This window comes from Sminthopsis crassicaudata, chromosome 4, assembly GCF_048593235.1.
Source record: "Sminthopsis crassicaudata isolate SCR6 chromosome 4, ASM4859323v1, whole genome shotgun sequence".
In the NCBI taxonomy this organism is placed as follows: Eukaryota; Metazoa; Chordata; class Mammalia; order Dasyuromorphia; family Dasyuridae; genus Sminthopsis; species Sminthopsis crassicaudata.
In genome coordinates, this window is record NC_133620.1 from 385,338,362 (window position 1) to 385,482,540 (window position 144,179).

Here is a 144,179-nt window from a genome sequence, read left to right on the forward strand (position 1 = left end):
TACACTGAAGAACTGAGATAAATATGGAGTTGTTACACAGCTAATAATGTCTGAGGCCAGATTTGAAGTCAGCAGGATGAATTTTCTTTATTCCAAACCCGGGACTCCATCCACGATTCTATTTACTTACCCCTTAATTTTTCAATAATAATAATAACAGCAAAGCCACAAATGTCTAATTAATATGACTTTGTATGGAACTGTGCGGAGGAGTTGTCCAGGAATCAATTAGCTATACTACTTAACAAACTTTAAATTACTAGATAAAAGCATAGATATCTATGCTTGCTTATCAAATTTGCAAATGACAGATTAGGAATAGGGAATATATTCAATGACAAGTCAGAATTCAAAATGGTCTCATCAAATTAGAATATTGGATCAAATCTAGGAAATGTAATAATGAAATATGGGAAGTCCTAAAATTGAATTCCAAAAATCAACTTCAGGGTAGAACCAAGATGGTGGAGAATAGACAAATCTTTTGTCTGAGCTCTTCCTGGCGTCCCTCAGATTAACACCAAATCAAGCCTCTGAACAGGTTTTGGAGTGACAGAATCCTCAAATATTTGGAGTGTAACAAATTTCCAGCAAATATTTTGGAAGAACTTCAGGAAAGGTCTGTCTAAATCCGGCATGGGGAGAGGCAGCCCAATATAGGCACAGCACAGGGACTCGGGGCAGACAGGCCTTCACATGCTAGGAGGCTCTTAGGCAAAAGACAGCAGCATTCACTACTCTGTCCTAGTTCAGAAATCAGGGAATCAGCAGAGTAGCTGTGAGACCTCCCATACAACTACAGAAGGCAAATAGTGAGCCCTGAACCCCAGCATACCTTGGGACTTGGCCACGCCCACCCAGCGGGCATCCAAGAAGGAAGCTGGCAGCACAAGCCCCAGGACAGCATGAAGCCACTGTCACCTAGAGGAAACTTGGGACAATCTTCCCTTTAGCCTAAGAGCAGCCTTCAATCTTTAAAAATGAACAAAAAAGCTCTAACCATAGATAGCTTTTAATGGAGATAGGGAAGAAAAGATCTCAAAACATCTCTAAATGAAGCCTCAAAGGGTGATAGGAAATGGTCTCTTGGGCTCAAAAGGCTCTCTGGGAAGAATTCAAAAAGGATTTTATAAGAGAAAAGAAAAATGGGGAAAGGAAATGAGAGCTTTGCCGGAGTTTGGAAAATGAAACACAGAAATGGTCTGAAGAAAAATTCCTTAAAAAATAGATTTGGCAAAATGGAAAAACTACCTAAAAAACAGAATTGGTAAAATGGGGGGAAAAAAATGAACAAAACAACTCATTTAAAGGTTCAATTGATCAAATGTAAAAAGAGGTTAAAAAAAAGCTAACTGAAGAAAATAATTCACTAAAAATTAGAATTAAAAGGAAGTGGGGAATTAAATTCAATGAAAGTGGGGAATTAAAGTAGGGAGTGACTGCCAATATTATCATTTACAGGGAAATGACTAAATAAGGTAAATGCCAAAAGATCAGAAGTGTGGACTCGTGCTCAAGCAGAAGAATAGGCCCTCCAGATAGGCTGTAACTCTGTAGTATCCAGTCAATAAGGAATCAGGGAAGGGACTTGCATTTTGGCATAGAGTACAAACATCTATATCTTGGCACTTTGCTTCAGGACAGATATCAATTCTTGCAATATGGCGTATAAAATTTTTCCTGATTTTTCAGGAGTCTTTTTTCTTTCACAAAATGATCAATATGGAAATATATTTAAATTGATAGTGCATGCATAACCTGTATTGGATTGCTTGCTGTCCTGGAGAGAAAGGAGGCAAGGGAGAAAGGGAGGAGAAATATTTGGAAGTCAAAGTCTTACAAAAATGAATGTTGACAACTATTTTTATATGAAATTGGAAAATTGAATTTTTTTAAAAGGAAGTTGATGAGTAGAGGAAGTTTCCTATACAAAAAAAAAAAATAAAAAGGTCCAGCCCTCATGCTCATTCTTTTTCAGAGTGGTACACTTGGATCTGGAAGGGGGATTAAGCCCCCCATTTTGCAGATGAATAGTGACTATGTCAAGGTTAGCCTGTCAGAACCATTAATCAAAATCTATAACTTCTATGATTTTGTGATTAATTCATAAGGTTATTTCCTAAAAGCACAAGTATTTTATTTAGTTTCTAAAAACACTTTCACCTTACACAAAAACAAAAAACAAAAAAAAACACCTCCCTCCCGGGGGCCCGCCCCTACCACATCCCCGAGCTCGCATCCGGGCTACAGTCTTAGCTCAGAGGCACGGAAGGAGCCGAGAAAGCAAAATCAGATAAGATATCCTGGGTCGGACGGAAGTAGAAAAGAAAAGGAAAGTTACAGCCGGGAGTATGTGGAGGGGGGAGGGAGGGGGGAGGGGTCACTACGTTAAAACCATCTGACACGTCACGATCTCCAAACACTAAGGCTATTTTTCTCCGTAACATCCGGGCTGAAGTCTCCCAACTCGGCCTCCAGACTAGCAGCTTCCGGCCACAGACGGAAATCATTCGCAAAATAGAGAAGGGGGAGTACACACAGGAAATCCCGCCCTCTCCGCCGAGCAGAGACGGTGGCTCGAAGGAGTCACACCGTCAGAACCAAGTGTTCACCTCCAAGCAGGTAAGGCCCTGTTCTGCTAATGATTGTGGTGGTAGTCCCCAGGCTTTAGAGAGAAGGCCTCTCTCCCCCAGGGAAACGGCGGAGTTGTAACCGCTTTCCGGCTAGCGGAGTGTCGGGCCCGTCCTCACAGCCGTGTTATCGGGTAGGGAAAGCGGCTTCCCCGGCACCGACTCCACTCTCGCTGGTGGGGGCGGAGCCAGCGGGCGGAAGCGGGAGGTAGGAGGTGGCCGCTTTCTTCCTGTAGCCTCGCGAACTCCGGGGTCACAAGAGATGTCAAAAGTTTTACAAACTTTAAACCGTTAAGGATCCATTTCTTATTGGAGAGTCGGACTTGAATCTGGCAAACCCAAGTTCAGACCCTAATTTTCATACTTTCTTTTTCTTCATCCATAAAATGGGAATAACCGTAGTCCCTGCGTCCGAGGATGGTATCCAATGAGATAAAATGTACCAAGCGCTACGTAAATGCTCGTTATTGTCGGCTGGTTTCTCCGAGGAAGGGAAATCTGGGCAAATCACATAACTGTTGATTGTTGAAGGGATTAAATGAGATAGTGATTGTAAAGTGCCTTATTTTAGCTCCTCGTACCTCATATCTTCACCTGTACTTTGCCTTTATTATCTCTAATAATTTTATCTTCCTTCCTCCTCTATAAAATGAGAAGTCATAGCCCCTACGTCAGAGGGTATTATCACTTCATATGTAACATAAATTATATAGTTAACCAAGTTCAAGTTCACACACTCAATTACAAATTGATAGGATAAAATATTCCTTTCAAGTAAATGGCCACAGGATATGAACAAGAAATTCTCCTCTAAAACCCCCCCAAACTGCAAACTATTAGCAAATGCATGAAAAATTGCTTGGGATTACTAATAAGAAACAAGTAAATCATTATATCCAGCAAATTTTCAAAAAAGGAAACAAGTCGGTTCTGAAAGCGTCATGAAAAAAGATACTGATACATTATTGGTGAAACTATAGATTGTTCTTAAAGGCAGTTCAGCGCACTCTGGCTCCTTGTTATCTCTAGGAGGAAGATTCTCCTAGGAATCTGCCTTCTTTTAAACAGTAAAGGAGGAAATGGTCTCTTCAAGCAGTGCCCCTTTTTTTCTATGATAGAAGTAAAAATGTCAGCGCCATCCATGAAAGAAAGGCAAGTTTGTTGGGGAGCTCGCGATGACTACTGGAAGTGCTTGGATGAAAATACGGATGATGCCTCTAAGTGTAAAAAGTTAAGAAGCATTTTCGAATCGAGCTGCCCCCAGCAGTGGGTAAGTAACGCTAGCGTTTACTCATCTTTTTTAAATAGATAAGGAGGCAAACCTTCATTTTTAATAAAATTTATTGATGTTTTATAAACATCATTTTGTACAGTGCTTGCTACATAGTATCCATTTCATAAATGTTTGTTAACTTTGAAAAATATTCATGTTCCTGAAATGAAGTATTTTGTGGTAGAGGGAAAAGCTTAGCAGTGTCTATTCAAAAGACCTGGGTTCACATCCCGAGTTCTGTTACTTTGTGACCCTGGACAAATCAGCCTGTTACCTCATCCATAAAATAAGGAGGTTGAACTATATCACTTCTGAGATTCCATTCAGTTCTAAATGTGTGATTCTATTAATAGGTTGATAAGTTCTTCTTAGTTCTTGATTCCCACGGAACAATAGCTGACCTTTATATAGTACTTTGAATTTTACAGAAAACATTTCAAACATTTTTACTTGAGCACAGTTCCAAACTAGAACCACACTTAAGCATATGCCATGGTTATCTAATGAATATATTTTTTGTAAATCAGCAGTCTTCTCCATAATTTTCTTAAGGGTTATATAGTCTATAACAGAAAAACATAAAAATTCTAAGTATTACTATTGGTGCCAAACCAATAGTAAAATTATCCTTGCTTGCCACTGATCCTGGGAGGGATGGCTGTGGGGCAGAGGGAACTCCGGAGGTAGACAAAAATAACTAGAGGTACTTGATGCTGGGAAATGTTATCTCTCTGTTGTCTAAGATAAAACCTTCTCATCTGTCTCCACTTTGGCTCCAGGCCTTCATCACTTCTCACTTGAACATAGCTATAATCTCCTAATTAATTAATTGATCTCCCTTTCCCAGTCTTGGTTCCACCCAGCCACCAAAGTATTATTCCTAAAGCCAAATCTGACCTAATCCCTCCTCGGTTCTTGATTTCATTAGTTCTCCATTATCTTGAGAAACAAATACAAACTCTGACATTTAAAACTCTTTACAGTCTGACTCTAACCAACTTTCTTAATCTTATTCTTTTCTCAATCTTTGGTCCTGTTTCCTGACATTTCTTGCTGTTCATTTGCACGTATTTTCTCTCCCTTGTCCCCCATTTTTATGCATAGAATGTATGGTCTTTGCCCCTTAAAAGCTCAAATTTTGTTCAGTGCTGAGCTCAAATACTACCTGAGAACCATTCCTGAACCACCCTATACCCCAAATCTTAATACCTTCCTTCCCAAATTACTTTGTATTTGTTTTTTTATTTTATATTTTAGAGATACTCTTGTGTTTCCCTGTTGTCTTCCTTGAACAGAGGGTAATCTTCCTTTTGGCAAGAACTATTTCAATTTTTACATTTTACTCCTGGGTAATAGGAATTCAGAAAATGCTTGCTGGCTGCTATCTTTGCTGTGTTATTTATTCTTGGTTTTATTATGTTGAATAGGATAACCACAATTAGCTTTATTTGTACTTTCCACACTTTATCTCATGTTAGAACTGAGTAAGATTTTAAAGATCAAGTTGTAAATAAATTCATTTTGCATGAAACCTAAAAAATAAAGGGACATTTCAGGAGGAGAGTGTAAAAATGTAGCAGTGAAAGTCAGTATAAGTATTTGCCTAATTTGTAAAACTACTTAAGTTTTCATTTGGATTGAAAGTTATACTTTTTTGATAATTGAGTCAATTAACAGTTTTTTTGTTTCCACATTAGATTTATTATCTCTTATTGTACTATTACAGTATCCTTCTAATTGATCTCCCTGCTTCAAGACTCTTCACTCTATTATGCCAACGTGATTTTCCTTAAAAAAAAGATGATTTTTTAATCAATAATCATAGGCTCTCTATTGTCTATGGGATAAAATAGAAACTTCCCTTTTTAGTATTTAGTATTTTTAGTGTTATGTATTGTGTGACCAAATATTTAACCAAAAATTTTACATTAAGATGCTTTTAACCCAGCAATTCCTATCCCTAAAAGAAAAAAAGGAAAAAATTCAGACAACTCCTCAGGTACAAAAGGGAGGTCCAAAAAGTTTTACACAGATTTTCCAGGCTATAGGAGCACTGGTATCCCTAACTCTAGTGATGTGGAAGAGATAACAATTGAAGGTAAAGTATAGGTGGGGTGATGAGGTTTGATCCAAGGAGTGTCATATATGGATAATTTCTTCTTACAGATTTCCTGTTGAAAAAACACTATATACTTGTTAGTAGTTCACATCATTTCTGTCTATAGTTTTGTCAGGATAGATAAATATCAGTGAATTATTTTCTTTAAAAAAATTAAATAGAAATTGACATTTTTTGTTATTAATAAAAATATTTCTTAATGAAAGGAAAAAACTCATTCCTTTCAGAGTCCTAAATATAAACATATCAATGATATTATTGAAAACAGCACAGCATAGTTTTTAGAGACAAGATATCCTTATTTCAAGTTCTGCCTTTGACCTAGACTAGCTGTGTTGATCTTAAAAAGTCATAGTACCATAGGCAGCTCTTAAAGTCTAGAAAAAATACCAATCTGCATTATTCCATAAAAGTTTTTTCATCCAGCCCTAATGCCTATTAAAGCCATCTGGTATTTACTCTGGGAGAAGTTAGCAAGATGTCATCAGTGCAGGCTCCTTACTTTTATACAGAAGCTCAAGCTTAAGATACCTCAAGAACTTGCCCAAGGTCACTTATTAACTTTGTGATAATCTCAGGTACTCCTGGGTTCTCAGTCCAGTGATCTTTCCATTATATAGTGCTAACTCACGTTATGGCTTTTTGTAATACATATTTTAGAAATTGTTGATGATGAGATGATTCAGGCCAGTTCCAATGATCTTATGATGTAGAGAGCCATCTGTACCCAGAGAGAGAGGATTGTGGAAATTCAGTGTGGATCACAACATAGCATTTTCATTCTTTTTGTTGTTTGCTTGCATTTTGTTTTCTTCCTCACTTTTTCCCTTTTCAATCTGAATTCCAATTTCTCATTTCTTAGTGGCATAGTAGGATTATTATATTATGAACAAATGGTATAAATATATGTATAGTCTTTTAAATAAAGTCTCATAAAGAGGCATACTATAGAAATATTTTGCAAATAAGGATTTCTTGTGTTTTGTTCCATGATAGTTCCATAAAGGCACTGATGTAGTGTTAAAAAATTTGAATTGGAATCAGAGGACTTTGATTCAAAAACTAGTTTTGCCCACATTGTAACTTTTGGCACATAACCTTTTTGGGTCTCAGTTTCTTCATCTATAAAACGAGGGAAAGAGAATTCTTTCTCAAGTCCCTTCCCCACACTCACATTTAAAGCCCTTCTCACAATGGGAAGGCCTGCCACAGCTTTTTTCCACTGGTAGCTTTTTCTAACTTGGATATAATCTTCAGGAGCCCAAAGTCACATCTACATCATGACAAAGCTCCTACAATATGAAGTACTTTTTGTATAAAATAATTTATTTAATGTATTTATACTAATGATTTGACATAGTTACTTTAGTGTAAAAGGCAACTCAAAAATCATTTTTAAATTAATAATTTTATTAGCAATAGTAAGCATTAAGTTGTAAAGATGACATTTTATTAGAAGATAGTGTATATAAAATTAGATTTTATTTTGGATATAGTAACTTTAAATTGACTATTAAAATCATTAGTCATATTCATTCAGGTTTTATCTTTTTTTTTTTTTTTTCTGAGAGGGTAGAAACATATTCTTAGGGTATTCAAGCACCTTCTAGAAAGCATCTTGGTTACCAACCCTACCATTACTTTTTTTTTTTGGCTGAGGCAATAGAGGTTAAGTGATTTGCCTAGAATCTCATAGCTGGGAAGCATTAAGTGTCTGAGGTCAAATTTGAACTCAGGTGCTCTTGACTTCAGGGCTGGCGATCTATCCACTGTGCCATCTAGTTGCCCCTTATTAACTTTTTAAAGTTATACTTATTTATAACTCTTCCTTGTTGCAGGCTATCTTAAGCTTAAAAAGCTTAAACATTATCATCCTTTCTAATGAAATCTTAATATTTTTAGGAAAACTTTTCCATCAACTTATACTGATTTAGCATTTTAGTTTTAAATCTTGATTCTATGACATGCTGTTCAGATAATGATTTAATTTATTGACTGCTTTCAAATCTTTGCTCACTTTGCCATGCTGCAGTGTCCTTTTTACTTTGACTCCCTTAATTTCGTTTTCTCTTTAATAGATCAAACATTTTGATAAAAGAAGAGATTACTTAAAGTTCAAAGAAAAGTTTGAAGCTGGACAATTTGAACCTTCAGAAAGAACAGCAACATCATAGTTCTTTGTTAAAATAAAACAAACAAACTTACAAATACTAAGACTTCTTTGTGGACATCAATAAATATTTCTTTGAATACCAGATTGCCTGAATTATGAAGTATGGCATTTGATCGGACTCATTGTCAACAGTTCTCCCGCTCTCAACATTACTGGAAATGATCAAGAATCTTGTTGGGTTAGAATATTTAATTTATCCAGGGAATAACTTGAATAAAGTGTCATAGAACACTTAATTTATCTTGTGATGTGGGTTTTATTGTTCATTTTCATAAAACAAAGTAAATAAACAGAAAAGTTATTTTTTTCTTTTTTTAGATGTCAACTATTTGAATTTTGATGAAATAAGTATTTTTAGAATTATTACTTTTAAGTGTTTATATATGCATCAATATTTTACTTGAATGATGAAAAAACTTGAAAGCAGACACTCTAAGAAGATATAATGTAAAATTTCAAGGGGGATGGTTTATGTTAGAGTAAAATTAAGCATTTTGCTACATGTGACAGTTGATAAACAGTTAATTTATAAATAATATAGCCTCTCTCAAGAAAATTTAAATCAAGAGCTCATAACCTGGGTTCACATTGTTAAATGATTGTCATGACAAACTCTCTTGATTTATATACTTCTATTCTTACTCTCTTTGTTTTCAGAAGCAGTTATAAAAGAATAACTGGACACAAACGATACTTTATAAATGAAACTATACCCTTTTCCCATAATCCCTTTGAAAAAAAGAATTTTAATTTTTTCCAATTACATGTAAAAACAATTTTTAACAATCATTTTTTAAAACTCTTTTCAGCATATTGGAAAACAGTAGGCTTCAGAAGGCCATCTTGCATTTTCTTCTCTGAAACCATGTTTCTTTATCTAGAAAATTTTTCAAGGCTACTATGAAAATCAAATGATTAGAGAACTAGAAGTTAAAGGGATTTTATAAATAATCTAATCCAAACTTTTCATTTCACAAATGAAGGAATAGAGGTTCAGAATTGTTGGAATTTGAACCCAGGTTCTCTGACTCAATCACATTAACTAATTTATGTGAAGAAACTATAAAGATTCCACGAAGCTTCCTATCAATGGGCAACTAGAGGGCTCAGTGGATAGAGTATTGGCCTTGGAGTCAGGAGGACCTGAGATCAAATGTGAATTCAAATTAGACAATTAACACTTACTGCCTTGTTTAAAAAAAAATCAAAGCTTCCCATCAACTATACTGCAATTCAACTCTACCTTCCATATATTGATTGAATTTTGATTTAAGGAATAAAATTCCTACCAACCCTGATGATGATTGACCACTACCCTTGAGACTTCATAAAGATGTTTTCTAATCCCTCTCATTTAAGTAATCATGTGTTTTATATTTTTGCTATCTTTATAAATGACATTAATGTAATAGTAGTAGGTACTCTGAAAGCAAAGACTGTGTCCTATCTAAACTCTGTGAAAATTACTTTCCTAGAACAGGGCTCTGAACTTTCTTGAAATATGAATGATAGAGCTACAATTTTTATTAGAAAATAAACACAGGACTCAAAATTGCTCATTACAAAGTTATATTTAATATTTTAAACCATTAAAATAATTATATCACAAAACATACAAAATTTTCTTAGCCTATTCTGTAAGTGCATGTAGAGTTTAAAAATGTCTCCGTAGCACCATAAATTTCAGATAAGGCACAAAACTTCTCTTTTGGTAATTACTTTACATCTCTTTGTTTGATCATCTGTTGCCTAGTATACTCCCAAATTAGTAAAGCTCCACTCACGTGAACATTAAGGGAGCGTATGATGCCATGTTGAGGAATTTCCACACACACATCCAAATGCTGAATCAGGTTTGCTGGGATTCCCTCACGTTCATTTCTGATGAGAAAAGGAACAAAGACAGCTTTTCACTTAGTCAAAATGATAGGATAATATACTAGATTTTAATATAGGCATTCAAGGAAAGTAATAAAAGGACAAAAATGCTTATGTAAAATATAGATGATCCCAAGGTCACATTCCACACAAAGTAAAAAATTAGTGAAATAATTAGGAGGGGAAAACCTTTCTATAAAGCACATAAGCATTAGTTGATGAGGAAGACTCCCTATCTAGAACAGATTTAAAAGTGAATGCCATGTCACTGTCCTTAAGGTATGTAATTTATTGAACTTTTTGAAAAAAAGTTTTTAACAAAAGGGAATTACCCCAGTAAGAGCAGAGATTTCTCAGGAAAACAATATTCTGTTAAGTCTGAACTTCTAGCAGTTTGTTCCACACCTATGGTAGTATAGCCTTCTGTTTTCTTCTTCTGTAAATAATCAACAAGCTGAAGTGGTTTTACCTAAAAAAAATTTTTAGATGAAGAATTCAGACATTAGAAAATTTAACCTACATTAGCCTTTCTCAAAAATCAATAACAGAAAAATTTCAAGAAATAAGTTTTAACATATAAAATTCTCAAGACAAAAAGGCTACCACACACTGGAAAAATATGTAAAAATGAATAGCTCTACACTAAGATTGACTTAAATTGAGATAACTGGTTCACTTCAATAAAAACCACACTATGCTAATAACCATAAATGAGGGAGGAGGTAGTGTTATACAGTATTTTACAATTGGCTTACTGTAAAATTTCCACAAAAATGCTATTTAAAAAAGACAAGAACTCTACAAAACATTTCCAAATAAGATATTACATAGTAAATTATTTTTTTTACTCACCTCCACCAGAGGAAGCCACTGTTCTGCAGAAACACTGAGATACTGAAACTGCTTATCATTGATACAATGAAGGCTACCTACTACTAGAGCTGAGGCCCCAAATATTTCACAGGTCCGGCATAGACCTATAAAATCAAATTAAAAACAATGTTGTATATTGGCTTACTTGCCTATTAGGGGAATGGGTGAGGGAAAGGGGGTGGGAATTTTTTATAATATTAAGTTTACACAGAATGGTTTACTTTAAAACTTTATGAATTTGTAACTTGCCTATATGAATGCCTCTTAATAATATAGATGGCTACTCAATCATAACTATATTAGAAGATGGCCTCTGAAATTTGCTGTGGCCCAAAGAAGTGTCACCCGAAGGCAAATTGGTGATGAGCCTCTAATCTTAGCAGATACAGTTCAAGTTAACATGTCTAAAAATTGGACACTATCTTTCCCTTTAAACTGTCTCTTCTTTTAAACTTGCCTATTTCTGTCACATCACCTAATGTATCAGCTTCTGATCTCAACATTAATCAGGACTCCTCATTTTCCAGCACCCTTCCTGATCAGTGACTTGCCAGTTCTTATTTCTACCTTCATAATATTTTCTTGCATCCAAACCCTTCTCTATTCCTACAGAGTGTAGGTCTACATCTTGAGTGCAGGTTATCCTCATCTCACCTAAAATCTAAATGATCTCCATGTCTTAAGTCTCCCATCTTTCCAGTTCATCCTATCCACTGCTAGTGATTTTCCTTAATCACAGATCTGACAAGGTGCTGCCCTTCTCAGTCAATTCCAGGCTTTCTGCTGCCACTAGAATGAAATGTAAACTCCTTTTTGTTTTCCCACCCTTACTGGACATTACTTTCTGGACACTCTGCAATCCAGTAAAACCAGCCTTCTCTCTTTTCACTAAATACACACAAACTCTCACCTTGCCTATGCACTGGCTGCCTCCCAACCTCACCAAGTTACTGTCTTCTTTTAAGATATAAGCTCAGGTAGGGGCAGCTAGGTAGCACAGTGATTAGAGCACCAACCCTGAAGTACAAGAGGACCTGAGTTCAAATCTGACCCCAGACACTTAACACTTCCTAGCTGTGTGACTCTGGGCAAGTCACTTAACTCCAATTGCCTCAAAAAAAAAAAAAAAAAAAAAGTACATTTATATTGATTTTTTTTTTCTCATAGTTTTCTTCCCTTTTTTTTAAGCTAATTATATTGATACAACATGACAAATATAGAAATATGTTTAAAATATTTGCATCTATCTAATCTATATCTGGTAAGAAAAGGAGGAAGACAAATTTGGAACACAAAGTTTTACAAAAATGAATGTTGAAAACTATCTTTACATATATTTGGAAAAATAAAGTTCCTCCTGAGTCTTGGGGAAAAAAGGTCTAAACTCAGGTCCCATCTTCTGCATGAAGCAGGAGGCAGGTTCCTCCCTCCCAAATCCCAAAATGCTTTATTTTTAAGTACTTTTATTAACTGTATTTTTGCTGGATATATTTAATATGAACTCAGCTCCACTCACTGTTAATAGGAGTTTCATTCTTTTCATTCAGATCTCTAGTGCCTAGCACAGATCTTGGCAGATTGATTGATTGATCACTAGCTGCTTGTCTGAAGTTTTTCAATCTTGGTGGGATCATCATTCTACTAGCATAGTACTTGAGAATATTGTATTATTTTTATAGCAGGATGAGGACTTTGTGGAGAAGTTAGATTGATGAATATTTTAAAATCTGAGACTTGTGAAAAACCAGGATTGAAATGGGGAAGAAAAAGTTTCTAAATTATACTATCACAAGAAGGAAATGAAATTACAATATTCCTTTTATTGATTTTCAGAGACTGAAAGATACTATTTATAAGTAGCAGGGAAGGATAAGCTGAGACATACTATGTGTTATATTGTGGTGGCCTCAAAAAAAAAATCGCCATAACCCTACCAATTTTTCAATCACCATGTTTTTAGTGCCTACTATATGCCAGGTAATATGCAAAATACTAGGATACAAACAGAAAAGCAAAACAGCCCCTGCCCTTATGGGAGCTAACATTCAACTGGGGGGTCCAAGGAGTGAGTACAGAGAGACAAAATAAACACGTGATAGGGAGAGGAGAGACTAACAAGAGAGAGAATCCTGAAAGACTGATGGAGATGCACATGAAATAAGCCAAAAAGAAAATCTATGACCCCAAAAAGCAGAGCTGAGGAGGAAGAACATTTTAAGCATGGAAAACTCATGTAAAAGCATCTCAAAGACAGGACATGAGAACTCATATATACAGGAAACAATCAACAGGACAATGTGACTCAACTGAAGTGTATATGGGCAAGTAATGTGTGATTAGTCTGGGGAAAAGAAGTAGATTATGAAGGGTTTTATGTGCCAAGAGATTCCATTTTTTAACAAAAAAAGAAATGGGGAGCCACTTAAGTTTCCTGAACAGAGGGGTTACAAGGTGGGACTTGTTCTCTAAAATATGTCAATTTAACAAATGAATGGAGGATTGTAGGGAGAATAGAGTTGAAGCAGCTAGATCAATAAGGAAACTTCTGCATCAATCCAGGTGAGAGCTGGTAAAGGCCTAGACTAGGGTAGTTCTCGTATCTTGGATGGGAGATGCTGTGGTGGTGAAGAGAAAAGACTACTAGAAAACTAATTATTAAATTAAATAAGTAAAAAATAAATATAAAAAGTGAGTGAATGAAGATTCAAAAATGACTTGTAAATTCTGAATTTATGTGACTGGAAGGACGGTGGTATATTCAACAGAAATAGTAAAATTAAGAGGAGGGTGGGTTTAGGGGAAAATGTAATGAATTCTCTCTTAGATATATTGAGTATGCTTTATATCTTCCTTAGAACTAGTCTTTGTACTAACAAGCTTTCTGTTTTAAATAAAACTCTCTTTTCTGAAATTTGCATGTGGTTAACTTCCTTCTACCATGCAACTTTTAGTTAGAGACACCTCCTTGACTTTCACATCTGAGATAAGAAACACAACTGAGGATAATGGGGAAAAAAAAGCAGTACCTAAGGCTTTTTCCATGCTCATGACCATAAAACTATGACCTTTTTTGTTTCACTATTATGTCAGTAGTCAATCTACAGTAGGTCACCTAGTGTGCAGGCCATCCTAATGTGCATGACATGTGTCAAAATATTACTGCTGTTTGGAAGATGCTGGCTTCTAGCACTAGTGTGTCAACATGCTATACTAGTTATGGAGGTATTGGCTGTTGCAGAAGCAACAGTAATTGTTTTGGAGGTATTTATTGTCATAGTTGAGGAAATGATATACCAATAGCTCCTTCCTACATTGATAAGGAGTTAACTTTAACTGAGGAGCAACTTCTCCATGGGACCATCCCTTCCTTCTTCCTGCTGTGAACTGCATACATCCAGCAACCACTCTGTATCTTTACCTCCTTGCCCTATAATTGATTGATAGCTTCTGTGTTTCCACCTTAAGCCACAAATATTTCCTTGTTTAGGATCAACCATGTCACACAGTTTTCTTGCTTTTATAATCACTGATATGTCTGACTTGAAAATGTTTTAACAGACCAGGATAAATATTTTAATATAGACAAAACAAAAGTATACAGGAATTACTGAATTAAGGGATTACTCTGGATCTTTTCCTTTCTTTCAAAGGGCAGATATCATCAATATAGTATTAAAGACATAAAGACAGCAAATGCATCACCTTATAATACTGGTAAATGTAACAAGAGCCAAGTAAAAATTTTATAAGTTAGTAAAAATTGTCAAAGAGAAAAGTCAAGAAACCAAACTATAAAACTATGATTATTACCTCCTAAATTGGTTGGCTTATCAATGAGTGAAGCGACTACAATCAATCTGCTAATGGATTTTCCAAGTTTGGCAGCACGATCTTGAAATACCAAATCAAGTTCTAAATCAGGAACATTATTTTTCCAAGGGATTACCTTCTTTTGAACATCAATCCATTCTAATTGGCTGTCTCCTTCGACTGAGTTGGAACCTGGGGGGAAAAAAAATCAAGATGAACCAAATTGTCTGAACCAATATCATTAATGAATATTAATTGAAAATTTTGAAATAAAATCCTGGCCAAAAAAATTGCAGCAATTTATTTTTTGAAAATCATTCACTAGATCTGGCCAAAATAGATCATATACTGGGGATGCAAGGAAGGTTTAAAATGAGAGAAACAATACAATTATATTTTGAGAAATGCAAAAACCACATGATTAGATCAACACAATGCATTTGAAAAAGCCTTTGACAAGGTACATTTAGACTAATAAACCTACAACGCATATTCATGGGAAGACATTTTAATATGATAAAAAGTATCTAAAACAGAAAGCTTAGTCTTATGTGCATTGGAAAAATACTAAAAGCTTTCTCAATAAATATAGAAATAAAGCAAAAATGCTCCTTTTCCCTGTTACCTGATGTAGTTCTAGAATTATGAATAGCAGCAAAAAATTACAAGAGAAACAAAAGGTCTAGAGATTTCTAATTATATTATGGTTTACTTAAGAAATCTCAGGGAATTAGGAAAGAAACTAACCAAAACAATAGCTTCATTAAGGTAATAAAAATAAATCCACAAAAATTAACATTTCTACATATCAACAAAAGAGAATAAATGAAAAGTTACATTCAAAAAATACAAAAACCACAAAATATGAGTTAATTTAATAGAATATATTCAAAACTTATATGAATACAATCACAACTTATTCCTTAAAGAAATTCACTTAAATAACTGAAGGGATATTTAATGATACCACTTTCTAAATTGATCTATATATTTAATGCTATGCCAGTAAAATTATCATAGGTATACTCTATATAATTATATAAAATAATAACAAAATATTTGGAGGAATAAGAAGATAAAATAATCTTTAAAAGGAGAAATGAAGGGGTAATATCACTTCCATTCCTCAAACTATTTTATTAACAGTAATCAATAAAAATATTTGGTACTCTTTTTAAAAAAGGATTAATGAAACAATAATAATAAAGAATAAAAAATAATTTAATTTAATATGCCAATATGTGATAAGCTAGAAAACAAATTATCTAAGAATTTCTGGGAAACTAGAAAACGGTCTGGAAAACTTTATGTACAGAAAACAACTAAAAAATTCACACCCTTTGACCCAGAGATTCCACAGTTAGTTATATATACCAAAATAGAAGCTATTGCAAAAGCAAGGAATTGGAAACAGAATAGGTCCTCGAAGGGGAATGACTAAACAAGGTAAGGAAGATATATACAATGAAATACTACTGTTATTAAAAAAAAAAAAAATGAGAAATATCTTATAAACTGAGACAAGTAAACTAAGCAGAAGCAGAAAAAGCATACACAATGACCACAACAAAAAAGGGAAATAATAACAAGACAAATGAAATAGAAAGCTGTGAAATTATAATGATCAACCTTAGCTCAAAAGAAAAGAATGAGAAGCCAACTTTCTCTCTTCTTAGCAAAGAAGGGAGGGAACATTGGTGTGGAACACTAAATAATGTCAGACTTGTTCTATGTCTTTTGTTAATTGCTGAAGTTATGAACTGGTCAAAGAATCCCAGAGAATAATTCAGAACTATGTCCAAAGGTGTATCAAATTGTGTATACCCTTTGATGCAGCAATACCATAACTACATCTGTACTGCAATGAGATTTTAAGAGAGAGAGAGAGAGAGAGAGAGAGAGAGAGAGAGAGAGAAGACCTATTTTTACAAAAAACATAGCGCTTACAAAGAAATGGAAATCAAGATGTTCATCAATTTTTTAATTGATGAACAAGTTGTGCCATATGACTGTGATGGAATACCACTGTGCTGATGAGAAATTATGACATATATATATACTGACTGCAAAGGGAAGTGAGCATAAGAACTAGGAAAAGACTGTACACAATAAGAGCAATATATAATATTAATAATAATAATAAGTTACCAACTGTAACTTAGCTACCCAGTTAGGACAATGATCCAAGATAATTTCAAAGAAAGAGAACAGCTGAATTCTAATGTTAAATTTTTTTATACATTTGGAAAATATTTAATAAAATAAAAAATATATTTTAAAATGTGTTTTGTTAGTTATTTCATTTTTAAGTTAAAATTTCCCCTCTTTTTAAATTTTTTTTATTATAAGGGACAGGACTCTGAGAAGGGAAAGAGAGGTTATGATGGGGGAGATATAGATGGTATCAAACCAAAAGGTAACAACAGAGTCTATCAGAACTGTATTTTTAACATTAATTTAATATGCTTCTAAACACAAGTAATTAATTAATATGTCCTATAAAAATTCTCATAAATTATTTTATACATACTTAATTAACCTGCTCCTTAAAAGCAAAATAGATCTGTTTGATCAGTAAAGAATCCTTTGAGATAGAAATCATCAATTGCATATGTTAAAGTCAAATTTTTACGCGTAGATTTTATTAAAGCAAAACTTATAGACTGTCTTTAATTTGTCCTATAATAATATTCTAGCCACTGCAAGGTTAGAATAAAGAAGTAAAACTAGAAAAGTCATTTAGTGTAGCGAGCTGTCGTCTCCAGAAGCTGCCGGATCGCTCTCTGGGAAGAGATCTGCTGTGTCTACTCAAATCTCTCAGACAGATTCTTCTTCCTGTAGTGAACCTTTGTCTCCAGTCAGTTGCTGTTAACTCTTGTCCTTAGAAGTGACTTCCCTTCCTGCAGAGAGCCCCGTCAAGCCAGATGTAGTGCAGAGTCCTCTCCTTGAATCTCCTCCAGCTCTTATCCTTCTCCATGTAGACTCACTTTCCAGGCCCACTGTTGCTTTTTATCCTCCCAGAGAATGGGCGTGGGATAATGCAAGGGCTTCTGGGAAGAACCACTTCAGCCAATGGGCTTGCTCCTTCTATCAAGTCAACCTGAGTTCTCACCTTGTAATTGTTCAACCTGAATTCTCACCTTGTCACTATCCAGACAACCTCAGTTCTCACTTAGTAATCCTAACAATTTAGTTTATCCTTTCTTTTAGATAGTAGCCCACAGAAATGAATTTTAAATAACCTTTATATAGCATTTTCATAATTACAAAGTTTACACACATACATATACATCACACACATGTGAGTGTATGTTATATACTGCTGTGTACATATACATATATATGTATGCACACATATATGTTTTATAATGCTTTCTAGTATCTTTTTCCTTGTGTACATTCCTGTTAACTTTTTGTTCTATTTCACTGCTCTATGTAATTTGAATAGTATTGTAGGAATTGTGCCTAAACCTACCTTTAGTATTTTACCATGTTACGCCCTTAATGAATGTCAAATTATAACATTTTTCAATTTTTGGATTTAACTGAACATTGAGGAATTCTACTTATAGGTTGTGACATTATAGATTCTTTATTAACTAAAATTCATATATACCTTAAATAACTTATCTCTAAATAGAAGACCGAAATTGATTGGCATAGTGAGGTGAAAAACAATTCAGGTATATTTATTAATAACTCAGTAAGATGGAGTCAAAACAACAGTAAAAAGATCAAAATAATTACATTTACCTATATCTTGCTGGGACCAGTCACCTGGTTTTAGTTCACAAAGTTCAGTTTCAGAAAGGTACCACTGATATGCTGAATCTATTGGAATATCAGTGAATTTTATGAATTTACCAATGGTTATCCATTCATCTTCAACAAGTTCTGAAAGGCGTGGAAGGGTATAAAATATGGTCTGAAAAGACAAGTGTTCACAAATTTTAATTCCACTCTTTAAGCAAACAAATGGAAGGCATAACAACAGTTCTGTGAATTTCTATATAGTCAATTTAAACTCTAACCTAACTCTAATTTAATTAGCTCTACTTAACTTCAAGCTACAAGCATAGGTGCCCAAATACACTCACAAAGCATATACTGTCTTAGCCTTATTAATTCTCTAATTGTTTTCTGTATTTGTCTTATGCTCTGTAAGTAGATCATAAATTACTTGAAGATAAAGACCATAAACTTCTTTCATAATTTCTAAAATGCCTAATGCAAGTAAATATAAAAGCTACAATTAAGCAATTAGTTTCAAGCTCTTTCTTCACCAAGTCTTATACAACAATTTCATTTTCTCATCCATCACATCCTTCTCTCTCTCTCTTTTTTTCTTTTTTTTGGGGGGTTGGGGTGGGGGTGGGCAGGACATTGAGGAAGAGAATCATTTTTATAGCTTGAAATCTAATAGTACTAATCATACAGACACTTAACTCACAGAATTTATTTAAGGAATGGAAAGGAAAAGAAAAAAAAAACAAAAACAAATCATGAGATCATAGAAGAATCAAAGAAGATAATCAAGGTGTTAATCCAACCAGGTGTTAACAAAAGACAATAATGCACAATGAAAAAGTGCATCCTTCAAAAATATGTCAAAGCACTGTGGACTTGAAAGACCATAAAGCAGAGAATGTTGCTGGTTTGTTTTTGTTTTTAACAAATGCTTTCTATTTTTATTACAAATAAAATTAGGCCAATATTTCCAGTAATTAAAATCCAAAGCACATACCATAGCACATATTGGTGAATTTTAGATTACGGACAAACAATATATAATGTACATTTACAAACTTACTAAATACCTAACAGGTTAAGACATTTAATGTTATAGATACTTCTGAATTATTTAAGGGAAAAATCAAAGGTTTAAAATTCAAAACTGAAGTATTATAGTTCTTAAAATGACAAAAGTCATGTAATTTATATCATTTTCTGGTCTTTTGTACTGTTGTCATTTGCTTTCAAGAAAAATGCTGGGATTTTTGTTTTCTGTTTTTAAATAGTATAAAATTCCACTGCTAACAAATAATTTGCTACAGAATTTTTACTCTAGAATTTGCTACAGAATTTCGGCCAAACAGAAATAGAGAAGTAGTTTTTAAGAACACATTTCTGTTTAGAATTAAATATTCTCTTCCAATGTTTATAAGCCAAATACTGTCTAAGAAACAGAAATTGAAAAATGACTAGCCAATTTTCACTACTAAAGAGTGAAGTATAAGCAAGTCATCTACAAAATGACAGAAATAAAATTAACAGAAATTTAAAATCAAAAAATGAAGCTTGTAAAAAACATTTTAATGTAATTATTTCCCTTCAATAATTATAACAACAAAAGAAGTGTTAATGCTAAAAAGCATAGCAAATAAAACTTAAAATATTCTATACTTACCTCTAAACTATAATCCTTAAGTGGATGAAATGTTGCAAAAAAGAAATGCTCTTGAATTCTTTGCCAATTTTTTTTGGCATTCCTGAGAATTTAAAAAAAAAAAAGTATACATCTTGAGAATTTTAAAAAGTGTGTGTGTGTGAGAGAGAGAGATACTGTGAGAGATAGTTGAGTTTTACAACTCTAGGAGAAAAAAAATCAAATAGATAAACCTTCAAGAACTACTACATATTTTAGAAGGGAACTGAAACTTTGCCATTCTAACTTTTGAGTTAGACTATTTCTTCAAGACAATTAAAAAACCCTTTAAATATATTTTATTCAATCTTACAACACCACTGAAAAGAAAATAAGATCAAGAAAATGAAATTCCATTTTCAAATTCAAAGATGAGTCAACCTTCTTTAATAATCCTAGGGCCCATCTCCAATTAAAATTAAGGAGTTAAAAAAAAACAAAACTACTATTAGAAGAAACAATTTCACAAGAATAGGGAAGGCAAAATTTTAAAAGAGGAGAGGTTCTAGGTGATATAACCTAGTGATAATCTGAAAAATTTTACAGGGCACTCAATATCACATGTTTGAAGAGAACCAAGGAACATTTATTAAATATAATTATCAGGTGAATAGGTACCTTGTTTCTTAAAATCAAGAATGAGAATAAAAATGGCAGTTCTGAGAAGTCAAGACAGCTACATACTTACTATGACCTTCATGACCAAATAAAAGATTATATTAGTAATATGACTCTAATAATTTAAATATGTCTAATATTCTTGAAAACTGGAAAATAAAAACAAAATTATAAGTGCTATTATATCCCTAATGCTCAATTTTTTTCCCCCTGTGACTCAAGATGGAAAAGTCCAGCTACCTCAAATGCTCTCACTTAGCTTCAAACCCTATCATGACCACCAATGAGAAAAAAAAAAAATTATGGAAATTTTAATTTGTACAAGTCAACTTTTAGATTAATTATTCTCAGACCTAACTGACCTTATTACATAAAGTTTATCTAAATCTACATGAAAATAAATTCACCAGTTTCCACAAAATACATTTTAAATAAGAATGGGAGAAAGGGAATGGATCACAGATTTTCGAGCAAGAAAGAATTTAAGGGTCAATTAGGCCAAATCTTCATTTTACAAATGAGAAGAATCGTTGTGAAGTGACTTCTCAAAGCCATATAGGTAACTTAAGGAACAGAAACAGATTTTGTACCTGGATCTTTTGAATCCAAATTAGTGTTCTTCTTTGTATTATATCAGATAGTTTAAAAACAAACTAATAATTACATATTAAAAAAAAAAAAACCACCAAAACATTGCAAAAATTCTACTTTATTAATACTTCGATTAGTTGATTATACTTGGAAAACCAAGAATTTTAAATATTTATATTGTCTTTTGTGTACTATAAGTTTCTTATTAAAGAAAAATGAAATTATATGGAGCAAATATTTGTTCTTTTGAGTTCTAAATATGGACTAGTCGATAAAATAAAAAAATGCTGAAATATAATGAAGGCTATTTGCAAGAGACTATTTTCTAAGCTCTCTGATTTGCTTGTTAAAGAGCATTTTAAGTAAATTATTTATTTAAGATTTATAGGCTCACTTCCCCTTAAAAAATTTAAGAAAGCTTAACAAAATATAAACAAGTCAATTAAAAGAAAAATTAAATAAACATAAAGGAAGAGTTCAAAGAATTAGATTTTGGCAGGTAATGTAAATGATAAATTATTACTAAACTTACTATTTCCCAGTAGCTAAAGGGAAATAATTTAATTTATCAAGTCTTGTGTGATAAGATGATCTAAGAAATTTGTCTTAAAGGACAAATGTTTTGTGGTACTAAATTAAATGCGTTATTTATGAAGTGATAAAAAGGATACTAGGGACCAATAATGGTTATTGTTTCAAGCAGAGTTTTATAAAAGGCAGAAATATTGTTTAAATGGCTTTTTTTTAAACAAAATTAGCAAAACCATTTCTATAGAATGCCAAGATAATATGGCCCAAATACAATGAATTCAGTACCACTGACTGACTCCTTGAATTCTCATAAGTGCTCATTTTAAGTAAACCATGCTGAAAGAGTCCACACAAATTTATGTTATAAAAATTAGGCCCTCACTGCAGCAAGGAAGTCCTTTTATACTGCCTTATAAACTATTCCATCCATCACAAGAGTTCTTCCCAATCTTTTCAGTTCTCCACAAACCTCTCAGAACTCTCCCATCCCTGACTCAGTTGAGAAACTTAGTCCATATTTTATTCAAAAATTGAATACATTCACATTTTTCTTGTTGAGGAGAGAGGATAAAGATATTCCTTAAAAAAAAAAAAAAAAAGTATTATCTTCTCTTCTTTTCCTTATCTCAGATATCACGCAATTGCCTTCTGTCATATATTCATTGCCTTTTCATGTGAAAGCTGGCTCTTCTCAGTGCTAAACCCAACCTTTCCACGTGCAAAAGTGAAAACATACTATGCCAACCATCTTTAGCAGATTTACCCTTTTCTTAATTATTTTTGATTTGTCTACTAAATACTTTCTTAGTGTCTATAAATATGCCTTTGTCTTCCTCATCCTCATTCAGTCCAACCTTCCCAATAGCTAATGGCTATTGTCCCCAGCTCTCTTTTCTCTTTTGTGACTAAACCCCTTGTGAAAGATGCCTTTGAGAAGTGCTCCCTTCCTTTTATTCTTCTCTGAAGTCTGTTCTAATTTCATTCTTTAGCTAAAACTGATCTCTCCAAAGTTACTAACAGTTTTTTAGTTTCCATGCCAGTGAATGGCCTTTCCTCATTTTTCATCCTTGTCTTGTCTGTAGCCTTTCACACTGTGATCATATTCTTCTCTTGACAACTTCTTACTAGGTTTTCATGATATTACAAACTCGTGTTTTCTGTGACTTACTGGACTACTTCTCAATCTCCTTTCCTATAATCTCATCCAAACCACATCCACTCACTGGTTGTTGGGTGTCCCACAAGGCTCTGTCTGGGGCCTTAATCTCTTCTCCCTTTACAATATTTCATTTAGTGATCTTGTCAGATCGCCTAAGAAATCAAGTATTTTCTATATGTCAACACTTCTCAAATCTACTTATGCAACTACATAACTACAGACTTCCAGCCTCACATCTCCAGCTGCTTTTTAGACATTTCAAAATGTCCTTCAAGCATCCTCCATTTCTCAACTCCAAATATTTTCTCAGGATGTCCCTCATACCTAGAATCATCTCCTTCCTCACCTCCCTATTGCCTTCTCTGGCTTCTTTTAAGTTACTAAACTAAAACCCCCATCTTCTACAGAAAGACTTTACTGCATTCTTTCAATTATTTCATATTCATTCTGTATATAGGTTATTAATACATATTTGTTTCCTTGCTGTCATCCTCATTATACTGTTAAGATTCTGGAGAAAACAGACTGTCTTTTTCCTTTCTTAGTATCCCTTATACTTAGTATGCATATTGTCTGGCACACACTAGATGCTTAATAAATGTTTATTGACTGCCTGCCTGAAATACTTTACTTTCTGATGATTAAAATAGTAAATACTAATATACAACTAGTTCACATAATTCTGTTTCAAATTTACTAACTAGTACCTATGTTCTGAGTGCTAATTACATTTATTCCTTCAAGTTCTCATGTAAAAGTACTACATGAATATAAATTCTTGACATTGTTGATGGAAATATATACATATGCCAAACACACACACACACACACACACACACACACACACACACACACACACACACACACACACACACACACACTTTTCCCCCTGGACTTATGATTTCATTGGGTATAGGAATTTCTTTCGCAAATGAAGACCAATATCTTTTCTATAATTTAGTCTTAGAGGCTTGTAGGGCTTATTATGTGACTTATTCACAATCATATGCCTGATATATGATCTTCTCAGCTCTAAGACTAGCTCTCTCTGCTATAACTGGCTGTTTCTTTTAATTCTTTAACTATAAACAATCAGCATCTTTAACAATAGGCTCCATTCATTTCTCAGGCCTCTGGAAATTAATAAACTTTTCAGCATTCTCAAACTAATTATAAACTGAGGTTTAGGAAGCCTAATCATTCCACTGGTGGAGGGAGAAAAACAAATATAGTAAAAACTGGACTGAAATAGAAATCAGAAGATTTAGGTCTGAATTATCTCTGTTACTTATTACTAGGGTGACTTTGGGCAACCTGACTCACCTATATGAGCCTCAGTTTCTTAATCTCTAAAATGAATCAATTAGATTCAGTGATTTCCAAGATCTCTATTTATCTCTAAATCCTATGGTCAGATAGTATTTGCCTATATGGAGCCTAGAATTCTTATTATTTCTATAACTAATCAACCAAGTATTTAGCAGCAACTCAAATAAGCTTATAATCTATTTTAGGAAAATCTAACACATATAATCAAAATGAATCTAACTTCTATAGTCCCAGATCTTATGAAAAAAGCTAAAATTGGTTATTACTTTTGTATAAATCTCACTGTAATTCTTTCTGAAAATATAGAAAAAGTGGTTCAAAGGATAAAAGGTTTAGAAATATAATATTTACAAAAGCTTAAAAATCAGGTTCAATATAAATAAAATGACAGTTAAACTGGATGAATTAGAATTTACTAAGTTGCTGTAATATCTCTATAGTCCATCAAACACAAATGGCTACAATTTGTCAAACATATTAGAGAACCAATATTATCTTATAGCTCAACCATAAGAGACAAAAACAAAAGCACTAAGTTTTACATACCCTGCTCCATGCATGTTTTCTACTTGATGAAGACTGGATTCTATAACAGCAGTCAAAGCATCAAACTCTTCTATATGCAAAGTTTTGCACATAGCCCAGATTTTCTTAAGAGCTAATAAGGCATAGAGTCGAACACTAAAATTATGGTTGAAACACCATTGAAGTATGACAGTAAGAGCTTGTTTCAGAACAGGTTTCTAAAAGAAAGGACAAAGAGAATCTCCAAATTTAGGCACAATCATTATCTGTTACCACTTGAGCAAAAAAGTTTAATAAATGATAGAGATTACATATTAGTAAAAGGGGAACAAGACTTGGAATAAGAGGATCTGGATTTAGTATGTAGTGGCTGAGTGAAAGCCAAGTCACTTAACCTTTCAGTGCCTCAATTTCCTTATTAATAAGATGGGAATAACACATTACCTAACTCAAAAACCTACAATGGATAGGAGTTAGGTTAATATAAGTAGTAATCATTTTCATAATATATTTTGTATAAGTACCCAGAAAATTTGACAAATCAATGCAACCATTTTTTTTTTTTTTTTTTTAGGATAATGTATTTTTACATTTGCATCATTAGAGAAAAAAAAACATCGACAACTCCATGGCTATTTAATACTTAATGACTATGAGCTCCTCTAGAGCAACGATTGTATTTTGCCTTTTTTTGTATCCCCAGAACTTATCACAAGGTCTGGCACATGTTAGGAGCTTAATAAATGCTCACTGATTAATTGATATACCTTAAAATCATGAATGGAATCTTAAAAGTTCACCTAATACAGTCCCTTCATTCTACAGATAAGGCCCAAAGAATTATAATGATTTGTTAAAGGTCACAAAATGAATTAGTGGCACAGGCTTGACATTAAAATACAAAATAAAGTGTATGTTAACGTTTAGCTCCAAATATTCCTACCACCTTTTCTTTATCTACAAGTTGAAATATCCTTTAAGAGCTATCCAAGTAACAAAATTGCAAGTGCTTTCAAAGTAGGACTCCACTTAAAGAGCTACTGTCTTCTTCATTATTGATTATTTAGCTACTGTTTCTTCTTTAATCAACTAGGACTCAGAACAGAAAGTGATAGGAAATTAAGATGTATAAAGAAAAATAGCAAGGCAGTTTAGCATTTTTTTATTCTTTTTCAGTAAACTCAAAGATTATTCCCCCTTTATAGAAAACGATACATTGCTACAAATCTTGTAAAAAAATTTCCAGTTTATAAGAAAAAGCAAAATGGCCACTTGGAAAATTAAATTAAAAAATACATTTCTACTATGTATCTTTGACACTATTCTAGACAAGGGGATCTTTCCATTCCAATAATATCACAATCACAGGTTTTATGTAGATCTTATTATGCCAGATAAATTAAAAGCATTTAAATAATAGACTGCCTGAAGGCAGGGACAGTTTTGTCTAAATTATGTCTTTTAGTATCTGGTACAGTCTTTTCACATATCAACTGCTCAATGTTTTATATTTATATTTCAACATCCCTATGATGACAGTAGGTCTGGCAAGGGAACTGAAATGTAGAAAGCTGTCTTTTACTGATGACTCAATGACTCCTTAGTAAAAATGATATTGGACAATCAGAATCTTGATCGATCAATATGCATTTATAAATGCCTACTTTATACCAAGCACTGCACTAAACATTAGGAATAAAAATACAAAAAATTAAACACCTAGTCACAAAAGGAGTTTCTATTATCCTGGAGAAGACAAGCAATACATAGTTAAAAACAGTATAAAGGCTCAGAAATGGGAGGTAAGAGTATCATAGTGAAAAAGATAGAGGACAATTTGATTGGATCACAGATTTTAAGGGAGGAGACGCCAGACACAGATCACAGATCTTAAAGGAAGGAGTGGATAAGTATCTTATCCACTAAGTCCTGAATGTCAGATGAGGTATCCTATTCACTAGGTCATGATCACTTTCCTATATAAAATCAAAAATCCCCATTACGATACTAATTAGGTTTTCCTTATTCTAAAATAACAAGGATTATTATTTCAGAATATTAAGAATATTGTTCGACAGAGGTAGCTTGCTTTATGTGCATGCGAAAACTACAAGAACCAAATATTTAAATAAGAGTGTGTATGTGTGTGTGTGTGTGTATGTGTAGTTGTTATTGTTACTTACTAAATTAGCTATTCAGATACTCCTTGCAGGTGGAAATCTTAATTGGCATATAGACAGAGCTATCTTTAGGATCAAACATAAATTGGTAATAATTAAGTTTGGGAGAATCTGTATTAACAAGATTGTCATAGTAATACTTAAATAACTGAAATCATTTAGTCAGCATGGTTATGGCATCTTTAAAATGGCAAGAAGTTCCTTTACTGAGTCAGTCATCAATATTTATCAAGAATCACTGTATCCTCACTATCAAACATATACCAAAGTAATTAGTAATATGCTTTGTCTGCATTCCTTAAAATGATTGTTGATGTGTAAAAACAAAAAAAGACCAACTAATTGCAATGAGACTTGGAGAATAGCTGAAATTCACAGAGATCATGAAAAAATGACAGATATAAGAAGGAAAGCAAAGGATAAAAGATAGGATATCCATCTTTAGGATAAAAAAGATATACATGAACTACCAAAAGAGGATGATGAAATCTTCAAAATTACAAGATAAAAAGTAAGAAATTAATGATACCACAAATGATTATGTTTATTATACATGGGAGACAACAAAATGAGAAAGGAAAATGATAAGTATAATTGCTTGGCTAAAAGGAAGACCACAAGACACAGAATGGAAAGAACAGTTAAAATACTTAGTAGTTAAATGATGAGGTCAGTTTTGAAGACTAAGAGATAGGATTGGATAGAAGAAAAAGTTCTGATGGAACAAAGTGACTTTGGAGGAGGATGATTATTTCTTTAGTGTATGGTCTAAGTTTGGAGGTGGTACCTGCTACACAGAGTCCAAAGTAGGCAACAAAAGGGATAACAGTGGTCTAGACACAAACAATAAAAAGGAGATTTGGAATGGGTCAATAGGAAGGAAAAGAAATTAACAAAAGTGAGATTTTTTTTTAATTCTGGAAGACTTGATAGGATAAATTGTGAAAGAGAAGCTCAAGATAAAAGGATAGGATTAAAAGAAAAAGATAGCTCTCTGACATGTTCATTTTAAGTTGATAATGTGGATCTGGGAGTTGTTCTTATATTGGCTGATAGTAATTAAAGTCATTTATTGCAACAAGTAACAAAAGTGTACTACAATACCAATTTCTTAATTTTTAAATAATAGAATGTTTAAATTTTGTCCGTATTCCTTGAAAATGAAAATAGCAATACTCTCAATTTCTGGAGCTAATTAAGAAAAAAAATTTTCTACTTGAGTGTCAAAATATTTGATTGATTTTAATTTTAGTAGGCATAAATGAAACATTTTTGAAAAGAAAATGATTACCAGCGTTATAAGCACATTTCTCTGTCCTTAAAAAAAAAAAAAAAAAAAAAAAAAAAAAAAAGGAAATGCTCTGCAATGAAGAGTATCTTAAAATACTGCATATTTTTGCCTTCTTTTGGATCTCAAGATACCATCCTAAAAGATATTTAAGATAAAGAGAAGATTCAAAACCCCCTTAAGAAAATATCTTTCAAATATATGAAAATATATTTGATATTATATATAAAATATATAAAAAAGGAATATTTGATTTTTTATGAAAAGAACACTTAGACTTGGAATCAAAGGAATGAAATTCAAATCCTTAATCTGCTATGCATTACTTATATGTTTGTGAGCAAGTCAATTCACACTTGGGGCTAGTTCCCTCATCTGGAAAATGAAAGAGGATAACAATATCTAAGAGCACTTCCTTTAGAGCTACAACAAACTGTGTTCAAATCCTGGCTAATAATTAACTATGTCAATTAGCCTCCTGGACACTTTGTTATCCATACATAATATAAAAAAGTTAAGATGGGCCTCCAGTCTTTCCAGATAGACATCTGTTCTCATAGATGAGGTCATGAAAATCTAAAGAGTTAAATGACCTAATTAAGGTCAGACAAAAAAACAAAACCCAGTAAGGATTGAAAGATAGGCCCTCTGACTCCAGGGTCAATGGGCTTTCCCTTGTTCTACACTCTGATTCATTATGCCCTCAATGTTCTTGCCATTACCAAACATGTTTGTATGTTTTGTTTCTCAACTGACTTGAAGTTGGATTTCCCTGCCTCTAATTGTTCCTACCAAAATGAACATTGTAAAACACTATTTTCATCTTAATGTTATTCTAAAACCCTAATACTTTGCTACTACTTAGAAATTCAACCTAAGTTGCACCTTTTCTCCCTCCCCCCTTCTCTCTCCATCTCTGGCAGAATTTGAATTCAGGAAGATGAGTGTTCCTGAATCCAAACCCAGTGACCACCACTGTGCCATCTAGCTGCCCTCAGTAGTCCCCACAGTAGTCTAGTGTTTCATAAACCCAAGATCTTAGCTAGCAAGAACTTGCTATCTAACAAAAACTGTTAAGAAAAGTGGAAAATAGTCTGGAAGAAACTAGGCCTAGATAACCTCTCACACTTTACCAAAATAAGTTCAAATTAGATACAGTATTCCAACATAAAAGTGATCTCATAAGTAAATTAGGAGAAGATGTAGGAAATTACCTATTAGATCTAAGGATAGGAAAAGTGTTCATGAACAAACAAGAGATAGAGAGGTCCACAGGAGGGGAAATAGATAAAGTTTTGCACAAATGAAAACCAATGCAATCAAAATAAGAAGAAAAGCAGAAAATGGGGGATAAAGGGAGGAACTGAGAAGGGAAATTTACAGCAAGTTTCTCTGATAAAGGCATCATTTCTCAACTATGCAGAGAACTAAGTCAAATAATAAAAAATAAAATAAAAATAGGACCAATTGATAAATGGTCAAAGGATATGACCAGGCAGTTTTCTAAAGAAGAAAGCTATCAGTAGTCATATGAAAAAAAAATGCTCTAAATCAATAATTAGAGAAATGACAAATAAAAACAATCCTGAGGTACCACTTCATACTCATCAGTTCGGCTAACAGGACAGAAAAGAAAAATGTCCAATACTAGAAGGGAAAATGGCAAAATAGGTACACTAAAGCACTGTTAGTAGAGTTGTGAACTAGTCCAAGCAATTTGGAAATATGCCCAAAGAGCTATAAAACTATGCATACCTTTTGACAAATCAAAACAGTTACTAGGTTTATTTCCCAAAGAGATTAAAAAAAAAAAAGAAATGAAAAGAACCCATATGAACAAAAATATTTATAGCAGGTCTTTTGTGGTAGCAAGGAATTAGAAATGGAAGAGACACTCATAAGTAGGGGATTGGCTGAACGAGTTGTGATATGTGAATGTGATACAATATTATTGTGCTATAACAAATGACAAAGGGGATGGTTGCAAAGAAACCTGGGAAGACTTACATGAACACAAGCAAAGAAAGATGAGCAGAACTAGGAAAAAAATATGTGCAGTAACAGTAAAAGATAATAACTATGACAGACTTAGTAACTTTGATCAGCATAATTATTCCCTAAAACTCCAAGAATTTAAGATGAAATTAAGGAAGCTATTCATCTTCAGCTAGAGAAATGATGGACTCAGCATGTATACCAAAGTACATTTTTTCCTCTTTTCTTTTTGTTCTTGCATGACTAATGTGTAAATAGGTTTTATATCACTTTACATATATAGTATATTTCCTGCCTTCTCAATGGACAACAGAGAAATAAAAGAGGCAAATTTGGACTGAAAATAAAAACAACTTTAAACGGTCTGTAATCTACAAGTAACTTTCTTTATCTACAAATTCAGATTTTTATCTAACTTTTTTCTTGAAAAGGGGGAAGTTATAATCAATTTTTCGTAGTAAAGAAGATGTTAAAATTAAAAGACTATTAACGATTCTATACTTCAAAGAAATTATAATTGTTTAAAAAATAATCTCCATGTAAAAAAATCTCTATTTTTAACCTTAAACATTTTAAACTTACCATCTCAGATATATTCTGAATAATGATATCCAAATGTGACAAAACTGATAAAAATGTACAAATACTCATTTTGAGTTTTTCTTCCCCCTAGAAAAAAAGAATTGATCAATTAGCATTGAACAGTGTTTATTCAATACAAGTTATTGTGAATTAAATTTATGACATAATCCCTAACCTTAAGAAGTTCATATTTTAGCAGGGGAGACAAGATTATAAAATCACGAAAATTAAAAATAATAATACAAAATTCACAATAGAAGTAATGTACAAAGAAATGCTATCAAATAAACAGTCAAGAAGAGAATACTAAACCACTATGGATTCGAATGGACTTGAGAAAGTTTAACAAAAGAAAAGTTACTTAAACAATGAAACAAAGGTAGAGTTTGGCTTTGAGGCAAAGGTGCAGAGTTGTCTATTCTAAAAGAATAACCATAGAAAGCAGATACCAGTGGGGGGAAATGTGAAGTTCTATTTGATTGAAACTATAGAATGACTTGATTGGTCTATGTCAAATGACCTTTATGGGACACAGTGGAGGGGGTAGTTATTAAAGACCTGGAGACAGTAAAGAGATATAAAGATGTATTTTTAAAAGATGAAGGTTATGGTGATGGTATGTAGTATGGATTAGAAGGGGATGACTACAAACAAGCAGACATTTAGAAAGTTGATCCATTTTGCCATAATTATAGACTGGAGGGAATAAGGATATCAACACAAAAAAAGTCATGATAAGCATAAGGCAGATATTTTATAGGAAAACTTTTCACTATTTTCCTAGGAGTTCTTCAATCACAAATTCTAAAATTCATCTTTGTATATGGGGGAGTCTAACTCTACAAGTTATTGAATATAAGACATTCCCAATAGGGAAACTAATTACCACAGCGCAAATCAGCAAATATACAACTCAGAGACCTAGAAAGTAGCTATACCAACGCTAAAAAGTTACAGAATTTGTCCATAGTCATAGCAATAGCACATGTCAGAGGTGGGACTGGGAGCCAGATTTCATGACTGCAAGAATGGCTGAGACACTGACTCTCTCATCTTTATATAAATGAATTCAATGATTTAAATATATCATAATAACAAATCAAAGGGCTTGCTTGATATGTGTATATATAAATTATTTATGTGTCCATGCAGGTATATAGATGCAGATATAGAAACAGTACCCATACCACTCTGATTACTAGTTAATATTTATAAAAGCTGTTTCAGATTTTTGTTTTAATAAAATCTCTCCCATTCAAGACTAAATGGTAACAGTAGGCCAACTCTATTACTATTCTCTTTTTCACAATTTTCATTCATTTATTCATTAAGTAGTATATCAAATTCAAAGCTGAGTTCATCAAATATTTTATTATGAAATATGAAACATAGATCCACTAAGTGAGTGAAACTTTTCTAAACAAAATATGAAGACTGTAATTTACTTACATAACAAAAACAATTCCAAAACTTTGGAAGAAACTGAGGAAATTTATGAAGAATCAATATAATAATCCATTCTATAAAATATTTTATAGATGCTTGGTTATTGACAAATCCTGCTTCAAATATCTTGCCAATAATCTGATCCAGGAAGTTCTAAGTAAAAAAAAAAAAAATAATATCAGTTATTTTCCCAAGGAAAAATAATTTCTTGCACATTAAACATTTAAGCAAATTTTTTTTAAATCTCAATTTTATTAACTTTTCATGAATTTTTCTAAAATATTTAGCAAAAATAAACCCAAAAACTAAACACTGGATAAAGAAACTCACCAATCCAAATAGCCATCAATCTTAAATACTATAATTATGTATTTTTTTTGTTTATTTTGGCTCATTTTTATATAATTGTCTCAGACCCTTTGTTTTAATGTCATTAATTTTAGAAGTCACTAAATTACTAAAATCAACTACACACTAAAAGCTGACTTTTCCAATGTAAATCAAGTTCACAAAGTGACTTGCATTATTCCCAACTAAATAGTACTTGATGTCAGAACATCTTGTCTTTGTTCATCTTTCTTGCAACCTTTGTTTTAAGGTTATTGGTTTTTTGCTGTTCTGTTCCCAAATCATCCTTCACTTCTATATCTTTCCCATTCAACTATTCTCTCATTTCTTTTGCAAAAAAAAAAAAAACAAAAAAAAAAACAAAAAAAAAAAATTCAAGCTTTTCTGTCAATTATTTGTTTTGTGGGCCATCAATTCTGCTTTCACAATTCTTACTTCTCTTTTAAATCATTTGAGAATATGCTTGGGAACATAGGTTCCATGGTGTCTTGCCTTACCTCTGCCTTATCAGGTATTGATTTATTTTTCTCTGACTTGCAATATTTATTCAAAGAAGTTTGGTTAACTCATCTGGAGGTCATATTACATTCTGATATTCTCATCTTCCCCTTTGGTCCATCTGCCTACATTCTCAAGGTCTTTGAGTTTTATACTTTTTTTTCTTATTTCACTTTCTAATGCTTCCTCTTTGATAATTATTACCCCAAACACCCTTAAATCTCTTCTAGCATCCTCCCTCAGCGGGCAATTTATAGTTCACTCCCACGTGACTTCCAGGAGGACAGAGATGGCCCCAGGTGAATATTGAGCCCTTTCTCTCTGTCTAAGTGATATGTCACATACAAATTGGCATCCTGACCTAGTTCTCTTTCTTTTTCAGTTCTATGGCTGAGTTTTTGTTGTAGCATAGAGCACTGCCATGCTGCAAACCTACTAGAATAAGACTCTGCCTTTTAACTTTCTGTGGCAAGGATAGGAAGGGGGAAAGAGGGAGTGCAGAGTTTAATTTTTTTGCAAGACCACCCATTAGCTTGTTCAGTCCTATGAGATCACAGTAGCTGGTAGGGGAAGGAATTAGTGAGTGAGAATGTTAAGGTTTAAGAAAAGAAACTCAATAAATCCTTAATTTTTTGAGTAAACAAGAATTATGACCTACTTAGAACTCTTTGTGTCTTAGAGAAAGTTAAAACTGCTTTATCTCTTAAATATAATTCAAATTTGAGAGGTCAAAAGGATTGATCAAAGTATCTAATACTCTATTTTGGTGGTTACATGACCTAGAAGTCTATTTCACAGTTATTTCATAGTTCACTATTTGCTCAACTGAATTTTTATACAAGAAATACATGAATATTTTACTACTTAAATGAATCTGTGATCTTACCAATGTAGCTATTTTCTCCATCTAGTCAAATAGGAACTCCTTCATACTTAATATCGTGTGTGACTTTTTTCTATTTTCTCCCAGAGCTCCTCTACAAAATACTAGAAGCTGCACTAAAAGTATCTTTACATTTTGTGGATATTAAGTATAGAATTCAGATTATCCATCTCTTGTCTGCAGCACTTGCACCATGATTTTACTTCTTATATAGATTTCCCCAACAGAAATAAATAAGAACATAGATAGATAGATATAAAATAAACTTGCCTGTGTCCAAAATGCACAAGTTGAACTTTGGGACCACTGACTCCAGAATCATTGATAAAACTTTTTTGGGGGGGAAAGTAAGTTGGCTTTTTGTGCCAGAGAGCAATTTGGGATTGTTGAAAGTACTATATAATTTCTCAAATTAAATACATCCTATTCTGGACTTGTGTTCTGGACCCATTAACTATTCAGCTGCAAGTGACAGTTATAGATATTGATATATCTGGGACTCACTAGACTAGTCATCCAATTTGTAGTCTGAAAAGACATTTTTCATCCATTTCCACTTAGGTTCTTCTTGATGAATTAGACTAATTTAAAGTATGTATCTCACTAAATAAATATGTATCTCACTAAGAAGAAGCTGTAATGTTTGGGGTTTTGATTTGAAAAACACTGTATTGTCCAAAAAGTACATCTGGGTTATCTTGCCATGTATAGGTAATCCCGTTTCCCTTTGGACCTTGCCTAAGACATATTCCACTGAAGAAAACACTTCGAGAGAGCATGTTCACCTCTTATATTCCTCATCTGATGCTAAAAAATCCTTGGACAGAGTAATTTCTCTGGTTCATTTGACTAATGTATGAGAAGCTATTTGTTGGAGGATGAGGTAGCATTTTGAACTCAAACCAAATATGTTTTTGCTCATTAATAAATATAGTGGAATCACACATTCTCTTTATCTTTCAGTGATTTTTGTGACTAATAACTTGTGGCTGTGATAGAAAACTGATTCCAAAAGCCTGATTATTTCTTTCTTATACTTTAATAGATAATACTCTGAGACCAGATTCCTATTACTGATATTAATTACAGAAACACAAAAAATGTTACTTCTTAATTGTGCTTTCCAAACAGAATATTTCTGAAAAAATGTGGCTGAGCTAGGTCTCATACCAACCTTTCATTAGACGTTTTTGTTTTGACAGCTTTCTAATTTAATGAGGCAAAAATGCTATCCACAATAGTGTAATCTTTTTTTTAATTGAAGCTTTTTGTTTTCAAAACACATGCAAGGATTTTTCACCACTGACCCTTGCAAAACCTTGTGTTCCTATTTCCCTCCTTTCCCCCCTTCCTACTGTAATAGGCAAATAATACAATATTATCTTAAACAAGGTAAAAATATTTGTAAATCCAAAATAGGCATATGTATTTATACAATTATCTTGCTGCACAAGAAGAATCAGATCAAAGATGAGAAAAAATGAGAAAGAAAATAAAATTTAAGCAAACCACAACTAAAGAAGTAAAAATGCTATATTGTGATCCACACTCAGTTCCCACAGTATTCTCTCTGGGTGTAGATGGCTCTCACATGATAATCAACCCTCCTTCCTAGTATTATACAAATAAGTTTGTATCCTAATAAGTTAATACTTCTGCTTGGCAAAGAGATGGAGTTTATACTGACTCAAATAGTTTCTAGTTTCTTTTGCTCTTTCTTTTGAGGTGACTGCTTTATATCAGCTATATTTTTACAGGAAAGAATGATAAATTAAAGTCATTAATAATGACCTTTTCCATTTGCCTCCTCTTCTAACATTGACAAGTGTTTTCAAAATGTCAGCATCAACCTTTTGCAAACATTTGTTTGTTAACTTCTCATTCTTTCATCTAATTTGAAATTGCATTTTATCTTTGCTCTAACTACAAAAGCTAATAGGCAAAGACAACTAATTTTGAAATGACCCTCATTATCAGTAACTGGATTTCCTGTCTGTAAAGAAATATTAATGGAGAGGCAGGGCATAGAATAATTTAATTCAATACTTATCTTGTCCACATGTCCCATGTCATTCTCTTTCTGAAAAAAAGTATCAAGCAATCTAGATATATATACTTTTTTCCCTTTTTTAGTGTTTCAAACTAATTTCTAATATAAATTTTTTTTAAAAATTTTCCTCTGTGCTTACATTTGTATTTTATTGAATGATAAGTTGTTACCGAATAATAAAATATAAATGGGATACTGGTTATGGCATTTTGGTCCATTTATCAAGCTATTTCTGTGAAAGTTATCATAGTAACAAAGTGATTAGGTCAGTATCTTTCTTCATAAAATCAATCTTCTACTTGATTTTAATTATGAAGTTTGATTTAAATACCTAAGCTTAATCTCATTTAAAAGTATAAAGCATTTTTAACAGAACAACCTCTTAATTAAAAATGTAAATTATGATATATATGATGAAAATTATACCTGGTCGAATTTGGGGAAGAGTACAAGTAGAGTCTGCCACATTCTATTTTTTACTCTGTGTTGCAAAGAATTTATATAATAGCGTGTTCTAGACTTGGATACCAGTTCATCCTGAAAAGAAATTCAGTTTTCATGTTATAACACTAAATTTAAAAAGCACTTACATGGTTTATGATCAAAGCTAAAAGAAGTTACAAATGCAACTTTGTACAGCATAAATTGGTAACAATAAACCCTAAACCCACCAGTCTATCACCACATTTTGAAAATAAATTCATATACAACTATCCCAAAAAGGAAAGAGAGGAGTAGAGGGAAAGGAGTAAGAAGGGATTAAAAAAAAAAATCAAATGAGAATAAAAAAAAAAAAAAAAAATTCCCCCCCCCAAAAGCAACTAACTAGGACTTTTTTTTTCATTTTTCAAAAAATAAGCTGCTTATGAATTTTATTTGCTTTTGAATTTTTGAAGGAATAAACTTAAAGGAATGAAATTTCATTTGTTCAATTAAATAAATTACTTTAAAGTCACTTCTTTAAAGAAATATGCCTTAATTCCATATTTTAGATAAATAAAGGGAAAAGAATGAGAACATAGTGAAGAAACTTTTAGGATCATTTAATCAAACTTCATTTTAGATGAAAATCAAGTTCAGAAAAGTTTAATTAAAAAAACCTCTGTCAAGATCACAAAACAAATTTGGGGCAAATTCCCAACTACTCTTTCCATCTAGTGATCTTTTAAAAAACTACCACTCTAGCTCCAGGCACAAATGATGTAAGGTATGCAAAGGGAAAAGAGATAGTAAAGGAAAAACACACACACACACACACACACACACACACACACACACACACACACCACAGATGGGGAAAAAGATTAAAAAGAGAGAAAAACAGAAGGACAAAATATATAGAGTGGTATAGAAATAAAAAATTAATAAAAAATTTTAATGAGATGAAAAGAAAGATGGAATATGCATGGAAGGAACACAAGGAAAGGAGATACACATATAGATATATATAGACAGACATAGAAATGGGAAGAGACTCAGATGGTCTGAACTAAAAACCCTTATCACATATGGCTGTTTCACTTGAGTTTTTACTCAAGAATACTGACTACTCTTATTATCATCAGTTTATAATGCTCTTTTCAAATCTTGTTAAATACTTCTCTTCTTTCAAGAATCAGTTAAAAAATTTGCCATCAGAAAGAGGCCTTTGCCTTCCTGTGCCTGAAACCTCCTTTTCCCCACTGCTAGTGAACTTCTGAGATTTCTTCCCACTTATACTGGACATATTTTATGTGCTTAGCTATTTACATGTCTCCTCTAACGGAAAGTGAGTTCCTTGATGTCAAGAATTGTAATTTTGCCTTTCTTTGCCAATGTTTAAGACAATGATATTGCTCTATTGTTTTTTGGACAAGTATAATTCTTCATGGCACCCATTTAGGGTTTTCTTGGCAGAGATACTAGAGTTGTTTGCCATTTTCTTCTCCAGCTCATTAATTACTCATACAGATGAGAAACTGAAGAAAACAGGGTTAAGTGATTCACCCGGGGTCACCTAGCTGGGAAGTATATAAAGGTATATTTGAACTCAGGTTTTCCTGATTCCAGGCCTAGCATTTTGTCAACTATGTCAAATGCCTAAACTGCTGCTTAGTACAATGCCTGGTATATATTAAGTTCTTTTTTTTTTTTTTTTTTTTTTTTAATTAAAGCTTTTTATTTTTATTTTCATTTATTTATTTATTTATAGTTTTTATTTACCAGATATATACATGGGCAATTTTACAACACTGACAATTGCCAAACCTTTTGTTCTAATTTTTCCCCTCCTCCCCCCCATGGCAGATTGACCAATACATGTTAAATATGTTAAAGTATAAATTAAATACAATATATGTATACATGTCCAAACAGTTGTTTTGCTGTACAAAAAGAATTGGACTTTGAAATAGTGTACATTTAGCCTGTGAAGGAAATCTAAAATGCAGGCGGACAAAAATAGAGGGATTGGGAATTCCATGTAGTGGTTCATAGTCATCTCCCAGAGTTCTTTTGCTGGGTGTAAAGCTTTTTATTTTTAAAACATATGCACGGATAATTTTTTAACACTGACTCTTACAACCTTGTGTTTCAAAATTTACCCTCCTTCCTCCCACCCCCTTCCTTAGATAGCAATTACTCTAATCATATTAAGTTCTTAATATATGCTTGTTTGATAAAAATTATTTGAAAGCAAGAAATCATATTTTATACTTCCCCATAAGATGCTCTATATATAGATGTTGGAGATTTCCTTGTGTTTCCAAAAGAAATGGACACAATAGTTTTGGGGAATTATTTTCCTCCACAAATTTAGAACAGGCACATTATAAAGAGCCATGCATGGCCTTCTTACTTAGAAACACAGAGACGTTGAGTGTCCAAAAAAAAAAAAAAAAAAAAGCAGAAGGAAAGGAGGGACAGACACACAATCCCCCTCTCCACTATCTCACCCAAATTTACCCATCAAGTCAATGGCTACCAAAAAATAAAAATAAAAAAACAAAAACAAACAAACAAAAAAAAAAAAAACTTTGATGTGCTTTCAGTTTTTTGTCTTTTTTTTTTTTAGCTTACTTTATGAAAACTAAAACCCAAATGTACAATACAGTATTTCTGATAATTTGGATTATGCAGTGTAACTTCCTATATTTGTTCAAGTATTACTATCTTTGCAGTCACCCAGGTTAGCAACCTTGAAATCATCCTCAATTCTTCCCTCTCCCTCACTAAGTCCTGTTCTACTTCTATATTATCCTTTCTTCTCTATGCACATGGCTACCACTTAATACCTCTAACTTAAAATACTGCAAAAGCCAACTAACTGGTCTCCTTTCTTTCAATATTTCCGTTCTCCAATTCATTCTGACATACTACCAAACTGATAATCCCAGAATAGTTCTGACCATGTTATTCCCTGGATCAAGAAAATGAATCCTAGAAGCATCAGAAACAAATTCCTTTGACACTTAAAGTCCTTCTCATTCTTGCCTATCATTCCAGTTAAATGCATATTATTCAATCACTACACTAGTATTTATTAAGTGCCTACTATATGCCACACATTGGCACTAGAAATACAAAGACAAAAATAAAATGCTTTACTTTTAACAGTGAAGACCCACAAAATGCTTTAAGAAAGGGTATTTGCTGCTGGAAGATCAGGATAAGCTTCACGTAGAAGGTGGCACTTAGCCTGAGTTTTAAAGAAAATGGGATTCTCTGGGTGAAGGAGTACATTCTAGCATTGGCATGACCCATGCAAAAGCAACAAGACAGAAGACAGAATGCTAATTGCAAAGAAGAGAAAGAAAACCAGTTTAGCTGTAACAAAAAGTATGGGAAAGAGAGTAATACATAACAAAGATGGGAAAACTTAGTAAAAACCACAAGTGTAGGTTTAAAAAAAGCCAAACAGAGGAATTCCTATTTTATCTTGGGAAAAAGCCACGGTAGTTAACTTTGTAGTAAATTAATTAAGTAAAGATCTCTACTTCAGAAAAATAACTTTGGCAACTTTGTGGAGAAGATTGGAGTAGATAGATATTTCACAGAATCTAAGAGCTAAACAGGACCTTTATACTATTGCAGCTATTCAGAAATGCCCACTACAATCTCTCCAACAAATTACTGCTTTATGCTTTAACACCTTCTCACTCTCTCTCAAAGGTACCAGTTCCTCTTGTGCACAGAAATCAGGAAGTTTTTCCTGACTTCAAAGCTAAATGTGACTTGAGGTGAAGAGACCAAGTAGGAGACCATTGCAAGAGAAGGAACTAAACTATGGCAATGGCTATTTTAATAATTAAAAAAAATCATGATGAACATGAGATGCAAAGAAGGTACTCCCTTTACATTTGTATCATGTTCTGGACAACCTGGTCTACCAATTTTTTCCCCATAGACAATATTCCAATTCTTGCCTTTATAGATTATTCCCTATACCTGGAAATACTTTTTTTTCCTAACCTCCATCTGTTAAGACCCCTTGGTAATTCCCCTTTCCAGGTACAGATCAAAAGCCATCTCATACATGCCGCCTTTCATGAAACCCCTATCACCCCTGCACCTCAAACTTACTTGCTTTTTCCTTCTATTTATTTATCTATGCACTGAACATTTCCCCTCCTCCCCCATTAGGTACATAAGCTTGTTGAGGCCAGAGACATTTTTTGTACATTCATCCTCAATATCTAGCCCAATGACTGACACATAGCAAGGATTTAATCCTACTGAGCGGAACTACTACTTTTATTTCTTTCTGAATTCCTACCAAAAGAGAATCAAATTAGGAGTTTCTTAGACATTCTAGCTTTCCTATACTGTTAGAATTATAGAATATTAAAGTTGAATTAACCTCTCTTCATAAAAACAAGTCAGTACCAGATCATTAATGGAATTTACCTCACTGAGCAATGGAAAATTCAAAACCACAGGACCCAAAAAACTCATCTCTGTCCAATAATCCTTAAACTGTGAAAATGGAAGCCAGCTTGGTGATTCTTCACAAAATCTTATACTTATTCCCAAAGTACCCTGAGCTGAGCAGTTTCAAAAAGTTTTCCTACTCTACTACACTTTTTATTTTAATGAAAATGGGAAATTGCCAACATGTAAGATACCAGAAAGAATTTATGCAGAAGCAAATCCTGACAGTTTTTTTGAAAATCCACAATCTAGGGTCTTAATAACAATACCTTTATATTTATTCTGTTTGTTTTTTTAAAATATAAAACTAAGAAGTTCAGTAAAATAATTTTGTCAAACTTAAATTTCTTCTGGAATTGGAGGATTGTTTTTTTTTTTCCCAAAAAAATAACCAAAACATATTTTCTGGTCATATAAAAAAGAATAATGTATTGCTGACTGAACCTGCTAGGTTAATACATCATTGTATCACTACATCTTTAATAAAAAGAAAAATTATTTTTAACTAATCTAAAAGGTAAAATGAAGTAAAACTTTTACTTTATCTAGTAGCTTGATTGCAAGATCTTCTATAAACATCTTGTGGGAAATATTTGATCCATCCAATAAACAAAGGAATTTGATAGCGCAAACTCTCACATAATGGTCATCTCTGTTAGTACTGGAAAACATATATATTGGATAATACTCAATATATCTTGAAAGTGCAATAAACAAATGAAACCATTTTATCAAAATCACTTTCAAACCAAAAACAAAACAAAACTAAACTAAGTTTTAGTTTCTGATAAGGATAAGGATAAAAAATAATATATTTTAATATAAAGTCAATTCAAGTTTACTATATCTTTAAATCAATAATAAAATAAAAAGATCAAAAACTCTCACAAAACAAACTTTATCAAACATCTCATATTTAATGAATGTTGGATTATTAACATTGAAGATAAAAAAAACCACACACACACATTTTTTTCAACTGGAAGAACTCTCCAGAAAATATGAATGGATCATCACAAATCTACCTTCACACTTGTTCTTATTCAACATTCATACTCTATTGTTATTAGACAAGTATTATCATCTTCACATAATAAGGAAAGCACATCTGATACCATAGCCAAATAATAAAATCTTATAAAAACAGAATGTATGTAAGATTACAAATACTACTTTTTTCAAGTAACAATTAGAATGAATAAATATAAAGTATCAGAATGACTAGAGTTTTTCTATATTAAAAAATACAAAGTACATCTGGCAAAGGGAGCCTCTTCTTGAACTCCTTTGCATTCTATTTGAAAAACTATGAAAAGAGCAGCTAAATATAAACCATCTTAACAAAAAATGATCAGCAATTAATTTAATGCATTTCCACATCTCTCTTATTCTCTAATATGAATGAGAATATCATTTTAAGTTAACTGGATATTTTTACACACACTACAGTAGAAATCACAAGGGCACTTAACTTATTGATCATGGAACAATATGGCAGTCAAGTAAAACCTATAGAACCCTTCTCAGAAAAAAAGCTGCTTTGTTTTGTTTTTTAATTTCTAATTGAAGGAAATTCTAAAATTCAGTTAAAGGTTATTACGATAAAGGTGAAATATTTTCTCCCATGCAAGTTCATGGGCTCCTTTAAATCTATCCATGGACTCCTGGAAGGTTAAGAACCCCTGTTAGACAGACTCTCTCTCATTTAAAATAAACTCTTTAAAAAAAAAAAAAAAGTGGATAAATTTAACTCCATGAATGACAGATACTCTTACAACACACCTGGGAAAACTTTCAAAATAATATATTTCAATGACTGTAACGATGGATTTTACTTAGAAAAGGAATAATGGTGAAATCCATTATGAGTTATCACAAATAGAAATCAAAGTGAATAATAACAATACTACTATCTTTTAGGGAACAAAAAAAATTTGAAAAAGTCATGTAAAAAAAGATGAGTCAGAAATTTAAGAGAATAATTAGTCATAAGATGTGAAAAACGCTATAATGAAAATTTTCACAAGGCTTAATTTACAGAATGGATAAGAGAAATCAGGTAAAATCAGAAACAAAAATTTTTAAAATGTTTCACAGTAATTGTATTTTGTTTGTTTGATAATCAGTTAGCTATAACATCTGTAAATTTTTGTTACAAAGAAAATCTAAGGGATATATCATTTTAGTATATTCTACAGGGGCCAAAAATCTGTAGTCACTCTTTTTTGTTTTTTCATTTGGGACTTTTAGTGCAAAGGTTATAGTACTGAATTTTTACATAATAGCACCAAGAAAAAGTTTTCAAAAATAGCACATTAAAATGTGTTTTTTGAAAGCTAGTTTAAACAACATTGTTCCTTACAGGTAACCAATGTTTAATAAATGTAAATTGAATATAATCTTATTACTTTCTAACTAGTAAATATTCCCCCATTTAACAAAGATATCTTTTTATAATAAAAAAGAAACAATTTCCCATTTATGTTAAGACAAGGAAAAATGTTAAACACACTTACTTTTCTGTTACAATATTTGCTGCACATTCACATCCAAGATTTTCTATGAAGGCTTGTACATCCTGTATAAGCCTTAACCAAAAAGAAAAAGGAAAAAAAAAAAAAAAAAAGACAAAAGATTAAAGTACAAAATAATTCCAAATTTAACAGCTTTTATTTTTCTTAATAGCTTCAAAACAAAAAGCAATGTAAAGTAGTTGGCACATATAATTTCACCCACTTAAACATTTAATATAAATATGATAGTATGAAAACATGTGCCTTTTTACCTCTGATCTCGCCTAAATACAGTTCCAAAGATGCAGCCCTCAATAATAAGTTCAATATAATCTCTAGCACTTGAGAATGGATCCTGGGACAGAGTCAAATTATTGGATGTAGGAACTATCCAAGATTGACAGCAATAACTTATTAATACATTGAAGACCCCAGTCTTTGTTGTGGACATTTCAATTATCTTATATATGATCTAGAACGAAAAGAAAATGGAAGTCAATTTACTTACTTGCATTTTTACTTTCAAAGAAATCAGTGATTCTATAAACTATTAATGAACAACCTCTAACTAAACTCTTTAATATAAATTGCAATATATTTAATTTTTAAAAATTATTTAATAAATTACAATATAAACAATATCAAGTCTATAAATAAATCTACTCAATGCCTAACGACAATTCAAAAAAAAAAAAAAAATCAAAAAATCACAGCATTAACAAAATCACTTTGGTTCCTTAATTTTGGGGTGTGTGTGTGTGTTTTGTTTTTTTTTTTTTTTTTTTAGGTAGTGATAATCATCTAGAAATCACCAAAGAAAAATTCCCTCCGCAAAACAGGAAAAAAAAAATATGAATAAATAATCTCATAAATAGAAAACGCCATGGCTTACTCAGGTTTAGATTCCCTTTTAATCATATAAAGCCCATTATACTATGCTGGTTAGTTATCTTTCTTACACTCACATCTTTGAAGATAATATAATAAATGCTTTAAGAAAAAATTTACCTCCTTTATTTTTGAGTATGACTGGCCCTTGATTCTGGCAGCAACAGTAAGAACTCTGATATCAAAGACAAACTGGACAAAAGCTTTTAAATTAGACCAAAATATCAGTTGCGTGTTGCTCAAAGAATATATAATTTTCCAAGCCATATCAAAAGATTCAATGCAGAGTGATTCAGAGGAATAAAGAAGCTAGAGAGAGAGAGAGAAAAAGTGATCACTTAATGTCACATTTTTTATAACTATTTATTATAACTATTCGTATGGCTAGTCTTAAATTCACATATCTTATCACTTACCTTAGGAACCAGTATTTTCATACAATGAAATACGGGTAAAACCTGATCTGAAGGAAGAATACTGAGAGCTTCCAATGCAGATTGCAAAATGACTACTGGCTTTGGAACAACTTGCAGAAAGGGTTCCAGCATCTCATCCTTTGTGGTTGGCATAAGGATATAATATTTATTTAATAGGAAAGAGAGGCAGAGCCACTGATCATGAATATACTGGGCAACTACTCTCCCCCATCCCTGGGAAGAGGATGATTCTTCAAATAAACTTTAACCAAAAAAACAAACAAACAAACAAAAAAAACATTATTAGCTACTTTTTATGACAAAATTTTTTTTCTTTGCATACACAGTACAATGTCTTATAGAGACAAATTTAAGCATCATTACCATCAATTTCCCCTCGCTATAAAGAGAATTATCGAAATTGAAAAAATTCATTTATCATCAATTAACAGGAAGAAAATCTGCTAATACCATTGCAGTCTGAAACAAATACAACTACACATAGTCAAAACAAAATGACATAAGCAGGACTGGGTAAAATAATTCTCTAATTCAGTTACTGAAACACAGGATAAGATCTTAAGATAGAAAGGATGTACAAACCTGTGTTGTTCTTCAGTAAGTGGCTTTCTTACTATTTGGTTGAGGTGAAAAGATGAAATAAATTTTTCCAAACTTCCAACATCTAAGGAATCAAGATGCAGATCTGACTTTTGGGCAAGCATCCCACAGACCACTGCCAAACACTCCATACTAACCACTTTCTGAATCTGTTCATTAAGTTTTGGTTCCTGACAAAGAAAAATACATATATTTTAACACATTCCATTTTTATCTTTAAGTCAATAATTAATCAATTTCTCTTTAATTTTTATCCACTTCTACTTCTATTCTCTGGAGAAAAGCAAAAGATACATGTCACTTTTCTTGACTACAGAGAACAACTCTGATAAATGTGTCTTGTATTGTATAAAATAATGCATAGTTCCTTACCCACATAGCCTCAAATCATTTAACAAGTATTACAATTAGGAATAAAATCTTATTCTCTGCCATGAGTAATCTAGGTCAATATTATTTAATAGTATTAGCTAGCATATATATAGTATCTAAAGGTTTGCAAAACACTTAAAATATTGTCTTATTTAATCCACATATCAAGATTCTCACACGCTATTATCTTCAAGTTAAGTGACTTGCTCAAGATTACACAGCTATTAAGGATCTGAATTAAGATCTGGTACTCTGCCTCTTATGCTGCCCATTTCACATCTCTACACTACATCCAAGTGTATGTACCTGCTGTCTAACACTCTTAAACTTCCAATATGTTTACAAGAAACTCTTTTACTTCTGCCTTATTCATATTCTCTGTCAATTGTGATTCTTGTACTTTCCCTCTAAAATTATTTTCTAGCTAACTGCATATTGTGTGCCATATATATATATATATATATTCTATGTTCCTAGTTATCTTTTTTGTTTGTACAGTGACTTAAATGTTTTCTCCTACATTGTAAAGTAAGCTCCTTAAGGGTAGGGACAATGTTTTTTTCTTGTTACTCTCAGTGCATCACATAATACCTGGTGTTTAGTAGGCAGTTACTTAAGTAAGCATTTAATAAATGCTTGCTGACTGACTTGTATATATCATTATGAATTATAATCTGTAATCTAGAAGTTTGGGCAATCACACATTCATTTAAGGAAGCATTGGTCATAGAAGTATGTGACAGCCCTGAAAAGAGAGGCAGAAGGAACTATTACTAGGAAGACTCAGGTGTCTCATAAGTTGCCAATTGGTCATGTCTACGATACCACCTGAAGGAAATGTTTTTAAAATTTCCTCTACCCCAAAGGGAGAACACAAAATAACTGACATCCATACAGTCTATTTTAATATTACAACACTTTTGCAATGAGGAATTTAATTCCTTTATTTGTACCATGACTTTTCATAATCTTAAAGTTCAAAGCATTTCAAAAAGTCAAATAAAAAAGACCCTTAAAAGTTAAGTATTTCAATGATGCCTGTGGTCTACTAGAAGGAGCTAGGTTCAAATCCCAGTTTTGATGCATACTACATGTGATATTCCTGGGCTACTCCTCTAGGCCCTAAAATGAAAAATAGGTTAGATTAATTCATATTCTTAGTAATAGATTAAAAATTATTTATCAAAGTTACACAAAAGTCTTTCATCACTGTAAATGGAAGCTTTATTTCTGCTAGCCATCTTGTCCAGTAAGAACAAAAATTTAACTGATACATGCATACATGCACGCACACACACACTACAAGAAATTGCACCATTTAATTCTGCATGTATACACTTATAAAATTACAACAATTTTCATGGAGTAGTTATTTTATTATATAACTATCGGAACTTTGCTTTATATTTACACCCATTAGATATAAACAAAATAATTTTTTTGAAACAATATAATTTTTTAAATTAACATTTTTTCCATATCATCAAAATATATGAAACATTGGAAAGAATGTCACATTTAAGACACAAAACTCAAGTTCAATTCCCAGGTTGTGCCACTTAGTACCTATGTAATCTTAAGTCACTTAAGGATTTCTCTGAATCTCAGTTTTATCATCTATAAAATGAGTATTTAGACAAGATGACATTCAAGATCCTTTCTCAATTTCTTCCTATGATTCTTTGATCTTACTGGTCTATAGAAGTCCAAGGATGAATGGATCCAAACAAGTAACTGAGGATTCAAAGATGATGCTTGAAGCAAAACATACACAAGGTCTTGGTGCCACTGTTCCTGAGTGAAAATTCTGGATAAATTAGAACAATGTCTTCATTACAGTCTTGGAGTTGTTCACAGGACTTTCCCATCTGCTGTCATTTCATCATTACTACAGCCCTGGAAGTCAGGCTAAAAGCATTGTCCTCATTTGACATGTAAAAAATAAGTACAATGAAGTTTTGTTCCTACTAATGATAATAGCAGCAAGTAGCATTTACATATCAATTTAAGGTTTGTAAAGCACTTTACAATAATTTTATTAGTTGATCATCACAACAACTCTGGAAAAAAAGTGTTATATTTCCCATTTTACAGATGAGGAAACTGAGGCATATAAAGATTAAGTGACTTGCCCAGGTCACATAGCTAGTCATAGGCAAGCTTTGAATTCCAGACTTCCTGACTCCAAGTTTTGGGTTCTATTTCTTATGATACTTATTAGCTCATTCTACCTAGATCTGAACCTAGGAATTACTACATATCTTCATTCTCCTTTTAACTCAGTCATGCTCATTTTCATAAGACTACATTCTTGTGTTATTATAAGATAAGGTCACAGGATTACAGATTTAGAGATAGAAGAGACTTTCAAAGTCATATAGTCCAATCTTCCTTTTATACAGTTGGAGAAACTGATGCCTACCAAAATGGAATCAGTCAGTTATGAGTGATTTGTAATTTCAATCTTACCATTTTGCAATCACATCTCAGTTCGTAAAATGATTTTCCTAAAGCATGTCAGATCACATCACTACTCTATTTAACCTATTTCTTCTAAGATCAAAAGCAAACTCTTCCATTTAGCTCTTAAAGAGTCTTTCACAAAGGTAGCTCCAATCCCCCTTTCCAAGGCTACCATACTTTATTTATACTTCATCCAAATGGATTTTTTTGGTTGTTCTTATCACACGACACTATATCTTACATTTTGGTGTCTTTTAATTAAGCTGTCCTCCATACCTGGAATGGACTATCACTATAATTCTTTGTTTCTTTAAAACTTCAGCTGACATACCACTTTCTTACATGAAGCCTTTTCTGATTCTCCCAATTACTAGTGCCCTTTTTCACAACAGAAAATTTATGTTGTATTTAATATTTTTCTTTTTTTGCTTATTTATATACATGTATCCTTCAAATAAATGAAAGCTTCTTGAGATCAGAGACTTTCATTTTTATTTTTATATGTTTAGTAGTAGCATATTGCCTCAAACATAGGTATTGATTAATAAATGCTTACTGATGAATTGATTGATTACTGAAGTTTGATCAAATAATATTCTTTGTTAGCTACAATAGATTCACCAAAAAAATTGCACTGTTAGAAAAATTACCTTTTCACTACTCATGTCTTGCAGGTGCAGAATGGATGCGTTTTTTAAAACAGAAATGAATCTCCAAATGGAGTTATTGTTTTTAAAACCAATTTTCCCATGTAAATTCACAAGTGCAGATAATGTTGTTAAGTATAAGTGACAACGTTCTAGATCTGAAACCTAAGACAAATAAAAGATATGTATAATTGTTATTAAAATATTTCTATGAGAAAATTACAATTAAAAATCAAGATTCAATGATCCTTCATTACATATCAAAAACTAGGAATCATAACCAAAGATGAAATTTCTCATTTTTATAAGCATACACAAATATACTCACAAACACAAATGGATAATTGGGGAAGCATGAAAGAGCCACAATCATCTAGCAAGAGTTGGATAGCCAGCATCACACAAGTTCTTATGTGTAAAAACACTTCTTTTTAGCAGATTTATTCAAGAGAAAAAATGTTACATATTATTTGAATTTAACAACTCAACTGTCAAGCTATCCCATTAAATACTTACAGTACTCAATTCACTGGAAGTTAACCTTCTAACAATAAACTCAAAAATACTTTCTGTAGCAGATACGACAGAATTCTGAAGAAGAATTAGTACACCATCTGTAACAAAAGAAAAAGTACAATTTTTCAGAAATGTCAGAAATGAAACTCAAAAATATTACAGGCAAGACAAAAAAGCATTTATCAAGCATCTACCATGGACAAAGTACTGTACTAACGTACTAGGGATTAAAAAAAAAAAAAAAAAGTCAAGTTCTTGGGGTGTTCACAGTCTAATAGTGGAAAGATAATACACAAAATCCTATATACAAACAAGATATATACAGGATGAATTAGAAAAAACATTAGAGAGCACTAAGTAATAGGAGGAGTAAGAAAGACCTCCTGCAGAAGGCAGGACTTTAGATGTGATCTCAAAATTTACAAAAATTAATGCTGGGCACATCATTTTGTATAAAAAAAATAACAGTTCACAATGAACCTTCAGTGTGAAGAAGTCACAAGCTAATAGATTGAGGAAAACAATTTCTTTAATAAAAGAATATTAATTTAGTATCCCTACTCATCACTCAAATCATGACAGGAAAGAAAATATGACATTAATTTCTTCTTCATTTTCTTGTCTAGAGATGACATTCAATTTTTAAATCTTCTATGCATGTTAATTGTCATATGTATAAATACTCTCAGTTACTTAGGCATTTCTAATCACACAGGATTGGTCTAATTTATTATGAGATGCAAGAAAGAGAGAATATAGTTGTAGCTCTCTTTCTTTCCACCATTAGCACCATTTTCCTTACACAAGCTCTCTTTTACAGTAACACTGCAACAGAAAGTTACTTATGGGCATGTTACCTATACTATGTAACCTTTGATGTGTTAACTTTCCTATAGTAAGAATTTAATAAAAATGGTTTAACTATTTAGCAAGTAATTGCTTTACAGTTAGAAAAATTGAAAGATTTGGAACACAAACACAAATTTGACATAACCTTCTTAATACCTTTAGAAGAGCTGAGTAACATAATTTTTCTTCATTTATAAATACAACTACTTAGATTTCTTTAACAAAAAAGTTAGGGACAAGGACTGTCATATTCCCCACAGTGTGCAAGAGAATAACAAGAAAAAAGAAACCATTTAAATAAAGTATACAGAGACTGAGTATAAAGCAGAGTGTGAATTTTGTGGTAGGATTATGAACTCAATCTCAGTCTTTAATAGTCATGTTATATACCTAAAAAACTGTTCTGTAATAGCAGCAGTCAAATTTTTATACTATTAGTGAATACAAAAAAAGTGTGTAATTCCCTTCTTAAATTTAAATGCAAGATACTTGTTTGGGTCAGGTTCCAAAGTCAGATGACCAAAAGAGGTAAATATTGAAACTGAGAACACAAGTAAGAATAATCCAAGAAAGCAAAGAGATACATAAAACAAATTCTCACATAAAACATTCATAAACAAGATGCATAAAACATTCATTCTTCCATATTCAACAACAGATTGAGGAGATCAGTGAGGTACAGTGGTTACAAGTAGTTAAACCATTACTTCAACTAGAATATGTCATATTACTTTTATGTTTAACATTGAGAAAATTAGAGGAGTTGTAATGCTCTCTCTCAAAACGGTAAACGTTGTCTAAAAAATGGGGTATTTTCTAATAGAAAAAACTCTGACAAAGTGTTTTTGTTGAATTTGCCTCACTGATGCTCTCTTCTTACATAACTAGACTTCTCAATGATGCCTTCCTTACAACAAGAACATATGCCTTTTAATGAAGTTTAATGAAGCAAAATCAATCAACCCATTGGCCATGTGTAACAGCATATGACCCATTCTATAGCTCTACTCCACAACTTGTCTGATGAGGCAGAGGGGGTTGCTTCAATATGCTAAAGGCCCTAGTCACTGCACTGATCAGAATTCTGAACCTTTCTAGTGTCATTTTTCTTCACATTACTGTGTGCAAACTGCTATCTTGTTCTATTTACTTCACTATGCTTCCCAAATTTCTCTGAATTATTCACATTCATCATTTCTTATGGAACAATAACATTCCGTTATACTCATATATCATTTGTTCAGCCATTCCCCAATCAATGAGTACCCATTTTCCTTAGCTCTTTACTTCCACAAGTAGTGCTATAAATATTTAACAAGGTTTTTTATTACATTTCTTATTATTGGATATACAAATCAGGTCTAGTCAGGTCCTAAAATATATTGTATATAGCAAAAATAAGCTTCATTTAGCATGGATATAAGTGTTTTTCTCAAAAGTACTAGCATTATAAAGAGGTATATTGTACCTGTCCCAAATCCAAGAGACAATAACTGACCTCAAGTAGCTATATACAAATACGCATAGATAGGCAGTAAGTAAAACAGAGATTCTAATACAAGGAAACAGATTTTACCTTGGTAATTATTATGACTTGGTGAAAGAAATATGGCTCTAATAAGTATAAACCTTTCAAAAGGAATGAGACAGGTAAAAGTGGCAGAGGTAGAAAGTGCCCAGCATGGCATATTAAGAAAGATATAGATACAGAAAAGAGGAGGGGGAAAATGATGAAAAGAATTTGGGTTAACTGTCAACAAATACCAAAACAGAAGTTTCACAAAATTATATTAATGAAAACCAAAACATATTACACTGCCATAAGATTATACTACAGTAAATCAGGACAAAAAGGAAATGTTGGAATTCAGTAACTAAAAGGAATGGAAGAACTTCAATTATCTGGATATTTGCTGCCAAAAACATTCAGATACAGGCTTGACATAAGCAAAGAATAAATAAAGAGCAACAATAAAATAATTATTTTGGAAAAGTAAAATTTTCAGATAAAGAAATTAAAATTATTTCTAGTCATATGAAAAGATGCTCTAAATCATTATTGATCAGAGAAATGCAAATTAAGACAACTCTGAGGTACCATTACACATTTCTCAGATTGTCTAAAATGACAGGAAAAGATAATGACAAATGTTGGAGGGGATATGGGAAAACTGGGACACTGATACACTGTTGGTGGAGTTGTGAAAGAATCCAACCATTCTGGAGAGCAATCTGGAATTATGCTCAAAAAGTTATCAAACTATGCATACCCTTTGACCCAGCAATGTTTCCACTGGGATTATATCCCAAAGACATCGATCTTAATGGAGGGAAAGGGACCCACATGTGTAAAAATGTTTGTAGCAGCCCTTTTTGCAGTGTCTAGAAACTGGAAACTGAGTAGATGGATGCCCATCAATTGGAGAATGGCTGAATAAATAATGGCATATGAATGTTATGGAATATTATTGTTGTGTAAAAAACGATCAGCAGGATGATTCCAGAGAGTTAGTAAAACAATGATCAGAGAAGAATCTTATAATCTCTGAACCCTGGAGATTGCAGTGATGAGTTATGCTGAAGAATAGTTTGCTTGTTTCTATTGCATATTTTCTTTGTATCTCTTTAATAATAAGCTATTTTGGGGACAGCTAGGTGGCGCAGTGGATAGAGTACCAGCCCTAAATTCAAGAGGACCCCAGTTCAAATCTGGTCTCAGATACTTAACGCTTCCTAGCTGTGTGACCCTGGGCAAGTTACTTAACCCCAGCCTCAGAAAAAAAGAAAAAGAAAAAAAAAATAATAATAAGCTATTTTTGTTATTAAATGATTATTTTCCTCACTCACAATACTGGCTGGGAAAGTCAGTCTCATAACCATCTCATTTCATTACTCCAAGAAAAAATAACTTCTTCACTGTTTATGAACAAGGTAAATACCTTAAAAAGTGCATATATTTAATGTTTAAATCTTATCTATAAACTTTGTATGTAATTTATCAATATAATCTATTATATAGTTGGTAGAGAATTGAATTATAACCACTGTCACTACCTCCTCTACAGACCACATCTGTTTAAATTTATATCAACAGTTACAAAACCTTACCTGGATATAATTTGTTTTGAATTACACCTAGCACCATCTCATAAAAAAAGTAGATATTGTTTAACAATTTTGTAAATGATAATGATAATTCAATTATTTGGAAAAGAAATTATAGTTCTCTAAAGTATTTTTACTAGCTAAAAAATGAAATGTGACAGAAAATCTGGATTCAAATTGTACCTCAGACATCTAATAACTGTAATCCTGAAAAAACTTTGTAACTCATTTTTTCCAAAAATGCCATTTACATTCTGCGCTTCCTCTTGCTCCCTTCACCTGATCTCAACTCTATCAATGGGACCAGGGACTCCGATAAGGGAACTCTCCTCTTATCTTAGCCATCCTACCATTCCTGACTATTCCCAACCCTGCCTCTACTTTATGGGAATCTTTTTCATCAGAATGTAAACTCTAGGAGGGCAGAACTATTCTATTTGTTTCTGAATCACCCACACTTAGCAGGGTGCATAACACAGCAAATGCTTCACAAGTGCTTCTTCTTTTCTTTGTTTGCTTCTCTGTTTTCCCCATTTAGGCATTTAGAACTTAACTATTTAGTTACAGATGTATTTCCCCACACTGTAATACATGATGTAATACAGATATATATTTTCCCCACTCAAATACTAAAAAACATCATTTTTAATTTCCTTTTATTCCTTAAATCCAAATGATAAACAACCCAAGTATAAAACTAACAATATAACACTTACCATCTTCTGTTAGGGAACCTTTCAATGAACAAGTCTGTAATAACTTCAGTAACAACTGTAAGCATTTGTCAGTTTTCAGCAAGGGTATGTAAGCATTTGTGCCAAGCTTCATGAGGACATCCATAAGAGGATGCAAGAAAGCCTTTAATTCATTCTGTGTTTTCTTCTTTTCACTATACATTTTTTAAAAAAATCACAAAACAAATGTTTCAAGCTAAGACAAATTTCACTCAATCTATAATTTAGGGAACTACCTCCCAAAAATTGCTAAATATTAATCTATGTTACAAATTAGCCTCAGAATTTAGTTTATGAGTGTGTTCTTCATACCTTAGCATACTTTGGTCTTTCTACTTGCCCATTTTAATCATACTTTCTCCCATTTAGAAGGAAAGCACTTTCCAAATAAGTATATACAAAAGAAATCCTAAAGTTAATTTTCTTTGAAAAAAAATTTCAAATTTGTTATTTTTTTCCTATAAAGAAAACTTTTGTGTTCTAGAATGTTGATAAAATAAATCAGATATGTTAAACAAAATCTGAGAACAGAGCAGCTCAAAAAATTTACTTCTTTATTTCTCAAATATACCTATGGCCAATAATATAATAATCATAAAAATTTTTAATTTACATTGCATTTCAAAGTTTACAAAACACTTTAGTCAAAATGACACCAGGGATCAGGAATAATAAATATTAATTTTTTTTAAAACAAACTTCTTTTAGCCAAAAAAAAAAAAAAAAAAAAAGCTTAGCTAATATAGTTGTGTATCACAGACTATCAGACTTCAATCTTCCCCTTGCTTCTGTATAATCTATATGCTAACAATGATTTTTGCACTTTAAAATACAAGCTTATTTTATATTTTTAAATGTTTTCTTTTTTTTATGTAAAAATTTTTTTTTTTTAACTCATGGCCTGGTAAGGCCCACAGACCACAATTTGCCAGTGCCCGATTTATAAAGTCACCATAAAAAAAGATACTTTGCAATTTCAAAGCAATATAATTTGGTCTGTTCATATTTTCTACAATACATATAAAGTAGAAGATATTCCCTTCTATTTGTGTAAAGATTTAAAAATTTTAAAAGTACAAAATTTTCAGGAGGGGAAAATTTTAGCTGTGTTATTAGTTAACTTTGGGGATTTGCAGGTATACAAAGTATGAGTTTTTCAGGCTTTATTAAACAAAAGCTGTTGTTTTGGTAACCAGCTTTTCTTCTTCCATAAATTGACTAATTTGCTAATCTTCAAAATCACTTTTGAACATTTTCTTAATAGGCAGACCAAGATGCTAGTCAACCCACTCATGAGGCCATCAGTAAACCTAATGAGTAAACCCCTGCATCCAATCATCTGAATGAAACCACAGATCTGATTAGCTTTCTTTTTAAAGCAACACACTTACCTAAATTTATTTTTCATTTCCTCCACATCTGCAGCAAGCAGGATCATCACAGCAACAAGTTTAGCTTCATGCCAATCAGGCATAAAGCAATTTCCTCCTGCTTAAACAATATTTAGAGCTTGTAAGACCTTAGAATCAAGTTCATATGTGAATCATTTAATTATTATTCAGTTCTTTGGCTAACTTATTGACATGAAATATGACTATTTTTCATAAACAGTAAATATCATAGTCCTAGATAATACTAAAGTAAAACTAGAAAAGAATTAAAGGTAATTGAAATTAAACATAGCAGAATCTACATTTTTTAAAAGAAATTGAATAAATTATTCCCTAAATATACCAAATACATTTAATACTAAAAATGGCCAGCGTATAATTATAAAAATTGCATACCACTTACTCCAGTTATGCACCGCACTTAGTCCAAGTATAATAAAGACAGCCCCTGCCCTCAGAGTTAATTAAACATTATATAATTAGCACAACAATTCTGGGAAGTAATTTGGAATCAACTGTAGTTGTCTACATGCAGTCTCTTCTATTAGACTGTGAACTCCTTAAGGCCAGGAACTGGTTTTCTGTGTTGGAGGTTTTTTTTTTGTTGTTGTTTGTTTGTTTTTTTGGGGGGGGAGGTTACTTCGAGGGGGAAGGGGAAGAAAGGACAGACTTTTCTTTGTACTTCCAGAACTTAAAACAATGCCTGGCACATGGCAGACGCATAATAAATACTATTTGGTTATAAGAAATAATGAGCATAATGAATAAAAGGAAGCAAGGAAAGAATTACATGAATTAACATAAAGTAAAGTAAGCAAAGTCAGAAAAATAATATGCATGACAATAATGTAAATGAAAAGAATCACTAGAAAACAACTAAAAATATTTTGAAAATAAAGAACAATTATGACCCCAAAAGGGAGATGAAAAGATACCTCCTTCACTCTTTGTAAAGCTTTACAGGTCTACAAATATAGAACATTGAATATAGTGTCAGATTTTATTTTTGATGTATTGATTTTTTTCCCCCTCTTATTTCTCTTTTCCTCTTTTTTCTTTAAAAAAAAAAAAAAATCATTTGTTATAAGGAATGGCTCCCTGGGAATATAAGAGAGAAGACACAGGGGAAAATCTAGATGGTATAAACAAGTATCAACAAAAATTGATTTTAAAAATCTGGTAATGATGAAACATTAGGTTGGGAGAATGGTTATGAATGTGAAAAACTCACAAAGGTGTTCTCAGAAGGAAAAGAAGTACTTTATTTTGTGAAAGGCACACAGGCTAACCAAAGTCTAGCAGGGGCTGAGGGTGAAGAAACACTACAGAGGCAGGAAGGTAGTGAGATAGCAAGGACCCTGTTTAGAGAGTTAAGAAGTTATTGAGGGTCATAGGGGAGAGTGAACTCGAATCCGCATTATGTGGTTCCTGCTCAGGAGGAGGGAAAGTCCCTCAACCACAGGGTTTTTGATACTAAAGAGTACTCATTGTTTGGGTCCAGGTGCAAGAGAGCAGCTCCAGACATCTGGAAGGATAGTTTAGCAGAATGAAGTTATTAGGCAAGTCCCTTTCTTTCCCACCCATTCTCCAAGGTTATGCCACACCCCCAAAAGCTAATGAGTGGCCTGTGGTTTCTTGAAAAGTACTGGGGTCTCTGCTGCAGCACTCCCAAGGGCTGCTCCACACAGTATATTTTCTAGGAATCTACTGTTATCAAGATACTGAGCTACTCAAAATCAAAGAGTATTAAGACATAATACTAAACTTCAAGACACTTACATTCCATCTTACAGTAAAAAGTAGGTGAATAACCAAATACACTACATTGCATATAGTAAGCATTTAATCTAACAGCAATTTCATTGTCATTTCTCAGATCCCTTCTGGAGAGGGCAGACATGAGGGAAGTTTTCATGGAGAGGGTAGCATTTGAGCTGATAATGGATAGGTAAGACTTAAGTAAAGCCTGGTAAACAAGAAATGACTTAGGTATGGAGAAAAGAAATATAAAACATGTTCAGCAAATAATGGAGTAGTCTGGAATAGAAATACATGAAAGAGGAGGCACGGTTTAGGAAAAAGAATACTAGATTTGGAAGTCAGATATGGATGAGTCTTAGCTCCAGGATTTACTTTACTATCCATTTATGTGAAATGAAAATAATATATATAAATTATGGTACAAGAGGAACTGATAAAAATGATGAAAGGGGTACAAAATATATCACTAAAATCACAAAATATATCATTAAAAGTATAGGTCTTTAGCACATCAAATGGTTCAATATCAGAAGCAGATATGGTTTCATTAATGGAAATAATATTAAATAAAAGGCATTACCATCTGCCTTGCTAGAACCACTGGACCTTTTTCCCTCTCTTTCCTACAGATGAATCCTCCTCTATGTAGTGCCTCTCCCTATCAAGAAAAACTCCTAAAGGGTAAAGGTCATTCTCACTTTTCTTTATGTATCTTCAATATTTAGAACACTGTAAGTACTCAATTATTTTCCATTTTTTTCAATCATTCATTGGATTTAGGTTCTAATTTTATGTAAGCATTTAATATTCCAATCTGTTTCTTCAGCTATAAAACATAGTAGTCAAAACTACATATCAAAGCTCCCCTAAAGTTCTAAATCCTGTTTCTCCACTTTAGGTCTGAATAAAGGAAATTCATGAAGGAGGAAGAACAGTTGTAAGTCCCATCTCTTAAAAACATGAGTGTTCCAATTATTTCAGAGACTAAACAAGTCTAAAATCAATATTTTGGCTAACAGTTTTTTAAACAGACTGCAGAAATACTAAATTTTAAAACAATTGATAATGTTTCACAAAGAAAGAATAATAATAACTGGACTTGTTAAACCAACAATTCAAACTCTAAAACTTTTGGGGGGAGAGGGGAAGGGAAGAGGTATGGAATAAACAGAAGTTCTAAAACACTCTAAAAAGGATTTTAACTCTGAGAAAAATTATTCAAAAATGTACTATATCTAATTACAGAATCCTAATAACTGGGTTTATAGCTGTCATAACATATACTTTAATTGATTTCTTTGGATTATTAATTCCTTTTCAAGTAAGTACAATGTAATCTATGATCAAAATATTTTGTCTAATATGCTGACTACATTGAGTACAAAATAGGCTACTCAAAAGTAATTATACCGAATTAATCCAAGCTCAGATAAAACTTTATATCTATTCATTTCCAGAGTATTTTTTGTATGACTGAAGGCAGATGTCAAAGGCATTCTTTGTTTGATTTTATTTGTAGAATCCAAGGAAAAGATCTTCAAAAATAGCATCTATTTTGATCTATGTAGGAGGAACCCCCACGTAAGTTTTCTAAAGTTATTGTGATTAACTGACTTCAAGAACAATTTTGGAAAAAGATATGTTCCTCATAATGACTTTGTTATGAACTTTTTCAAACAGAGCTGCATGTAATACAGTTTCACTTTTTTTTTTTGGGGGGGGGGGTAGGTTTCAATAAATTCATAATAGAAAAATAGGAGACATCAAGCATCTGATATTTAAAAAAAAAAAAAAAAAAAGTCTGTTACTTACTGCCCGACACAGACATGCTCTTAACTTACAGTTTCTCTGTCCTGCATTGGCTGCTTTGAGAAATCAGAACAAAAGTTATTTTAGATGCAGCAATTAGCGTGGTGATGCTTTAGCTTGATGAATTTATCAATCCAAAAATCAACTTTAGAATACTATATCTTTTCATTCTCAAAATCTCAATCTAACTCTGCTCTAGGCTGTATAACCTACATTTAATTTTTGTATTCCCAAGTTTTGCAAGAATTTTTGGCCAAAACCATTCAAGTTCCGGTTCATGTATAGTTGTCAATATAGAACAGGGACTGGGGCTGTGATTTCATTTGTGGGGAATTAACAAATGAAAAAATTCCCTCTACAAATGCAAGTCAACATCTTTCCAACAATTTACAGTTAATTAGAACTTAGACTACACTTAGGTGAGATCAGGTGCCTACGTTAACACAATCAGGACTCTGTCAAGTTGAAACTTGATGCTAGGTCTTCCTGCCTCTAAGTCCAGCTCTCAATTTATCATTCACACTGCCTCTCAATTCTTACACATGCAATTTGTTCTCTTCTCTTTCAAACTAGCAAGAGTTTAAATTATTAAAGCTGATTTCCATTGGTCACTATTCACACATCAAGATCTCAACTCCTGAAATTTTTAAGGAACAAATTTTGTTCCTAACAATAATCTCATATATTAACTTTACATATTTAATTAGATTTGAAAATGTATGGTAAACATTACAAGCACACTATAAATTTAGACTGTTTAAGCTATGTTAAATAGAATATATAATAAAATCCATTTATTTTAAGTGTAAGGAAAATAATCTCCTAACAGATGCACAAAACTTACATAACATACACAATATTGTACAAATATTCCAGCAAAAAAGCATGGTATTATTCATAAAGGATAACCACACTCTAGCAGAAACCCTTTAATTGGCAATATCAATATATGAAACTATCATGTGGTCTGTGATAGTGCAGGCAAATACAAGAGGTGAGAAATCAAAATGTAAAAATTCATGCAAATTATAACTTATTCTTGATACTAATGAAGTAATTCTCTTAATGAAAGAATACCCTATTTAAAACAAATAAAATATCCTTGAAAACAGAAAAGCAAATAGGATCCATAGAATCTTGAAAGATGGAAGGAATTCTAAAAACCACTTTAAAAATCTACTCCTCACATTGTGCATAAATTCCTTCTACTACAGAGACTCTTAACCTGAGATCTACAGATGTGTGGATAGATTTCATAGATCTGTAAACTTGAGTGGGATAAAAATTAAGATTTGGTTTCCTTTGTAATCTTATATACTTTATTCTATTTATTTAAAAAACATGATTCTGAGAAGAAGGAATGCACAGACTTTTTACCAGATTTCCAAGGAGTCAATGACTCAAAAAAGATAAAGGATCTCCTACCCTACAACATCCCTGGCAAGTGAGAATTCTGGCTATATTGTAATTCCTCAGTAATGAAAGATATATAATCTCATGAGGCAGCTCATCATTTTTGAACAGTTCTGACTATTAGGAAGTTCTTTATCTCTAAGCCAAAATGTACTTCCTCTTCCCAGTAGCTTCCATCATATTGGTCCTAGTCAGGACTTCTGAAGACATACCAATAAGCCAAATACTTCTTACAAATAACAACAGTCCTCAAATTATGTAAAATTAGGAAACTTCCTTCTCTTTTTTAGGCTAATCAACACTATTTAATCTTAATTAATGAATCTGCTAATTATTCTTTTCTGGATATTAGCTCAAGAGAGATTAAAGAGATAATGCTGACTTTTAAGTTTATAAACAAAATTGTTAACACTGATATACAAAGGATCATCTGTACAAATAAAAAAGCTGTTATTACCCCAAAGTAGTTTATTCTCAAATCTATTTTTGCAATCAAATATATGTCATTTTAAAATCCTTCACATGCACAATGGGATGCAAAGAGAGCTCCTTTTAACAGATGTCTACATTTAAGGAACATAGAAAAATGGCCAGAGAGGTAACCAGACAAATATAATATAGTGGCTGTCTAGTTCTCAGAAAATGCCCTTCTGAAAATGCAGAGTCTAGCAGTAATGGGAACCATTATGCAATCAACCACAGATCAGTACAAATACTGACATTTGATTCCATATTGAACTAAGTAACTGCTACCAATGTGTTAGCAACTATGTTAAGTCCAGATTTCACTTACAGAGATGATTTAATGCCTTCTGAAAATATTTTCATTATACTCATCTACAAAAAATTATTTCCAACTTACCTTCCAAGGAAGGTGACTTAATATAGTCTTGTACCAGGTTCTGTACATACACATTTAAGGAACACCTGCCAGAAAAACCAATGTAGCTGGGGATTTCTCCAAAGTAGTTCTCATTAACCCGTAACCAGTCACAGAGCTAAGACATGGAAAAAATATTAATTATTTCGCATATATATATATATATATATATATATATATATATATATATATATATATATATATATATATATATATATATATATATATATATATATATATATGTATAGAAACAGACAGATAAAATATGCTCTCTAATTTCTATCAAGAAAATCATAATGGCTTTAATACCTCTTAGAATCAGAGGTTTCACTACATGAGACCATTAATGCAAATCACAACCTCTAAATACTTTAGCTAGCCTTCTTATATTGTTGCAATGCCCAAAAATATTTATTAAACATCATGAGAGGCTTCTCAGGGATGAGATGAGCTGCTTAAAACTAAACTCAGCTTGTCAAATGACAAACAGTTCCTCTTCACTAACTCATAAACAAAGCCTTCCCAGATTGGCAGGGTCTGCTGGAGCTTATACTCCACTAGATAGCTCTGGGACAAAAAAACATTTTATGGTCTAGACCTGTGACTTCATTGGTACAGAAAACTCCCAATAAGAAAACTCTCTGCAATGGCAGATCAGATCCTTTTCTACAGTTTGTAATTTTAGAGAGATAGTCAGAAAACAGTTAATTCATCCTGGGTCACTCAGTCAGAATGAGTCCCAGATGAGAACTGAACCCAGATCTGCCTGTGAGACTGCCTCTCATGATTTTCATTAAATAAAGAAAATTTAAATTTCAAAAATTACATATTTAAGAAATATGACAAATGCACACTAATTTACCAAGTATGATTTTAAAGAATATTTACTAAGAATGGAGCCTAACAGATACCATACTACAATATCAAAAAGAAATACACAGTTTAAATAGTAAATGTCATACAATAAAACAATTAAAAAAGAAGCAGGTACCTTTCACAAATAAGACTAAAGGGAAAAGTCTTAACTAAATCTACAAAGGAAATTTCCAGAGACTCTCCTCTAGGACTTTCACTACAATGCTCTACCTAGAGTATTCTTAGTTTTTTTACCCCAATCTTTACAAGATTCCTTTTAAATGCAACCCTAGGTTGCATAAACATAAACATTGAATATCTATATAAAATAGATATACAAATCAAACATTTACTGATAATAAATCATAATTGCATGTCTCCCACATTCAGTTACTGAGATCCCATATGGGGTACTGATCCAGTTTAAGAAGCTTTGCTCTTAACCATCAAGCAATCACTATGTATTTATTAATACATAATTGTCATTGTTGATAATGTGCTAAGCAAGAACTAGAGATTCATGTACAAAGAAGCAAATGATTCATAGTTGAAATTAGTTTACACAAAATAGTTAAATATTATGAAATAACGCCATCTTTTCTATCTGCTGCATCTATCCCAGACATATATATATCTTCACTTATTTGGTTTTTCCTATGAGCATAGTCATATTAAAGTCTTCTGAGTAGTTACAGATCTCTTCCAGAAGGCTCTGCAACATTCCATAGTTTCATGCAACCAGTAGTTATCTACCAACAGGTATATGGAAGATGTTTTCAACTCTTGAGAAATCTTCTACAACTGGAACTCCATCATGGCGGGGTGGCCAACTCATTTTTAAAATAAGAACATCACTGAACCAGTTTATAACTGTTGCTGTGCCTTTCAAGTAATTATAAACGATTTTGTTACTAAAGGGCTTTTAGAGAAGTATTTTGCTCCACTGGATCAATTGCCTTTTCATAATTAAATATCTAGATAGATAGATAGATAGATAGATAGATAGATAGATAGATAGAAAGAAAGAATAAAATACAATAAGATCATTAGGGGCCTAGTTCACTAAATCTTTCATTTTATGGATGAAGAAACTGAGGCACGAAGAGTTAGAGCAAGGAACAGAGTATCCGGGCTTGGATTCAGGAAGAACTGAGTTCAAATCCTGCTTCAGATAGCTGTTACTAGCTGTATTACACTGGGCAAGTTATTCCCATGCCTTAAGTTTCCTCATCTATAAAACGAGCATCATGATCATTTACCTCCCAGGTAGTTGTAAGGATCAAATTAGATAATAATTGCACACCCTAAAGATGTCCATATGTGCAAATTTTTTAGGAAGTCCAGAAGTAATTTGTCATACAGAAGGATTTGAACACAGGTCTTCTAAATCTAAACTCACTGTTTTTTCCACTTTGTCCCATTTGTTTCTTTAGAACTGGATAAGATATAGATAAGATCATTCATTCTCTTTCAATCATTTGAAAAATGACAAAGATGTGGACCATTGCTACTACTTTCTTCTCCAGCATAATTCTCTTCTAAAAACACCTGGTCCAATCTATCTGCTAAACCACCATCGTTGTTTTCTTCAATGCCATTTCTAACTCTTCTATAGGCAAAAGTGTAATCCCTAGGACCAAATATGATAGAGTCATTGTCCTTGATGATTAAACATTTGGTTATAGTAATCTTTACAGATCCTTTCTATTTTTTTTCCTATTTATTATTCTCTTACCATTTTCATCTTTAAGTGCCCCTGGAATGAGTATTAGTTGGATTTCTTGGTAAACTTTCTTTAAAATGGTTCCGCTGTTCACTGTCTCTTTTCTTTCTGTGATGAAATCAGCCTTCATAAGATTTATAAACAAGTTTATATCATAAACTAGTGTTGCCTTTGGCCACCATTTCTCCTTGTCAAATATCTTCCAATACATTTACTTTTTAAAATTTGTAGTACTTATTTCTTTAATATCTTTTAGAATACTTGTGGGAATGAATACTAATCTAACATCAATTTTATTATTTGCTTTTGACAATATATCTTATTACCAATAATATAATATCCCCACACTCATTTTCCCAATTTAAGAAGATACTGGTACCCTCAATTGTTTTCTTATCACACCTCCCCTTTTCCTAAGCTTCCAATATCTAGTTCTTCTGAGGGAAGAGAATGTCATTTTCTTTCTTTTTCTGCCTTTCTTCTATTCCCTTGATAGAATATAAAATTTCCAATGTGTTTTAAAAGAATTTTCATACAAAAATCTTATAATGGAATACAGAAAAAGAAAAAAAAATCAAAAAAAAATTTCATGAGATCTCAAAGGTTTCTTCAGTCATTTCTGTTAGTATTCTCAGGCCTTCTACATTTTTTCCTCTAGAATCAACCCTTTATTTTTCTGGCTTTTTATCTTTCTCTAAATTCTTTCAGATTTCCTTCTTCCTTTTTTTCCTTGCTTCCTCAAGAACACTGCAGACTTCAGGGTGGGACAAGAGGCAGTGAATGAGTTTCTTCAATTTCAAGCAGAGTTCATCTACAACTAAGAAGATCTAGCAGAATCTAGAAATCACTAATCCAAGTTTCAGATATGTTAAAACTATTTTTGACAACCACTATTTCAAAGCAAAGATACTTATATATAAAAGAAATAAGTGCAAAGTAGACTTTTTCAAAATAATGTTAATTTTGTACCCACTACAAGCCAAAATTTCATGTTAGGGCTACCCTTCTGATTTAAGCCTGACTAAACAAGGTAAAAATGAAATTGTTTGGGATTTTTTTTAACTGTATTTTGCAAAATAAAGTTTGTCACAGATAATATAAATACAATTTAAAAGTGATTTCCTTTTTAAAGTACATACCAATAATTAGCCTCATTCACATACAATAACCCCTCATTTATCCAAAGGTTACTTATTCCATAGCTTAAATCTCTAGGATAAAAATAGAAACTTTAAAAACAGTTATATTAATATATATATAAAGCACCAGCCCTGAAGTCAGGAGGACCTGAGTTCAAATCTGATCTCAGACACGTAATACTTCCTAGTTGTGTGACCTTGGGCAAGTCACTTAACCCCAATTACCTCAGCAAAAAAGAAAGAAAATTTAAAAAGCCCTCTGAAGAACTAAAATAGATAATTCAAGAGAATTATCTTTCTCTTGAACTGAGAGTTTCTGGCACTCATTCAAAGTTTTTATCTTTAAATGCAGTTTTAATAAATTTGATATCTGCTGTCAAACACAGTAAATCACTACCTGATCAAAAAGATTAAAGTGTACAAAGGAATGGAGTATAATATTATAAGCAGGCATTAAGAATTAAAAACTGACAGTTTGACATTGAAGGAATAAACAGAAAAATAATTTTAAAGTCCCAGGAAGTTTAAGTCTAAGCCATTTAATGTAAAACTAACTTTTCTAGACTCTGGGCCATCACTACATTAAAGAAAAATATAACAATACAATACACTAAAGAAGAAAATAATAATCAAACTTTTAATGTTGACCATGAATCAATAATCTACTCTTATAATAGAGAAGTATTTAAGGAGCATTTTAGAAATATTTCCATCCATTATAGAAAGTTTTAGCCCTCTAATAGCTAAATTTTAACTATTTGAAAATCCCTTAGGTAGATTGAGGGATTTTACATGCCTAAAAAAATTACATTTGAAAACCCAATAATAACAATAGCATTTCTTTTCTTTTCTTTCCTCGCTAGTAGGAAGCCAGAGCACAATCGGCAACAGTGCACTTTCATCACTAGATGGCAATACAAAACTAGTACAGCAAAAGGCTACAACTGATGATTCAGATGTTACTACTGATGAATGAGCAAATGAGTCGATAAAACTGAAATGCTTTTGAGGCACTGTAGAATGAACTAATCAGCAAAATCTGCAGGAGTGAAAATCCAGAATGTCTCGATTCTGTCTGGGGAAGCTTCTGAGGAAAAGCATATAAAGCTATAGCAACATATTTTGAGCAACAGATGACATGATTGGTATCAACCAAAAGCTGAGTCTTTCAGTACTCCAAACTAGCCAAGCTAATAAATTAATTATCCTGTAGCTTTCATATTATTGTTTATGTAGGTCTTTATCCCTTTTCCATAGGCAAGCTCTGATATACCACTTATAACAATCCATGCTTCAATGGCATATCATTATTTAATGTCCTCGAACTGGCTGTTTTCTCTAAATTTCATCTCTTCACTATTTTAAATCAGTCTGCATACCACTGGTTTCAGTGGTATACAGAGGTCACTAAGCCATATCTAAGTATCCCTGCAAGCTGCATAGTGATGTAGAAAACCACATATCATCTATGTTTTATTATATTTTTATCTTATTTAATATCCCAATAAAAGTTTAGTGGCTTAGGTCACACTTGGAAGTATTATAGGCAACATATAGTTCACAGGCCTTATGTCTGATCCCTTTACTGTACACCACCACACGCTTATCAGTGTTTGCCCACTGGCTACCCTTAACAAGTCTAAGCTTCAAGTTCAGGCTTTTTAAGGCTTTTAATATTCTGGTTTCCTCTTATCAATATGCTCAGTAATAGTTAGAATTTACATAGCACTTTCAGGTTTGCAAAGTGCTTTTCACTTGTATTATTATCCCCCCTTTTACAAAAACTGAAGCTGTGAATTACTTGCACATTGTCACAAGGCTACTAAGTGTCTAAGACAGGATCTGAAATGTCCTTAATGGAAGTGCTCAAAGAGAAACCAATTCAGTCAACTTCCCCTTTTGGATCCTGCTCATTCCTTCCTGATGTCACCTTTGCTCATTCTACTGTGGTATAAATCTAATACCTTCTCCCATCCTTTCCACTTATCTAAATTCTACTTACTCATTTTTCAAGAATAATCCCAAACAAGTCCCAATTTTCTCCAGAATGTTTATTAACCTAAAATCAATGGCCTTTCTTCTCTTAAATTCCTATTCCACTTATAGTCTACATCATACCATTTATCATTTGAGTATTATCTATCATACTCCATAATTGTTTCAAGACGTAGGTTGTTTCCCCAATTCAATTATAGTACTTCTTACTTAAAAAACAGAACACAAAATAGGAACTCAACAAAGTTTGTATCTGGAAAGAAATGTGGAATTTATTCTCTCTCCTCTCCTTCTGGGAGACTCAATCTTCAAATAAGTTCCACTGTTCTTTGAATTTGAGAGTGAAGTAGGTACCAAATTTCTTTTTTAAGGTCGTCAAAAGCTGACTTTTATTGGAATAAACTTATTCTACTGTTTGTTTTCTCTTCAATTCTATGGATCTCTCATTTTCTCCCAAATGATTACTTGGCAAGTTACATTCAATAAGTTCAAAATATGTTACAAAATTTCTTTGAAACATATAACTAGTTATAAACTTCTAATTAAATGGTAAGCAAACTCCTTGAAAATGCTATCTATGTTTTGTTTAACTTTGTATACTTAGTACATAGTAGACGCTTAAATATTTATTCAGTTGAATTAAAATAGCAAAAAGAAAATTCGGAATAAAAAAGCTACTAAATAGCCCAAGACAAGTGAATTCCATTTCTAAGCCTATAGAAGACATTTATAGGTTGCTCCTTTCTTCTCCCTCACCCCTCAAGACATTTTCCCAAATCTACAACTATAATTAACAATCATGGATGACTTTCCTTTGATTTAAGGAAATATATGTCCCCTCTGAGTATTCTTATCTGGCGTTTTTTCTCTGAAATTTCCATCTTCCTTTGACTCAAACATTTTCCTTCATATCTAGGTTATATATAGTCAAATAACCACAGAACTGTTCATAACTACTGCCTCTTCTTGTAAATATGCCTCTATGCCAAATATTCTCCTTTGTTCTTCTATAATAATCTGCAGCTTTAACTACTTAGGGAAGCATATGAATAATAGAACAGAGTTCTGTTCTACTTATACTTACCAAAACAATCATTACATTTTGTACAACTGGGTAGAAAGAAATTTACTAGATATCAATTCTTATACAATTCCAAAGACCCGATCAATTATTTTCAAGTCTTACCTCTGTCCACAATATAGTACCTCTGCCTAAGGACTCCTCTTGCCTCAAAGACATAAGAAAATTTGAGACATCTGAAAATGAGACCTTTTCCTGGAGAAATATGAAAGAAAATCTTTAACCAAAAAGATCAAAATAGTGTTAATAAGAAAATTACTCTTTTAAAAAAATCAAGTATATCCTTTAACATATTTAACATGTATTGGTCTACCTACTATCTGGGGGAGGGGGTTAGGGGAAGGAGGGAAAAAATTGGAACAAAAAGTTTGGCAATTGTTAATGCTGAAAAAAATTACCCATGCATATATCTTGTAAATAAAAAGCTGTATTAAAAAAAAAAAATCAAAGGCAATTCCAATAGACTTTGAATAGGATATGTCACTGCATTCAGAAAAAGAACTATAGAGATCTAATGTAAATCAACACATGCTATGCTCACTTATTTTTGTTTTATTTTTCCTCTCAAAGTTTTTCCCTTTTGTTCTGATTTTTCTTTCCCAACATGATTCATAAAAAAATGTATGTTAAAAATAAATGAATGAAAAAAAATTTTTTTTAAAAAGTCAAGTATACTAGAATTTAAAATACAGCGCTACTCTTAAGTCTAACAATAGGAAACCAACTTCTTTAAAATCAGATTTCCCATTTCGATCTAAACAATAAATAACGTTTACAGATTATTAGGAGGAAAAGCCAATATATTTGCAAATAGAGTAGTAGGGTTTATTCTATAAACTTATTTCCCTTAAAAATGTAGTTACCACTTGTAAAACATCATACCCAAAGTTTGAACTAATGATACTGTTCCTACAACCATCATTTTTAATCACAAAGGTATTGTTCTTTTCTATTTACTTTGTTCATTCTAATGTTAAATGATTAAACAAAGTTTTCTTCTAGGTCTTTCTATTCCTTTGGGGTGAAATTACATTCCTTTAAATGACAGAGAAAGGTGATAAAAATATCACTTTTATTAAAATAGTTCTGCTTCCATATTGCATTTAACCAAATGCAGGGGAGCCAGTTACTATAAGTCCTTCTCTCTGGATCTTTCCATTGCAACAAAGGCAACCATATTTCTTCTTTAAAAAAAAAAAAAATTTGAAAAAAAATTCAAACAAAACAAGAGCTCTAAAAATATGAGTTTGTTTTTGAAATTTATTCATTCATATAGCAACAACTGGATTTTAAAAGGCTTTTTAACTGAAATAATGAATGAGTAAAGAACTTACCACATCTATCAAATTCATAGCTGTCTGAAGAAGGTAGCACTGAGCTGCTCCCCTTAACAGAATCTGATGTGTGATCATAGTACACTGAAGAATATCCCTACAACCAAACAGTCTCTTATAGTACATTTCCACATTTATGTAACTGTATAAAACAATCTTTAAATTATGATTTATAAATAATATCTGTGTACTAACAAAGATTAAAAATGTATATTTCTTTTCTCATTTCTTATGATGAAATCATCAGTAAGATTGTTTTATCCCTATGATTTTTAATGAAGATTTCTACCACTTTCAAACTAAAAACTTATTCTTTATTACCTAGAAACTGATATTTACATAAGCATTACATATCAAGTAATTGTATAGATCACAGATTTTATGGAGTTATATAGTTATATATATATAACATTATAGTTAGTTTTTGGTCTGGGATAAACAACTTGTCCAAGATAAAATGCTAAACAAAAGAGACAGGATTTGAAATCAGATCCTCTTGTTTACAACTTCCCTGACTGACACTGAAGGCAGCATTCACTCCACAGAATCAGGCTGACTTATCTTTCTTATTTTCATGTTTAAATTAAAATTTTAGAATTAACTGTTTGACCCAGAATTTCAGTAAGATAAGGTATAGTAGCCTTGAAGCAAAGAATTAAGTCTGAAGACCATCTCCAAATTAGTGGGCCAGAGTGACTAGAAAGATACTGTTAATAGAGAAGGTGGGAAGAAAGATAAATGAGTCCTGTTTTAGACTTGGTTTGTTTGAAATATCTATGTGACATCAAATTTAAGATGTCCAAAGAGTAATTAGTGAAATAGGACTGGAATCAAAGAAAGACTGAAGCTAGATACATGGATATGGGAATTATCTAAAGAGATATAACTGAGTAAGATAACATTCAGACAAAAGAAGGGCGCCAGGCCAAACAGGGCTTTAGGAGGCACACAGTGGTTTGTCCTTCATTCTTAAAGACCATGACATCAGGGAGGTCCTTTTTTTAAAAAAACGACAGGGCAGGGGATTTGAGAATGGATAACAATGTAGAGTTGGGCTGGTTCACTAAAGAGTTGAGACAAGAAAGGGAAGAGAATATAGCTAGTTCAGGAGTGATGGCCTGGGAAAGTGTGTGGAAGGGAGACTATGATAATAATAGAGAATACGATAGAATAAGGGGATTTTTAAAAAGGGAAAGATAGAATAACAAAATATAAGTTTAGATGAAGGAATTTCAGAGTTTATAAATAAGGAAGAAGAATATTTGCGGGTGCATGACTATGTAGCTTGGATGGAATAGAGGAATAGGTCATAGGAAACTAAGTAGTTTGATGAATCAGGAAGTTTGAGTATTTGAGATATGGATTATGGCAGGACATTATGAAGGCAGAAACACTTTCTTAAAAACATTGAATTCACTAAGAAAGAAGGGAGAATACTGTCACTACAATAATAGCCACTAGGATCTGATTAGGGCAATAAATGTGGAGAGTGTGAAACTCAAAGGAGAGATTGCTTAGTGAAAAAGGTGGAGGGAGAGTCTGGCAGCAGCAGCAGCAGAGAGTACGGAGTATTGTGATTACTCTCTCCCTTTGCTACCCCCATCAGCTGGGCAGTATGAGAGAAAGTATATTCAGTATGGAAAATGTGACAACAGAATGGTATCAGCTGGAGGGATCCAGATTATAGGACCAGAAGATGGAAGGGATGAGAAAGGAAGCCTAATCACTTAACAGTTCTTAAGTTTAATACTATAAAATATGATAATATCTACTCCAGGGGAGTATTGTGAGGGTAAAATGAAATAACGCATGTAGGGCATTTTGTAAACCTTTTATTATGCTATGTACTATTTTACTCAAATACTAACAAAAGTCACTAGTGCTTTTTAAAGTGCTTCAGAAATCTAAATATTTTTACTACATTATTTATATTAGTCATACATAGAAGAAAGCATATCCAGAATACTCAGCTATACATTACAGTTTTTTTGTTTTGTTTTCTCCAGGGCCAAATAAAATACAGATGTGAAAACAAATGGTAGTGGTTCCATAGGATTCAATTTTCCAATAGAAAATTGAAACATTTAATTTGTGAAGAAAGCGCAACACATTGAAGGAAATCTTCACAATGTCCCAATACATATGATATATGACCCTAAATATTCACTGAATATAACTGATTACCTGAGAGCAAGAAGGCCTTCTACCCCGAGTACTTTACATCTTGGGATATGTGCTAGAGCCCTAGACAGGAATAAAATGGGAACAGCACACCAGTGCCTACTTGTCATCTTCTTAATGAATTTCAATAGGAAACTACCTAAAAGGAAAAAAAAAAATTATTAGGAAATAAGATTTCTAATTTATTTTTCCCATTCATTAGCAAAATTTAGTATTCTGTTTTATTAAAGTTAATTCCAGAATAAAATTAATTTGGGATTTATGTCAAAATTACAAAATTTTAAATTAATTCAAATTATATTTCTCGCATTATTTTACAAAGGCATACCCAGTAACCATGTTTAAGTACTCTGTATACCCAATAACCATATAAAAAAATGTAGTTACATATCATATTAACCTCTAAATGTTACAAAGTTCAATACCAAAAGGTAGAAAAAGTTAAGAAAAATGACCCAGCCTATATCCTCCTCCAAAGATTCATGAATAAACAAATCAAAAATTCAACTGGGAAAAACAGTACTTTCTTTGATGATGTAAACTAAGAACTTTTCATTCCAGAAATTGAAGGAATGATGTCATATAATATGAAAATATTACTATATTAAATAAACTATATATATCTTTACACACACACACACACACATACACAGCATTGCATAATTACCAAATATTGACAACATCTGATATTCATAGTTTTACATTTCAATTATTCATTAATCTTGTGGGGAAAAGGAGAACATATTTCTTCTCAGTCTGTTGAATTCCTATTCATTCATTAAAATTCACCTTATACTTATATCTGTTCCCCCCAAGTAATAATGTTATTTTCCCCTACTAATCTCACATAGCAAGTACTTTATACTTCTCTTAAGTTGTTGTCTATTATTTTATACTAGTTGTTCTCCCTGACCCACACTTCCATCCCACTAAGCTATAAAGCATCATGAGAGCAAAGATTTAAATTTTGTAAATCCCACTGCTTAGCACACAGCTTTGATATATACGGCACTTAGTAAATATGTGTTAAATTACTATTTAATTCATGATTTCATAAAGACACATAAATTATATTTATGTAAAAAAGCCACTGAAAATGGCACAGAAACAAGTATTATTTAAAATCTCCTTCTTCAGGAGTCCTACCAAACTCCTTTTATGACACAGACATGGTACTGATACCTAAACCAGGTAGATCGAAAACTGAGAAAGAAAATTATAGACCAATCTCCTTAATGAATATTGATGCTAAAATCTTAAATAAGATATTAGCAAAGAGACTTCAGAAAATCATCTCCAGGATAATACACTATGATCAAGTAGGATTTATTCCAGGAATGCAGGGCTGGTTTAATATTAGGAAAACTATTAATATAATTGACCATATTAATAATCAAATTAATAAGAACCATATGATCATCTCAATAGATGCAGAAAAAGCATTTGACAAAATCCAACATCCATTCCTACTAAAAACTCTTGAGAGTATAGGAATAAATGGACTATTCCTTAGAATAATCAGGAGCATATATTTAAGACCTTCAGTAAGCATAATATGCAATAGAAATAAGCTGCAACCTTTCCCAGTAAGATCAGGAGTGAAACAAGGTTGCCCACTATCACCATTACTATTCAATATAGTACTAGAAACGCTAGCCTCGGCAATAAGAGCCGAGAAAGAGATTCAAGGAATTAGAGTAGGAAATGAGGAAATTAAACTATCACTTTTTGCAGATGACATGATGGTATACTTAGAGAACCCCAAAGACTCTGCTAAAAAGCTACTAGAAATAATTCAAAATTTCAGCAAAGTGGCAGGACACAAAATAAATCCACATAAATCCTGAGCATTTTTATATATCACTAACAAAATGAAATAGCAAGAGATACAACAAGAAATTCCATTCCAAACAAATGTTGAGAGTATAAAATATTTGGGAATCCATCTACCAAAGAAAAGTCAGGAATTATATGAGAAAAATTACAAAACACTTGCCACAAAAATAAAATCAGATTTAAATAACTGGAAAGACATTCAGTGCTCTTGGATAGGCCGAGCGAATATAATAAAGATGACAATACTCCCCAAACTAATCTATTTATTTAGTGCTATACCAATCAGACTCCCAAGAAACTATTTCAATGACCTAGAAAAAATAACAACAAAATTCATATGGAAGAATAAAAGGTCGAGAATTGCAAGGGAACTAATGAAAAAAAAGTCAGAGGAAGGTGGTCTAAGTGTACCTGATCTAAAGCTATATTATATAGCAGCAGTCACCAAAACCATTTGGTATTGGCTAAGAAATAGACCGGTAGATCAGTGGAACAGATTAGATACAAAGGACAAAAAAGGATACATATATAGCAACCTAATCTTTGACAAACCCAAAGATACCAACATTAGGGATAAAAATTCATTATTCGGAAAAAACTGTTGGGAAAACTGGAAATTAGTATGGCAGAAATTAGATATGGATCCACACTTAACACCATATACCAAGATAAGATCAAAATGGGTCCATGATTTAGGCATAAAGAGGGAGATAATAAATAGATTAGAGGAACAGAGGATAATCTACCTCTCAGACTTGTGGAGGAGGAAGGAATTTATGACCAGAGGAGAACTAGAGATCATTATTGATCACAAAATAGAAGATTTTGATTACATCAAACTAAAAAGTTTCTGTACAAATAATACTAATGCAAACAAGATTAGAAGGGAAGTAACAAATTGGGAAAATATTTTTAAAAACAAAGGTTCTGACAAAGGTCTCATTTCCAAAATATATAGAGAAGTGACCCTAATTTATAAGAAACCGAACCATTCTCCAATTGATAAATGGTCAAAGGATATGAACAGACAATTCTCAGAGGAAGAAATTGAAACTATATCCACTCACATGAAAGAGTGTTCCAAATCACTACTGATCAGAGAAATGCAAATTAAGACCACTCTGAGATACCACTACACACCTGTCAGATTGGCTAAGATGACAGGAACAAATAATGACAAATGTTGGAGGGAATGTGGGGAAATTGGGACACTAATACATTGCTGGTGGAGTTGCGAAAGAATCCAGCCATTCTGGAGAGCAATCTGGAATTATGCCCAAAAAGTTATCAAACTGTGCATACCCTTTGACCCAGCAGTGCTACTACTGGGAGAGGCTTGGAGAGACTTAAATCAACTGATGCTGAGTGAAATGAGCAGAACCAGAAGATCACTGTACACTTCAACAACAATACTGTATGAGGATGTATTCTGATGGAAGTGGAAATCTTCAACATAAAGAAGATCCAACTCACTTCCAGTTGATCAATGATGGACAGAGGTAGCTACACCCAGAGAAGAAACACTGGGAAGTGAATGTAAATTGTTAGCACTAATATTTGTCTGCCCAGGTTGCATGTACCTTCGGATTCTAATGTTTATTGTGCAACAAGAAAATGATATTCACACACATGTATTGTACCTAGACTATATTGTAACACATGTAAAATGTATGGGATTGCCTGTCATCGGGGGGAGGGAATAGAGGGAGGGGGGGATAATTTGGAAAAATGAATACAAGGGATAATATTATAAAATATATATATAATAATAATAAAAAATTAAAAAAAAAGAAAAAAGAAAAAGAAATATTCAGCTTTTAAAATGAAAAAAAAAAAAAAAATCTCCTTCTTCTTGTAGTTCTCATCCATCTGGCCATAGATACTGAATACATTTTACCCACCTATACTTTTAAGTATTTGTATTTGTTTCAGTTAATACAACTTACTCACCGATTTTACCTTTGGCTACTTTTCCCTCCAAACCTATCCTATTATGATTCTCTTAGAAAACCAGGATCAAAAGTCAACTGAATCAAAAGTTCATGCCACAAAGTGCTATACTACATTACAATATCAAACATCACATCTCAACACTAGGGAACTCAATTTCTCCCCAATGCTCTTTCTGCTCCATTTTCCTGGCAAGAACTATATATGACAAGACCAGGGCCATTCAACTAAGTGCTTGCTTTTATGCAGTGCTTTAATTTTTGCAAATAGCTTTACAAATATTATCTCATTTAATTCTCATACTAATATTCATACTAATTATAAAAGATGAAGTGAAAACAAAGCCAAAGAATCCTAATGTCAAGCTTTGTCTTCTTTTAACAGGATGATATTACCTCCCTGCCAACTCTGTAAACTTTATCTTCCTAACCTCTTGGACTGAAAATTACCTTGGACGTTTCCAGCTCATTAGCTGTTACATATAGTAAGTCTAATATCTCTACCTAACTTGGTTCTAGGAAAAGACTACTGCACCAATGATTCATTTTATTAGAAATAAAAATTAAAGGATGCCTCATATGTCAATAGGAAAGACAATACAAAAGACTCTTGTGCTAAGCCAACTTAAACATTTTAGTTTCAAAAATTCCTCAGCCCAGATGCTTTCCTTAACTCTAAAAATTAAATGGCACATGGCCTAAAAAGTTAGCTAGCTTTAGAAGTCTTTCATTAATACATGGAAGTATTATATATAACTGCAGTCATTCTTAGTGAAATCACAATATAAGATATCTCTGTAATTTTGACAGAAAAAGGATACCCCTAAAGAGCAAGAGAACAATTTTTCACTCCTAAAACAATATTATTTCATTATCTTCCTACTAAAATTACCTATCCTCCAAAATTTGAGGGAATCATTTTCTTTCCAGTTATCTACATATCTACATAGACATCTCTTAACCTTTTATTTTCTCTCATACTGTATACAGAATTAGATGCTTATCTTGTCAATCATACCTCTATATCACATCCTTCTCTCAATTCAAACGGCCATAATCCTATTATATACAAGTACTTACAATCTCTAACATGGAACATTAAACTAGCCTCCTAAATATTTAGCTTACTTGCAAGCCTTCCCTCCCCCCAATCCATCCTTCATAGAATTTTCAAATTAATATTCCTAAAATAAGAGTTTGACCATGTTACTTCTTGGCAAAAATCTTTGGTAGATTCATGTCCCAAAAATAAAATATAAACTCTTTAGCTTAGCATTTAAAAAACCTCCACAACCTGGCTCCAGCCTGACTTTCTAACCTTATTTCATATTCCCTTCACATAAGCCATGTTTCAGCCAAACAACTAATAGCTAATTCCCAAAATTCAGTATTTATTTCCCATCTTCACATCTGTTATGCAATTTGTCCCACATATCTAAAATGCACTCTCTATTCATCTATAGCACTTAACATCCTCAATTTTTTTCAAGGCTGAGTTCAGGTGCTACTTCATGCATAAAAGCTTTATTGAACCTACTAAACTGGTCCTCAAACTAAGTTGTATTTACTAACATTGTCACTGTTTCCTTTCCCTTCCACCTCCCCAATATCTAGCATATATTCAATAGCATATCATCCAAGAGCTAGAGTGCCTTGTATATAGGAGATGCTAATAAATGCTTGAATTATTGTTTAATTACATTAGGAATGAGAATAATTCACATGTTAAAAAAAATTAGTAAAGATATTATATTGATAAAATAAAACACTCCACTAAAACCTACTTTTTGCATCTTCTGAAAGGAGGGAAAGATAAGTAACTAAGAATGTCTGTAATTTCATTCCCAAAGGGGAACAGCTTCCTATCTTGTGGCCTGAGGACCTACAACAGAAGGGGATAAAAAAGATGTTAAAATGATTTCTTCATAAAACATAACACTGCAGTTCATCTAAATGCACTGTGGTACATCTTTCATGGATTAAATAAAATTAAAAGTTTGTTTTCTTGATTACATATCCACTTAGAGGTGGATCACAATTTCTTAATTATAGACTCAGGATCTTATACTCTACCTTTTGACATTGGATATGCCCTAAGATATTACATAATTATGGCCAATGCTATAATATCTTAAATTACTTCTTAATTTAAAAATATGTGTAAATGTTCAACATATAGAAGATATCTTCCAGATGTAAGAATGGAAAAACAGGCAGATCTGAATAGCAGAATGAAGTATGAAATGTAGACAATCCAGGTACAATGCCCTACAAAGAACAGTAAAAGACCCAAGGAGGAAAGCAGAGAATACATGGAAAAAAGGTCACAATATAAAAAGGTATTATTATTTGCAAAATTAGAAAGATATCCACACCAATTAGATCAAGCCAATCCAATAAATATTTATTAAGCACCTATTATGTGCTAGGCACTATGCTAAGCTGTGAATGACAATGCAAACAAGTAGGGAAATACATTTGTTGCCAAAATAACATTATCAAAAATAAATTGTTGTCTTGCTAGAGAGAAAAGAATAATATTTATGGCCAAGACAGATATCAGCACTGCTAAAGCACTTAGTTGATAATATTTACTAGTCATTTTTTCCTACTATTTGATTCTCCCATCAACATTATCTGTTAATTGAACACATTAGACCACTAGAATCTAAAAGCGTGCCATAATAAATGTTTTCCAAACCTTATAGAAAACATTAAGTATCTTCACTGGTTTTACTGCTCTCCAGCTGTCTAATTGCTACAGCAAACTATTCAAGAGTAATGAGTTATTTGAAAACTACAAAATAATTGGCACATTAAGACTGCTATACTCTTTATATAGTCACTACATTAGGCTAAATATTAAAATAATTTAGCACATAAAATCCTGAAATAACATTCATTTAATCTAATTATTAAAAGAAATATAGATAAATATGAGCTTTTTATAAGTATCAGACATAGGTATGTTGAATACAGGAATGTTAACTTCTATTTCATATTATCAATATTTACAAAGAAAATTACTTTTAAAAGTTGAAAACAGAATTCAGGAATACAAAAAATTTAGAAACTACTCACAATCTCCTCTTATTCCAGATCAGGAGTATTTCTCCCTGATAGTGGGAGGCTGACCAGAGCCTTCACCTTCAACAAAGCCAGACCCAAGTGAGAGCCCAAACCATTGATATGTGGGGGGCTGATGATGATGTAACTTCTAAAAACCAAAAAAGTGATGGGGATATAGGGTGGGGTAAATTAAGATGGAGGGAGATACATACTAAAAAAGGGAGAAGAATGGCAAAAAAGAAAAAAAAAATAACAGAGAAGAATTTGGGTCTTATTTATTTTTAATTAAAAGAGGGAAAAGTGATAAAAGAATTAGATCAAGAAAAGAAAGTAAGGGAAGAGTTATGGCCATATTAAAACTAAACATCACTTTAAAGTCAGGCACCCCACAAGATATCTGGCATTGTACCAAACTATGAGAAATACATTCTTTGCTTTATTATTATACATCATAATTAAGTATTAGAAGATTTACCTGCCATACAAAGAACTTTCTGAAAGGGCTTCCATTAATGGTCCAATAATAAACTGAAAAAAAAAAAAAAAAAAAAAAAATTTGTTGATATTAACTTGCATTTATAATTTTGAAATCCAATAAATAACTAGGCTCACTTTGATTAGTATTCATGCTACACAGGAAGGAAGAATTGCCATAAACAAAAAACAGACCTCTCTCACATTAAAGTTTGACTCCGTGGTTAACAGAAGCTGAAACACAATGATGTGCTTTTTAAGCAGATAAATTCTGCCAGAATGATAAAGTCAGTAGAGCTATTTGCCCACCTGATATAATAGTTTGGGATACTGAGAAGAGGGTTCATGTGCTGGTTCAAGAAGCAGGAAAGGAACCTGAAGTAGTAACATGCTGGAATAAAGGCAGTGACAGAAAGAGAGAATAAGGTGCTCAAGAGGAGATTCAAGCCCCTTACCTGGAAGTTAAAGGAAAAAAAAAATGTTAAATTATATCTCTGAAATTTTGCTGGACATTGGTTAAGGTGGTAAATTCACAAACAGATCATAGGATTTAATGAGATTAGTAACATGGCATTTATAAAAAATATGTTAGATATTGAGATAAGTGAAAGGGTGGAGCAAACCTATGGTAAAGCAAAACATCAGTACTTTCCATAAGCAATAAATTATTCTAAAATGAGAAAGTTTGCAAATGTACCTTTAACACTTATAAACTCAGTTTTGTGTCAAAGTCTCTATATGCACAATTTGTTACATATAAGTACTGAAAAATATAATTATTAGGATGATTATGGCCCAAAACACTTAAAATGGCTACATTTAAGGAAAAAGTATAGCCATTAGTTGTTTTGAATCATAGGTATAACATCACTAATAAAACTTATTCTAAGTCATAATATGTACATTAGGATATATGTATATCCTCTATATTATTAACACAACAAAACCTTTTTATAATGGTAGACAAGACTAACATCTATTTTAGAAGTTATCTTGCTATCAACTGGCTTTTCCAATATGTAGTAGCTATGTTTAGAGGGGTGTAATTTGTTTTCCCTAAAGTCATGAAACAAGACATGCAACAATGGTGGTCTAGTAATTCTTTAAGGATAAAAAAGTGCAATAGATGTGTTTTGGTCTTCAAGCATTGGGGACAGAATATATTACCATTACCTCAGAAAATCCTGGTGCACCTGGAAGGCCTTTTGTTTCACAGAGCTCCAAAAAGTGTATAATGCCTTCTTTGGTCAGGCTTTTGTTTTCACTTTCAAACATTCTTTTATAAATACACATATGCCAGGATGGATGAAGGAGCCAGCATGCTGTCAAAACAAAAGCCCAATTTTGCCTTTGGTACAAGTTATCAGATATTAATCTAAAATATACACAAATTTTAACATTATTACACTGATCACTAAAAGGTAGAATTTCACAGGAAGTGAGTCAGTTATTGAATGCCATTTGATAAAGTTTAATTATCAAGTACCCTCAAATTTTCATTATTAACTACAGGCAGCCAGTCTTACATTATAGACATAACTATATAATACTTGGGGAATGTCTACCACAGAATTTCCCTGCTTTGAAGAAGCATAAGTTTAGAATTAGCAGTAAAAGTTTTCAAACTTCAATAACTCATATCTATAGAATGTTTTATATTTTATATTTTATAAAGTACATGCCAACCAAATAACAACCCTGTGAAATGGATGCATTAAAATTATTACGCACAGTTTACAGATGAGAAAATCCAAATGAGAATTTGTCTTGACAACATACACACACACACACACACACACACACACACACACACACACACATATTTCTGGTTCTTCAGAAATGAATATTTTTATCCTTTAATTCTTTTATAAAACCAATTTTTCAATGTCAATTCACACCATATTATAAGTAAATTAGTTCATTATCTGCAATCTACATGAAGAAGCTTTTAAAATTCTTTGGCAGCAGTAATTTTTAAAAATCATTCAATGCCATTTGATTTCACATTCCAAGAGCTGTGGGCAAAACATAATACTAAGCGTATCATTTTAATACTAGATAGCTAAGTGAAGTCACACCAGGATTCAATTAAATTCTAGCCCCAGGTGGGACCATAGATTCTTATGGTCTGTGAAAATCCCAGTGCATCACAAGATTACTGAAATAAGCTGAATAAGACTCAATTCCTAAAGGGTCAACCTATTAAAATTGTAATTATCTGAGAAGGGACTAAAACCCATCTAACCCAAGTTAATTCTCATATGTAAACACTATAATATAGTACTTAATCATTCATATGAATACAAAATACTGTTAACTTATGTTTGCTTATTACTTTGATGTGAACTCCAATTTTGTAAAAATGTCTCATAAGACTTCAGTAAAGAATAACTTAAGCATATTTCTATACATTCTTCACTAAAAAACATCCATAATACTGGCTGGCAATGGTTAAGGCCCAACACTTCTATTTTAGATTTACCTCAGAATTCTCTATCCTGACTAAGAAATCCTAGCTATGTGGCAATCAGGAATAATCATCTATCTTCTGTTACTGTCAGCACAATAGAAGCAAGGACCCTGATTCATTCTTATGTGCACTCCCCTCTAACCATAGTGTGCTAATATACCTTTTATATATTTTTGTTCAAGTAAAATGTTTCTAAAGGTCCTAAAAACTAACTCACAATTACTGAAGCAAAACCATATGTTTTAAAGGAATAATGAAGGGATGTAACAAAAGTAATTCTACCACACAAAGAAGACATTTTTTAAAAGCTTAGGAATAAATCACCTTCTTGAAAAGGGAAACCATTACCTTTTTCCTCTGACATTGCATAGTCAAATAAACTGTTTAGCTTTGGTAAGACAGGTTTTATAACATGTATCTGAAATATAAAAACAAAAAGTTTTGTACCTGATGAAAAATCACATCCAAAAACTGATTTAGGTATAGTCTCATAACAACAATATTACATCTTGGCATCATATTGGAAAACTTAAGAATTTAAAGGTTATAAACATGTAGCTTCTTTTATGTAGCATATAGGTTCAATCAAAAAAATAGAATTATGAAGACCCAAACTGTGTTTTAGAATAAAAGCAACATACAGATTTTATATGCCATTTTATGAGTGTTAATGAGTTTTTACATAAACTATCTTCATTCTTAATTTGATCTTTGATCACATTGTGAGGTAGACAGACATAACAGATTCAGATTTACAACTGGAAAAGCCCTCAGAGTTAGTCATCTAGTCTAAGACCCTCATTTTATTAATAAGTAATCAGAAAGATCAAGTGACATGTTCAAATTCACCTGGATAGCAAATGGCAGAATAGGCATTACACCCATTTTAAAGGTGAGAAAACTGAGGCACAGATTCCTGAGTTTTCCCAGAATCACCATGAGCAACAAAATCAGGCCTAACACCCCAAACTCCTAACTTTTAGTGCAGTCTTCTTCCTGTGTAATTTTATCTTCACAACACCTCTATCTCATGAACATGGGAGAATCAAGCTCCCTAAGTCACTATTTCACACTGCTGGGAATTCCTAAAATCATATAATGTTAAAATTAGAGAACCTAGTTTATTTTACATTTGAGGAAACTAAGGCCCTAAAGTTAAGCCACATAACCCAAAAATCATGGACACTGAGTTGGAAAACTAGGACAGGAACACAGATTTCAATTCAGTGTTCTTTCTACTATAGCATTTCTTAATAATATTTAAATATGTGTATGTGAAATGCATTTCCAAAGCCAACTTTAACTATTTTAACTGACAGTTTTTTAAATAGTCCATAGAATTGATGCTTTCATCAGCACTTAACAAATTACCCGAATGCATGTAAAACAATGCTGTTAGACATACTGTGACTTCTAAGAAATCTTAGTATTAAAAAAAAAATCAAAATAACAAAATGGATAAATGATTCACTTAATAATTTAAGTCATGGCTGGGTTTTTTTGAAATAAGTACTCCCCTGGTACATTCAAATATTTGTGTATAGATTATTCATTTGGAGAGACCAAGAATCTAACAATTAAATTTTTAGGAATCAATGGAAACTGATGTTCAATTACAAAAAGAAAAAAAAAAACAAGGAAAGAGTTCAGGGAGGGGAAAAGAGAAAAGGAAAGATATACATTTTCATAATTAAAATGTTAAGTCAAAGAAAGATAATTTTATCTTTTAAAATATTAGCTTTTTAGGGACGTTTCTATCAAGAAGTGAGACATACCTATCTATACTTTATCTATATCTATACTATATCTATATCTATATCTATACTTTGCTAAACCAAAGCCAAATTTTACATTTCCTATCTTAAATGTTAAAAACCTTGAGAATGCATTTTGCTATATTATGGAACTGGTTTCAAAAAAATGATGATCATTAAACTATTTACCTGATTTCCTTCCAGAGTTTCCATTATTAAAATATAATTTTCCCAAAACTTCAAGAGTTCTTCTTTTTTCTTATCCAACCACCAAAACAGACTTGGTTCTAATAAAATAAAAAGATAATCATTTTCATCTATTAACTTCAAAATATCTGTTAATGATGGTACTTCATATAACAATGTCATTAGCATTATGAAAATAATGCTTTCTAGTGTTTAGAATATAATGCAAACCCATATTCAAAAGTTCAGTAACAGAGGAGGACTAGTCTAAAAAGAACTTATAAAGCAATTAAGAATAATTAATAAATTAAGTCAAGACCTACATCACTCTAACAATTTTCTCAACAGCTTATGATCATTTTCATAAGTTGATTAATAATCTTGTAAGCAAAATATGTGGACAGTTGGTAAAAAATATTATGATCTGGTAAAAAAAAAAAAAAAAAAAAAAGTTTTGTAAGGAAGTTTTTTAATCCTAACAGCAAATGATAACTGATATACTACATTTACAACTGCAGCAAAGGTTCCCTCCAAATGCCCACTATTTATTTCTCAAAAACCCTGTTTGCAATTTATAGTACATTTATGACGAAGCAAGTTTTTGCTGATTACTACTAGCTGTAACAAAATCTGGAAAATTATTACTGTTTGGAAAAAATATTTCGGGACTGCTAGATGGTGCAGTGGATAGAGCACCAGCCCTAAAGTCAGGAGGACCTGAGTTCAAATCTGACCTCAGACCCTTAACAGTCCTAGCTGACCCTGGGCAAGTCACTTAACTCTAATTACCTCAGCAAAAAAAAAAAAAAAAAATATTTCTCCTACTGCTTGCATTTACTCCTTTTAAGTAGGGGAGCACATTGCTCACAATCATATGCCAAATGCCACCTAGAAAGTAGAAATTCTGATGCAAATTAATATTAAATAAAATCTACTGAATCATTCTCAATTTAATCATTCTTACTGACTCAGTTATTAAAGTTTCCTTTAATATGTTTAAGTGATATTATCTAGCAGCCTCTTACATCCTCTAAATCTCTGGGCAATAATGCTCCCAAGAGCAGAAATAATTCCATTGGTAACTTGGAGTATGGTAAAATGAAGTTAAGAATGATACCTCTATCTCAAAAGAAATTAAATAAGGCAAAAGTCCTTTAACGTGATGGAGGTCCCAAAAAAGACTAAAAAAAAATAGTCCATCAGATTTAATATCTTTAAATTTAGCTTCATCATTGCAATAAAAGTTCTATTGTGTTATATTCTGCAGATTTTTATTATACACACCTTTGTTGCCCTTTCTTTTGCACAGAAAAAGAATCCTACAAACTCCACTGTTTACAGCAGATTTGCAAGCATTGGGTGTTCCTAAAGTAAAGTCATCGATCTATTAGGTCATATACAGAAGAGAAAAGTAGGCCTAAGAGTGCAGACCTTGTGAAGGGAGGATAAAGTGATGAAATCTCAGTTAATGCTGGGTAATGTAAAGGGCCACTTCTAATACATGCTAGCCATTTCCAATGGAAATATTCCATTAAATTGATGTGCAGCCTGTTCATGATCTTTAAATTTATAAAGCGGCAGCATGGTCTCCTGTTTCTGACATATAAACTGTGTGATCCTAGGCAAGTCACTTCTCCGTGCTCCTTCCCCAGCATCTGCTTAAGATATTTAATTGGTGATCTGCATCGGGAGGTGAAAATTGGGTAGGAATCCAAAAAGAAAGTGGCAGGGAGAGTGGGGGAATCGAGGAGCCCCCATGTCCCTCCCCACCCCCCAGGTAGGGGGGGTCTGTTTGTATGGAGAGGCAAGTACCGTTTGCATCGCGGGCCCCGCTGCAGCAGTCGGCCCCCAGTCCCGCGGAAGTCTCCAGCGCCCTCTGCAGCAGATAACGGGCTCTCTTGCGGCTCAGCCCGTCGGGGTGCACCAGGCCGGCCTGCACAACCCTCCAGAAGCCAGGGCTGCACCGCGGATCGGGCACCTCCTCCTTCGGGGCTCCGCCCACACCCGGGGAGGCCAGCAGCCGGTCCGCCAGAGCGCAAAGCACTAGCAGCAGCCTGGCGACGCGGGGCGCCGGGCCCAACCCCCTTGGCTCCGGCTCCTCCTCCTCACGGGGCAGGAGCCCCTCCCACAACGCTCGGAGCGAGACAGCACTGCTTTGACCCAGTGCCGGCAGTAACCTCCCGGCCACCAGTGCCGCCGCTCCTTCCTCGGTACCAGACTCCTCGTCGTCCTCGTCTCCCAGCGCCACTGCCAAGGCCGTCCGGGCCACGCGCTCCAGCAATGCTCTGTCCTCGATAGGCCGCAGGCAGGGGCCCACGGCCACCAACACCTCCACGGCCTCCTCGGCACCCAGCCCGCTGCGCTCCCCCAGAACTGCTCGGGCCTTCTCCTCCTCCTCCGGGCCCGACGCGGGTCTTAGGGCGAGCAAGTCACCGAGCGCCTCGTTCACCAGTCCGACTGCCAGCTGGGGGCATCCGGACAGGCTGGCGCACGCGCGCAGGGCCCCGCACGCGGCCCTCACCACGCGGCGCCGGCGGTCGCGAGGCGCCGAGGATTCCCCATCCGGTGTCCCCGCCCGGCCGGCCCGCAGACCCCGAAGCAGAGGCACGAGGTGCCCCGCTGCGACCTCTCGCACCGCTTCCTGCAGCAACAGGGATGCGGGACGTGCGCTCGCGCCGCTACTGTCCTCCTGCTCCTCTTCGAGACGCTGGAGAAGAAACCGTAACGTCTCAACTCGCTCCGCCGGGGTCGGCGTGTCCCAGACACAGAGCGCCCGAAGCAGGGCGCGGGGGTCCTGGCTCTGGGAGAGCAGCGCTTCGGCTAAGACACACTCCATCGGAAACGCGCGTTCCCGGCTCGCAGCCGCCGCGGCCGCTCTGCTTCCCTAGGTCTCTTCAGCGCCGCGTGCGTACGTGCGCGCGCGCTCCCAGGGGTCCTGGGTCAGGGCACGCGCCTGGGACCTAAAGAGGGAGGGGCCTTGCTCCTCCTGACCTTGGGCGTGCTGTTTCTTTTGGCAGGACCCTTTGCGTGCAGTTCGTGCCCTTTACTCCAACCAAAAAAACAAAGCAGGATTCATAATCCCCACCTAAAATCGACCTTTGAAACAGAATCTCAAAATATTAGAGCTATAAGAAAACACCTTTGATCACAGGTTATGAGTCTTACTCTTTAATTAGAAAGTTATTTACCAGTTTCAAATAGATGAGTAATAAATAGCCATTTAATCACTTTTAAACCTGTTCCTTTTCTTTAAAAAAAGACTTTTACAGCTTAACTCTGTAAACTACAATACCATGAGTGTCGGGGTTAGTTTGGTGGAAACGAAAAAGAAGGGAATAAGCATTTATTAAATGCCTCTTGTCTGTTAACATCGTTATAAATACCTCATTAGTCCCTCACTAATCCTCTGACATAGAGCTCTTCTGGTCCTATTTTACAATCGAGAAAACAAGTAATTACCCAAGATCACCTTTCTAGTCATTGGATTTCAAATTCAGATCTTTCTGAGACCAAGCCCAGTGTTCTGCCCAGGTACTACCTAGCTATCCAGAAAGATGGCAAAACATAGTGCTTTACCATGACAACTATCTGAAATTTGCTGGTGGCAGTGGAAATTAACAAGGCTGTAACCTGTGATAATAATGATAATAACAGTAACTAACATTTGTGTAACTTACAAATGGACCAGGCACTATGCTGTTCTTAGATAAACAATATCTAAGTTTAATACACTTACACAAAGCAGTGGTGTGGGAAACAGGCTCTGAGTTCAAATCCCTTCTCTGAACACCCAGCTCTACATAGGTCATTCCATGATCTTGTGATTGCTGAAGATCATAATTTCCCAGATTTTCCTTCTCACAATTCAGTATTGGTTCTACATAAATTGCTACACTATTGAAAGTCTAAGAATATTAAAATATATGCAACTATTGGTTCAAATATCATTTCTATAAGACTCTACTACTTGGTAGAGTCTGAATACTCCCTACTTGTCTAAGGGGCAGAATTGTATAGCTACCTATTAACAAGTAGAGCTATGGATTTTGTTGCCTTGCCTCAGTGAGGACCATTGCCCCTTCTCTCTTAGCTCCCTTTCAAGTGTGTGCCCTGTTAGAATTCCTCAAGAGTAGGGTGTTTTTAGGCTTGTACGGTAAGTTCTGCTATATGGTATTTTTCAAAGATAAAAATGTGTTCCGATGTAATTGTTCCAATTATGTTAGGGAACATTTTAAGCATAACTTGAATTTTGAGTTTCCTTCTGTACAATTTCTTATAAGAGAACATTGAGAATGCAGAAAAATGTACCATTTCATAGTCATTTGGGCAACTAGGTTGCTCAGTGGATAGAGCGCAGTACCTGGAATCTCCCTAATTCAAATTCGACCTCAGATGCTGACTAGCTGTGTTTCTCTGGGCAAGTCTTTAACTTCAATGAAGAAATTGAGTTATAATGTATTAATTTCCCAGGATTATAAGGATCAAATAAGATAATTTAAAGTGCTTAGCACGGTGCCTGGAACACTTGTAAGTTGCACAATTGTTATTCTTATTATCATTATTATCACAGTTTACAACCTTTCTAATTTCCACTTCCACCAGCAAATTTTAGATAGTTGTCATGGTAAAGCACTATGTTTTGTTATCTGGTGCTGTGGGGCTGTGGGTTTCTGCACTACCCTCACCTCCTTCCTTCCATAGTCTCCTGAGACTTCACTTTGTGACTTGCCCAACTTGCTCACACAGTCCTGAGACACAGACCTGGCAGCATCCAAGAGGAGCATTTATATATTTCTTAATCATTTAACATATAAAATTGTGCTCTCCATTTTTGGCCAATTTCTATCTTTTATTTAAAGACAGGAAAATCTACAGTTCAAATATGGTATCAAACATTAGCTTTATGACCCTGAGCCAGTTATTTAACCTTAGTTTCCTCATCTATAAAGTAGAAATGATAATAACACCTCCCTGCCAGAGTTGTTATGAGGATTAAATGAGATAATAACTGCAAAGTGCTGAGCACAGTGCCTGGCACATAGGAAGCACTATATAAATATTAGCTATTATTATATTCCCCTAAGCCTTCTGGCTTTTATTGCACAATTTTTCATATCAAAGTGCTTTTAGGAAACCCATATGTCTTGTTATGGCAGAATTGCCTGTATTTGTTTTCTCTGTGCTTAGCACAGAACCTGGCACCTAATAAGCACTTAATAAATGCTTTATCCATCTAAAATATGTAAAACACAAATTCTCTTTTTCAGTTCCACTTTTTGTATGGAAAGTAAAGGAAGTTTTGGCATTAAGTTCAGAGTGAATAAAATAAAAATAAATAAATGTGTAAAAGACCTTTGACAGCACATAAGCTTTATGGTAAATGCAAAAACAAAATGTCCAGCCAGCTAGTTCAGAAAACATTCCACCCCTACTTCTAATTCCATTTTTCAGACTAAAATCTGGAATCTCTAAATAATTTGTTTGGTTTCAACCTATCCTCTAGTAATCTGAGCCAGGGACCATATGTGGTGGATATTGCTAGGTCCCTGTGGCCTGATAATTCACTATCATCCACCTCAATGAATAAGTCTAGACATTCTTAGTAACCCCTGGTTGAATATTAATAGTTAAAAAATGAGGGAGTGAAATTATTCCCTTTAAGGTCCATTTCCCTTCCAGCTATTATTTCTAAATAGATAGGTTTTCTTCAAGCTATAGAGTTTCATAAAAAGAAACTACACTATTTTTGTAGGTATAATTTATGTCTGATTCATCATTGAAAGAACTCTCATATCTGTGACAGAAATCTTTTCAGTTTTCCTAGGAGTCAGGAATATTGTGACAAAGCTTAGATTAGATTATACTGACCCTTAGGGAACTAACAATTTTACTGAGCAATCTGGGTATAGCAATCCTCCTTTCTCAGGAGCCAGGGATCCTGTACATATGGCTCCTGGATCTCCTCTGGATGTGTGCCATCCTAGATCTGATACCCTTTCTAGTGACACATGTACCCTCTTTCTTCCTTCCTTCCTTCCTTCCTTCCTTCCTTCCTTCCTTCCTTCCTTCCTTCCTTCCTTCCTTCCTTCCTTCCTTCCTTCCTTCCTTCCTTCCTTCCTTCCTTCCTTCCTTTCTTTCTTTCTTTTTTTCTTTCTTTCTTTCTTTCTTTCACCCTGTTACTTTCTGTAAACAAAAAACATAACCAGAAACTTCTAGTTGGCTCTCTTGTATACTCTTGATTCTCAATTAGAGACTGATTCAAAGAGAATTGGCCATTTTGCAGCATGAGTAGCTGCATGTGTTCATTGTTGGGAACCTTTTGAGTCTCTCCTTGTTGGACACGCCATGTTGGAGTAGAGGTGATTAAAAACTCCTACAGGTATAGCGACTACTTAGTAGCTCACCTAGGGAACCAAAAACTAAGGAACCAAAAGGCAAAGATGATGAAGAAGAGACCAACACATCTGGATACTGAGTGAACTACTCAGAAATTGAAAATGATATTTCTTTACATACTTTTAATACTTATATCATGCTTTAAGTCATTGTCAGAACACATAGATTAGTCTCTTGTGTTTTAAACATTATTTTTGTTGGAGAAAAAATAAATAGCTTTCCTATACTTTGCAAATTCTGTACATGGAATAACTTTCTAAAAGAGATCTGTTAATCCCTTTAGGGAAAGAGCCTCAATATGAATTAAACTTGAACTTTGTTTAAATGATAGTCTCCAGAATTGTGCTCTGGGATTGTGGTAAACCAAGAATTCTAGAACAGCCTAATCCTTCCTTTGTAGCCAGGCTTTCCTCAGGATAGACCTGGTCTGAATCTGGAATTTGGTCATTAACGTTAAGTGGGAAGAGATATCCCTGAGTCTTAGGCCAGTGGATTTTTACATGATGCCCCCCAAAATCTGTAATGCAGGCTAAATACTTTAAAGAAGTATAAAACAAAAGACTTCTTGAGTTTCAAATACCAAAAGGTAATTACCAACCATATGATTAAGAGTTTGTGGAGAATGTTGTGTTTTGTTTTGTTTTTTTGTTTTTGTTTTTGAGTTGAGTTTTAGTAGAGTAATAATTCAACAGATATGAACAGGGTGAGAAAAAATATTCTAGAAAAAGTGTGAGCCAAGGCACAGAAATAGGAAAGCATAAAGTAGGCTTTTAGGACAGAATTGTTCTATTTGGCTGAAGCATAGAATATATATTGTGGAATAATTTTAGAAAGGTAGGGAATTATCAAATTGTGGCAGATTTTAAATGAATTTTACACATTATTCCATAAAGTCTAGAGAGCTAATAAAAAAGGAAATGACCAGATTGATTGATATAGAAGGAAGATTAATTAGGAAATCCTATAGGAGAGAGATAGGAGGCTTGTGTTCCGGACATGAAAACCTATTCAGAAGGGCTTCACACACCCAAAAAAAGGTTTTAAAGCACTATATTAAACAAATGGGTTTCCATGATCAAATAATTCATCAACTAGCAATCAATCTACTCATGCTGAAGCTCATAATAGCCTGGATAGTAGTCTGTCCTTTCCAAAGGACTTTACTCTTTCCTATCCCTGTGTCCCTGGGAGCAGCAAACTGGCAGAACAATATCTAAAATCTTTCTCCTAAAATCTGCTAGGAAACCTAGCAGAATTTGCATTTTAGTAGTATAATCTTTGAGAATTCAAGACATGAGAGCAGGATCTTTGTATGTTTTAATAGACATGCTTCATGATAGGGCAAACATTTCTCAAGATAATTGAATTATCTATAAAACTAAAACGAGAAATGAAATCATTTAAAAATTGAGGAAAAATCATCTCTCTGAAGTATGAAGAATTAAAAGTTGAAATTTTTACCATAAGGGTTCTCATGAAATAAATTACAAATTGAGGAGGGTATGCAGACAAAAAAAACAGGAATTTAAGGGGGTTTTAATATACAGAAGTCAGTTTATTTCCATATATGTTAAAAAAAAAAAACCTACCCATAAAAAGGAATATTGCACCATAAAGAATTATTAGAAAATAATCCAGTAATTTACCCCTCACTACTAATCCAATCAATTGAAAGGCAAATATTCATGCCTCAATGGAAGCCAAATAGTTTCTTTGCAAGGTTGCTAATTAACCATTTCATATTTTATTTCTAAGTACAGTCTGTGAAAACACTGAGTAGGATATTGTTTCTAGTAACCTTACTTTCTTATTGATAGTATTCTTTCTTTGCCACTATTCCTCTCCCACTCACAATCACTAATATAGCTGCAGCTTGAAATATGGTATCCAGACATTTTTTAATTCATGGTTTTCATATAGATCTATAATTCTTATTTATCTCTTCATTTGTTTTCTAGAACCAGAATTCACAAACGAATTCTATCATATATCAAAGGACAATTAATTCTAATACTACAAAAACTGTTTATACTAATAAGAAAAGAAGGCACTCTTCTATACTTTCTGTGATATAAATATGGTCTTTAATAGCAGAGCCAAAAATAATTAAAGTGGAAAAGAAGTCTAGAATAATATCCTAATAAATATTGATGCAAACACTTAAAATAAAACAATAATTTATTTGAAAGATTGTACATTATGTCCAGATTTGGTTTACATTAGTAATTCATGGTTGCTTCAACCTAAGATTATCAATATAATAAACCATGTTAATTATATAAGTAACAAAAGCATAATATGTCAATAGATGTCAAAAAGACTTTTGACAAGATCCAAAATCCAATACTTATTTTGAGTAAAGCTCTAGAAATCTTTGAAATAAATGATCTTTTCCTTAATGTAGTAAATAATATTCATCCAAATGGGAGAAAAAAACATATATATAGTGGAGAAGATTTCCAATAATATCAGGAGTAAAATATGGGTGTCCATATCACCCACCACTATTTAATATTAGATATACTATCTTTAGCAATAAGACAGGAAAAATAAATTGAAAGTATAGGCATAAATAAAAAGAAATGAAATTATTAATTTGTGAATGCTATGATGGGACATTTAGAGAATGCTAGAAAGTCAGGTAAAAATTAATTGAAGTAATAACTTCAGTAAATCTGTAGAAGATAAGGTAAGTCTACATAAATCATCAACATTTCTGAGCATTAGCAACAAAACGCAGAAGGATGAAAGAAAAATTCATCAAAATAACTATAGAAACTATAATATATTGGAGAGTATATCTACCAAGATTCACTATGAACTATTTGAAGCAAAGTATAGTATATTCTGCAAAAATATAGTCATTGTAGAACTCTCAATTTTTTTGCCAGTTGATCCAAAATGGCAATGCTATATAAATTTATTTACTTTTTCAGTGTTCTATCAATAAAATCATCAAAACAATATTTTATAGAGTCAGAAAAATTATAAAGAATTTCATATAAAGGAACAAAAAAATCAAGAATCTCAAGTGTAGTTTTTTTTAATAGAAAAGAAAGGATTTTATCAGTACAAGATCTCAAACTATATTCCCAAGCAATAATCATTAAAATGATTTGGTACTGATTTTAAAAAAAGAAGTTGATCAGTAAAACAAATGGCATACATACTTTTCAAAAGCACATAAGCACTGTACCATAGTGTTTGATAAACCCAAAGACCCCAGTTTCTCTGGGAAAGACTATTTGACAGACTATTGATAAAAAACAAACTAGATAGCTATCTGGAAGAAATCAGATTTAGACTAGCATTTGACACCATATACCAAGATAAGTTCCAAATAGATAGATGATTTAAATATAATACATCTAGATTCATTTACATCATAAAACAAAATAAATCACTAAGGAAGAAATTGTCATTTGTACTACGGATAGAGAAAGAATTTTATGACTAAACAAGCAACAGAGAGGATCACATAAGAAAAAAATAGACAAACTGATTTAAGCTTTGAGATCCAAGTTGACTGAAATCATCTTGTCCAAACTCATCACTTTATAGATGAGGAAAGATCCAGAGAGGTTGTGGTTTGCCCAAAATCACATAGATTAGAAGTAGCACACTTACAAATTAAGTGTTCATTCTAACTAATGAAAAGCACATGAGAGAGAGAGAAAGAGAGAGAAAGGGAGGGGATAGCACATGGTAACCTCTAAGATCCCTTTCAGCATTAAATCGATGGCTCTATTTTCAACTTACTGCCTCTTAAGAGCTTGAAGGCACATTAGAGCTTATCTAATGCCAATCCCCTCACTATCCAGGTGAGGAAACAAAAGAGATGAAATTATTTGTCCTTCCATACAAAAAAGGCCCAACTGGTATCCTCATCATTATCAGAGCTAACATTTATAAAGCACCTACTATATTACAGGGATTTAACAAATATTATCTCGTTGATCCTCCCCACAATAGTTGGGAGGTTTTGACTTGCCCAGGTCACAGAGCTAGTAAGTGTCTAAAGCCAGATTTGAACTCAGGAAGATGAATCTTGGTTACTCCAGTCCTGCCACTATGCACTAATGATGTCACCACACTGCTTTATGATAGATTTCTCTATTTAAGAACACCACAGAAGGGAAATTTTATTTTCAAACAAATAAATGTACAAAAGTGACAAAAAATAAATTCTGCTGCATATGCCCTGTAGATATCTATTTTATTGTGTAGTGAAAAGTAGGAGGAAAGCAACTCAACTCAACAAGCATTTATTAAGTGCTTTCTACATACCAGGTTCTATGCTAAGTGCTGCTGGCACAAAGGAGGGAAAAAAAACCCCAACAACAACCCAAAATTACTCTCAAGGTTCTCATAGTCTAATGGTGAAAACAACATACAGACAACTATGGACAAACGTGTGTGAGAAATTAGAGATTGTTTCAGAGGGAAGTAAGCATTAAGGAGAACAGGAAAGGCTTTTTGTGGAATATGGTCTTTAGCTGAGAGTTTAAAGAATCCAAGGGAGCCAAGAAACAAAGAGAAGGATATCTTTCCATCTCCATCGACAGACACACTTCTATCATTGCCCAGCATTGCTTTAGCAGGTTCTGCTACTATTCCTGTTGCTGGTGGGACTGTATGATGAATTTGATGGTTCTTCTAGTCTCCTGGACACTAGCCTCTTTAAGTGTTCGTTCATCTAAGATCACAGAAGAATAAAGCAATTTGTGCTCATGCACAAATGGTGACCAAGTGGGAGAAGGGCTGCTACTCAATCTCCCTACCAACAACTCACAGCAATTTTACTTTACTTGCTTCCAGGAAGAAAAATAAGACAAAAAGGACACTTAGAGAAATAAATTAATCCTTTTGTATGCACACTCTTTTCCATTTCTACAACTTAAGAGTCATCTGTTCCTCAGCAACCAAAAAACTCTTCATCATCCCTCGGTATCAAACTCTCAGTCCCTCATGGCCAGATAGTGGGCTCCCCCAAATTTCCACATATTGGAATGGAACAGGGGAATAAATATCTGTGCATGCTCTATAAAATTCATTAACAAAAGCAAATCTAAGAATGTTCTAAGGACCAAGCTCGTATTGGTCAATCCCCTCATATCACAAGGACAAAAATCACTCCTTTGTTGTTGTTATTGTTGTTGTTTTCCATTCTGGCCACTCTAGTGTTATGGCACACCATTCACTCGAACTGCCCTAAATTTGCTTGATGTGTAATAATAATAATAATAATTAGTGATTTAGAAATAATAATTAGTGATTTAAGGACCCTCTGCACAATAGTTCTGTAAAGTAAATAATCTAAGGACCATTATTTCCATTTTAGAGAGGAAACTGAAACTCAAAGAAATAAAAAGACATGCTTATGGTCACACAGCTCATGAAGTATCATAGCAGGGATTTAAACCAAGGTCTCCAGACTCTAAATTCAATGCTTTTTCCAAAAGAGAAAGCAATTAAATATGTAGGCCAACTCAGTCTCTGGAAAGGTCCCTCAGGCTGACTTGAGAGAGCTGGAGGCTGGCCTACAAGGGCCTACATACCTAGTTGTCAGAGGCAGACAGAGCTTGCAATGTGAATTAAATAGTCCTACTCACATAGGAAGAGTGAAGTAGAAAACAATTAAAGGAGATTTTTTAGCCTTTGGGCCAGTATAGAGGAGGACCTGGGGAAGAGATACCAAACTGACATTATAAAGTAGCAAAGGACATGGAGATTGAAATAAAGTTTCAGTGCCCTTGAATGAAAATATAGGTGGCTTTTATTAAATTTGCTCAGTCATTGGGCTCTGCATAGCACACAGCATCTTTGACAAATGATTCAATGGACATTCTGTCCTTGCTCTTTGATGGGTAGTTGTTCATTACCACTTTCAGCCACTGGTTTGGTTAAGTGTTACTGAATTTTTATTTGTCAGCTAGAGGATTAGAATGCTCTTTTTCAACTAAGGCAATGACTATTAGCCTTAGACTGGCAAAAGCCTCTGTTCTTTGATTTTCTGAAACCCTTAGGTATGAGGTTATCATCTCTGAGAAGGTGATGGGAGTCGTCTAGCTTCTCCTGTTCAGTAGTCATTGCTGGTTCAGAGGTGACCTCCCTCAGTTTTGGACTTTTATTTTTATTTATGATGATCATCCAAGTTACATTTTATGTAGTTCGGGGCAGCTAGGTGGCGCAGTGAATAGAGCACCAGCCCTGAATTCAGGAGGACCCGAGTCCAAATGTGATCTCAGACATGTAACAATTCCTATCTGTGTGACCATGGGCAAGTCACTTAACCCCAGCCTCAGGGGGGGAAAAATGTGTACCTACATTTTATGTAGTTCACTGCATAACTTTGTTATTGGACATCTTTCTATGCTTTTCCCCTTTACATTTCAATGTTACATTTAGATTCTATTGTCTTTGTTCCTTCCAACTTTCAGTTTTGATTAAGTACAAATAAGGCACAGAGATAATAGGATTTCTCCTGAGTTCCACCAACTGCATTTTGGACATAAATAAATATCCTACAGGCATCTCAGAAGTCATTTTTTCACCGTTGAACCATCCTCCTCCATATATTACCCTCCTTCCAAATTTTCCTATTTCTGTTGAGGATACCACCATTTTTCCATTTATCTAGATTTGCTACCTTGACATCATCCTCAGCTTCTCATTCTTATTCATTCCATATGTCAAATCAGTTGCCAAATCTTATCATTTCTATCTCCACAGAATTTCTCTGTCTCCACTCAAGCAGTTTCCACCATAGTCCAGACCCATAATTCCTGAGCCACTGGAATAGACCCTAACTACTCTCCCATCTTTAACTGTCTCCCCATTTGCAACCATATTTCAAAATAATATTCCCAAATTATAGGTTCTACTACTTTTTCCTGTCCATCAGTAGTTCTCTATAGCCATTTAAATTAAAGACAAATGCCTACATTTTCAATCTGAAGTTCTGCACAATCAGGCTGTCATCTACCTTTCAAACCTTTTTACACACATTATTTGGCCCAGTCATACTAACTTTCTTGCTTTTCCTCATATGTGAAGCATCATCTCTTGTCACCATGCCTTTGTACTACCTGTCACCCACAACTAGGGGTGAGGCATCTCTGCCTTTGGAATTCCTGATTTCCTTCAATATTCAGTCAAGAGATAATTCCACCCTGGGGCTTTTCTGCCTACTCACTATACCCCCACCCAGCAGCTGTTAGTAACTTCTTTCTCCCCATCCCCACTCATCTCCTACCATCCCTTGTCTTGCTTTTGTGTTTGCACTCCCAGTACCTGGCACAGCATTTTATACATAGTGGGTGCCTAATTAATGTTTAATGATTTATTTATTGATATATTATGACCATCACACTGTCAAGTAGGGGAAGATAGAACATCTAATTAGAAGACTTTTCCAAATTTCTAGGACTGGGGCTCAAAACAGTTGTAAAATATAACAGGCCCAAAGGTAACCTGGCCCATTAATGCCATTGGAACCGCTGGCAAAAAGGTTTTATATATAGCAAATATATAGCTGAGGTCCTTAACATGAAACCTCTAAGGGGCTAAGAATATACTTCAGAAGCAGCTTGCTAAGCAAAATCTGAAAAGTAGCACATTCTTCTACTTAGAGCCCTGTAACCATATTCCACAGGGACTGCTATAACAGCTTAGCCAATAGGTTTTCACTGGGTACCATAAAGGAAATCCAAACCAAAGAAATTCCCTGGTACCATGATGATGTATATTTTAAATATTAAACTTGCCTAGTTTAGTATTTTCAAACAACATTTCCCATGGTGTAAGAGATATCATGCAGAGGCCCTCTGGTAACCCTACGTGTCCATAGAGAGCCAGAAGTAGTCTGGGTCCCCTTCATTTTCCCTTTCCAACCAGAAAGGGGTGGAGTTGTAATTCTCTTAAACCAATGCTACTGGGCTAGCTAAGAGGCAGGACTTTTTAGCCAATTCTTTCCAAGCTTTCCCTCTATTTGAATAAAGTGATAGACTTTACAGACTGAACACCACACCCTCAGAAATACCATGGTTCCAATGTTTGTTATTTTGGAGAAATTTAAGTGATCTTGGCGTCCAAGACTTAAGAGCTCTGTTTGGGAGAGTTATAGGGTCATTTATAAAACTGAACTATGATTTGAATGTCCCCAGGAATCTTTTTATTTTCCATGCCAAAACTGCAGAGTTCTAGTCTATAAAATGTAAACCCCCTAGTGTTATCCCTCTATGCACTCTCTAACCCAAAGTAGGAATGTGCTCCCAGACAAAGGAAACAAACCAAGAGACTCAAACTTATTATCATCAGCTGTGGAGGAAACAAAAAATTAGGACATAAAGGTTCAGTGTTTTGTTTTGTTTTTTTTTCATTTCTGTCTAAATAGAGACAAAATTCAGGGAAGGGAAAAGGAGATAGATAATCCCTTAGCAGTGTTCTTTTACAAACTAAAGAGGGTTAGGAATGGGAAAATCACTACCACTCAAACCCTTTCTCCAATTACATTGCTTTTGACATGGATGATAATTAGCCATCCCAGGGTGACTTTGATTATTCTATATTCCCACTGGACAAACTCTACTCTGTTTCTCTATCTCTATAACTCAGTTCCTGTTTTTTTCTTTGTGCCATTGCAGTCCCAGTCTCACCCCCTCTTCTGCTCAAACTCCCTCTTTCATCCTTAATCCCCAAATCTAGTAATACAGTGTAAATATAGTCCATTAGGTTTCTATAACATGATGTGTTCAGTATTTCTAACTGATGGGAATGTCCATTATTCCCATTTTTTTTGCTACAGCAAAAGGTACAGCTAATGATATTTTTTGTACATGTGGATTTTTTTCTCTTTTCTTTGATTTCGTTGATGTATAAACCAAGTAGTGCTATCACTTCTTCTCTTGGGCTGGAGAACTGGGGAGGTGGGAGGGAGAGGAAGGGAGAGAATATTACATTCTCAAGATGCCTAGTTGTCATAGTGCACATTTGCCCTTGAGATTTTCAGCAGGCTAGATGTTATAGTAGCTTCGTTGAGGGAAGGACCCACATCAATGAGACCATATCTTTATGGAAATAATAAATGGTACCAAGAATTTTATTTAGAAGTTTCAACACAAAAGGGGCAGTGCTCAGTCTCATTCCTGTTTAAACCACACAGGGTTTCATTGTTACCTGCCTTAGAATCAGGAATCAATCAAGACATATTTATGTAACAGATATTCTGCTAGGAATTGATCGTACAAAGACAGAAACACAACAGTCCCAGCTTTCCAAGAGTTTATGCAGAGTTAGCTCCCCAGGAGTTGGAGGAGACATGGAAATACAGACATCTTTATAAAATGAATATGAAGTAATGGAGGGAGAAGATACAAGTATCTGAGGAGGGGAAAATATAACAAAGGCTTCATGCAGAAGTTGGAATGAGCTAAACTTTGAAAGAAACTAGGAAATCTTAGAGGTACAGTAAGGAGGACATGTATTTCAGGCAGGCAGGATGATCTTTCCAAAAGTACAGAGTTGGGAAATGGACTATTGGACTTATTTTTGCTGTTTTGTCATTTTTAGCTAACTCTTCATGACCCCATTTTGGCTTTTCTTGGCACAAAAGTGATTTGCCATTTCCTTCTCTAGCTCATTTTACAGACAAGGAAACTCAGGTAAACAGGACTGAATGAGTTACCCAGGATCACAACAGCTAGTAAAAATCTAAGGCCAGATTTCTTTTTTTTAAAAAAAAATTTTATTATAGCTTTTTATTTACAAGATATTAACAATTGCCAAGCCTTTTGTTCCAATTTTTCCCCTCCTTCCCCCCATCCCCACTCCCAGATAGTAGGTTGCTTAATACATGTTAAATATGTTAAAGTATATTTTAAATACAATATATATCTACATGTCCATACAGTTATTTTGCTGCACAAGAAGAATCAGACTGTGAAATAATGTACAATTAACCTGTGGGAAAAAAATCAAAAATGCAGGCAGACAAAAATAGAGGGATTAGGAATTCTATGTAGTGGTTCACATTCATTTCCCGGAGTTCTTTTACTGGGTGTAGCTGGTTCTATTCATTACTGCACTATTGGAACTGATTTGGTTCATCTCATTCTTGGAGAGGACCACGTCCATCAGAATTGATCATCATATAGTATTGTTGTTGAAGTATATAATGATCTCCTGGTGCTGCTCATTTCAGCATCTGTTCATGTAAGTCGCTCCAGGCCTTTCTGAAATCATCCTGTTGGTCATTTCTTACAGAACAATAATATTCTATAATATTCATACAATAATACAATTTTATTCAGCCATTCTCCTATTGATGGGCATCCACTCAGTTTCCAGTTTCTTAAAGCCAGATTTCAACTCAGGTCTTTCTGACTCCAAGTCCAACATTCTACCCACTGTGTCACCTAGCTCCCCAGTGTTGATTTTCTAAATGTGTCACCATAGATCCAGATGAGGTTGATGATATCCTAGGTGAGGGGCCGAAGAGGGAAGACATTCAGCAGCACATGGTGATAGTTCATCCAGGCTCCATTCAGTCCCATCAGAAGGTAGAGTTTACATTTTTATCAAGGAACATGATAGCTGCCACAAGCCATTTGTGTCACACTTCATGTCAGATTTGTTCTCTCTCCCAAAGGACATGGCATTTTGGCCATGGCTGGATTTGGAGAAAATGTATGTGTGTGTGTGTATATACACATATACACACACACACACATATATATATATATATATATATATATATATATATATATATACATATATATTTATATATATATATATCTGGAGATTTGGAGAACATGTATATATGTATATACATGTACATACATACCTATACACACACACATACACACATACATACACATTCTTCAGATCCAACTATATATACACACATATACATACATGGAAATAATTTTAAAAAGACATTATATTGGCAAAGATGACCAAAAAAAGAAGATAACAATTGTTAGAGTATCCGTGGAAAGACAGGTGTACTGGCACACTGTTGTTAGAGTATAGCTATTCTGGACAATTTGAAACTATATAAAAAAATTCACTAAACTGTTAATTCTCTTTGACCCAGTAATACCACTACTTGGTATACCAAAGAAATCAAAGGGAAAAAGAATCCATATGTACAAAAATATCAATAGTGGGTTTTTTTTGTTTGTTTTTTTGTTTTGTTTTTTGTTTTTCTGCAGTGAAGAAATGGGAAGAATGGAGATCCCTGCCAGTTAGAAAATAACTAAATAAATCATGGTATAAAAAGCTAATGGAACATTTTTTGCATTGTAGGAAACTAGTAAAGGGATACATTCCAAAAAGCCTAGGAAGGCATATGAAATGGTGCAAAATAATAAGTAGAATCAGGGAAGTAATTTATACAATAACTGCAACATTGAAAAGGAAAATAACTTTGAAAGAATTAATGATTTTGATCAATATAAAGAACAGCCACAATTCTAGAAGACCAATAGATAATTCCCAACTCTTGACAAAAAGGTAATGATCTAGAGCTATAGAGGGGGGAAAGTACATTTTCTACATTGCCAATGCATAGCTGTGTTTTGCTTGATTGTGTTGTTATTCAGTCATTTTAAAACCATGTCAAGTGATATCATGATCCTTTTGGGGTTTTCTTGGCAAAAATACTGGAATGGATTACTATTCCTTCTCCAGCTCATTTTACAGATGAGGAAACTGAGACAAATAGTGTTAGGTTCTTACTAAGTGCTAATGAGATAATGAGATATTAGGTTCTTACTAAGTGTTAAGTCGGTACTTAACAATTCTCTAGTTCCGGCCTTTACTGGGAGTTTTACTCCTGGGGAGGAGCTTGCATGCTTAGGAGGAGCAAGTTCATTGGTTGAAGTAATTTTTCCCAGAAGCCATTGTGTTATCCCACGCCCATTCTCTGGGAGGATAAAAGAGGACGGCACTTGAGAGATAGAGAAGAGTCTCTGCTCTAGGTCAGAGTTGAGGTGGCTCTCTGGAAGGAGAAGTCTCTCCTCTAGACCGGAGAGCAATCAGCAGTCTCTGGAGACAACAGAACATTACATATTGGCGCCCAACGTGGGGCAAGGACTTATTCTGAGCCCTTCAGAGGAGCTAGACTGGACCATCGCAAAATAGGGTTAAGTGACTTGCTCAGGATCGAACAATCTAAGTTCAGATTTAAACTCAGAAAGATGAGTATTCCTGAGTCTAGACCCTAAACATTAACCACTGTGCCACCTACATGCCCTGTTTGACTATACTTATTCATTATAAGAGTAGATTACTTTTGGGGGGGGGGAGAAGGGAGGATAAAAGTGGGAACATAGTAATAGTGATTTTTAAAAGAGAATATTAAGAAAATATTTACAAAATATTGTTGTTGCTCATTCTTAATTTTTGAAGAGGACCAATGAAATCACCAGTGGATTTGGATTTAGGTGAGGTAAAATTACACAAATACATCAACCTTACTCTATTCCTAATTCCTTTTTTTTATGTTTCTTTTTTTTAATTTTGTTTTTTATTAATTTTTATAATTATAACATTTTCTTTGACAGTACATATGCATAGGTAAATTTTTTTTTTTACAACATTATCCCTTGTACTCCCTTCTGTTCCGAGTTTTTCCCCTCCTTCCCTCCACCCCCTCCCCTAGATGGCAGGCATTCCCATACATATTAAATATCTTATAATATATCCTAGGTACTCTATTCCTAATTCATCAAAGTCCAGTGGTAAGAAAAAAGTCAAGAAAATCTGCTATGGTCCAGGATGTAGTGGATGATCTTGGCATCTTTGCTCTCTGACCAAGCTCTAAATGCTACACACAGCCTGCTTCAGCCACCATCATGGCTGTTGAAAGAAGATAGGAGAAGGAAATTCAGAAAGATATATAGACAAACAGGAAGATACTGAAATTATTGTATTAAATTTCTAAGATACTTAAAAATAAGCTATATTTGGTTAATATTTATGGTTTCATGTGAATTTTTTCTGTTCTTTGTATGTAGAAATGATTATGTTTGTTGGTATCTGTCCATTTCATAATAAAAAAATTTTTTTAACCAAGAAAGGCTTGGATTCTAGTTCTTCCTCTGACATTCATGAACAATTTGCCTATGAATATCTCATAAACTTTTGATGCCCCTAGGCGACTCATTAAATTACATGATGGTTGCAGATCTGTATTGGGAGAAGGAGATTCCATATCAAATATACTCTCCACTGATGAGAGAGAGACAAAGAACTGACTGCCTTTATCATGTAAAGAGATATTCACCTGATAAGTGAGAAAGTCTGGTTATAGAGCAAGTGTGTGCATGGCAAATGTCTGCCCAATTTTTTTATATTTTTCTTTATTTTTTTTTCATTTTCTTCTGGCAAAAATGAAATTTGTATTATTATAGCTTTTTATTTACAAAACATAAGCATGGGTAATTTTTCAACATTGACCCTTACAAAACCTTCTGTTCCAACTTTTCCCTTCCTTCCCCCTATCCTCTCCCCTACATGGCAGGTAGTCCAATACATGTTAAATACGTAAAAATATATGTTAAATCCAATATATGTATATATATTTATATAGTTTTCTTGCTGGACAAGAAAAATTGGACCTAGAAAGAAAGAAAAAAACCTGAGAAGGAAAAGAAAAAAATGCAAGCAAAAAATAACAGAAAGAGTGAAAATGCTATGTTGTGGTCCACACTCATTTCCCATTTCTGGATGTAGATGATTCTCTTCATTACAGAACAAGTAGAACTGGTTTGAATCATCTCATTGTTGAGGAGAGCCATGTCCATCAGAATTGATCATTGTATAGTCTTGTTACCATGTATAATGATCTTCTGGTTCTGCTCAATTCACTTAGCATCAGTTCATGTCTCTCTAAACCTCTCTGTATTCATCCTGCTGGTCATTTCTTATAGAACAATAATGTTTCATAACATTCATATAGCATAATTTATTCAGGCATTCTCCAATTGTTGGGCATCCATTCAATTTCCAGTTTTTAGCCTCTACAAAAAGGGATGCCACAAACATTTTTGCACATGTGGGTCCCTTTCCCTCCTTTAGAATCTCTTTGGCATATAAGCGCAGTAATAATACTGCTGGATCAAAGGGTATGCATAATTTGATAACTTTTTGAGCATAGTTCCAAATTGCTCTTCAGAAAGGTTGGATTCATTTACAATTCACCAACAATGTATCAATGTCCCAGTTTTCCCATATCCCCTCCAACATTTCGCATTATCTTTCCCTGTCATTCTAGCCAATTTGAGAGATGTATAGTGGTATTTCAGAGTTATCTTAATTTTCATTTCTCTGATCAATAGTGATTTGGAGCACCTTTTCATATGACTAGAAATAGTTTCAATTTCTTTGTCTGAAAATTGTCTGTTCATATCCTTTGACCATTATCAAATGGATCATGGCTTGATTTCTTATAAATCTGAATCAATTATATAGTTTGAAAATAAGGCTTTTATCAGAAAATTTGAATGTAAAAATGTTTTCCCAGTTTATTGCTTCCCTTCTAATTTTGTCCGTATGAGTTTTGTTTGTACAATTTTTAAAAATTTAATATAATCAAAATTATCTATTTTGTGATCAATAATGATCTCTAGTTCTTCGTTGGTCACAAATTCCTCCCTCCTCCACAGATCTGAGAGGTAAACTATCCTAAGTTCTTATAATTTATTTTATAATATCATTCTTTATGTTTATATTATGAACCCATTTTGATCTTATCTTGATATACAGTATTACGTGTGGTTCAATGCCTAATTTCTGTCATACTAATTTTCAATTTTCCTAGCAGTTTTTGTCAAATAATGAAGTTTTATCCCAAAAGCTGGAGTCTTTGGGTTTGTCAAACACTAGATTGCTATAGTTATTGACTATTTTGTCCTGTGAACCTAATCTATTCCAGCGATCAACTAGTCTATTTCTTAGCCAATACCAAATGGTTTTGATGACTGCTGCTTTATAATATAGTTTTAGATCTGGTACAGCTAGTCCACCTTCATTTGACTTTTTTTTTCATTAGTTCCCTTGAAATTTTTGTTGATTTGGTTATTGATATAGTCAATTGTGCTAATAGTTTTCCTAATATTGAACCAAACCTGCATTCCTGGTATAAATCTTACTTGGTCATGGTATATTATCCTGAGGGTGATTTTCTGGATTCTTTTTGCTAATATTTTAAGATTTTTGCATCAATATTCATTAGGGAGATTGGTCTATAATTTTCTTTCTCTGTTTTTGTGCTACTTGGTTTAGGTATCAATACCATGTCTGTGTCATAAAAGGAATTTGTAGGAATCCTTCATTCTCTATTTTTTCAAATAGTTTATATAGTATTAGAGTTAATTGTTCTTTAAATATTTGGTAGAATTCACATGTAAATCCATATGATCCTGGGGATTTTTTCTTAGGGAGTTGATTATTAGCTTGTTCTGTTTCTTTTTCTAAAATGAGATTATTTAAGCAATTTACTTCTTCCTCTGTTAATCTAGGTAACCTATATTTTTGTAGGTATTCCTTCATTTCACTTAGGTTATCAAATTTATTGGCATAAAGTTGGGCTAAGTAACTCCTAATTATTGCTGTAATTTCCTCTTCATCAGTAGAAAATTTTCCCTTTTTTAAGACTAACAATTTTATTTTCCTCTTTCCTTTTTCTAATCAAATTTACTAAAGATTTATCTATTTTGTTTTTTTTTTCATAAAACCAGCTTTTAGTTTTATTTATTAGTTCAATAGTTTTTTTTTTTTACTTTCAATTTTATTAATCTCTCCTTTTATTTTTAGAATTTCAAGTTTGGTATTTGATTGGGGGGGGGGGTTAATTTACTCTTTTTCCAGCTTTTTTAGTTGCAAACTCAATTCATTGATCTTCTCTTTCTCTATTTTATGCAAGTAAGCCTTAGAGATATAAAATTTCCCCTTATTACCACTTTGGCTGCATCCCACACATTTTGGTATGTTATCATATTATTGTCATTCTCTTGGTTGAAATTATTAATTATGTCTTACTGTTTCACCTATTTATTCTTTAGGATAAGATTATTTAATTTCAAATTACTTTTTGATCTATTTTCCCTTGGCTTTTTATTGAATGTAATTTTTATTGCATCGTGATCTGAAAAAAATTCATTTACTATTTTTGCCTTTCTACATTTGATTTTGAGGTCTTTTTGTCCTAATATATGGTCAATTTTTGTATAGGTTCCATAGACTGTCGAGAATAAAGTATACTCCTTTCTGTCTCCATTCAATTTTCTCCAAAAATCTATCATACCTAACTTTTCTAGTATTCTATTTACTTCTTTAACTTTTTTATTTTATTAATGGTTTGACTTATCTAGTTCTGAGAGAGCAAGATTGATATCTCCCACTATTATAGTTTTGCTGTCTATTTCTTCTTGCATCTTCTCTTAACTTCTCCTTTAAGAATTTCCATGCTATATCACTTGGTGCATATATATTTAGTATTGATATTGTTTCATTATCTATGGTACCTTTAGAAAGATATAGTTTCCTTCCTTACCTTTTTTAATTAGATCAATTTTTGCTTTTGCTTGATCTATGATCAGGATGGCTACCCCTGATTTTTTTTTTACTTCACCTGAAGCATAATAGATTCTGCTCCAGCCTTTTACGTTTTCTCTATATGTATCACTCTGCTTTAAATGTATGTCTTATAAACAACATGTTGTAAAAGTCTGGCTTTTAATCCAGTCTGCTAACCACTTCTGCTTTATGGGAGAGTTCACTCCATTCACATTTATGGTTAAAACTACTAATTCTGTATTTCCTGTCATCTTATTACCCCCAGATTATACTTTTCTCTTTCCTCTTCCCCTTTCCGCCCTCCCCAGTATTTAACTTATGGACACCTCTTGCCTCAAGCTGTCATCCCCTCCTTAGAATTCCTCTCCCTTTAGAGTCCCTCCCCCTTTCTTATACCTTTCCCCTACTATTTCTGTTTTCTGTTCTATTTAACCTACCCTTTCTCTTCTCACCTTTCCCCTCCTACTTTATAATAAGGTGAGAGAAGTTTCACTGTAAACCATATATATCTAATATTTTCTTTTTGAGCCAAATCTGATGAGAATAAGATTCCTACAATGTCCATCCCCCTTCCTTCTTTCCCTCAAATATAATAGATTTCCTCTGCCTCCTCATGAGATGTAATTTTCCTCATGTTACCTTCACTTTCCCCTTTTTCCAGTACAATGCCCTTTCCACCTCTATCTCCTTTTTAATATTATAACAGTAAAATCAAATTGTATACATACTCATCCATAACAGAAATACAGTTCTCAAGAGTTCTTTTTACTTTTTTATGTTTCTCTTGAGTCCTATATTTGGAGGTCAGATTTTTTGTTTAGTTTTAGTATTTTCATCAGAAATAAATGGAATTCACCTGTTTCATTGAATGCCCATCTTCTTCCCTGGAAGAAAATGCTCATTTTAGCGGGATAATTTATTCTTGGCTGCATTCCAAATTCCTTTGCTTTCTTGAATATCAGATTCCAGGATCTTTGATCCTTTAAAGTGGAAGCTCTTAGATCCCAAGTAATCCTTATTGTGGCTCTTCAGTATTTGAATTGGTTTTTTTGGGTTTTTTTTTTCTGGCTGCTTGTAATATTTTTCCTTAGTGTCTGATAGCTCTGATATTTAGCCATGACATTCCTTAGACTTAATTTTGGGGTCTCTTTCAAGGGTTGTTTGAAGAACTCTTTTAAAGGCTATTTTAGCTTCTGATTTTATGACATCAGAGCAGTTTTCTTTGACGATTTCCTGAAAAATGTCTAAGCTCTTTTTTTCATCATGGTTTTCAGGGAGTCCAATAACCTTTCATTGTCTCTCCTAGATCTATTTTCCAGGTCAGTTGTTTTCCCAAGTAGGTATTTTACTTTTTTTTCCTATTTTCTCATTATTTTGGTTTTGCTTGACTGATTCTTGGTGTCTCACCAAGTCATTAATTTCCATTTGTTCAGTTCTGATTTTTAGTGAAATATTTTCTTCATTTACTTTTTTTTTGTATTTGTCCAACTGAGTTTTTAAATGAGTTGTTTTGTTCTATGGAATTTTTTTCTTCACAAATTTTGTTTTTTAAGGAGTTATTTTCTTTTTCCATTTCACAAATTCTGTTTTTCTTGGGAGTTATTTACCTTTTCCAACTCACAAATTCTGTTTTCCTGGGAGTTATTTACCTTTTCCATTTCACAAATTCTGTTTTTCAGGGAGTTGTTTTCTTTTTTATTTTGTCAAATCTATCTTTTAATGCCTTTACATATGCCTTTTATATGCCTTTTCCAAACTCTCTTGCAAAGTTTTCCTTTTCTTTCCCTATTTTTCTTCTAGCTATCTTTTAAAATGATTTTAAATTTCTTCTAGGAGAGCCTTATGTGGTATGGACCAATTTATACCAGGCTTTGTGGCTTCATCTAGAGATAATCTGCTTTTAGTCTCCTCAGGGTTTGAAATCTTTTTCATTATAAAAACTATCTATAGTTAGAGTTCTCGTTGCTTTTTTACTCATTTTTTTTTTTTTACAAAAAGTTAGGACCTGAGCAGTGTTACTACTGGGCTTATATCCCAAAGAGATCTTAAAGAAAAGAAAGGGACCTGTATGTGCAAGAATGTTTGTGGCAGCTTTCTTTGTAGTGGCCAGAAATTGGAAAATCAATTGGAGAATGGCTGAACAAATTGTAGTATATGAATATTATGGAATATTATTGTTCTGTAAGAAATGACCAACAATATCTTCAACATAAAGAAGATCCAACTCACTTCCAGTTGATCAATGATGGACAGAAACAACTGCACCCAGAGAAGGAACACTGAGATGTGAATGTAAATTGTTAGCATTACTGTCTATCTACCCAGGTTACTTACACCTTCCGAATCGAATACTTAATATGCAACAAGAAAATGGGATTTACACACATATATTGTATCTAGGTTATATTGTAACACATGTAAAATGTATGGGATTGCCTGTCATCTAGGGGAGGGAGTAGAGGGAGGGAGGGGATAATTTGGAAAAATGAATACAAGGGATAATGTTATAAAAAAAATTACTCATGCATATATACTGTCAAAAAATTTATAAATAATAATAAAAAAGAAATTATCAACAGAATGATTTCAGAAAGGCCTGAAGAGATTTACATGAACTGATGCTGAGTGAAATGAGTAGGACCAGGAGATCATTGTATACTTCAACAACAATACTATATGATGATCAATTCTGATGGATGTGGCCATTTTCAACAATGAGATGAACCAAATCAGTTCCAATGGAGCAGTAATGAACTGAACCAGCTATACCCAGCAAAAGAACTCTGGGAGATGACTATGAACCACTACATAGAATTCCTAATCCCTCTATTTTTGTCTGCTTGCATTTTGGATTTCCTTCACAAGGCTAATTGTACTACTTCAAAGTCCGATTCTTTTTGTACAGCAAAACAACTGTTTGGACATATATTGTGCTTGATTTATACTTTAATGTGTTTAGCATGTATTGGTCAGCCTGCCATGGGGGAGGGAGGGAGGAAGGAGGGGAAAGGTTGGAGCAGAGGGGTTGGCAATTGTCAGTGTTGTAAAATTACCCATGCATATCTCTGGTAAATAAAAACTATTAAAAAAAATTTTTTTATTCATTTTTCCAAATTATCCCCTCCCTCCCTCCACTCCCTCCCCCTGATGGCAGGTAATCCCATACATTTTACATGTGTTACAATATAACCTAGATACAATATATGTGTGTAAATACCATTTTCTTGTTGCACATTAATTATTAGCTTCCGAAGGTATAAGTAACCTGGATACATAGACAGTAGTGCTAACAATTTACATTCGCTTCCCAGTGTTCCTTCTGTCCATCATTGATCAACTGGAAGTGAGTTGGATCTTCTTTATGTTGAAGATTTCCACTTCCATCAGGATACATCCTCATACAGTATTGTTGTTGAAGTGTATAGTGATCTTCTGGTTCTGCTCATTTCACTCAGCAACAGTTGATTTAAGTCTCTCCAAGCCTCTCTGTATTCCTCCTGCTGGTCATTTCTTACAGAGCAATAATATTCCATAACCTTCATATACCACAATTTACCCAACCATTCTCCAATTGATGGACATCCATTCAACTTCCAGTTTCTAGCTACAACAAAAAGAGCTGCCACTCTTTAGTATTTCTTTGGGATATAATCCCAATAACAGCAATGCTGGGTCAAAGGGTATGCACAGTTTGACAACTTTTTGGGCATAATTCCAGATTGCTCTCCAGAATGGCTGGATTCTTTCGCAACTCCACCAGCAATGTATTAGTGTCCCAGTTTTCCCACATCCCCTCCAACATTCATCATTATTTGTTCCTGTCATCTTAGCCAATCTGACAGGTGTGTAGTGGTATCTCAGAGTTGTCTTAATTTGCATTTCTCTGATCAGTAGTGATTTGGAACACTCTTTCATATGAGTGGAAATAAAAACTATTAAAAATTTTAGATTTTTTTTTTAAAGTTAGGATCTGCTTTTACGGCAATGGAGGTTTTCCAAGCTTCTTCTACAGATAACAGCAAAGCAGCAATGGCTGCCCTCGGTCCACATTGACTCATTACCAGTGCTTGGTGGACATGGCCAGGTCCCTTGAGACTCTGGTGCTTCAGGGTTCTCTATTTAACTTTATTGTTTGTGTTGGATGTTCTATAACTTCTCTGCTGATCTACTGGCTTGAAACCAAGGCAGAGTAACCAACATTGTGGTAGATTACTCCCCATAGTTTCTCTGCCATGGAGTCTGCACCACTCCACCAAGACCATATACTGCCCTGGGTCTGCACAGTGTATGCAGGTATCCTGCACCTGGCCACCTCTTCCCATGCCCAACTGACGATCTTTGAAATTATCTTCTGCTGGTAATTTGTTGCACTCGCAATATATGGGGGTTCTGCCAGTCCAGAGGTAATTTAGAGGCTGGATTTTGTAATTAGTGTGAGGGTAGTAGGAGAAGGTCAGAAAGAAAAGTTTGTCCTCTCTGCCATCTTGGCTCTACCCTGTGTCTGCCTAATATTAAAAGATATAGAGGAAGGTTCTCAATATGTTGGATGGATCCCTTTGAAGGTGATTTACTGGAGGACATGGACAAGAGTCAGAGGAGATAAAGTATAGTGGCTTTGTAATCTGATTGGCAAAAGAACCTAGATGTGTGAAACCATACCCCTATCAAAGTATTAGTATTAAGCATCTGATGGGTAAAAAGTCGTTTTCTGGTTTATTCCTCATACACAGATTACTTTTGTGAACATAATCTAAGAGACTTCTGACAGTCATTTACCATTACTATCACTTCATCTAAAACCTCTTCAGCTACCTTTATCACACACTGCTGACCAGGGTTAGTCTATGGTGAAAATATAAAATGGGGACAGTTTGGAATTATTTCAACTCAACTATTGTAGGCAGCATCATAACTAGGACAGAGCAACTGGAGCTTTTCCCCAGGGCATAGAAGTTTAGAGGGTGCTGACAGCATTTATTCCTTTAGCTACATAAAAAAACAACCAAGCTTTGTTCATACTTAGCAAGAATAATTATTAAAATAGGAGGTCACTAGATGGGTGCTTTCTCTCCTTAAGTGAACCTCTTAGTTGAGTCCAGTCCTGCCTTACTCACTTCTGCAACAGTCTCTTCAATCTCATGGTGTCCTGGAAGTTTTATATCCAAAAGTTCCCTTCCCCTAAACCCAATTTGTGCTAAAGTTAATATGGGGGAGATTTTATGAAGCTTTACCCCAGGTGCCAAAATGTCTCATTACTGACCTCACTATGGGTTATTTCCTTAACAAAGCAACTTCCCCTATGAAGTTGTCAGTATAAGTTTAACTTTGATTCCTCACAAAATTCTGGAATGTGTTATAATGCAGACATGACTGATGGGAAAAGGACAGCCTTTTTCAGTGTACACGAGTCCTGAGCTGACACCACTAGAGAACAAAAATTGTAATTAAGGTTGGAGACTGGCAAGGAAGAGGATAATCAAGAAGAGTATCTTAAGAGGGGAAGGAGTGGAAACACAGGCAGTGGTGTTGTCTAAAAAAAAAAAATCTGCTATAATAGTTTTAGCCTTCTTGATAGCTACAGAAAATTACTCAGGCAAACAAAGTAGAGAGGGGAAAATATTTGAGCTAAAAATATGTAGCTCTGTAGACTGGCAAGAGATCTGAGAAGAGAAGAAACACTGAAGTTTGCAGTCCCTTAACTTCCTCTATCCTCTAACCTTCTAAGAGAGAATAAGCCAAATAAACAAACATTTATTGAGTGCCTACTATTGAGCAGGTAGTGTGCTAAATGCTCAGGATTCTAAGAAAATAAGAAACCTCAAGGAATTCATAATCTAATGGGAGAGACAATATGCGAACAATTATGTATAAAGAGAATATATATAGGATAAATTTGACATAATCTGAGTGAAAAGGCACTAGCCTTAATGTGGATAGGAAAGGTTTTTTGTGGAAGATAGAATTTCAGCTGAGTCTTCAAGAAAGCAAAGGAAGCCAGGAGTCTGAGGTGAAAAGGGAGAGAACTCCAAGCATGAAAGGCAGTCAATGAAAATGCATAAAGTTGGAAGATGAAGTGTTTGGGGCAAAGAATAGCAGAGACCAGCATCACTGAATCACAGAGCACATGGAGGAAATAAGGTATAAAAATACCAGAAAGGTGGGAAAAGGACAGGTTATAAGGACTCAAAAGCCAAACAGAGAATTATATATTTTCTTCTGGAAATAAAAGGAAGTTATTGAAATTTATGTAAGGAGGATAATATGGTCAGACCAATATTTTAGAATGATTAAATAATAATTGAGTGGAAGATGTACTGGAGTGGGGCCTGGAAACCAGCTTGCAAGTTATTGCAATAGTCAAAGTGCAAAATAATGAAGACTCATACTAAGATAGTGGCAATGTCAAATTACAGAAGGGAACAGATGTTACAAAGATATTAAAAGGGTAGAAATTATGATATTGGCAACTGATTGAATAGAGAAAGTGAGAAAGAGTTAGGAGTTAGGAAATGATTCCTAAGCTGTAGATGAGTGAATGCAAGGATGGTGATCCCTCAACAGAAATAGGAAGGTTTGAGGTAGAAAAAAATATTGAATTCAGTTTGGAACATGTTGAGTTTGGGATGTCTATGAGACTTCTAGTTCAAGATGTCCAAGAGGCAGTTGGAGATGAGAGATATAAGGCTGAACAAGTAAATCTGAAAATCATCTTCATAATGATGATATTTTAACCCACAGGAAAAGATGAGATCTTCAAACAAAACAGTGTAGAATAAGAAAAGGACACAGGACTGGAGAGATATCTATAGCTAGCCGGCAAACTCTGAATGAAAATCCAGCAAAAAAGACTGAGAAGGGATTAGACAAATTTGAAGAGAACCAAGAAAGAGTAATATGACAAAAAAAATGTAAAAAGGAGAGAGTATCAAAGAGATAATCCCCAGCATCAGAGGCTTCAGAGAGAAATCAAGAAAGATGAAGATAGAGAAAAGGTCATTAGAATTAGCAATGAAGAGATTACTGCTAATTATGGAAAGAATATTTTTGATGGAATGATGAGGTCAGAAGCCAGATTACAAATAATTTAAAAAGAAAAAATGGAGAAGAAAGGAAGTAGAGGCATAAAGTATAGGTGACCTTGTCAAAGACTTTAGACATAAAAGAGAGAGATATAATGTGATAGTGAAATGGATCTTGCTAGGGTCGTTTTTTTTTTTTGTTGTTGTTGTTGTTTGTTTTGTTTTTGGCTTTTTTTTTTGAGAATGTTGGAGATATGAGTATGATTGTAGGAAGCAGGGAAGTATCCAGGACATAGGGAAAAATAGAAGATTAGAGATGGAGGAGCTAAGACTTCACTTAAGCCTTCCTTATTAGTGTTATGGCTTTTGGGAGGAGTTTGACTATACTACTCTAAGGAGAAGGAAATATGACAAATAATTTGGAACGATGCTCAAGGGGGCATAAAACTGTGCATATATTTTGACCTAATTACTACTAGAAAAAGAAGGAAGAAAGAAAAGGAAGAAGAGAGGAAGAAAGAGCAAAGACAGAGCGACTGAGAAGAAATTGGCAGGAAATAGAAGTAAGGGTAAGTAAAAGAGAATGAATATAAAAGTATGGAACAGTCCTATAAAAATCATGTTGGGGTACTGAAATTCAGAATGAGATGAGTCTATTAAGGAAGGTAAAAAAAAAAGCAAAAAGACATTTTAAAGTTATATTGGGAAAGTCAAAGATGAAATATGTCCCTTGCTTGAGGTGAATGGCATAAAACTATACAGTTCCTATTTTGCTTACTGGAAGATGGAAAAATGAAAATGGCTAACAGAGAATTATCTGGTCTTAATACCCAAGATAAATAAGGAAGTAGCGGGAGAGAACCTATTTGTCATTGATGAATTCAAGTCATCTATACACATCTTTCAAAAAGAACTAGAAACTGTGATTGCCAAGACATTGTCATAAATGTTTGAAAGATCATGAAAATAGGAAAAATATTACAAAACTAGAGAATGGCAAATATTGGTCCAATGTTCTTTGTTGAAGTTGTGTGTGTGTGTTTGTGTGTGTGTGTGTATGTGTGCGTGTTGTTTTAAAGAGAACTTAATCTGCAAATTATAGAAAGATGAACTTGATAGATTCCTGGGAAAAGTCTAAAATGAATCATTATTCATATTATTTGAGACTAACTACTCTTATTTCCTTTTTTGACACAATTCCAGTAGATGAAAGGAATACTTATCTAAGTTGCTTCCCTACCTGTTAGCAAAGTTTTTGAAAAAAGTATCTTATAATATTCTTATGGAGAAGGTAGAAAGATGTACATCAAATGATAGAACTAAATTGATTCATAACTTGCTGGATGGACATAGTCAAAGACTAATCATTAATACCTCCAATGTCAATGTCTCATAAGATTTCTGGCCGAATTCTCCAGATATATGCTGGGCTATATGCCTTGTACTATTTTTACAATATTTATCAGTGACTGGGATAAAAGCATAAGCAGTATGCTCATCAAATCTGAAGATGAAACAAGACTGGGATGGATAACCAAAATACAGAATGAGAGAGTCAAGATTCAAAAAGGTTTTGACAGCTTAGAACTTTGGGCAGAATCTAATAGAATGAACCTCAACAGAAAGGAGTATAAAGTATTAAACCTGAGTCCCCAAACAAATCTTTGCTTCCAAAGAACTAGATGGAAAGTAGTTTGTTTAAAAAAGGCTTGGGAGGGATTAATTCAAGAAGTCACAAAATTGCATGACAACTCCAAAAGCTAATGATATCACAGGCTACATTAAGAGAGACACAACTTTCCAAGAATAAGGAGGAGAGAGGCAAGTAGGAAGGCAGCTAGGTGGCCTAGTGGATAATACACTGGGTTTAGAAACAGGAAGATTCATCTTCATGAATTCAAATCTCACCTCAGATGCTTACTTACTGTGTGATCCTAGGCAAGTCACTTAACCCTGTAATGCTGAAGAAATTGAGGCAAGATAGAAATTAGAGGAAGTTTTTAATATTTTATTAGAGGGAGAATTTGACTGGCAGACAAACAGGATCCATGTCCGACACCCGCTGGGTGGATGGAACTCTTGTCTCAAAGCATTCAACAACAAGCAAGGGATTCCACAGACTCTTATAAGGCTCCAGTAATCAAGTAAACAAAGGCAAGGGGTGTGTGTGTGTGTGGAATAGAGCACTGGTGTATGAGAGCTCCAGGAAAGGACCATAAATTCAGTTCTGACAGGTTAGGGCAAGGATCAAAAATTCTAATATGAGAAGAAGCTAGAGACAGATATCTGAACCAGGAGATGGGGGTACCATCTAGGTATTTGAGATAAGCTATCTTTTTTATGACTCTTTGTAATGCCAGAGTAGCCAGGGCTCCCAGTCCTAATTATCTAAGTCCTAATGTCCAGGAAAGGGAAATGCCACCAGGGAAACTGAGGCAGAACAATTCAGGGAAACTGAGGCAGGGAAACCAAGGCATAACAAGATCAGGGGGAGGGAAAGAGAAAAAAACAAAAAACAAAAGGTGAAAATAATACGCTTTGATCCATATTCAATCTCCAGAGTTCTCTCTCTGGAAGTAGATAGCTCTTTCCATCACAAGTCTATTGGAATCTGGCAACCACTTCTGCAGGTGCTGTATCCCCCACCTTCTCAGCAACCACAACTACTGAAGACCCAGGGGGGAAAAAAGGTTTAGCCACTTAAATACTTGTAATTGTTAAATGGATCAGCAACAGAAATAGTTTCATGGATAGAAATGATATTAAAGAAAATGGATTACCATCTGTTGTGCTAGTGTACTCTAAAGACTTTAGACCCTTTCCACTTATAGCTGAAATCTCTTTTATATATTTTAACCCTCTATTAAAATGTGCGGTCCTCAGAAACAAGAATTTCTTGTGTTTGTATTTGTATCTACAGTGCTTAGTCTAATGTTTTGCTTAATAATTTTTTTTCATTCATTCATTTATTCATTCATGTTTATCCACTTGAAGTGAACCTGTGATTGAAAGCTCAGTCTCTCCTGTATATATATATAAAAGGAGAAGAACAGGAAATGTTTTAGGCAAGGCAATGATGTCAGAAAAAGTGGAAGTAGGATAAGGGTAGTCATGAGAGACCCCAGGAAATTCTTGCCTCTTCAACAAAGATGGGAACCATAACAGTGTAAGAAGGAAGGATGACTGCTACCTATACCCCAGAGCCTCCACACCTGAGTCACAGTAATATCACAGCATGTGAAGCCCCTGAATCACCAGAATAACAGTTTGTTGACTATAGTTAAAGAAAAAGGGACAGAGCTGTTGCAGAATGATGTATCTATCACTCTGAGGAAAATAAAACTGGCAATCACTAGTCTAGTTCTGTGTTTCTTTTCTGCCCCTTCCATTTTCTTAATGGAAAGGTGAATCTATTTTTATTCCCTATCTTTGTTTCTAAGAAGAGGTTGTTGATTTTATGACACGCATTTTTCAAAGAAAGTTTTCTCTAAGATATTGTAGTATAACGGAGAGAATGCCTTAGTAGGTCACAAGAAGAGTAAATCTAAATTCCATCTCCAATACTTTCTTATTGTGTGATCATGGTCAAGTCCTTTAATCTCTCAAACTGAGTTTATAATAATGTATGAAGAACTATATACCTATGTCAAGAGTTGTTATGAGGTTCAAATGAGGTAATATGTGTCCAACATTTGAGTCATAGTTGGTGTTGCTGGCCTAAAAAAGGAAAACTGACTGCTTTTTCTCTTCTTTTCTCCTCTTTTCCTTTTCTTCTTGCTCTTGTTCTTCTCTCTCTCTCTCTCTCTCTTTCTCTCTCTCTCTCTCTTCTCTCTCTCTCTCTCTCTCTCTCTCTCTCTCTCTCTCTCTCTCTCTCACCTGTATTTGTGTGTGTGTGTGTTCCTCTAAAAGTATTAAAAATAGCTAAATGGGACTGTAGTCATTCTGACATCCAGCAGTGAATTAAAGGCCCTCTTTCTAAATGGTACTTTGTCTAGGGGAACAAACAAACCAATAAAATTGTTATTGAAAGCATTTTGTTAAGCTCTACTCAAAGTAGAGAAGGTCAAATGAATCCAGACCCAAACACTGAAAAAGCCAAGAAGTGTATCTGCTGGGAAGAGGGCTTAGTTAGGAGACTCTCTAAACCCGTTTTGAGTCACTAGGCCTTATGAAAATCTCCCTTCTTATCATTTTCTCTTAGGCAGATTTTAAAAAGCTTTGTTCTCTAACCCCAAATTCCCTACTCAGAGTCTCAGAATGGGAGAGACTTAAGGAAAAGTCATGGCCATAAGATACATGAAGGGAGAAGTTGGGGAGAGAGGGGTATGAGACAGAGAGAGAGAGAGAGAGAGAGAGAGAGAGAGAGGAGAGAGAGATGAGAGAGAGAGAGGAGAGAGAGAGAGAGAGAGAGAGAGGACAGAGACACACAGAGAGAAATAGAGAGAGACAAAAAGATAGAAAAAGAGACAGAGAGAGAGAAAAAAGAGAGACAGAAAAAGATGGAGAGAGACAGAGAGAGAGAAAAGGAGAGAGATAGAGAGACAGAAAGACCAAGAGACTGAGAGACTGAGAGACCAAGAGACAGAAAGAGAGACAGAGAAAGTCAGAGAAACAGAGAGAGAGACAGAGACAGAGAGAGACAGAAACAGAGACAGAGAGAGAAAGAGAGAGAGAGAGAGAGAGAGAGAGAGAGATGAGAGAGAGAGAGAGAGAGAGAGAGAGAGAGAGAGGCTGAGACAAAAAACAGAGACAGAACCAGAAAGACAAAGCGAGAGACAGAAACAGAGAGATAGAGACAGAGAGACAAACAGAGCAGAGAGTGACAGACAATGACAGAGAGAGGGAGGGAGAGAGGGAGGAGGAGAAGGAGGAGGAAGAGGGGGAAAGAAGAGAAGAGGAAGAGGAGCTGGAGGAAGAGGAAAAGGGAGAGGAGAAAAAAAGAAGAAGAAAAGGAAAAAAGGGGAAAAGAAGAGAAAGAGCAATCAGTTTTCCTTTTTTAAACAGCACCCCCAACCACCATTCAAGTGTTGGATATATATATATTATTACCTCATTTGAACCTATAACAACTATTGACATGGATATATAGTTCTTCATATATCATTATCCCCATTTTACAGATGAGACTCAAAACTCAGTTTGAGAGGTCAAATGACTTGACTATGATCACGTAACTAGAAAGTATTGGAGAAACAATTTATATCCACTCTTCCTGTGACCTACTAAGATATTTTCTTCATTATGTATTTAAAATACAATCTATTGCTTAGATTTTGTTTTTCTTGCTTAGGTTTGTTTCTTAGGACTTAGCTTCTTCTAATTAATTCTGATTTCTGTCCCTCTTACTCTCTTCCAAATGACCGTATGACTGAAGACCTCACTTTGTAAAATAGGGATTGATAAAGCTCACTTTGTAAAATAGGGATTGATAAAGCTCCCTTAGTCAAGATCATAGGCTTGCTATACTTATCTTTTTTTTTCCCTCCTACTTAAACTAACATCTAAAAAAAATGACATTTTAAACATCATCTTCATTAATATATGTGTTTATAATATATATTTGTATAGATATGTATATGTGCATATATATACAAATACACATATATGTGTTTGTGTATAAAATTTTCCCCTCTCTTGAATCCTCCCTTATTAAAAAGTAGAAGAGAAAGAAGTAACCAGCACATCAACTGTATCTGATCATATTTTCCATGTTCCATATCTGTACTCCACTTCATAAGAAGGGAAGAAGTTGCATTTTGTCGTTTTTTTCCAGAGTAATTGATAGACTTTTCTCTGCTGTGAGAGGTTTCCTATCAAATTAACATTTGTGAAAAACAAACCTTTAGCAGATCTGCCCTCTTTCACCTCTCTCCAGAAGGTTGTAAAAGCTCTTTCCATGAGAAGAATTTTGAAGAGCACTTTAGTGCTGTCAACTTTAGTTGTCACAACACATCTTTTCTTATTAGAAATATTGCAGGATCATTTTTTATTTCCTTCATAGGCTAATTGTACACTATTTCAAAGTCCTTTATTTAACTTATACTTTAACATATTTAACATGTATTGGTCAACCTGGGGGAACTGGTGGGGGGAAGGAGGGGAAAAGTTGGAACAAAAAGTTTTGCAATTGTCAATGATGAAAAATTACCCATGCATATATCTTGCAAATAAAAAGCTATTAAAAAGAAAGTGAAGAAAGAAAGAAAGAAAGAAAGAAAGAAAGAGAAAGAAAGAAAGAAAGAAAGAAAGAAAGAAAGAAAGAAAGAAAAGAAAGAAAGAAAGAAAGAAAGAAAGAAAGAAAGAAAGAAAGAAAGAAAGAAAGAAAGAAAGAAAAGAAAGAAAGAAAGAAAGGAAAGAAAGAAAGAAAGGAAGGAAAGGAAGGAAGGAAGGAAGGAAGGAAGGAAGGAAGGAAGGAAGGAAGGAAGGAAGGAAGGAAGGAAGGAAGGAAGGAAGGAAGGAAGGAAGGAAGGAAGGAAGGAAGGAAGGAAGGAAGGAAGGAAGGAAGAAAGGAAGGAAGAAAGAAAGAAAAAGAAAGAAAGGAAGGAAGGAAGGAAGGAAGGAAGGAAGGAAGGAAGAAAGAAAGGAAGAAAGGAAGGAAGGAAGAAAGAAAGAAAAAGGAAGGAAGAAAGGAAGAAAGGAAGGAAGGAAGAGGGAGGAAGGAAGAAAAAAGAAAAGAAAGAAAGAAAGAAATATTGTAGGATCCAGGAAGTTGAGATCCACAATTTCCCTACTGCAAGTTTGGTAGTAAAAGACTTGCATCCTAACTCTAGAAGTCCTTTAATAAACATCTCTGACCTAACATCTTGCATTTCAAAGAAGTATTTGTATTTCAAAAGAAGTAATAGGTTTACTTAGTTTAAAAAAAAAGGGGGGGGGTTCACATTAGGCAAATGAGGTAAAAGGACCCCACCCTCTATTTGAACACTTTCCCTAATTTAGAACAAAGAACTAATTAGGAAGTGTGAGAACAGCCAGAAATAGGTAAATGAAAAGAATTAAAAACTGATTTAGAAAGTGTCTCTTACATCTGCATGAGATCCTTTTAGGAACATATGTAGCTTTGTTTTTGTAAGCAATCTATTTTGTGTGGAATAATAATAGCTGACAGTTATAGAATAAATTACCCATATTATTTAATTTGATCTTTATAGCAGCCATATGAGGTAAATAATGATAGGTAATTCCCATTTTACAAAAGGAAAAATTGAGGGTCATTAGGATTAAGCAACTTGCCCACCTAATAATGAACAGAGATAGAATTTGAATTCAGTTCTTTCCATTATACCATGTTGCCAGTCAGCCAATTTCTACAAAATACATTATACTTGTAGTAGAGAGATAATCTATCAGTCTTCCTTTTCACATCATTAACAGAGATTTTCCAGGTATTAGAAGAATTAGGCAAGCATAAAGCCTACAGGATATAAAGTCTGACTCTCCATTCTGTTTCTAAGTTAAAATCAGAATTCTAAGGTTCTCTTCTGCTGTCAGAAACCCTCACTCTATTCCTTGTAGTGCTGACAGGAGAAGGAAATAAATTCAGTCACACAAGGATTCCTATTAAATGATGAATTGTGATTCTATACCAGGCAGCACATCGCTGTAGGGAGAAGTTTAAGCTGAAGGAGTTCTGGTTGGACTGAGTGCACTGGAGGGGGCCTTAATGGCTGCATTGGCAATAAAAGATGAGATGAAATCCATTACCGTCTGTCTTTATTTTGCTAGCCTACTGATAAGTGATTGAACTCTGCAGAGAGCTCTTCCAATCATGTTTCACCTGCTTCATTCAGCCAAAAAGACTTGGGCATGCTGGGCAGATCAGATTCTCCCTAGTAATAGCTGCTTTCCCACTGGTTACCCTGGTATATTGGGAAGTTACCTTTCCCAGCTTGGTAAGACTTTGCAGGTGTCCTTTGATATGGTTTTGGCAAATAGATTTAAGTTTTCCTGTCTAGGCTCATAGCCAGGAGACATTCATGACCATTAAGTAGGCACTGCTAATTTCTCACTGGAAGTGTGACAAGGCTCTTAAGAGAGAAACCAAGAGACCTTTTTTTCAAGCTTTTAATGTGAAAAAAAAAAAGCTAGCTGCTTTCATTTATGGCAGAAATGTTTCTTCTTTCTCTCTCTCAAAGAAAGTGTCCTTGACATCATTCCTTATAGTAATTGCCATGGTTTCTGGTACTCATGTGGTCTGGCATCTTCATTTTCTGTAACAATATTAATATAATGATTGAATGTATATAATAGTTTAAGTTTTGCAAAGCATTTTAATATGCGAACTCATTTGATCTGTACAACAATCCTGTGAAATAGGTGCAATTGTATCCCCATTTTAAAGATGAAGAAATTGAGACAGACACTCAACTAAGGCAGCATTTGAATTTAGTTCTTCATAATTTTAGATCTATCTAGCACTATATTCCCTGAGGCACTTAACTACCTTTCTCTTTCTTTCTTTTTTTTTTTCCACAAAAGGTGGTCAATTTTGAGATTTTCTTTCTTTGCAAATATAAACAGTACAAAAGTTTGTGAACCTTTCTTACACTGAACTGGTGAACCATGAAGGACTTTTATTAATGTACTTGCAAGAGCAGGTGTCCATGCTAGTAGGCAGACCCTTGAAGTACAAAAACACAATCTTTTATTTCCTGTCCTATAAAGCAAGTCCCTCCCTTGTTTCCTCCATTGTCTGGGTACAACAAAAGTTACAGTCCATCCGAATCGCCTAATTCCCCCATATGAACATTATTTCTCACCCTTGATTACATCTCAAAACATATTTCTTATTCTAATTTATGGCTTCCTTCCATAAGTTTTGTTTCCTCTTATTCCTTTAGATTCCATTTCTTAGGTTTCGATTTCATTTTTCTATTTCAAGTTTCATTTCTCCACATTTCACTAATTTAAATTTTGTAACTGTAGAAACTAAATCTTCATCCAATTCTCACAAAGAAAAAGTGGTTCAAATAAAAGATTGGGAGAGCCTAAACTAGGGGTGATAGTAGAATGGACTAAGGAAGGAAAAGATAAATGAGATCATGGAAGCTATAACTATTAGCATAGAATGACCAGGGCTTTGCCTTAGGTCACCAACATTTGGGGCACATTACTCATCCCCAGGGCATATCTAGGGAAAAAAATGCCTTTTTTCCTCAAGATACTAAAATGAATGGGTATACTTCCTGCAACAAAGAACTAAGAAACATAGAGAACCTGTTCCAACTAAATTTGTCCCCAGATGCTAAAATGTGCATTTATAGCTTTGAATATTGTGTGTGAATTTTCAACAGAATTTATCAGCTGATTGGATGGGGAATGGGGAAGAGAAGAAGAGACACAGAGAGAATCAGACAAAGAGAGAGACAGGGATAAAGTCAAAGCTACATCACAAGTTCTGAGAATAAATAGGAAAATGACTGCGGCTTTTAGATAAGTAAAAAAGTCAGAGATAGGCGAGCTGCCTGTACTCTCAGCCATGTGATGTGAGATGGCAATTCTTGGTTCCAAATTTCGAAAGACATTGATATAATTTCTTAGTATGAGAGATGGCAGTAGTGGAAAGGACCACATGTTTCAAGGACTGAGAATTCTTATCTCTGACTTTCTGAGAGAGTGTCAAGAGTACCTAAATGCCTTAGTGCTGCCATGGGGAGTGTAAAATACAACATAGTCCTAGGATTTAGCTTTTTAGAAAGAGAAAGTGCTCAACATGAATGAGGATATAGTGCCCACAAACCCTCCCCCCCCCCAATTAGAGGAAGAACACAGCAATTTGAAAACAATCTGGGAAAGAAAAAGACCTAGACTCTGACTTCTACTCTTTAATTTAGTTTAATTTTTTTCTTACGGATTTAAAAAACAAACATGGAAATTATATAAAGAATAAAATTATGTTGTATATGACTGTGAACTGTTATGCATAAATTGCTCAAAAAAATGTATCAAATTTAACAAAGTACTAAATTTCCCTACTAGTTTCTCCTTTTTGTTTTCTTCTCTTCTAGTAATGATGTTATTTTCTTTTATTTATAATTATTTTTGCCTCTCTTATATCCTGTCCCTATCCCAATGGATAGCAACAAATTAATATATTTGTTTTCTACTCTTAGTGTATTTTTTAGATAAGGCAGATATAATGGGAAAAGATTTTGTTTCTCTAGCAATGCCAATACATTTCCTTCTAGAAAGACTCTTTAGGGCAGAACTATAAAATTGGATAAATGGATAAGTTCTTGATTATAAAAGTGGGATTCCTTGAAATGATAGGGGAATGACTTTATAGTGATCCCAGAGGTATTTATTTCTTGAGGAGTCCAAATTTGAAGGTAGTACCATGAGGTTATATGATTGTGTGTATCTGTGAAAGAGGGATTCAATAGAATATCAGGGGATTGCCCCATTAGCAACCCCAAACTCATTTCCTTGATGATGGGAATACAAACCACAGGATGGTGCTAGGAAGCAGACCCTAGGGAAAAGTGAAATTCACCAGAGAGGAAAGATTGTTTTTAAGCTATTATGAATCCTTAATGCATTTTTTTAAATTGTCCATAGCCTCCTGGGAGACCTTTGTATTTTAGGTAGTAGAGAATTTTAGGTTGATGTGCATTGTTGACTTGAGTGCTTATAAGGGATTGAGGGATCCTTTTATCTCTATCTGTGGATACTGAGACATGAACTAGGTTCAAGAAATACTTTGAGATGTCACAGAATCAACGCTGTCTACAACATAAGCTAAAAAGTGATCGAGAAGCCTGTCAAGATTGAACTCACTTTGTGTAAATCCAGAGCTTGGGGCATTGAATACTAGACAAAAACCCTGCCTGTGTATTAATAAGGCCTAGAATATGATGCTACATTATATCTAATACATGACAAAAGTAAGGTTGTACTGTTATCTTCTTTCTTATTCTAGTTTTCTCTAAAGTAACATTTAGATAGTTTAACACCATTTTAACTAGTTTAGATAGCTTGAACACTATCAAAATTCCTTTGTTTTCTTTGAAGAACTAACTGCTTATATAATCTGTAAGCTCCTATGATTCCATGAAGTTATGAAATTGGTAGAAAACCAGCTTTGCTCCTAAAAACATCTGCTGAGATTCGCTTTTGTCTTTGATAACCATACTGTTCTGAAATATTTTATTTTTGATGAATGCAGCAAATTTTCTTAGTCAATACACATTTGCACAGGACTTTCCAAAGTTAGATTCAATGATTGCCTTGGAACATCCTCATTCATTCTTTGGGTCCCATAATTAAGTGTAGCATTTCTCTTGTCTCAGAAAAGGGCAGATTTTATAGCAGCTCTTTTTGTGGTGGTAAAAAATTGGAAAGTGAGAACATCCTTCATTTGTGAATTGGCTGTAATGGAATGTTATTGTGCTATAAGAAATGATAAGCAGGCAGATTTCAGAAAAACCTGGAAAAACTTACATGAACTGATGCTGAGTGAAGTAAGCAGAACTAGGAGAATAATATACATAGCAGACACAACACTGTGTAATGATGAGCTATGATAAATTTAGCTTTTAGCAAAACAGTGATCCAAGACAATTCCAAAATACTTATGATGGAAAATGCCATCCATATTCAGAGTAAAAAGTATAAAGTCTGAATGGAGATCAAAGTATATTATTCTTACTTTTAAAAATTTACTTTTTGCTTGTGGTTTTCCCCTTTTGTTTAGATTTTTTTTCACAACATAATATGAAAATATGTGTAACATGATTGTACATGTATAACCTATATTGTATTGTTTACTGTCACAGGAAGAAAAGAAAGAAGAGAGAAAAATTTGCAACTCAAAATGTCACAAAAATAAAAGTTGAAAACTAGCTTTACATGTAATTGGAAAAGAACAAAGTGCTTTTTAAATACAAAAAGTTTTTTTAAAAGAAAAGAACTAATTTCACTTTATTTTATCAAAGATTTCCTTGGGATTATTACTGTCAAGTTAATTTTCTTGATCAAAGAAAAGAAATTTAGATCTTAATTTCTTCCCTCATTGTCAATCTACCATCTACCAAAAAAAATTATATGCTCACATATGTATATTGCAAAAGGATGCTTATTAATGTGACTAGTGATAATAAATATTGCTCTTAAAATATTCCTCACCTGAGTTCAGATTCAGTCTCAGATATTTATTAGCTGTGTGACTCTGGTTAAGTTCCTCAACCTCTGTCTGTGTCAATTTCTTCATCTGTAAAATGAAGCTAATAATAGCACTTAACTCACAAGATTGTTTAAAGGATAACATAATATTATAAGTGTAAAAGACTTTGCAAAACTTAAATCATTTTGCCATATCCAACTCTTCATGAACTCATTTGGGTTTGTTTGTTTTCTTCAACAAAGATACTAGAATATTTTGTCATTTCTTTCTACAGTTTCTTAACAGATTTTTTAACAGATAAGGAAACTGAAGCAAATAGGGTTTGTTGAATTATTTAGGATCACACAACTAGTAAATGACTAAGGTCAGATTAAAACTCAGGAACATAATAAGCCTTTTTTTGACTCCAGGACTATCCACTAACCAGCTAGCTGTCCATCTATTTAGAACAACATCATAAAAAAGTACAAAATCTGATTAGAATAATCACTTTTCCTCATTTCTATGGGATCTCTTAATTTAGGGATATGCATGCACATTTGGGAAAATTTCCTACAAAACATTAATCTTATCAAATGAGAAATATTTGTAAAAGTGTTTAGCACAATGCCTGGAACATATTAGATGGTATATGAATGCTTATTCCCCTCCTTAACCTACGCTATCTATAATGTTCAGGGGTGCATGAATCACGGATTAGAAAATTGAGAATAGAGATGATTCTTCCTTTACTACTTAATTATTATCCAGTTACCCAACCTAGCCATAGGAAGATCAGATGATAATCAAGGTACTTTATCAGAGAAAAGTTTTGGCAGGTAATTTTCCCTTCAAAATATGCTACCCAGCAAGATGTTTCCAGTGGATATTATTGTTTTGTTGAAGCCAGTCCGAGTATTGAGATTATTCTCATATATTATGGTTCATTCAATTAAAACTCATTTGCTATTATATAGACTTGTACTAGACATCCTAAGCAACAGTTGCTTCAGTAATATGCCAATTCTATCTGGCCTTCTTCTTAAGACTGCCTAACCCACAAATTCACATCCTGGTCTTAGTCCTTATTTCTATGCTATTCAACATTTGAGATTGAGATCAAATTTATTGTGACAGAACTAGGAGAAATAGTTAAAGTGTTAGATGCCAGAATTAGGGTACAAAAAACTAGAATGATGGGTTTCAGCTAATGGCATGAAATTCAAAAGTAAAAATATGATTCTACCCTCAGGTTCAAAAATCCCAACTAAATAATAACACAATTGAGAAAGGCAAGCTAGATAATAAGTGATATAAAAATATTTCTTTTTCAATGGAAAATTCAAATGACAAAGTTAAATGACAGGCCAAAAAAGCTAATACAATCTTAGATTACTTTGATAGGAACACAGACCAAAATGATATCTCTCATGATAGTCCCACTGTACTTTCACTTGCTTAGACATCAACTGGGTTCTGTGCTCATTCCTGGATATAAAATTTCAGGAAAGACAATTGACATACTAGAAGTCTATCTAGAAGTAGATCACTAGGAGAGTAAAGGGACATGAGAATTGGCTGAAAGAAGTTATTATGGTATGCTTGCAGAAGATGTTGTTATGGTATGGTATGGCTTAACTTTTTAAGTATTTGAAGGAATATATTCTCAAACCGGGATTAGATGTGTATAATTTGGCCCTACTTTAGGGATTCTTAACTTAATTTTAATAGGTCTGGAACTTGGAAGGGAGAAAAATTACATTATTATTTTCATTTACTTTTAACTGAAATTTAGCATTTCCTCTTACGAATGTAGATAACAAAACTTTATTCTGAGAAGGGGTCTATAGGTTTTAACAGATTGCCTAAGGGTTCCAAGACACAAAAATAGCTAAGAACTGCTCTAGAGGACAGAAATATATGGAATTGATGAAAATTCCTGAAGAAAACAGACACTTTAAGAAAAAAAATACAATTAAAACAATGTAGAAAGGGAAAGGGAATGCCTCAGAATGTAAGTTCCTTTTTATTGACGCTCTCTATCAGAAGCTGAATAATCATTTACTAAATACATTGTAGAAAAGATGAATTCCTCAAGACCAATTTCCTCTGAGACCCATTTCAATTCTGAGATTTACTGTATACATCAATTTTCTTCTCTCTGTTTCTACCCTTTCTTACTAGTCTCCCTGAACTGGAAAGACATGACTGGGGAACAAAAGCAGGAAGTAGATAGAAGCTGAGAGGAGAGAGTCCATGCTTTCTGAGATTGTTTTCTTTTACATTAGCCTACTCTTTGCATACCTTGTTCTTCTGGTTCTTCTCACTCCACTCCATCAGTTTGTATATATGTCTTCCTGTGTTTCTCTCAATCTTTCATATTCATTATTTCTTAAGGAGCCAATAATATTCCATTATATTCATATTCCACAACTTGTTTAGCCATTCACCCCAACCCACTGCCTTTAATTTAGTTTCTGATTCTTTGCTACATTATACACTAAAATATACTATTTGTGTTTATGGGTACACACACACACACACACACACACACACACACACACACACATATATATATATGTATATATATATATATATATATATATACATATATTTCAACTTGTTCAAGTCAATCCTTACTTTGTTTGGGATGTAGTCTGTTCTTTTACACAAAGTAGCGGGAGTACCTTTGAAGGAGCAGTCAATGAGACCTCTAGGGGATATTATGGATATTTTTGGCTAGACTCTTAGAATCAATTGTAGGCAGCATTCCTCATGAATGATTTTTTTTGTCTGCTCCTCTCTAGCAGAAAATTTCAGTCCTAAACTTTTTTACTCATTGATGCAGTGTTTGAAAATTTAGCTTGCCTTTTCCTCTCATTTTTTAACTATACCAATTAGTGCCAAATCTGTAAAAATGTAGGTCTTATCCAAGTTGGTTACAAACTATAATTATATCAGATAAGATGGATAAACCTATTTCTGCAGTCACCTTGGAGTAGTAGGGTAAATTTCCCTAACTCCCATTCAAATTATATGCTAAAAAAGTGTATAATATAATTTGGTATTGTCACATATGTTCTTAATTCAACAAACATTTTTAAACTTTTGACTAATTTATAAAACTTTGTGAAGTTCTAAAATCTAGAATGCTTAAAACAAGAATTTCTTTCCCCCAAAATTTAATGAATATAATTAAACAAAAATAATTCTGAAGTTTATAATAATCAAATTGTTACTGTATATTTTTATGATGTATAACTAAGTTATGAATAAATAACAAACAAAAAATGTTTGCCCTATTATCTTTTGAATTAATTTGAAGTCTTTTTTTTTTTCTTTCTTAAATATTACTGTAGTAGGGGCAACTAGGTGGTGCAGTGGATAGAGCACCAGCCTTGAAGTCAAGAGGACCTGAGTCCAAATCTAGCAGCAGATACTTAACACTTCCTAGCTGTGTGACTCTGAGCAAATCACTTAACCCCAATGCCTCAGCAAAATAAATAAATAAACAAAACAAACAAATAAATAAATAAAAATAAATAAATGAATAAAATATATATATATAGTAATCTTTGTAGATATTGGTTTTGCTTTGCATCATTTCACATAGCCTTTTTCATATTTCCATGTATTATTTTATATATCTAAATTTAAATGAACCTTTTGTGGGAATGGGAAAGCTGACTCTCCCTGTCCTCAAAACTGCCAATCTTATAGGGCTCTAGAAAATAATAAAAGAAATTGCTTTATTTTACATTAAAAAGTAATCAAAGTTTCTTTTACTGATGATTATTATTTATAGTGCCTATAATTATAGATCAAGCAAATAACAATATTCATTCAATACCTATTTATGGAATGTTCTAGAGGGAATACAAAATGTAAAATGATGTCCCTACCATCAAGAAACTTATAGTTTAATTGATATCTGTCACATCTTTATAACTTATTGTTGGTTAACTTTCAATTTATATGTGCATATATAAATATCATCTATGACACTTGCTGGCCATACCATAATCATTTGCCATAATACTTTGTATTATTGAAGGTATATGAATAATATATTATATAAAGTAAAATAATTAATATGCATAATAATATAAAATATATAACATAATTATCTATGATAATGTATAACATAGCTTATCATTTAAATAATATATATAATTAACAATATATGGTTAACAATATACATACTTAATAATACAACTTTAGGGGACATCTAAGTAACACAGTAGATGGAGCACAGGGGCGCTGAAGTCAAAAACGACCTGAGTCCAAATCTGATCTTAGACACTTAATACTTGTAGCTATGTGACCCTGGGCAAGTAATTTAACTCCAATTACTTGATGCAAAAAATAGCACTACAATTTTATATTATTATATTATAATGCACTCATAATTTTATATATAATTAACTAACAATACAACATAATATGGGATGAATGCCAAATGACTAGGACAATTAGCAAGTGCTATAGTGTGTTTTTTGCAGGAGAAGAAAATAGGGAAGATCTATCATTGAGGTTGAAGTAGCTAAGGAAACCATTGAATTTCAAAGGCTCCATAACATTGAATACTATGATGCAGCAATTTAGAAGACACCCTCTAACCTATAAAATATATTCAGAAAACTCTCTCTCTCTCTCTCTCTCTCTCTCTCTCATCACCATATCTCATTACTGAGCACCTGATCAGTTTCTACAAAAAGAGCTGATATAAACATATAAAAAATAATTTTACTTCGATCTCTCTGGGGTACAGACCTAATAATGATATTGCTGGGTCAAAGGATATTCAATATCATAGCCCTTTGGACATAATTCCAAATTGTTTTTTAGAATGTTTTGACCAGTTCACCAACTCCATCAACAGTTTATTAGTATACCCATTTCCCCTCATCTTCTCCAGTCTTTTCTGATAGGTATGAGATGGTATCTCAGAGTTGTTTTAATTTGCAATTCTCTAATCAATGGGGATAGAATATTTTTCATATAACTCTAGATAGCTTTGATTTCTTCTGAAAACTACCTGTTTTTGACCATTTATCAATTGAGGAATAGTTCTTATTTTGATAAATTATTTTTTTAATCTGATGCTTTATTTATTTTTGCATTGAATAGTATTTTATATTTTTCCAATTACATATAAAGATAATTTTAAACATTCATTTTTGTAAGATTTTGAGTCCCAAATTTTTCTCTCGTAAACTTCACTGTAGGGGATGTACCCAAGACATCAAACAATCCAATATAGGCTATACATGTACAATCATGTTAAATATATCTCCATATTAGTCATATTGTGAAAAAAAGAATCAGAATAAAGGGGGGAAATCATGAGAAAGAGAAAACAAAAAACCCCAAATTTTTAAAAAGTGAAAATAGTATGCTTTGATCTACATTTAGACTCTATAGTTCTTTCTCTGCATGTGGGTGGGTGGCATTTTCCATCACAGGTCTTTTGGAATTGTCTTGGATCGTTGTATTGCTGAGAAGTGGTAAGTCAATCATAATTGATCATCACACAATGTTGTGTTTGTTATGTATAGTATTTTCATGGTTGTACTCAAATTTAACTCAGCATCAGTTCATGTAAATCTTTCCAAGTTTTTCTGGAATCTACCTCCTCAGAATTTCTTATAGCACAATAATGTTTCATTATATTTATATACCACAACTGGTAAAGCCATTCCCCAATTGATGGGCATCCCCTCAATTTCCAATTCTTTGCCACCACAAAAAAAAATGCTACTATAAATATTTTTGGATATGTGGATCATTTCCCCTCTTTTATGATCTCCATTGACAGAGTATATACACAGTTTTATAGCCCTTTGGACTTAGTTCCAAATTGTTCTCCAGAATGGTTGAATTAGTTCACAATTCTACTAACAGTGTGTTAATGACCCAGTTTTACCAAATCCTTCCAACATTTATCACTTTATTTTTTTCTGTATAGGTATATGATAGGTATGAAGTAGTACCTCAGAATTTTTAAAATTGCATTTCTTTAATCAATAGTGATTTAGAACATTTTTTTTCATATGAGTATAGGTAGTTTTAATGTTTTCATCTGAAAACTGCTTGTTCATATCTTTCAACCATTTTATCAATCAGGGAATGATTTGTATTCTTAAAAATTTAACTCAGTACTGTATATATTTGAGAAGTGAGGCTTTTGTCAGAAACGTTGGTGATAAAAATTGTTTTCCAGATTTCTGCTTTCCTTCTTTGTTGCACTGGGTTGTGTTTGTGTGTGTGTGTGTGTGTGTGTGTGCAAAAGCCTTTTAATCAAAATTATCTATTTTGTATTTCATAGTGTTCTCTATCTCATGTTTGGTCATAAATTTCCTCCTTCTCCAAAGACCTGACAAGTAAACTATTGCTTACTTTCCTAATTTGCTTATATTTTATGTTATCTTGATATTGGATGTAAGATAGTGCCTATGTATTTTTATAAATTTTTTCTTTAACTCTTTTAGGAATTTTTACTGGCTTTTGGTTCAATTACTATTTTTCTTTGAGACTTTGCTTGCAAGTATTTTCATATAGTTATCTTCTGAATCTATGTCTTGGTTTTCTTTGCCACTGTAATAGTCATTTATGATCAAATTCTTTTTTGTTATTGTTGTTTTCTCATTTTTATCAGTTTATTTCTTGTCTTTGAACTTTATATTAAAGTTGAGATCTGCTCCCTGGGGTTGGAGAGGCACTGAAACAAGTTTCAGGCTTGTTTTGTGATTTTTTTTTTTTAGAAATTGTTCTGGAGGTCTGGAAGTTTTCAATATTTTCAAGGTAGTATGATCCAGGAAGAAACTAACTGAGCAGTGGCCATACTTTAATGGCTCTGTTTCCCTGTAGCCACAAAGCACCCCTTTGCTTTGGAACTGAGACCAGGGCCCCTGCTCCCGTCTGACTGATCATAACAGCTCTTCTCCACCCTTGCTCTGTAACGCAGAATTTCTGATGGGAAATGGAAATTCCAATCACTGCCACCCCTATCCAGTGCCAGGAAATGGTCCTCTTTAATTTCTTTCTGACTAGTTGTCTGAATCTTTTACTATCCTTAGGCTCCAGTAGCTTCAGAGGCTACTGCTGTCACAGCTGACTCCAAGGCCCACCACTTGTTCTATGTTGGCCCCAACCCCAGTCTCACAAATCCCTTCTCTCTTCTGTTCTTTCTAGGCCAAAAAATGACAAAGGAACAGAAGCAAAATAAGATTTGAGTATCTAGCCTTCTCTATATTGTCATTCTATTCAGAGAAATTAACAAATCCTTTCTCTGATTTTCCCCTTCTTTGCTGAAGATAGCTTTCAAACCTTTAACATCCTTGGCTTGCATTTCATTTCATTTACCAGTTTAGGGTCTTTCTAATTTTTGCATTCCTAATTTAAAGGGCCATGGCAACGTTTTGTATTTATTTTCAATTATTAGACCTTGCCTCCTTTATGTATTTTTTAAAAAATCTGTTGGTTTATGAGTTCTATGTATATCCATGTAAATTTCTTTAGCTAACTTCTCATTTTTTTCTCATCAGAATTGTTTTTCCTTTTATCTTCAGAATTTAATTCCTGAGAATTTATTCTATGTATCCTGGGAGCAGCTAGGTGGCACAGTGAATAGAGCACCAGCCCTGAAGTCAGGGGGAACTGAGTTCAAAAATGGCCTCAGACACTTAATATTGCCTAGCTGTGTGACCCTGGGCAAGTCACTTAATCCCAATTGCTTCAAGAAAAACAAACAAAAAAATGAGATTCTGTATATCATCCCTCTGAATCTTTGGAAATCTGCTCTTCAAAAATCTAGGATGCATATCAAACTATATTCACCTTTCCTCATTACAGGGTAACCTATCCAGGTAATCAACCATATTACTCCTTTCTTTTGGCTTCCTGTCTCTCCTTCTTATGATATGATATAATATAATATAGTATGTTATGATATGAAGTGATATGATATGATATAACATAATATAACATAGAATATGGAACAGAACAAACCTTAATCTATAGGTTCAAATTCTCTAAAGTTTTACTTATTGCCCATAGACTGCCTCAAAGCAGGAGAGAATTTTGTTGTCCTTATTAGAGTTTATGGCAAAAATTGCTGCCTTTCTATTCCAGAGTCAACTGTCCAACATTCTTGATTATACTAATGTTAAGTGAATGTGGGATTTGAGTTAGACATTTTAAAATGGGTAGAATTAAGGTAGGCAGAAAGTTGAGGGTATTCTTTTGAAGCAGTGAAAACAACAGGGACAAAGGCATCAGTTGGAATGCACAGTTCTAAATGTAAGACTTTGAAAAACTCACTTCAGTTTCTCTGATTCTAATTTTCCTCATTTGTAAAATAAAATAGTTGGAATAAATAAAATTTAAGGTTCCTTCTATTCCTCCAGACTAATAACTCATTGGACCAATACTACAAGAAGAGATACAGCTTCGTTAAAGAACAAGTAAGTATTGGTCATTTCCAAAAGGAATGAGGTCCTCCACTGTTTACCAGTCTTTCTCATTATGCTCTTACATCTTTTGATGTGCTATGAATGCTTTAATAAAATGGGGATCACTTGGTATCGATTAAAATCAGAGTTTGCTTGGATAACAAGCAAAGAAAACACAATTAAGAGAGTCAACAGGTGCTGAATAGCATCCCAGGATGAAAACTTGGAGAGCACCTGCAGTCACAATGATGTGCCACCAGATGGTGCAAGAAAACCATAATGACTGAAAAGGGCCTTATTCATCATTGTCCCAGCTGTGTCTGTTGGCCCTTAGGAAATGTGTTACTGTGTCTCATTTCATGTAGAGTGCCCTGCAACCGGTTTTTCTTTCTTTCTTTTTTTTCTTTTTTAAACATTAGAAAGCTTTGCTTAGAGTATAGCATGTAAAACACCAAACACCAAAATGCACAGCAGCTGTTCTCTTGAAGTTGAAAATCCTCATGGACCTTCTGTCAGCAATATTCTTCCTTTTTTGAAAGACTCTCAAACCGAGTCTTTCAATGGAATTTTCTCCTTACTAGAATTGGAAGAAACAAGCAGAGAGCTTCCATTTTGTAACTCGCAATACTGCTAAAATACAAAAATTTTTTTAGAGGGGGTGAGGAATGGAGTCTGCAGGATTGCTTATTTGGACAACTGAATTTTTGACAAAAATGAGGTGTGTAAATAGTGTTAGATGAATGTTTCTTACTCACATATCATACCAGTGGTACATAATGTATTACATAATGCTGAGATCTCTGGTCTTAAAGGGTTAATCAAATTATTTGTGCCATTGGGGCAAGATAGTACATTTTTGGGTGGTTACTGTTTGCCTTGAGTGGTGTTTTGAGCCATAAGGCTAAAGGCCAAATGGCTGGGGCCACCCAAGAAGTGAAATAATCCTCTAGAAATGTATTGCCTGGAGTGGAAATGAAAGTAAGAAGAATAGTCATTCCAGTGCATTTGCTGAGTATTACTTACAGTCATTCAGCCCAAAGTTTGTTTGGCTTCAGCCATTACAAATCTTAGATTTGGTTGCTACTAAGCAAATTCCAGGAAATTATAAAATTGAGCAATTTGAAATGCCATTCTTGTCAACTCACTTCATATAGACTGAATAGATACCCAATCAGCAAATTCCATTCTTACCTCCAGTTCTAAAAGCAATAAATAATTAATAACCTAGCCTTTGAATTGAAAGCTGATTTCATTGGGTGGTTTATTCTTATAGCAAGCCCCAGGAGAATAGATGTATATTTCTTTTTTTTCTATCTTGTATTTCTTTTTAAGCAACTGTTACAGCAGCAATATTCCCATTATACCATATCTCTATAAATTTTTTACCCATTAGAGACCTGCATGGATAAAGAAAATTTAAATCCTTTATTGAGGGAGAAAAATATTTTATTTATTTTAAATATAACAATAGCTTTTGTTTTTATAACACCTTCATTTTTTAAAAAATATACCTTTCCCCTTTTCCCTACCCTGAGAACCATTCCTTGTAACAGAAAATAAAAAAGAAAGGGGGAAAAAAACATTTCAGCAAAATTAACCACATATGTGACAGCATATATTCCATATCTCTTGTCCTCCACTTCCACAAAGGAGAGAAACAGAGAGAAATAGAGACAGAGCAGAGAGAGAGAGAAGCAGAGAGACAGCCAAAAAAAAATAAATTTCCTTATTTCTTTTTCTAGGCCAAAATAGGTTATAATAATTGAACATGATTCAGTTTCTTTCCATTATACTATGAGAGTCCTTTTATATATTATTTTGGATCTCCTTACTTCACTCTGCATTAGTTCATTGAAGTCTGGTAGTTCTATGAATTCTTGATTCTTCTTTTATTACCTTCAGATGCCACAATTTATGGTCCCCAATTGTTGGACTTATGCTTTGTTTCTAGTTGAAAGAGAAGAATATTTATAATCTAGAAAAACTTATAATCTGCCATGGTATCAAGCCCAAAGTCTAAAATCAATAAGACCATGCCTAAAGAAAATCAGGCAATATGGCTGAGAGAAATGTAATAAACTCTTCTGTTTCCTTTTTTTAGATTTCATGGGGAAATTAGATTTGTAAAGGAACAATAAATGTATATTATAGGCAAGCAGTACACAGCACATCAGTGATAAAAATAAAAATAGAATCAACTTCTGTGTGACTCCAGCAGACCTACAAGCATATGGTGATGTTGTCTTGGTCTAGTGAAAGGAGGAATAGGATTCCTCAGGGGAGTGGTAAAATAAAAAAATAAGGATAGTGTTATTGGCGTTATCTCAAAATGACTTATAGACAGTTTTTAAAGGCATAAAGATTTTTCCAAATCATTTTATTTTAATAATTGCAATATATTGATCAGTAATAATAATAGTACTTATATAATACTTTAAATTTTCAAAGCACAGTTATTTCATTTCATATTCATAACAACTCTGTGGGGAAGGTGCTATTATTATCCCCATTCCACAGATGAGGAAATTCATCTTTATTTTTTTAGACTAATACTAAATCATGGTAGCATGAAGAATATGTTTGACCTGGTCAGATTGCTTCATTTCTCAGATTCCTCACTTATAAAATTAAGGTATTAGATTCAATGATGTCTAATGATGTTCCCCCCAACTTGAAGGTCAAAGGAGTCTATTTTTTTTTAACTATCACAAAATATCAAAATTGGAAATAGAGGTCTTTTGCTTGATCCATTCTTAAACAAAAATTCCTTCTATCACATCCTTCTCCACTTCACACTATTCACCACCACCATCACCACCACCCACCACCCTGAAAATGTACTTACATAGCCTCTGTTTGAAGCTCTCCAGTGATGGGAAACCCTATCCGAGACAGCCCATTCTATTTTTGGACAAATCTGATTTGTAAAGATTTTCCTTATATGGAGACTACAGCTGCCTCTCTAAAACTTTTACCTATTGCTATTAGTTCTCCCCTCTGGGGCTAAGCAGAATGTATCTACTATCTTTCTTGCCTGATAACCCTTCAAATACTTGAAGACAGCTATCATGTCTCTCATACATCTTCTCTTTTCCAGTCTAAACATTCTTTGTTCTTTCAATGATTCTGCCATGGATGGGCAAGGGAGAGAAGGGATCAAGCATTTTGTGGCAAGTACTGTGCTAAAAGCTTAACAAATATTGTCTCATTTGATCCTGACAATAATGATGTGGGAGAGATTCTGTTATAATTGTCCCTATTTTACAGTTTGGGAAACTGATGCAAATAGAAGTTAAGTAGACTTGACCAGAGTCACAAAGAGCATGTCTAAGATCAAATTTGAACTCAGATCCTCTTGATTCCAAACCCAGAGCTCTAGTCCTCTCACCACGCTAGCTGTGTTCCTCTGAATATACTTGACTTTGCCAGCGAAGAAGCTTTAAAGAATTTTCAGAGAAGCAGTCTCCTAATATTCATCAGGTCTCAGAGAAATGAATTGTGGTAAGAATCATCATTCTTGTTTTACACAAAAAGGAAATTGAAATACAGAGAGCACCTACCTAAGGCCACACAGCAAGTCAGTGGTAGAGTTAGAAATAGGATTCACTTCAGTTTTCCAATGGACCTCATTTTTCCTTGTCCTTGCTACCTCACAAGTTTCTTGTCATGACCAGCTTTGTGCAAATTTGGTAAAGAAACCCAAAACCAGGTTTCAGTTTTCAATATATACCGGAAACTTGGCCCTAGATCACTAAAAAGTTCACTGTGGTTTGTGAACCTTTCAAACAAATGGAGCCAAGTTTCTGCCATGTCCCTACTCCCACCAGTGCCAAGGAGGAATTTATGGGTTTGAGTGTGAACCAGGTAAAATTCCATAGCCTCAACATTGCCAAATTCAGGGGCTGCAAATTGACTTGGAATGAATCTGGGAAACTGGGAAACTCAGCAAATCAAAGCTTCTGAATTTCTCTTAGATCAAGTTATGAAATAATTTGGGGCAGAGAAAGAAAAAGACTGAATGATTTAAGAGGTGTGCATATTCATTTGCAAATGAAATTATGGAAGCTGCTAGTGAGATTTATATTGTAATTAAGTGATTATGTCTGTGTAAAACGACTTGAGTTGGAATTCCTATAAGATTTTGAAGGGACTGGGGCCCTTTTGAGAAATGTTGTTATTGTTTAGCACTTTTGGAAACAGTTTATTTTTATTTAATGTCTTCCAGTTGCTAATTTGTTTCACAAAATGTGTTCTGGTGAGGTAGGTCACCAGGCTGAACCATTTGGGCTTCCCCCAAAGACTCCTTGCATTGGACTAGCTCCCACTGAGTAGGAGAGAAAGAATAAAGAAGAAGAATCTTCTTCTGGCATGGATTATTTTTAATCATAATGCCTTCACCAATTATCCACAATAATAAGAGTATCAAGCAAGATAAAGTTATCCATCCCCTATCCTATGATCTTTTAGTTGTTATGTTATATGTTAGTTGTTATACCTTACTCTCCTGGAGCCAGGCGCCTATATCTTCCTCAGAGTTCTGAGGAATAATCCTGAAGAGTTGTTACAGCATTCTGATTTCATTTAACTACCCAACATTAACTTTTACACTACTTCCAAAGATACATACAAGTATAAACTTACAAACATTTTATCCCAGTACCTCAGGGGCACAGTTTCTCCTATATCTTCTTGATTTCTGAAGGAAGTAGATTCAATTTAGGTCAGTTCTTGTGTAATATTGGTCCTACCAAGGTTATATCTAAAGGTGGCATCTCTATTGGATAAGCTATCTCAGTTATGTCTAGAATGGGATTTCTTCCAAAGGTCACTCCATGCTCCTTAGGAATGATATTATACCATCTCTGGAAGCTGGAATACTCTCCCGACCTTCAGATTTCACATGATTGAAAGGTATTCATTTCTTTCAAATTAAGGGAATAAAATGTAAGAGCCAAGGGCTGAGGCCTATTTTTTTTTGAGTTCCCATAGTTTTTGAAGAGAAAAAAAAAAAGACCCCTTTCTATCATTGCCTCTCATTAGATGCTATAAGCAAAGAGATCATACCACTAGAGTACAACTCAATTGAAAATGGCCAAAAAGAGTGCAGGCCAAGACTAATAAGTCTTTTTAAATGCTTCTGCATTTAATCAAATAGCTTCCTCTTTACCATATAGTCAACAGACCAGAACCAGTGACAAAATGTCTATCCATGTTCCATAGGCTCTCCAAGACACATACATGTCTCTAATAGAATGACTCTGATGAAAGGAGTCTTCAAGTCTCACATTTAGATGCCATCTATTGCACTCTATATATGTGCCAGTAGCAGTTTCCCATTATAATTTATTCCATAGATAATTTGAAGCTCTCACTTATCCATTAGGTATCCACACACGTGTGTGCATATATGTACATATGTGTCTCTATGCAAGGCATCCCCAAAGGTTTTAAATTGTACAGAGACTTTTAGGACATTATATACACAAACACACATGCACATACATACATACATATAGAATTTTTAACTATTTATATAAACATATATATAGCATATATGAATATGGATAGCTGTGTACATATAATTCATGTGCACACATAGGTATGTTTTTGCTTCCCAAATATATATTATATGTGCTAATATGTTTATTTACTATACAAACATGCTATGCATATATATTTAATATGTGCATATATACTTATATGTCACTAAATCAATTGAATATAGTTTACATATATGTATTATGTATGTATATATGTGTTCAAATGGACATTCTGAGATTTCTCAAAAACAACTCTGGGTGGCAGCAATATGAGCTAAAAAATAATAAAACAAGCTAGGCAGTGAGAGCTATACTGACCAAGTTCAGTCTTGAGAACAGCCCCTCCCAAAACTCTCTCTTTTGGGAGGGTTGGGGCAGGAGGCAGTTTATGTTGCCTTCATCCAAAGTTGTCACTGGGAAATTTCAGGATGTTCTGAATAATGTTCATCTCTAAGTCTTCACAAATGGGGACAAAAGGTTCTTCAGTTCCTTTGCAAAGTAACAATATATCCATTCTAGAACAGCTTATATCCCAACCTTAAAAAAAAAAAATACAGAAAAGATATCTAATCAATGAAAAATTTCCACTTTCCCCCAAGATTTTGAAGTTGTCTATACTCATAGCTTCACTATTTGGCTTAGACTCTTCTCAGAAGGGCAATAAATTTAGGGTTCCCAAGGAAACAGTTTCCCCAAAATTTTTAGTGTCAACATTTTACAACACTTTCACATAAGCAATCCATTTACAAGCATCCACGCATACCTTATTACCCTAAGAGACTTGGAACATTTTCTAGAAGTAAACAAAAGATAACATATTGAATTATTTGGGACAACACCACTTTTGATATGGTTTCATTTTGTGAAAGAAATGGTCCTATGTGTGTACTTCTATAGACATTAGGCTAACTAAAAAAATCTGAGCTTGGTCAGATGAAACCGGATAGAGCTGGTTTCCTGACCTTTAGTTAGTTCTCTGTCAGTTGAGTACTGCATTTCATGTTATACACATGTGTTTAATTGATCTCTTTTATTTTATTTTTAGCTCTGTGGTTTTTAAGAATGGATATTGCTCCAAAGAAACATGCAAAAGTTATGGATCTTAAAGAGCATAATTTAATGACCACTAAAGATCTAACAGTGGCTGGGAAAGTCAAGTGTTTCAAGGAATTCAATCCCACAATGAAACAGCATGGCTCTAAATAATGCACAAAGGAAAAAACAGCTGAAAATGACAACAAAAAAAATCCCCAAACTCTAAGAATTGACAAACTATGGTGGCAAAAATAGTCTAAATAGTACACAGGGGGAAAAAAGGTAAGATATTCAAAGGGTACTATCAACTAGAATGATGGTTATTGATTCTTGTAAATGTGGCTTATGTTTCTTGAATTTGGAAGAACAGTGAGAAGGCAGTTTGAAAAAAGAAAAACAGCTGCTAACCATTTTTATAAAGGAAAAATTCTGATCATGGACAGGACGATGCAAAGACTGGACTGAATATTGGAAAAATGTATTAATAAAATTCACTTTTTTTCATTGAAAAGTATACAAAACCTATTGTGAAGAGTCCAGGTAAGTGTAAGATCTGGGCATGATTATTAGTCTGTAAAATATCCACCCAAATTCTTGGGATTCATCTAAAACTTATCATTTTAGAAATTCACTTTGTTCGGTAAACAATGGAAAGCCATCAAACTTTTTGACCAGGCTCATAACAAGTACAATGTTTTCAAAGGATTAATCTATAAACCCTACCTAGGACAAATTAGACAAGGATACTAGAAGCAAAAAGATGGAGCAGGAGACAATTGCAGTAGCCCAGTTGTAAGGACTTTCTTGGCCCAGGGTGAAGGCAGTGAGAATATAATGAAAGGCAAAAAACATAATAAACATTTTAAAGGAAAAACCAATAGCACTTGGTAACTGGTTGTAGATAAAAAAAATAATCAAGGATAATTCTTAAAATTTTGAGCCTGAATGACTGACAGAAAAACTGTACTATTGGTACAAAAAAAATATAGACTAATATTTATGGCATGCTGATTCTGTGAGAGGCACTATGAGGAAATTTTAAAATGAATAAGACAGGAGCAGCGAGCTGGTACAATGGATAGAGCATTGGCCCTAGAGTCAGGAGGACTTGAGTTCAAATCTAGCCTCAGACACTTAATATTGCCTAGCTGTGTGACCATGGGCAAGTCATTTAAACCTCTCTAAATAAACAAATAAAAATGAATAAGATATGTGGTATGAATAAGATGGTATGATGAACAGAGCACCAATTCTGGAGTCAGGAAGACTTGAGCTCAAATCCAACCTCAAACACTAACAGTGTAATCCTTAACCTTTACTTCCAATTTAGATAATCACATCTATCTTACAAGGTTTTAAATATTTGTTTAAAATAATCTTTACACATTGTAGGCACTATATACACATACCAACCCATATGCATACATTTACACACATACATCTATCGTGATCTTATAATTGATCCTAAGATTTCTTTTTGGTGTAAAACTGTAATGATGAAATCAGTAAGAGACCACTGCAATGGCCCAGGTGAGAACTAAGGAAGACTTGAACTAGGGAGGAAGTTAAAATGGAGAAGACAAGATAGAATCAGGAGATATTCTGGAGGTAGAATTGCTACATAACTGGGAAAAAAAATAGAATATGTTAATAGAAATATGGAAATCAGGAGGGAAAGATGAGTTTTGTGGAAGTCAAGGTGTTGCCAGGAAATCCAGGGAAAGTTGTTCAGGAAAGAATGTAGTTATGGAGTTCAGGAATGAGCTTTACTAAGCTTAAGAGGTCCTCTTGAGTCATAGGAGAAATTAGAGAATTCAAAGGTGGAAGTTTGTTCTTAATATAGCATTTGAAAAAACAAATCACTATTAGAATTATATTTCAGTGATCAGTGCTGAATTTTTTCATCAATGAATTTAATTTGTATATTATGTTTAATATAACTAAAGATAGACCCTAAAAATCTTTCTTTTCACTGATTAATAACAGACCCTATTGATGGCCCATTGTACTGCTTCTTCCAGTAAGGGGTCCTATCTCTGCACTTACCTGAGTAGATCTAGGTTTAGTCCTTAGAAGAACCTAAACTCTAAATAGAAGGTTAATCTTTTTTTTCCTGTGTTTCCTGGTTCTTTTCACACTTACCTAGGAGCCTTAGGGGGGAAAGATATCGCTTAAAGATAACCTAAGTTTGGCCAATATCCAAGGACTCCCTCCAAAAAGGAATTCGATTTTTGCCCAATGTATAAAATAGATCAAATACAAAATAGCTCTTCATTTATTAAGAAATGACTCAAAAATACAAAATAGTCATAAAAGAGCATCGATAATGATTGAGAATGTAATACAATAGTTCATAACATACACTATCTTGGCAAAGTGATACTTAAAGCATCAAGCATGCAATATTTTGTAGGACACCAGAACAACCATTTTACCTTCATCTCAGCTCTATTCTATCTAAATAACTCCCTCAAAGTTCGTGTTTTTTGTCAAACCAGTCCAGGGCTTGGGCTCCTTCTCCTGTAGATGGTCATCATTTTCTCCAAGAAACATTGTAGTAGCTTCGGGAGGAACTTCCTACAATGAAGCCAGCATTAACTGAGGAACTCTTATCTGCTTAAGGGAACAACTTGCAGAAAGTTTATCCCTCATTATTACTGTAGAGTTACCTATTCTCAGAGTAAGAAACTTGAGACGAAATTCACAGGTGGGCAGACGAGATATTCTAGCTACCATGTGGGAGCAACCAACATCAGTGAAGGGAAAGTCCAAGAGAAAGCTCACAGAATCCCTCACATGCTCAGCCAGCAGGAAGAGAGAACATGCTACAGGACAGATTTGCTCTTTTTAAAGTCAGCTGAGGAGGGCATTTCTCATAGCTCACTGACCAATCCTCTTGGATATATAGCCCCACTATGAAACAAAGTAAGTCATTTGAGGTTTCATGTGTCCTTTAGTGAGAGCTAAATGAAATTTCTGCTCCATCTTCACTCCTCCCTAGAGTCAAAGCACAGGCCCCAGTGAGGCCATGTTTCACTCCCACTGAATCCTTTTGTAAAATAATGCCTAATTGCTTCCTGATCTTTCCATCAAAGCCAGTGGTGGTAGGAATGGGAAAGGAATACGCAATATTATAATGCCCAATATCTTCCTGGGACTATGTTAAATATTTTACAAATATTATTTCATTGGATCTTCACAACAACCCTTAAAGGTAGGTGCTGTTATTATCCCTATTTTACTATAGTTGAGAAAACTGAGAAAAATGGTTTAATGACTTGTGCAGGGTCATGTGACTATTAAGTATCTATGACCAGATTTGAATTCATACCTTTCTGACTCTAGGCCCAGCTCTCTGTCCATTTTGCCACCTAGGTACCTAAATGGCTAGGTGCATGCCCTAAGAATAAGGTCCAGTGATACACCATCTGTCTTAAAGCACCGAAAAGTGAAAGGAAGTTTCTGATTTTTGTGAAAAGATAAATATCAGAGAAAATTACATAGTATTTTAAAAATCTA

General features: G+C 33.7%; 2 protein-coding genes and 1 long non-coding RNA gene across 6 annotated transcripts in view; 2 read left to right on the top strand and 1 right to left on the bottom strand.

Annotated features, from left to right (window-relative positions):
• The first annotated feature begins 2,432 nt into the window (after positions 1–2,432).
• COA6 (cytochrome c oxidase assembly factor 6) lies at positions 2,433–8,431 on the top strand. 2 transcript variants are annotated; one of them, XM_074262427.1, is made up of 3 exons: positions 2,433–2,622; positions 3,749–3,900; positions 8,101–8,431. In XM_074262427.1, the coding sequence occupies exons 2-3, from the start codon at positions 3,757–3,759 to the stop codon at positions 8,194–8,196; spliced, it is 240 nt and encodes a 79-aa protein (XP_074118528.1). In that variant the 5' UTR covers positions 2,433–2,622; positions 3,749–3,756; the 3' UTR covers positions 8,197–8,431. The 2 variants fall into 2 exon arrangements, with proteins under 2 accessions (XP_074118528.1, XP_074118529.1); XM_074262428.1 differs by lacking the exon at positions 2,433–2,622 and adding an exon at positions 2,632–2,764.
• A 1,319-nt stretch (positions 8,432–9,750) lies between these two features.
• On the bottom strand, positions 9,751–86,766 carry TARBP1 (tRNA guanosine 2 -O-methyltransferase TARBP1). 3 transcript variants are annotated; one of them, XM_074262426.1, is made up of 30 exons: positions 85,349–86,766; positions 83,540–83,637; positions 81,945–82,014; positions 80,300–80,448; positions 79,128–79,180; positions 77,368–77,465; positions 71,802–71,937; positions 69,618–69,714; positions 68,389–68,478; positions 61,473–61,608; positions 55,628–55,724; positions 54,219–54,391; positions 49,549–49,646; positions 49,036–49,197; positions 45,533–45,720; positions 44,930–45,191; positions 44,634–44,822; positions 43,898–44,097; positions 43,629–43,700; positions 41,653–41,773; positions 36,631–36,741; positions 32,429–32,578; positions 30,980–31,066; positions 24,956–25,152; positions 20,164–20,245; positions 18,510–18,681; positions 14,757–14,948; positions 10,926–11,050; positions 10,406–10,542; positions 9,751–10,076 (listed from the first exon to the last, which is right to left on the bottom strand). In XM_074262426.1, the coding sequence occupies exons 1-30, from the start codon at positions 86,370–86,372 to the stop codon at positions 9,911–9,913; spliced, it is 4,932 nt and encodes a 1,643-aa protein (XP_074118527.1). In that variant the 5' UTR covers positions 86,373–86,766; the 3' UTR covers positions 9,751–9,910. The 3 variants fall into 3 exon arrangements, with proteins under 3 accessions (XP_074118527.1, XP_074118526.1, XP_074118525.1); XM_074262425.1 differs by having other exon boundaries at positions 55,628–55,727; XM_074262424.1 differs by having other exon boundaries at positions 55,628–55,727; positions 71,802–71,933; positions 77,364–77,465.
• Positions 86,767–140,656: 53,890 nt separating this feature from the next.
• The window catches only part of LOC141541398 (uncharacterized), a 6,836-nt gene continuing 3,313 nt past the window's right edge, over positions 140,657–144,179 (top strand). The window contains exon 1 of the long non-coding RNA XR_012481773.1: positions 140,657–140,942. This is a non-coding gene — a long non-coding RNA (uncharacterized LOC141541398). The remainder of the gene's footprint in view (positions 140,943–144,179) is intronic.

Bases quoted from the DNA above. Each gene is read 5' to 3' on its own strand.
- COA6 (XM_074262427.1), top strand. From the start codon at position 3,757: ATGTCAGCGCCATCCATGAAAGAAAGGCAAGTTTGTTGGGGAGCTCGC. The intron at 3,901-8,100 runs GTAAGTAACGCT...TCTCTTTAATAG, and splicing joins CGAGCTGCCCCCAGCAGTGG to ATCAAACATTTTGATAAAAG.
- TARBP1 (XM_074262425.1), bottom strand. From the start codon at position 86,372: ATGGAGTGTGTCTTAGCCGAAGCGCTGCTCTCCCAGAGCCAGGACCCC. The intron at 18,682-20,163 runs GTAAGTATAGAA...TTGTCTTTTCAG, and splicing joins TTAAGGATTATAGTTTAGAG to ACCATATTTTATACCCTTCC. The intron at 11,051-14,756 runs GTAATAATCATA...TTGATTTTATAG, and splicing joins TAAGCCAACCAATTTAGGAG to GTCTATGCCGGACCTGTGAA.